Source organism: Lycium barbarum, chromosome 6 (assembly GCF_019175385.1).
Source record: "Lycium barbarum isolate Lr01 chromosome 6, ASM1917538v2, whole genome shotgun sequence".
Classification (NCBI taxonomy): domain Eukaryota; kingdom Viridiplantae; phylum Streptophyta; class Magnoliopsida; order Solanales; family Solanaceae; genus Lycium; species Lycium barbarum.
The window spans coordinates 107846330-107968225 of record NC_083342.1 but is presented as its reverse complement, the minus strand read 5'-3'; the positions used below and the strand labels follow the sequence as shown (position 1 = coordinate 107968225).

Here is a 121896-nt window from a genome sequence, read left to right as displayed (position 1 = left end):
TGAATATACTTGAGATCTCTTGTTAATATTTGGCTTTAGACCACCAATTTTATTGAGCCGCCCATACTTTCCAGTATGAAATGTTGAAACTAATCCATTGCTTCATGCCGCATCTCTTCACTATTGTTTCGGACCGTCATTGAAGATAAAGGTATGTCGTCCATGGGACATAAATTCTGAGAAAAAAAAAAAGGAAAAAATAAGAGACATATTAGAAAGAGTAATTTCCCCCCCTAAATTGCACTTCTACTTTTATAAACAGAAAAATGGAGACATGTTCTATGTGGAAGAATGGAGTGAGACAGTTGTATATGAACTATGTGTGACATATTGCAAATTTTATATTCTCAATTTTTTTTTTTGGATCAGTCTTATTATAGACTAACATTTTCTATGGTATATGTCACTGCTATTGCTTCATTACTGACTACATTTTGCTTATGTTATTAAGAGGATTCAAGTTTAGGTAAATATGCGTTGTTGATGCTGTTGTCGGCTCAAAAGGGACATTTTTAAAATAGGCATGATACTTACACTTAAAAATGAGCTTATGGTGTACTCACAATACTATTGATGGCAGAGGTGCAAAAATTGAGATTTCTAATGGTCCATGCATCACATTGGACTATGTCACAAATGTTATTATTCATGGCCACGGGATTAGTACACATGACTCTAAGCCTGGTAAAAAAGGCATGATCCTGAACATGTTGGTGAAATATTAGGCTCTGATGGTGGTGCCCATGCGTGTGTTTGGATCGTCGAATATTTGGATTGATCATTGCAATCTTGCTCATGCAGTGGATGACCTACTCGATGTCATTCATGCTTCAACTGCAGAACCATCTCCAACAATTACTTCACTCAGCATGACAAAGTAAGTCACCTTGTTGTTAGTAGATGTGACTCATCCACCACTTTCAAGTTAAACTATTGAAAACTTTTTAAAATATGCTTCTTTATACTAAGTTCGCACCCCAACTGAATTAAAATATTGGACCCGCCTTTGATTGATAGAATCATATAGCGATCCTTTAGTTCTAGCCTTAAATGAAATTTCCAGGTTATGTTATTGGGGCTCAACGATGAATATATTGGAGACAGAAGCATGAAAGTCAATATAGTTTTCAACCATTTTGGCTGTAAGCTTGTTCAAAGAACGCCAAGGTACATAATCAAGATTATCCAAGATTAATCACAACAGTAGACCAAGCATTTTAAGTAATTAGATTATCAACTATTTGACAATAATTTTCTTACTTACAGGGTTAGGCATGGCTATGGTTATTTGGCCAACAATTATTATAATCAATGGTTAATGTATGTCATTGGTGTGAGTGCAAATCCAACAATACCCAGTGAAGGAAATTACTTCATTGCTCCTGACAAAGCTTCCAACAAAGAGTTATACAAACATCAAACAACTTGTTCTTCAGTGTCAAGAAGATCGAATATTTTCACCTTTGAAGTTTTACCCAATTTGGAAACCACAAAATTTGTCAATCATAAATGAAAAACCAACTGATACTAATGTCATCCCCATCACTTTGTATAAACGATTTACGTTAGCCATGATAAAATTTACTGGTCACCGAGAGGGAAACTCAAGAAAAAGGATGGAAGAATTGGAAATGGAGGTCCTCAGAGTATTGCTCCAAGATAAGTGAGAGAACAATCATTCATTGTTGCTCAAGGATCGTTAACTCCCTCTTTAACTTTCGATGCTGGTCCCCTTCAATGTGTTGACAATGAACCTTGCTGATAAAAAAAAAATTCTTCTTTCATTTTCCTATATCACCATGTCCTGTTATCTCTGGCAAAACTTTTTAATGCCTAATCTTAGAATTACATGTTAATTTATACTTCGGGTATACCATACCGCACATTTAGCCATCCACAATTTTGGATCCCTGACCGATGGCAAGAGAGCTTGCTGCTGAACATCTGTTGCTTCCTCATCATACTCCACGTGAGCTAACCTCACATATCTTTGCTGAATGCTTCTCGTAAGCTCCTCAATGTATTATTCTTGGTCCTCACGTGGCAACAACCGGTTATGATATTCATGTCTTGCACCATCCTCATCAGGTATCTCTACTCCACCATTTACTATGAGATCTGCAAACAAAAATCTAACAATCAACACCAACAGATAAAAGACCCAGGAGGGATACACAAGAACAGAAAAAACTCAAACTTGTTAACATTTATATACTAAGTTTTCGTTAAGTTTATTCTATACAAACAAATTCAGCAAGCACAAAGTGGACTGCGAACAAACTACAAAGAGTATATTTTTTTAATAGGTACAAACTATATAGAGTATATTGAACTAGATATTTCCACAAAGCTAATGCCACTATCTACAACACTTAAGCCAGAGAAGATCTGTGCCAAATAATTTACTTCAGCTAATTTATGGTGTTTTTTTATTTTTTATAAAGCATCCTTTCAGCCAATGGTGTTAAATATAACCAAACTTTTTTTTATCTCAATCTTAGTCAATCCCAAGTAAATTAAGGTTCATGAGGGACTATTTCTGCAATAATTTCTTATAAGTAACATTTTTAAAAAGATTTAATAGTCTTAAACATATCCAATTCCTTCAGTGTCCATCTTTATTCTATTGTCAGTACCTACAAAATCCTTGTACCATCTTCAGAAATGCGAATTTTCTTTCTCTGGTTATTTCAATCACATAATAGTTCCGGCTTAGTGCCTTCTCTTGATTATCCTCCTGCCCCTCCCCAAACACACACACGGAGAATAGTTCCGACGAACTTCAGAGTTCTGTAATGTAAATTGAAGCTATGGCAAATTCAACTTTCACGGTTATTTTTTTTTAAAGAAAAATTATAACTGTCAAACTTTCACTTCAAGAAACGTTTTCTCCAAATTAAAATAAAATTCAAAATAAGTTTAAAATTCCGATTTAACCAAACATTTTTTTCAATACATTTTGCTGATGCATACTTCATTATTAGATGAAATGATAAATCAAATTAACGAACAGAACAAAACTGAAGATAGATAGTAGAAACTAAAGTCTAAGCATCTTCAGGAAATTCTTCTCCCTCGTCCTCATCACTATCTACATCAGCTTCGACATTGAAGAATTCTAAGCCTGTCCTCCTTCTAGGACGCCGTCTACCACATCATAAACTTTCACCCTATAAATACGGACTAAGAGGAGATTTCTCCAAGTTCAATTGAAATGTCACATGGAAGTCTCGCTTACAATGCCTGAAAGAGGCACTCGTGCATACATTTTATAAATTTAAGGAAAACAATCGTAACCTGATAATTATATTAAAGAATGACAAAAAACTAAAAACAAAAAAAACCTCTGTCTTAAAGGTCTATTACATAAGTAAAATATATGCAGAAATTGGAGAACATAACTTTCTGAATTAGTAGAAAATATGTATACGGAATCAATCAAACACCTTGTAGGCAAACACTATTTTAAGCTTCTCATACACATATAATAATAGAATTTAGGGAAAAGTATTCAAAACACACTCAAACTATAGCCAAAATTGCCATAACACACCTCAACTTTGCGGGTCCTTGTCACACCCCATTTTTACCCCGGAGAGTTAAAATTTAGAAGTGTGACGTATTGGAGATTCCTGTTTTTTTGTTTGTTGTTTTTAAGGAGTCGCCACCTAATTATTTATGGTGAATTAGGACACCTAAAGTTTATTGAAGTTATATTTAAAGTTAACTCTGTTTAAGGTCTGCGAAACTTAAGATTCTAGGTAAGGGTTCAATTAGTCTAAAGGGAAGGTATTAGGCATCCTTTAAGACCCATTAACAATGGTTAACCGACCGGACTTGAAATTAATTAGGCTAGATGTAAATATAGTATTATAGGAAAAAGGAAAGTAATTTTGTAAGTATGGCTAAAGTTATAGATAAATATGTAAGAATGCCATTTAAAATAAAATTTGTAAAAAAAAAAAAAAAATCGTATAAAAGAGTACTTTTAATGCTATTTTGAAATATGACTTATAAATATGGTTAAGGTTTTAAAACGAAAGTATAATAGCGTTGTTTAAAATAATACTTGTAGAAAATAGTAAATGTACAAAAGAGCTTTGTTAGAAATAAACCAAAGAAGTGGGACGTGTAATGTTTATATGTGGAGAAAATGACTAAAATTTAAAAGAGTTATTTGATAAGAGTTTTAAAGATTTATTCTAGACAAATATGTATTTCAATATGTATTTTTTCTTTAAATGTTGGAAAGAACCTGAAGTGAAAGAGTTGTTCGTTGAGTTAGTTTACCTTTTTATTTTTTAAACGAGTTAGCATTAGTGTTTTAAATTTCTAAAGTAGTAAAGGTGAATCTTGATTCTTCTAACTCAAATATATAGTCATGTTATTTGAAAATCTATTATTCTAATAAAGTAGATATTGTAGATATTATGAATAATCTAACCAAAAGAGAATGAAATCTTAAGGAATTAATTATTGGTATTCTTTAAATTAACTACCCGTTATTCCCAAAACTATCTATGCTAATTCTCTTATAATTCATCTAAGCTAAATAGAAATAAGAGTAAGATAAAGTGTTAGTCAAAACAATACAAGTTAAGCATAAAATAAAGCTGAAGCACACAATAAAATTAAATGGGTTTAATCCATTTTTTCATGGACTGCTGCTACAGTCTGTTTTGTTAGTGGGCTTTGGCCCAGAATTCCTTTTGATTCCTTGGCTGCAAATGGGCTGACTCGAGAGGAGAATTTTATTGGGTTTTTAGCCCAATACTGAGTGCGGAGGAGGATGAGTCCGAGACTCGTAACGCGAGGTTCATGCATAAAAACGAAAGAAAAACAATTAGCATACGATCAATAAACACAGTTAAACATGTAAAATATAGCTCCTGGTCCCAACTTAAATAATCATTAAGCATGCTATAGTATCACATAATCTATTTTCATGATTTCGCGTATAGGCGGGACTGACCAGGTGCAGACATGCAACACATTTAGATAAATTACACAGACTTTAAAACACACAGAATTGAATCCATTTAAACACCTACTTCTTGTCAAAACATCATAGATATCTGTTTGGAAGTTTCAGACTAGCTTGTTAACCAGAGAAAAGAAAAAAAAAGCTGAGAAAACAAATTGAATTATTCCATGACCAAGGATGATAGATTAAACAGGCTGTTCATACAGGTCAAAGGGGAAGTCATATAGCATGCATATCATGTTATAAAACAGGTAAGCAAATGAATATACATATAGCATACACTTAGCATGTTCTTATCAATAGGGAACCTCAAATATTCTTTCAGAATTCAACAGAGTCCTTAGCATATATCGGAAAATACTGAAGCTAAAATCGAAAATGTCATTCTGCCTTATTAACATGTTCTAAATTTATGATATTGATACTACAGCACATTAATGGTGAAAGATTTCATAGTTTGAGGCAGCCACACCAAGTTTAACTAACGAGATGGTATACCCCTCTTATGTACTAAATATACCAGCTGATATACATCTAAATGGGATGAGACTGAATCTCTCGAGCCTGCCCTCCTTTAACACTCTACAGAAATCAGTCATGCTAAATAGAAACAAGCAAAAGGGAGATCATGCTGAAGTGTTGAAATTAAAGAAAATCATGCACACAGAACCAAAACAGAACCAGCCCGCGACACCAACTAAGATTAAATGACACCAATTGCAGCCCATGACTTAAGAAAACAGAACATGTTCAAGGAGAAATAAGGAACTGGAATAGAGAAATGGCATTTTATGTTGGAAATACAAATGATTTAATACTTTGTAAATAGAAAATGCCTTCAAGCAGTAATCAATTCAAAGCAGATAAGCTCCACTTAACCAAACAAGCAAAAAAAAAAAAAAATGCAGCAAGCTATATCATACCGACAACCCTCTAAAAAACTCTTATCACAAAAACAGTCTATCGACACGATAGTTGAAGCTGAGTCAAGTTCTTCACTATTTCGAATAAGCAAACAGTTATATGACGATGCCTTGGATATTTATCATTTTTTTTTCAAACAGTCACGGGCAATGTAAAATATATTGGCAGATGCTGTTTGCCACAGACTATGCAAACTTCTCTTAACTTATGAACAGGTCCTGGTCAGTTTACAGAACATGTTGTATACCACTGAATCCCAACTGAGCATAACCTTAGGTTTAGATAGACTTATACTAATCTATATGCAGCCGAACATCAAATCTGAATAACGCGATCATACAGACACAATCAAAGTTATGAAGCAAACATCATTTCAACTCTAACAGAACGAACACACACCAGGTGCTGGCTAGACTTAGACACAATTTCACTACACAAATCATAAGCCAAACTGCAATTAACCAAACTGAAGCAACAACATGCACATACTAATTCCAGATTTTTCAAAAAAAAAACAAATAGCCTCATTTCAATTAATATAACGTCATCTTAATGAAACAACTTGAATATCCAAGACGTAGTATTTAGACTATACCCCCACCCTTTACCCTTTTCATTTTTTTTGTATGAACTTAACAGATGATGAAATTTTCTTAACACTATCTACAAGCACCTTGATAGGATGAAACAAGAACTTCAACACGCATAAACAATACTTATTTAACAATAACACCTCTTCGATTACACTCACATAATAGACTGCCTAAACTCACGAAATTACTACTAAATCGATTCACAAAAATCCCAAACAAACTAAACTACTAGAATGAAAAATGAACTAAGACGAGGCAGAATTTACCCTTTTGTGGTACAGTGAAGTGGGGCGTCGATGGCGTCAAATCTACGCTCGAACACGAAGAAGTCGATTAAAGTAACAAAGTTTCCAACTAAAAATTAGAGTAATCGTTGGCTAATCTCTGTTGATTAAAACTTGTGTTTTGTGGGATTTTCGTGGTTCCACCTCTCCCTTTTCAAAGAGTAATTCTTCATTATTTATAGAGTTGAGAGAGAGGAGCGTATGAAAGAGGAGACAGGCGTGGGGGACAAAGTGAAGTGGTGTGATGGTGTCGGAGCAATGAGGGAGACAAGGAGAGGTGTGTGGAACGTGAGGGGCAGTGAGGGAGACAAGGAGAGGTGTGTGGAACGTGAGGGGCAGTGAGAAGTGGAGAGGCAGGGAGCGTGAGGAATGGCAGGGCGATGTCGGGCGAAGTGGAGAGAACGTGGGTGTGGGGTGGAAGAGAGATGGAAAAGATGACAAAGAAGAGGGAAAGAGGAGGAAGAGAGAGACGAGAGAAGGCGGAGGAGACGAGAGCGGGAAAGGGGAAAGGTTAGGGGTGTGCGGCGGTGGAATCAGAAAAAAGAGAAAAGAAAAAGAGGGAGAGAAATTAGGTTAAAGGGGAAGGGGAAACGGGTTGGACCGGGTCAAAGGAGTAATGGGCTGGATCGGGTAAGGTGTGGGCTGGTCTATTAATTTAAATATGGGCTGATATAAATGTGGGTTGGGTATTAAATGTAGGTTGTTTATTTGGGTAGGGAAATAATATTGTATTTGTATTTTAAGCCATTAATTTGCTGAAAATTGTTAGCTATTCCTCCGCTATTTAATTATTTTCGGGCTTCTGATTTAATGCCCGGTATAATATATATTATGTAAAGACAGTAAATAATTAATATGTAAAAAATAGATATTTTACAAAGTGTTGTCTTATAATTAATTTAACGAATCCGAACCTGAAACGAAAACGATGACTAGCTGTTCAAAATTTGTGGTAAAGAAATGCTCATAATGTTGAAAATAAAAGTAATGATATTAATAGTAGTAGTAATAAAATATTGTGACAATAAAGTATTTAGCTCGTTAGTAAATTTAGAAACCCGAGTAAATTAAATAAAGGAGGGACAAAATTGGGTGTCAACAGTCCTATGACCCCCCCGGACTTATTTTTGTGTATTATTTACGCTTTCAATTGGACAAAGTCACTCAAACGACATCGAGTGTATGCACGCGCTCATAAAGTTAAAACCAGACGGGTAATTTTCAATATTCTGCTCTCCAAAATTTGAAATCCAGAATTCTCACTCACCTTCCACTCGATTTCTACCATTTTAATCACTCAAATACCATTTTATTCTGCAAATCAGTGTGAATCATAGTTAAACTAAGTTTAGGTTGTAACATCGCGGTGGATTTTGACCCGAAATCATCGATTTATCTTGAAGGTAGTGTCAAGCTTTTAGTGAACTGAAAAAATACCAGGTTAGTCGTGTTCTTTGTCAGTATTGTACGCGTAAAGTTTATTTTTTTCTATATTATATAGGATTTGTGACATTGTCATATGAATTTCTAGGGTTTGTTAAAAAATTATGGGTTTTTCCTAGTTTAAATTGGGGTTAAGAGATGTGTAAGCTTATGTCGTGTAGTATTACTGTTGTAAGTGCGTCCAATTTTTCTTCACCCCAAAATGTGATTTTGGGGTCTGTTTGGCCTTGTATTGTCAGAAGTCTGAATTTCATTGTTGTTATTTGATGTGTGTGTGGGGTTGTGATTGTTGTTGACCATATATTGTTATTGTATATGTATGGTACTGATTGTTTGTACTATTATTGAATTGTAATTTCAGGTATGAGTGGGTTTGTATTAGTAACATTGAGATGGTATCATGGTGGGGTTTTGGATGTCAGTAATGGGCAACCAAAGTATGATGGTGGACAAATAACAGAGTTTTTGGATATTGATGTGGATAGGATGTCCTTTTTTGAACTGAGGGATTATATTAAAGAACTAGGGTATACTACAAGTTGTTCATTTTGTGTTAGGAGACCTAATAGTGACAGTGTTGTAGAAATCCAAACTGATAGGGACATTATGGAAATTTCACAAAGTTTTGAAAATGGGGATACTATTGAAATCTATGTCTGTCACATGGTTGATAATTTAGATAATGTAGATGGTCCCATTGCTTTTCTGGAATACACTAGCCCCAATGAGGAATCTTTGGGTGCTTTTAATGAAGAAAGGGATGGGGGTATCCAAGAAGGGGATGGGTATGCTTTTAATAAAGAACCAGCAGCTACTGAAACTGCAGCACCTGCTGAACCAGTAGCTGCTGAAACTGCTGCTTCTAAAAACCCATTAAGTAGTGAATTTCCTATTCTAAATCTGACCAGTCCACTGTTGATAGTTCTGAGTCTGACCAAGCTGAACTATTTAATGAACATGATGTTGAACATGAAAGTGATGATGTTCATGAAGAGTGCATAAATTTGAGGGCTGAAAGAAGGTCATATCAGATGAGGAAAAGAAGAGAAAGGATACCAAATGACCCTGGAGAAATTCATGTTGGTGAAGTTGGTCCAGATCTGGGCTTTGATGAAACTGCTACTCCTGACACAAGCTTGAAAGGTAAGTGTCACACCCTAATGCCCTAGGGTGTGATGGGCACCCGACCCCATATCCGAAGCCGAGCGAACCCATAGATTCTTATTACGCATATAATTTCTTCGGACTCTGAAAATCAAATAAAAGTAAAATACATGTTAAGATTTTGAAATCTTTCCTTTATCGTTCTCGAAACTTAACAAAATCTGTAATTATACAAAATTTATTACATAACACAGATCGACATATCGGCTGATGGAGCCGCTTACAGATTGACAGCCAATACCCATGACGCTGTCTGCAAAGTCTCTAACATCAGTCTAGAAAGCATATCATACAAACTCTGACTCGGCAACACTCCAGGAACAAATGGAGCTTGCCATCTCCACTGGGACATCTTCTATTATAGCTTCAACTCATCTGGGTGTACCTGCGCGGCATGAAACGCAGCCCCCGAAGAAAGAGGGTCAGTACGGAATATGTACTGAGTATGTAAAGCATGAAATACAGAAAACAGATCCATAATCGAAACAAGCAGTACAAGGGTGAGCACATTATCCAGAATTCCAAATACTTATTTTCCAAACGCGAATCATGTATCCGAAGAAGTACAGATCCAAAATACCAGAATATCAAGATGCTTGTTTTTCCAGACACAAAACATAGATGCCAATGTCATACGTAATATAATAATGTCGCGGAACGTACGGCCCGATCCATATAATACATCACATGTGCAAATAACGTGTCCCGGCCCTCGAGTGAGGGACTCGGTGGATAGAATCATGTATGTCAACATCGTATATCACATACGCATAACGTGTCCCGGCCCTCGAACGAGGGACTCGGTAGATAAAATCAGGCATGTCACGTCAAATATCATGTATGCATGTAACATGTCCCGGCCCGCAAGTGAGGGACTCGGTGGATAACATGTCCCGGCCCTTCAGTAAGGGACTCGGTAGAGGGGATCTGGCGCCATCATCATATAACGTGTCCCGGCCCTCTACTGGTGGGTCTCGGTGAACAACGCAATGGAATACGCACAAGAACATATCCTGACCCGGGACTCAGTGAACAGACATACAGAGACTTGCACGAACAGAGTAGTGCGAAACCACATACACATATATCAAGACTCGATATATACATACACATACCGACCTTTGAAGGATCATAAACATATTTCAAATTAATCGGAGTTAGTATGTGAAAGTTACGGACATTTTTACCATAGAGCTTTTACGAACGTTTCAAGCAAATCCAATATCCTTTACAAACGTTGGGGACATTAAAAACTTACAGAACTCTTTCAGAACAAACTTTTTATTCTCATCTCATTATTCGATCATATAATAAGCTTGATCATATCAGACATACTTATATCAGAAGTGAATCAGAATCATAGGCAACCTCGGGAACATATCGAACAGAGTCTCGGAATCACGGATACATATCAAACCATATGAAGTAACTTATTCATTTAGTGATCATACAATAGACTCAACCATACGAAACATACTCATGACAAAAGAGAATAGGCATCGTAACCAAACTCGGAATCAAAGAGTAGAATTACCCCGAGGTGCGTGTCATGTCATACCTTACTTAGCTCTAGGACAGGCCAAAAGAAAGAAAGGGTAAGCCTTGCATACCTGTGCCACGCCTTATTAGCTACGCTTATTTATCCAAACTTGTTAGTCTACATTCAAGAAAGTTGACATAATCATTAGATTCATCGGCATATACTAGTCTTATTCTTTCAAATGAATTCATTTATATTCTGCCGAAATTTCGGCAGCATTTCCCCTGTAAATACACCATCCCCGAGAATCTAACTCGGTCAATTTCACAACAAAAAATCCGAGAATGGAACTCGGCCACATTATCAACATTAATACCAACAATTATATTCAATCCAACCGCATACGATCAAGCCAATATGGTTGCTCACATATTCAAGTATTAATCCAAAACCATTCGAACGATACTCATGAATGCTTCAAGCAACTCACACAATATTTTAAACGGCCTAGCCAACTTACAACATAGTCCGAAATCTTCCAACTTCAACAAGGACAACAACAACACATTTTCCTTATTCTAGATTCATAAACTATATCAAAATTCACACGTTACAATACCGTCCATACAATTATAAGAATTCATGCTAGTGTCGCATTAACCTCTTCAACAATCCTACAACGATTACAACTTCATTTCAAGCCATCAAACTTTCGTTTTCATCGTAGAATCCACATCAACAACAACTAGAATATCAAATGAAATCAATTCACCATAACTTACCAAAACAACCCCTTATTCGGCCACAACAACAACATACATATTTTCATGAATTTTCATCTATTTCTATACATTACAACAACAATCTAAATACTAAGTAAAATTAATCCATTCTTTCTACACCACACCACTTCCATTCGGCCAACACATATACACACATATTTCATGAATTTAATCCTTTTCTACACACTTCAACATACATAAATCATCCATAACATATAAAAGGAAATTAATTCTTACCTTTTTCCTTCAACTTCTTCACTTGACCATGGTTATGAACTTGCAAGAATAGATGTTTTTCTTGCTCCAATAGGTACTCCACTTTGCTAGGACCTTCCAATTAGTAGGAAAATAATTTTTGAACAAATGTTTCTCAAGGTTCTTGTTGGGGTGCACATGGCCGAATGGCCTTCAACTTGGGGCTTCTCCAAGTTTCTTGATTTCTCTTAAGGAAAGAAGATGAGAAATATGTCTTATTTATCCTTCTTTTTCCATCATTTATCCTTATTTATTTTTAAGTCCCTCAAATAAAAGTTATGGACACATGGGTCTTCTCCCCTTTTCTAGAATTTTCTTAAAACAACAAATACATCCACTTGTCTTGTTGTATAAACTTTGGTCCCTTAAGTAAGAGCATGGACACATGGCTATGGGTGGGGCCCACCTTTTATGTCACATGGCCAAAGTGACATTTCAAGAATTTTCTTGAACACTTTGTGAAATTCCCATTTTACCCCTAGCATTTCCACAATATTACCATAAACTCTTTTGTGAATTTCCATTTTTACCCTTAACCTTTCTCAATATTTCCATCCCAATAATGCTCATAATAACTTGTATTTTAGAATAACTTTGGAAAATGGTCTTGCCCTTAACTTCTCGCAATTACCTCGAATTATCCGAACGTACAAAATGCAGGATATAGCAGTAAGGTTGCTGGGGATGAGCCAGTGTATGTCAGTTCTGATGCATATAGTGTTGAATCAGATACAGATGATGAGTCAGGGTCTAGGAGGGCTAGGAGAAGGATAATTTTTGACAAAACTGTTGAAAAGGTGATGTGGGAGTTGGGGATAGTTTTGAGGATGTAAATGAGTTTAGGGATGCTGTTACAAAATATGCACTTCAAAGGGGTGTGCAGTTAGAGAAATTTGTCAATGAGCCCAAAAAGGTTAGGGTGAGGTGTAGGGATGGTTGCCCATGGCTGCTATATGCAAGTCTTGACAAGAAGACTAATGATTTCATGATCAAAACCTACAATCCTAAACATAGGTGTGTCAAGACTACTAGAAATTACATGTGCAATGCTAAGTTCTTGTCTAAGCATTACAAGAATGGAATTACAGAACAGCCAAACATTAGGATTTTCAAGTTTCAGTAGTATATTAGGGAAGAACTTAACATACATGTTGGAAAAACCACTACCAGGAGAGCTAGAGCTAAAGTACTCCAAGAAATCATGGGTGATCATGTGTTAGAGTTTGGAAGAATATTTGACTATAGGGATGAAATGTTAAGGACTAATCCTGGGAGTACTTGTGTTGTTAAGGTTGATGATTCTGGTGAAAGTGGTAGGTTGGTGTTTGAAAGTTTTTATATTTGCTTTGATGCTTTGAAAAAATGCTTTTTAGGTGGTTGTAGGAAATGTATTGGTTTGGATGGTTGTTTCTTAAAGTGAATAACCAAAGGACAGCTATTGGTTGCTGTTGCTAAAGATGCTAATAATCAAATATTGCCTATTGCTTGGGCTATAGTGGAATATGATAATAAGAACACTTGGACATGGTTTTTGAAATTTTTGATAGCTGATTTGGGAATGGGAGATGGCAGCAACTACATAGTGATATCAGACATGCAAAAGGTATGATAATCATTTTTTTTTCTTCATTTAGTTTCTGTCCATTCATATATAACTGTTTCTCAAAATTGTAGGGGCTTCAATCAGCTATGCAAGAATTGTTACCACTGGTGGAGCACAGGATGTGTGCTAGACACATCCTAGCCAACTGGGCAAAAGGATGGAGAGGTCTTCAAAGAAGGAACCAATTCTGGAAGTGTGCAAAAAGCACCTTTGAAGGAGAGATGAAGATAAATCTGGACAAAATGAAACAGTTAGGTACTGCCAAAGATGGTAAGGATATTGTTGCAGATTTACTGTACTATCCACCTGAAATTTGGTGTAAACTGTACTTTAGAACTGACATTGAGTGTGATAGTGTGGACAATAATATGTCTGAGAGCTTCAATGCCTGGATTTTATGTTACATCCCGTATTTTTGAACGTCGGATTAACTGTAAGTTGAGGTGGGGCCCACACGTCAAGATTTTTTTTGGGACATGTGACAAATTATATGAATCACATATGTGAAGTTAAACACAACTCAAGAAGGACCCTTGGGCCAAATCAAAGTGGAAGTCCTCCAAACGAATATTTTTAAGAAAACGTTTTCGGGTTACCTGACTTTGGAGGGCAAAAACTGTATTATAAGTTTGGAATTTGGAAACATACCATGAAATAGAAGTTGTAGATAATTGAATTAGCTTTCCACCCATAGGTCGTGGGTTCCAAGGTGACATCGGTACAAGGAGATATGGACGTTTTAAGGTCGAAAGGTCAGTTGGCTAGGCCCAACTCGGGACCAACCGAGTTGGCCCAAAAAAACGAAAAGAAAAATTTAGGCCCAAGGTGAGAGGGTGGCCGGCCATACCTGGTCCAAGCCCACCAAATTGATTAATTTCCATGTGCCAAATTAATATAAGGGGCCATATATGCATTATTTATTCATTAGAAACTTCAAGAACCATTAACAAAACACAAAGAAGAGCAAAAATAAGGTCATTTCGGGTTTGGCCATAGGAAAATCACCCCTCAAAATCTTGCCTCTAAAATTATTTTCTTGTTGAATTCCTACTAAATTAAGTGTCCTTTACAACTTGGTGTAGTTGTTTTGGAAGAAGGAGCACTTATTTCTTCAAGTTGACAACTTGTTCAAGTGAAGAAATTTGTAGAAAAAGGTAAGAATCAATTCCTTTTTCTTATGTTATGAAGGTTTGTTTATGTTGTAGTATGTAGAAATGAGTGGAACTTATGGAAATATGGAAGTTTGCAAAGTGGGTATGTATGTGTGTAGAAGGATGGAGCAATTTTATTTGTTATGTTAATTGTGTTGTTGAAGGCTTGTAATGGAAATGGAAGGAAATGGTTCAAGTTGGTATGGAAAATTGTTGAAAATGGTTATAGCAAATTATGTGATTTTAATGTAGTTTTTATGAAATTATGGAAGTGAAGTTCTAAATGTGAATTATTATGTTAGTTGGTGGATTTGGAGGGATGTAAGTCCATAATAGCATGAAAGATTGGTTGTTAAGTTGTTATGGGAAGTTTTGTGATTTTATGGTAGATTCATGTAATTGTGAGAATGAAGTTGTTAAGATGTAAATTATGATTATGGTTGATGAAATTGGAAGATGGAAATATGTTATGAATATGTAGATTGAAGATTAGAAGTTTTGGATGGATTATGGTTTTGGTGGAAAGTTTGTATATTTTGTATATCTTGTGAATATTTTGAAGAATTGATATGAAATGCTTCCGAATTATATTGTAATGATCTTGATTAGTAATGAATGTAAAAACATTGAGATTGGTTTGGAAATGTGAAGTTGGAATGAAAGTTATTGCACTATGTTGGAAAGAGGACTAGCTATGCTATATTGTGTTGTGTAGTGATTGTTGTTGTTGTTGGTGTTGTTGTTGGGTTGTTGTTGAATTATTTTGGCCGAGTTAAATTCTCGGGGATGCTATATGTATAGGGGAGATGCTGCCCAAATTTCCGTAGACAAGTATGAATTAAGATTGAATTCTTAAAGGCTTGAAGTTGATATTTGGTAATTGTGACCAATTGTAGATTTTGAAGGAAACGGGAATTGAATTTGGAAAGGCGTAAAGAGCATACAAGGTATGTAAAGCTATCCCGATTCTTCTTTTGGCATGTCCTAGAAGTACTAGGATCGGATTCACGCATCGGAGAATATTCTGCTCATCGGAATCCGCGTCTGAAATTGTCACATTTCCGTTCAATAGAATTGAACCCTTTTTGTATGCTTTCTTGAAAATTATGCAAACCTTCCCCAAACTATTTGAAAGGTTATAGAATGTCCGTAGAACCTTCGTAGGTGACACCATAAGCTTAAAATGCATAATTTGAGCCCACCGCCTTGCTTGTCCCGAGGTGGGCCCACTATTCCCGGTTTTACCCTTATTGTACTTAAGGCTTGTTTTCGAGCAGTTTTTGAAAGAAATGTTCTGACTACTCTTTTAACTACTAAACAAAAACTGTTTTAAATATTTCATCAAGTCTTATAAATTGTTTTGGCACTCGGAACGATTTCAGAAATATTATGCTTCTGTAATTCATTATGACATCCGAAACTCACTTATTATGATCCCGTCTGACTTCATTGGATTGGTTTGTCATTGGTATGCCTCATCGAGTCTCTGAAAATACTTATGATAATTTAATTGCATTTAGTCTCTCGCTACTCCACTCGTGGATGCCCCAATGTTTCCCACACTGAGCCCGGGCCAGGATATGTTCTCAAGCGACTTCCACTGCATTGTTCGCCGTGCCTCGATGTGAGGGGGCAGGTATATATGTACATGGGTTGTGGAGTATGATGTGCCATGTACACACATTCTGATATGATATGATCTGATATGGCCATCTGATATGATATGTTATGTTACGGGTTTATCCCCTATTCTGCTCCTTATGTGTTGTGGCACCAGCGTCGGGGGGGTGACCATGTTCTGTTTGCCGAGTCCCTTAGCAGGGGTCGGATATGATATGGTATATGTTTCTGTACACACTCCTCATGTTTTGAAAATATGCATTTGATACTTCGGATGTTACACTCACTCCTCTGTAAGTTCTGTTTCGGTTATGATCTTGTTCCGTAATGGGACCAGGTACGACATATGTTTTCAGCGAATACTATTTATGCTATATGATCAGCATTTTGCTAATCTGGATATTCAGTTCATTTTCTGTATCTTCTGCTTCGATTATGACTTTGTTTACCACGTTTCGTGCTTTACATACTCAGTACATATTTCGTACTGACCCCCTTCCTTCGGGGGCTGCGTTTTCATGCCGCGCAGGTACAGACGACAGATTTGCTGACCGCCTGCCTAGGATATCTATTCTGCTATTTTGGGAGTGCTCTTTTGTCCAGAGCCTATATGTTGGTACAGTCTGCTGCTATTGTATATATGTATGCTATTCAGGGGTATGACGGGGCCCTGTCCCGTCTTATGATTCTGTTATGTTCTGTAGAGGTCTGTAGACATACTTGTGTGGGTTATGTATATGGTTTGGGATGATATGATCTGTGACAGCCTTATCGGCTTCCATGTACTATGTCGGTTCATTTATGATAATTACTAACGTCGATTGACTTTTACATTTAAAAATATTCTGCTGATATGCTGATTTGGGTTATTGGGTACGTATAGGTGTCCAGCACGGACACTAGTCGCGGCCTACGGGGTTGGGTCGTGACAACAGTGGTATCAGAGCGGTTCGTCCTCGGAGTGTCTACAGACCATGTCTAGTAGAGTCTTGTTTATCGGTGTGTTGTGCACCACATCTATAAACAGGAGGCTACAGGACATTTAGGGTGTTACCTTTCTTTGGATCTTAGATCGTGCGATAGAGCCAGCTGTAGGAAATGAACCCTTTTTTTTTTTTACTAACCCTTGATTGCAGCTGGAGAACGGTATCGACGTAAGACATCGACTGATGATATTGGAAGCTACACAGTACACAGGTAAGTAATGGTATGAAAGATGTATGCTGGGTAAGGTGTTTGAAATACGATTGAAACATAAAGTTGAAGATTGAAAAGAAAAATAAACAGGAAAGTGTAGCAGGTGCAGTTTGAGTTGGGCATGTGAGGTAAGCCTCGGTATCTTTATACTTTTATTTGAAATTGTTAGCCCCGTGTGGCTATGAGGCGATATGATATGATATGTATATACGTATATGTGTTGGCCCTGTGAGGCATGGTTTGTATTTCCTGTGTACAGGTTTTGGGATAGTAAGAAATACAGAGGAACCTCTGCCCAAATTTTTCGAGGAATATAAAGAGGAAAATGAGATATAAATTCTTAACATGTCTTGAGGGTCGATACCGATAGGGTAAACCCATTATGTTGGATTAAAGTTTAAGAGATACCCTACATAGCATTCGTAAGAAGCATTATCTTTGTTTGGAAAATTTTATCTCGAGAAAGCATATACGAGTAGCAAATTCACAATTTATTTAAATGGACCAGAAATATGTTCCAACCCCATTTTGCTTTAGCACAGCCCATGTGAAGGGCAAAAATATGTGGAAGGGCAAAAATGTCCAACGATTAAGTTTCCTCTAATTGGAAGGATACAAAGTGTATGACAGGCAGTTGGGAATTGAGTGGTTCGCTCACGACTCAAAAATATATATATATAGATATGGAGGTAATTATGTGAATTAAGTACTAAAAGATTCCGCGAAGTTCGTCGGACTCTAGTTTTCTTTTGCTGGTGGTCGGAAGATGCCTTACAGTAACATTCCATCAGTTTTCATCGACGGATTGGAGATGGAATTTGTGGAATAAAAACTTAAACTCGTGGGCTGTCTAGAATTTTATATATATATATACATGAAGGTAAATATTGAGGATTTACAGGGGGCGACATGGTAACTATATAGTCGGAAAAGTAAAAGAATTCTCGCTAGGCCGGGGTGGTACCCGCAACAAGAACGTTTTGAAAAGTTGTCAAGACTCCGACTTGTCTTAAATTACGTGATAAAGGACGTGCGGGGCAATTGGTGTAATTATACCGGCCTTAACGTGCCTAAATGCATTAAAGTTGTAAGGTTAAGCGTGCTAGGGCCAGAGCAATTCTGGGATGGGTGACCCCCTGGGAAGTAAACTAAATTTTTCACAAGTATAGGAATAAGGGACGAATGGGAAATTTGAGGTAACTTAAAGGAAATTAGGATATGCGGAGTGATTAGAAACCCTCAAGAAGTCGGGTAGACTAAGACAGGATAAGCTGGTGAGGAAGAAGATAGAGCAATGCAGCTTGGGAATGAGAGTAAGTTTGAATAAGCGTTTGGGAATTGTTTTGTAAGCAAAATGGTAGTAAATGTGTATGTGTGCATATGACACCCCATTCATGATTGTACCGACCGACAAGTGGACCTCAGCAGCCAGTGTCGCGAGGTATGAAAGATATTAACTGAACAGAATTTGAGAGACAAAGCGAAAGACATGGTACAGATATTACAAGTAAACTGACACTAGTTCCGTCGCCACCTAATGCCGGGACGTTCTAGCACAACGATGTTCGGAAATAGAAAGAAAACGAGTACGTAAAAGGAGGATAGTAATAGTAACGTTTGGGAAATTTTGAAGGAAAGAAAGAGACCTCTCCGACATATTATAATACCCCATAAGGCTAGTTGAACATTCGAGGATGAATGTTTTAAAGGGGGGGAGGATGTTACATCCCGTATTTTTGAACGTCGGATTAACTGTAAGTTGAGGTGGGGCCCACACGTCAAGATTTTTTTTGGGACATGTGACAAATTATATGAATCACATATGTGAAGTTAAACACAACTCAAGAAGGACCCTTGGGCCAAATCAAAGTGGAAGTCCTCCAAACGAATATTTTTAAGAAAACGTTTTCGGGTTACCTGACTTTGGAGGGCAAAAACCGTATTATAAGTTTGGAATTTGGAAACATACCATGAAATAGAAGTTGTAGATAATTGAATTAGCTTTCCACCCATAGGTCATGGGTTCCAAGGTGACGTCGGTACAAGGAGATATGGACGTTTTAAGGTCGAAAGGTCAGTTGGCTAGGCCCAACTCGGGACCAACCGAGTTGGCCCAAAAAAAACGAAAAGAAAAATTTAGGCCCAAGGTGAGAGGGTGGCCGGCCATACCTGGTCCAAGCCCACCAAATTGATTAATTTCCATGTGCCAAATTAATATAAGGGGCCATATATGCATTATTTATTCATTAGAAACTTCAAGAACCATGAACAAAACACAAAGAAGAGCAAAAATAAGGCCATTTCGGGTTTGGCCATAGGAAAATCACCCCTCAAAATCTTGCCTCTAAAATTATTTTCTTGTTGAATTCCTACTAAATTAAGTGTCCTTTACAACTTGGTGTAGTTGTTTTGGAAGAAGGAGCACTTATTTCTTCAAGTTGACAACTTGTTCAAGTGAAGAAATTTGTAGAAAAAGGTAAGAATCAATTCCTTTTTCTTATGTTATGAAGGTTTGTTTATGTTGTAGTATGTAGAAATGAGTGGAACTTATGGAAATATGGAAGTTTGCAAAGTGGGTATGTATGTGTGTAGAAGGATGGAGCAATTTTATTTGTTATGTTAATTGTGTTGTTGAAGGCTTGTAATGGAAATGGAAGGAAATGGTTCAAGTTGGTATGGAAAATTGTTGAAAATGGTTATAGCAAATTATGTGATTTTAATGTAGTTTTTATGAAATTATGGAAGTGAAGTTCTAAATGTGAATTATTATGTTAGTTGGTGGATTTGGAGGGATGTAAGTCCATAATAGCATGAAAGATTGGTTGTTAAGTTGTTATGGGAAGTTTTGTGATTTTATGGTAGATTCATGTAATTGTGAGAATGAAGTTGTTAAGATGTAAATTATGATTATGGTTGATGAAATTGGAAGATGGAAATATGTTATGAATATGTAGATTGAAGATTAGAAGTTTTGGATGGATTATGGTTTTGGTGGAAAGTTTGTATATTTTGTATATCTTGTGAATATTTTGAAGAATTGATATGAAATGCTTCCGAATTATATTGTAATGATCTTGATTAGTAATGAATGTAAAAACATTGAGATTGGTTTGGAAATGTGAAGTTGGAATGAAAGTTATTGCACTATGTTGGAAAGAGGACTAGCTATGCTATATTGTGTTGTGTAGTGATTGTTGTTGTTGTTGGTGTTGTTGTTGGGTTGTTGTTGAATTATTTTGGCCGAGTTAAATTCTCGGGGATGCTATATGTATAGGGGAGATGCTGCCCAAATTTCCGTAGACAAGTATGAATTAAGATTGAATTCTTAAAGGCTTGAAGTTGATATTTGGTAATTGTGACCAATTGTAGATTTTGAAGGAAACGGGAATTGAATTTGGAAAGGCGTAAAGAGCATACAAGGTATGTAAAGCTATCCCGATTCTTCTTTTGGCATGTCCTAGAAGTACTAGGATCGGATTCACGCATCGGAGAATATTCTGCTCATCGGAATCCGCGTCTGAAATTGTCACATTTCCGTTCAATAGAATTGAACCCTTTTTGTATGCTTTCTTGAAAATTATGCAAACCTTCCCCAAACTATTTGAAAGGTTATAGAATGTCCGTAGAACCTTCGTAGGTGACACCATAAGCTTAAAATGCATAATTTGAGCCCACCGCCTTGCTTGTCCCGAGGTGGGCCCACTATTCCCGGTTTTACCCTTATTGTACTTAAGGCTTGTTTTCGAGCAGTTTTTGAAAGAAATGTTCTGACTACTCTTTTAACTACTAAACAAAAACTGTTTTAAATATTTCATCAAGTCTTATAAATTGTTTTGGCACTCGGAACGATTTCAGAAATATTATGCTTCTGTAATTCATTATGACATCCGAAACTCACTTATTATGATCCCGTCTGACTTCATTGGATTGGTTTGTCATTGGTATGCCTCATCGAGTCTCTGAAAATACTTATGATAATTTAATTGCATTTAGTCTCTCGCTACTCCACTCGTGGATGCCCCAATGTTTCCCACACTGAGCCCGGGCCAGGATATGTTCTCAAGCGACTTCCACTGCATTGTTCGCCGTGCCTCGATGTGAGGGGGCAGGTATATATGTACATGGGTTGTGGAGTATGATGTGCCATGTACACACATTCTGATATGATATGATCTGATATGGCCATCTGATATGATATGTTATGTTACGGGTTTATCCCCTATTCTGCTCCTTATGTGTTGTGGCACCAGCGTCGGGGGGGTGACCACGTTCTGTTTGCCGAGTCCCTTAGCAGGGGTCGGATATGATATGGTATATGTTTCTGTACACACTCCTCATGTTTTGAAAATATGCATTTGATACTTCGGATGTTACACTCACTCCTCTATAAGTTCTGTTTCGGTTATGATCTTGTTCCGTAATGGGACCAGGTACGACATATGTTTTCAGCGAATACTATTTATGCTATATGATCAGCATTTTGCTAATCTGGATATTCAGTTCATTTTCTGTATCTTCTGCTTCGATTATGACTTTGTTTACCACGTTTCGTGCTTTACATACTCAGTACATATTTCGTACTGACCCCCTTCCTTCGGGGGCTGCGTTTTCATGCCGCGCAGGTACAGACGACAGATTTGCTGACCGCCTGCCTAGGATATCTATTCTGCTATTTTGGGAGTGCTCTTTTGTCCAGAGCCTATATGTTGGTACAGTCTGCTGCTATTGTATATATGTATGCTATTCAGGGGTATGACGGGGCCCTGTCCCGTCTTATGATTCTGTTATGTTCTGTAGAGGTCTGTAGACATACTAGTGTGGGTTCTGTATATGGTTTGGGATGATATGATCTGTGACAGCCTTATCGGCTTCCATGTACTATGTCGGTTCATTTATGATAATTACTAACGTCGATTTACTTTTACATTTAAAAATATTTTGCTGATATGCTGATTTGGGTTATTAGGTACGTATGGGTGTCCAACACGGACACTAATCGCGGCCTACGGGGTTGGGTCGTGACATTTTAGGACCAAGGCATAAAACCATTATCACTATGCTTGAAGAGACTAGAGTGAAGGTAATGACTAGAATAGGTCAGTTGAGTCAATTTCCAAAAACATGGTTAACCAATATATCTCCAATGGCACTGAGGGTACTAGAAATCAACATAAAGAAGTCAATGGAATGTAATATTGATTTCAATGGTAAGAGAGTGTTTGAAATTAGTGATGGGCCATATCAGCATACTGTTGATTTGAGAAATAGAACTTGCAGTTGTAGGGCCTGGATGCTCAAGGGAATACCATGTCAACATGCCCTTGCTGCCATATTATATAAGAAGTATGAACCCATTGATTTTGTTGATAGCTGCTACAGTAAGGAGGCCTACTTGAGGACTTATTGTCATTTTCTTCAACCAGTCACCAATATGAAAATGTGGCCTGAGTCCAATAACCCCTATGTTGCACCACCAGTTGTAAAGCCTATACCAGGCAGACCAAAGAAGGTGGGGAGAAGAGAAGCAATTGAGTCAAGAAGATATGGTAAGTTATCAAGAAAAGGAGTTGACATGACTTGCAGCATTTGTCATGGTAAAAACCATAATAAAAGAGGTTGTCCTTTGAAGGTATGAGTTTTAAAAGTAACCTCTGTTTTTTATACTCTTTGTAGTAATGATTTTGATTCGACACTACTGTTTTTGGTAGGATTTTGGTAGAACAAGTGCAAGGCCCAGAAGTACTTCTCAAGCACCAACAAGAGGTATGGGAACAAGGAGGACAACCATTACTGCTAAATGGTTTGAAAATGCAACAAGTTATGCTGCACCTATTGCAGCCAATGCACCTGTCCAACCTGTTGCTTCTCAGTCTAATGTGAGTAGGGGAAGACCAAGAAAAACCTCTCAAGATTCTAGTGCTGCACCTGTTGCAGCCAATGCACATGATCAACATGCTGCTTCTCAGTCTAATGTGAGGAGGGGAAGACCAAGAAAAACCTCTCAAACTACCCCTTACAAAAGGCCTAGGACTGTTGGAATGGGTGTATTTGTGGCAGAAAATGGATTTACAACATACAATGTAAGAGCTGAAATATTTGTTGGAATGGGTATATTTGTTGCAACTGAGTTTACTGACTATAAACAATTATTTTGCTTTGTCTACAGCATGGCTTGCCAAGTAGTGGGATAATTGATGCTGCTCCAACAAAGCATATAAGGTCAGCTGATGTTACTGGGGACCTTGGTCACAAAGCAAGGACTGGAATGAGGTGGAAGGGCAAGGCATCAATGACATCAAGCCAGCTTGAAGAGATAAGGGTAAAGAAAAGGAAAAAAGTGATAGCAACCCAGGACTCGCAGACAAAGGATCCATGGAAGTAGTGTTACTATGTTGGTAGTTGGCAGAACAAGTTAATGTAGTTGGTAGTTTTTCCAGTTCATAAACAAACTAAAGTAGCTGTGGTTTAGATGTTTGTTTTCTGACATTATGCTACTGCACTACTTTTGTACAAACTTATATTGGTGCAATTGTTTATGTATAGCAAGGTCTGTCTCTTTCAGCAGTTGATTCAGTAGTTAATGTCCAGAATGTCTGTTTCTATTTGACATTGTTGGTGCACATTTTTAATGTCCAGAATATGGAACCTATGTTCCAACAACTGTTTCTTTTTTAAAGTGTAGTTTATGGACCAAGTGAAATCTGGTCATGCATTTGAACTACATTAATGTTGCTTACCAAATATGGTCAAGCATTTTGAACGAAATTAATGTTGCTCACTAAATGTGGTCAAGCTTTTGACCGGATTTAAAGGTGGTCAACAACAACTAAGGTGGTTGGGGGTTAAGTAGTGGGGAATTTATTGCAAAACACATTATAAATATAGGCTTTCACTCACACTCTAATACCATGAAATAGCATTCTACACAGCCTCTAACATGAGCCTTAATTCGAAAATGGTAGGTTATTTTGAGAAAAAATTGACCAACTCATACGTCGACAAGGATGATTTTGTAAGTGTTCATCTAATTTATTTGTTATTTTTCAATTGTTATTTTAGTTTTAGTAATCACATGTTTTTCCGCAGATCCTTCCAAGTAGCATTCTTGAATTTCTCCCAGACAATGATCGTGAAACTGTTGTAATTTCTGAAAGAGGTGCATACTTAATGAAATACAAAGTTGGTGCTCATATGCGGCTCTATCAAGGATGGAAAGAATTTATAGATGCTAACGGATACAGGATAGGGGATGTATTGTGTTTCAAGGCCTGTGACGCTGCTAGGGACCGGATACACTTCCTTGTTGAAAAAAAACAGGAGATCATAGAAATAGATTAGACTGGTCTCCGTGTTTTCAATTTAAGCAAGGTTTATGTTGGAGCACATGTAACACCTTTGCTTTCTAAATTAAAGGGATTTCATTCATCAATTTCGAACTTACATTAAACACAAAACAAAAGAAAACTAGAAAGGATTTCCTAACATACATTAACCAGAAGACAAGCGAAAAGGGAAAAGTAGTTTCTAACTAACATTAACCACAACACAAAAGACATTTTCCCAAGCACTGCCTACCTAAAATCAAGCACAAAATTAAACCCAGAACTTCAACAATACAAGAAACACTAAGGCAATTGGTCATGACAAGTTGAAGCATTTCCTCGCATTAACCAACTGATCCAACTAGCAAAACAAAACCAGATACAAAATGTGAAAATCAAATTAGAGCTAAAGTTGTTGATCCCCTTCTTTTTCGATTTTATCTCTTTTGCATTTTCAATTTCGCCCAGATTAATCACACTTGATTGTTATTCCATCTTCTTAATTTTCATATGACTTGAGACAGATTGTTCTTCCATTTCAATCTCTTTCAACATCTCGGCAATTTCGGAACTTCCACATCCTTCTTCCATCTCCTTAATTTTCTTCTCTTTTGAAGCTAATTCTCCATGCATCTCCTTCATTTTATTCACCAACTTTGGAATAATGTATTTCGATCTTTCATCAACTTTGGAAAGATCCCTCCATCGAAAAAATTTACACTTCTTCGAACCATAGTAGGGGCAAGACCAATATCTTCTTCCGGAATTGTTGTCGGACCAGGAACTCTTCAATGGGAGCAACACACCATGACTGCATCGCACCTCCGCATTCAACATTGGATCTTTATTGTCCATACAAAGCTTATTCAAATCCAATCTTGTTTCTTCCATAGCTAACCCGAATTTTTAATCAGAAATTTGGGGAAATAAATTGTAAGAATCCAATCTTGGGTAAGAATTGAAACATAAAGAGAAGAAATTTACCACAAAATTTGGGGAAGAAATTAATGCGGAAGAAGAGAAGATCTAGCCGTTTGAGGGGTTTTGATATTGGATTTGGGGAATTAAAATCGTTATTTGGACGGCCATGTGGCAAATATACACTGGTCCATATCCTTTTTATCATCTCTTACGCGCTGAAGGAGAGTAGCTTCACTTGCTAGTCTAGGTCACCGGTTGAAAGCATAAATAATACACAAAAAATAAGTCTAGGGGGGTCATAGGACCCCCGCAAAGTTGAGGTGTGTTATGACAATTTTGGTCATAGTTTGAGTGTGTTTTGAATACTTTTCCCTAGAATTTACAATAACAAAAACAATCAGCACGAGTTAATAAATCAAAATACACAGAAACATTTAAAGAAAATATCTTGTAGGTAATTGTAATTCTCAGCTTCTTTACGAACAACATCAAGAACAGAATCAATCAACTCAGCACCCTCGGTGTAATGACCCTTAGCCCAGTTCTTACCAACACCCAACTGACCAAAAACAAAGTTATCAGGCCTGAAAATTTGACCATAAGACCCAGATCTAACACTGTTCAGTGTACCAGACTCTAAATCCGTTAGAGCAGCGATCTTAGATCTTACATTTTGAATGCTTGTTCTGCCATGGCACTACTCCTTTCACGTGAAGAAATAAATGGAACAGACTGTAGAGAAGGGACTCAGATGGTTATAAGAAAAAACAATTTCAAAAACAGAAAACCCAAAGAAGATAAGCTTAACTACGAAGTTTAGGAATCAAAAAGTTATTCCAAAACAAACAAAACCCATCTCTGAAATATCTGGACGTGCAGTAAAAACTGAACCTTTTTTGCGTATCAGATAGGAAAACTATCAACTATCATCTCCACCAAAATGGTGTTACTTGGTGTTCCTTTCCTCCACAAAATCTTTGAGGTTAAAGAAAAAAAAAATCAAACGTATTACTTCGTACATTAATGAAATGAATGAGGATTTACCGTTTAAGCATTACATTTACTACCTACCATGGTCCAGAGGATGGTTTTCATGTTTCCTTGTTTTGTCTCTCTCTGCAATGAATTTCATATTTAAGAAGCTGTTTGGATTGGCTTATTTAAGTGCTTATTGGCTTTTAAGTTCTTTTATATTTTGTGTAGTGTTTGAGAAAGATAAAAAGTGTTTTTAAGCACTTACTTTTAGGCTAAAAAGGTACAAAAATAAGCCAAAAGCCAAAAGTTGGATAGAACTAACTTATGGCTTTTAGTTTTTAGCTTATAAGCTATTTTTAAAAAGTCAATACAAACACCCTCTAAGTCTTGATTTTTGATCATTTTGTTGTGTTGTGTCATTTATTTTTAAGATAGAAAAGAACGTCCTTTATATGCAATTGCTCCGATCGTCCTTTATTTGAGGGTGTGTGATCTTAAGGAGGAAATGGGGAAAGTGGGATGATTAGTTGGTTTTTTTTTTTCCCCACATTAGTTGGTGGTTTTTACTTATGCTGCAATATTGCAATTATGAGACTGCTCCAAATGTGTTTAAGAACTTAAGATATTGAAACTTGGTTTTCTTAAATTTTAATTATTGTTAAATTCAAATTCAAAAACAATGTAACTAATAACTAATTAACTAATCTTTGTCTTAAAACTATCCTCTTTTTAATAATAATAGTATACGTACCCGCGCGATGCACAGAAAGTATTTGACGGAAAAAAATCATAAGAAATTATTATAGTTATTTTCTTGACCATATTAAAAATTATATTATTTTATCAGTTGTGAAATTTAACCACTTGCTCTAGATTTCTATCGTGGGAGTTTATGCTCAGAGAAGACGATTTCACTCGAGAAGACAGTTTTCTTTTTTTATTTGTTCAAAAAAGCAAAATAAGAACGTGGGTGATTGGAAGTTTTAGGTTTTGAGAAGACGTGGGCTATTGGGGTTAGTTTTCATATTCATATGCTAATGGGAGTTTAGGTATTTTGTTAGTTACCATATTTACAAAAAAAACAAAACAAAAAAAACAACAACAACTCACGTACAAAAAAAGTCTCACGTGAATTAAATATTTATATTTATTTATTTTTAAATTCAAAACAATAACTAATAACTAATCTAACCATTTTTTGTCCTATATAGATATAGATGACCTCTTGTTCATTCTATAAAATCGTTTAATAATTTAAGAAAATTATGAAAACTATCCCGTTTTCAATAATCTATAGATATATAGATATAGATGACCTCTTGTTCATTCTATAAAATCGTTTAATAATTTAAGAAAATTATGAAAACTATCCTGTTGTCAATAATCTATAGATATAGATGACTTCTTGTTCATTCTATAAAATCGTTTAATAATTTAAGAAAATTATGAAATCCCACTAAAATTGCTCGACTATAATTAACTAGCCGTTTGAAGTCACACTCATCAATTGGAGCTCCTCCATTAAAAACACTTTAAAAAAATAAATTAAATTCCACATACTCCCTCAATCTCAAATTATTGTCTTGTTATTAAAAATAGTCGTCTCAAATTATTTATCATTTTAAAAATTAAAGACATAATTAATTATTTTTTCTCATTTTAACCTTAGTAGAATTCTAAAATATAAATAGAGCAAATATTTAATGAAAAAGTATCATCACTTAGACATAAATTAATAGATATAAATTTAGTCAAATACCCCCTCTTAGTTAATATGAGTATTTTTTAAGGAACATGTAACCAAAAAAAAAAAAAAAAAAAAAAAAAAAGGGAAAATCTTGGCGCCCAATAAACCCCTCTCCAAAATGTCACTAGGGTTTTAGCACTTCAACAATCCGACAAAACAAACCTTCCCAATAGCTCTGCTTTGCTTTCCCCCAAACAGAGCTTACCTTTCTAATGGCATGAAACCACACACTTTTACCCCTCAAACAACCCCATTTTCACCCATGGCTTTTTCCACCGGTATTCGTCTCTTACGCTTCACTTTCACTGCAACAACAACACCGTTATCCCGTTTCTCGGGGCTCCGAAAACCCTCGTCGGAGCTCCGTTTTCTTTCCTCGGTAACTCCACCGTCGAAGAAACAAGTCCGACCCGTTAGTGCCCGAAGAAAGGAAGAGGATGAAGGCAATGGAAGTGTTGTTTTAAAAGATAGTAATGACGGAAATGAAGGCGAGAGAATTTTACTTACTGAGCTTCATAAAGAAGCTACTGAGGCGTATATGTCGTATGCAATGTCAGTGTTGCTTGGTCGAGCTTTGCCTGATGTTAGGGATGGGTTGAAGCCGGTGCACCGGCGTATACTGTGAGTTTTCGTTAGTTGTGAAATGTGTGGATAATTGGATAACGGAAATTGGTATTAAAGCGAAATTTGAAGGACTTGAAGAAATAATTAACTCTAGTTTTGCTAGTTTAAATCGAACACGTGTACATTTATTTGTGGAAGAAATTGCAGATATATCTAGAAGCTATGCCAAAATATAACTGTGAGTTTCCTTTAGTCGAGAAATGTGTCGATAAATGGAAGTAACCGAAGGGATATTGGTAGTAAAACAAAAATTTGGAGGAATGGAAAAAATGACTCTAGATATGCTAGTCACTGTTGCTATTTTGGTGATTGTTAGAGCTAATCGAACATGTGTTACTTTATTTGTGGAAGAAATTGTAGATATATCTAGAAGCTATGCCAAAATATACTCCTAAAGCAAATTTTTTTATGTCAAGATAAGAGAAAGTACTTATTAAATTTAATTTTCTTGATTCTTGGAACTTGGAGGGCTGCAGCCATTTTATTAGAATAGAGGGAGCAATATGGTATTTCAAAAAAAAAAAAGAAAAAGAAAGTTAATTATCTTTTCAAAACCTCATAATCAATTTAGTTAGACTTTTTGTCAGAAAAATATTGAATTAGCATTGAAGAATATAGCTGAAGTTAGACTATTTTTATTCTAATAAACATAAATGTTTTACTCCTTCCGTAGAATATTGCAACTGAAATTAAGAAAATGCTGTTGATGGTTAAGCGTTTTGCAAGAGTATTAGGGTCTAGGGTAGTGCCAATGAAACTTCTTCATGTGATGTTCCATTTGGTTATTCTTCTTCTCCCTTTTCAAATAAAACCTATTCCTTTTTGTCTATGTTGGAATTTGAACCATGCTCCAATGGGGTTCATTCCACTTTATTGACTGGTAGGCCACACCCTTAGGTGCTATTTGGTTAGTCTTCAAATCATAAATCTGAATGTTACTAAGTCGCAAGTCACGCTTGCTTAGCACCCAAGGGTGCAGCGTAGTGGTTAGCAAAAAATACTAGGTGATTTTTCCCTTGGTGGATTGAGTTACTTGGTACTTGGGCTTGTGGGACATGGCACGTATACTGTGGAATTGGTCAAAGTGTGCGCAAGTTAGCCACCGGACACCACAACTATTAAATGTTACCAATTTCATAAAAACACCACAACTATTCAAAAGAAAAAAAATACTACTTACTTAATTCTGAAAACTTGTGAGTAATACATTTTCTGGTATACACCTTATCCCACTTTTGCTATGAATAAACTTTCACTTCAAGAAAATATTAATTGCAATAAGCAAGCCTAGTATTCCATCTGATTCATGTTTATCATGGCCAAGTATGTAGAACTAAATTCTAATTTGAAAATGTGGTATTAGATGCTTTTGCAATATCTGCCTACTTATCCTTTGAATCTGTATTGGATTTATAAGTTTTCGTTATTTTGGCTACAGATACGCTATGCATGAGTTGGGGCTTTCTTCCAAGAAACCGTATAAGAAATGTGCAAGAGTTGTTGGAGAGGTTGTATCCCATCTCTGCTTTCTCCTACACATACATGATAAACTAATGGTTATCTGCTGGAAGGACTCTCGTGCCATCCCTATTGCAAGTATCTTATTGTGTTTTCTCCTATTTCAGGTGCTTGGTAAGTTTCACCCCCATGGAGACAATGCAGTCTATGATTCCTTGGTTCGAATGGCCCAGGTAATGTTCAATGGATTACTACTCTTACAAAACGATTATTGATGTCCAATAGTTGTATAATAGATTCATCATGGCATTTTGTCGGACTGCTGGCAAGTATTAGTGTTGATGGAAAACCTTTAGTTTTTATTGAAGATAAATTATTTAGTGTTGGTACAAAATAAACCTTTTTTTGAGAAAGCAAAAAAGACCTAAATAGAGTGCAATGGATACAGATAATTCATTCTACCTTATTAATGTCCCAAGTTTAATGTTACCTAAACTCTAGAACCATAGAATCTGGAGTAAGGATGCTAGGACCGAGAAAAGATGAAGGAGAAAAAGGTAGGCTTAGTTTTTTGTCATAAAATTAACTGAAGCAGACTGTTCTGCTGATCTACATCTCTAATGAACTTATATTTTGTGATATTAAAAGCTCAACCTCTGCCTGCTGTAAATCCAAAAAGATTTTCTCAATAAAAATTCACGAGTTCCTGTGAGGTGGTGTGTTCATTTTTATGTTCTTTGGGGAAGGGGTGTGACGGGGCGGTATAAGCATGCTATCTGAAGTCAGTACGTAGGGATTCATAGGTAGAGAAGATTTTAGGAGATTCCCAAGAGTCAATCTATCTCTTGTGAGAGGATATGTGTTTGTAAATCTGGAAAAATGGGTGACAAACTGCTTTAGGCCCTCCTGTAAAATGTTAAAAGTAGTTATCTCTTATGGAAACTTTATGTAGAGCTTGCTGGACAGGGTCTCTTAGTAAGTTAATTTTGGTGGTGCTCATAAAAAATGAAGTTGCAGGACTGAAAAGTTTCAATGACCTAAATAAGCTCGAGTATCTAGATCATGATTTTATTGTAGAACTTGTCATCAAATGCTTGGGCTAGATCATTGAAGTGTATTCCCGCATTTTCACGTTTGGATTCTGAGGGCCCCCAAGAAAGTATAATTTTTTGTGTGCTTGGCTGCTAGGGGAGCAATATTGACGGTTGATAATTTGAGGAAGAGGAGAATCATACATGCTTGCTGGTGTTATATGTGTAAATGTTTGTGAGAAGATTTGGTCCACTAAATATTACATTATCAAGTTGCTATGCGCCTGTGGTGGAGGTCCTGAGCTGGTTCGGAATAAAGTGGGTTATGACGAGAACAGTCAAGGAGGCAATGTATAGCTGCGCTTTCAGAAGAAGACCCAAGGCATGGGATGTAGTTCCACTAGTAATTATGTGGGTAGTTTGGAGGGAAAGGAAAAGAAGAGCATTTGAAGGGACCGTGAATGATTTTGTACATGTGAGGAGTAGCCTGTGTACCCATGAGGCCCTTGTTTGTTTTGTATAGATCATTGAGTGACCTCTGTAGAGAACCATATTTTGGTTTAAGTTTCTCTACTTTTTTTGGTATACTACTTGTATATAGGGATTTCCCTTTCATTAATAAAATTATTTACATTATAAAAAAATTGGCCTGAATTCTTTCTGCTCTACGTTTTGCAGTGTGCTGGGCTACTGGGTATTATTTAGTTCTATTGTAAACTTTTATGATATTATGTTTTCCAGGATTTTTCCTTGCGGTCTCCACTCATTCGAGGGCATGGAAACTTTGGTTCAATTGATGCAGATCCTCCTGCGGCCATGCGGTACACTGAATGCCGACTGGAAGTAGGTTAAACTCAGCTTTTATGTGTTTTCTGAATCTTTGGCTGCGTTTTCCATTTGAAAATTGTTGCTTCTTAGTAACTGCCAAGATTCAATTCCTAAAAGGCTACTAGTATTTACAAATGAGTCTAATGCATCGACTGTGTTTGATAGTGGTGGACAATAAAAACTAGGATCTCCTATCCTTTATTCAATCTAGTCAGATATATGGGTTCTATCGCCGTTCAGAATAGTCATGGATTTTGATAAATTCAGCTATATGAACACATAGTTCAGATGCAAGTGTTATCATGACCTTGACATCTGATTTGTTCTCTTTATTTCTGTTTTTCTGTAAGGAAGTTGCAGGTTTTCTTTATGTCATAGTGAAACTAATGTTCAAAACCTGCATATATTTTACGTCCAAAGAATCTTAATAAATGCATATCACATCAGTAATTATTTGTCTTATGCTTTTTTTCTCGGGTTATGCTTTTAAATTATTGATATTACTTTCTTGTGGAAAATAATAGTGCATGAATTGTTCCAAACGGCTAAGTTTACTATTGTCTTACTATTGTCATTACAATCTCCTTAACATTCTTTTAGAAATATATTAAGCTCCTCATTGTTCCTTCTCAGGCACTCACTGAGGCCATGCTATTAGCAGACCTGGAGCAGAACACAGTCAGTTTCCCTCCTTTAAAATGTCTTATTACGGTGAACGGAAGCTATGTCTTAGCTTTCTTTACACTATGGTTGATGTGTTGCAGGTAGATTATGTCCCAAATTTCGACAACTCTCAAAAAGAACCATCGCTACTTCCTGCTCGTATTCCGAACTTGTTGTTAAATGGTGCTTCCGGGATTGCGGTGAACCTTTGACTCTCTTGTTAGCTATTTAGAGTATCTTTTTTATGGCCCATTTTCTAGTGTCCTATTAGCAGCGGGCAGCTAAATTTCAGAAGTGCTTCTCAATGTGATAAGTTTTATTTATACTCTGCTGTTTCCAGGTCGGCATGGCTACCAATATTCCCCCCCATAATCTTGGGGAGCTCGTGGATGCACTATCTGCGTTGATTCATAATCCAGAAGCCACGGTAGACATATACATCTTGAGACATGCTTATGGAATATGGATAGATCCTCTTGCCACCTCCTTAATTTTTTATGTGAAATCATTTTTTTGCTTTTCTTTGCAAGGAAAAAAGAAGAGTAGACAATTGTTCCATATTTTTGTTTCCCATTCTTATACCAATTTTATGTTAATTTCCATGTTTGATTTTGTGTTATAACTGTGATCATTAACTTCACAACCATTACCTTATGAAACAAAAAGCAGCCTTTGTTTGGCAATGTTTGGGTGCCAAATGGTAAAATGCTACTTTGTACGGCTTCCGGTAAAGATTCTGATGTTATACATCTGGATTTGTTGTTTTCCCATGTAGCTCATGAGTGAATTTTATTGCCTTGCAGAATAGGAGGATTCTGTACATATGCATTGTCTATTTTTCGAGTAATTACTTGTAGTTGTATTCGCGTACTGGGAGCTTTTAAGTGTTTCAAGTTTAATATTTAAAACGGAATCTTGTGAAATGCAAACCTTCTTTATTCAAATTGTTTCGGAGTTCTCTGTTTTATGTGCCATTCCTTTTAGGATGTTTGGTTGACTGTTGACATTGTAATCATCTCCCAGTTTTAGACCATTGTTCATATACAAGAACTTTCATATACTTAATTGTAAAAAGATTGTGATGACTTTCTTCATGTATCCTATCTAGCTGCAAGAACTGTTGGAGTACATGCCTGGTCCTGACTTCCCAACTGGCGGAATAATTATGGGCAACATTGGGTAGGTTTTCTCAGCTCCTACTTCTTTCTCTTTCCCACTTACCACTGACTCATAAAGATGGAAGAGAAGAGTCTTAGATGCAGCGCATAATCACTGTACATAAGCAGGAGAAGTGTTGGTTTTTGTACTTGCAGACAAGCTTACTACTTGAAATCCCCTATGGTGGCAGTTTCTCAGAAGATCCTCTAAGCTTTCTGACACGTGACTGCAGTTTTGGTGGATAACACAAATGTGAACGTTGATGCATGTATGTGTGTGCATAAATGGGTCTTAGATGTATCCCGTCCCTGGTCTTTAGTTTGCCATATTTGGGAATAGGTTCCTGTGGTAGTTGCTGGCATGCTCTGACAAATATAGTCAGTTTTACCATCTAGCTTTTAGTTTTTCTATGGCAATTTACGATTGGCTAAGGCGTGATTAGTGTTTAAAGCATCTATTCAGCTAGAAAATTGCTTTGATTGTTCCCTATGCCCTTTATCTGAAAATGTTAAAAATAAAATTTATTCTCAGATGTTTGGGAAGTCATTTGGTTTGGTATTTGCTTGGCTACACAGTGGAAAAAAATGAGCCTAGATGTACTTGTAGAAAAAGGTCATTTGGTTTGGTAATCCTTTTGTTAGAAACTCTTAGTTTATATCAGTTTCTTTGTCCATGGCGATTCTGCTGCTTTTTCACCGTTTTGATAGCGATCTACTTCTTGAGATATCATCCTTTTTTGAGCTAGTGATTGAATTTGATGACCTGATTGCACTCTCCTCTTGGGTTGTAAGAGTTTGAGGTGCCTTTCCACACCATTGTGGTTTTTCTTGTTTTGCGGGAATCTGTCTTCCTAGAGATTTTCTTTTCTCCTTCCAATATGAAGATTTAGACCCCTGGAAAAATAAAGTGTATGGTCTTTGATTTATGCAATGGTGAACAGTGTGACCAATTGTATTCTTTGTCTGTAAAGAATTTTGGAGGCATATAGGACTGGAAAAGGACGAGTAGTAATTAGAGGGAAGACTGATATTGAATTACTTGACTCCAAGACAAAACGCGCTGCAATAATTATCCAAGAGGTTTCTTTCTCTGCTTTTTCAGTATATTTATGTTAGAAATTGATTGAATTTTAATCTGGGTTTAATATTTACTTCTTATAAATGAAACAGATTCCTTATCAGACAAACAAAGCGTCCCTTGTTGAGAAAATTGCTGATCTTGTGGAAAATAAGGTACCTTTCTAATGAGTAACGTGTATTGTTGTTATTAAACTAGAGATTTCTTGTTACTCACATGTTTGGCCAAGCTTCCAAAATGTGTTTATTTTGAAAAGTGCTTTTTGCCAGAAGTGCTTTTCGAAAAAGTGAAAACTGGAGAATTGCAGTTTGTGTTTGGCTAATCAATCTGTAAAACATTTCTGCCAATATTAAAGCAACAGCTTGGCAGGTTACAGATGTGCATTTTGGGAAAAACTACTTTTTTCCTATGTTGCTCGGACTCGGGTGCGGGTGTCGGATACGGGTATGGATCTAGAGGTCGGACTCGGCATGATCTAAATTTTAAGATTCGTGGGTACGGATCCGGGTGCGGGTGCGGGGATTCGGCAAAAATAATTCAAAATTCTAATAATATAGCTACAATAATATGCCTAGATTATGAGCGCTTTTTGTGGAAGCACTTACATGTAGTTTGTACCAAACATGTGATTCAATCTTCCATTCTACTAGGTGCTAGACTGCGTGCTCCGAGATGGACAATATTCCATCCTTTCTCCTACAATTTACACAACAAAGTAGCAAACTAAATATTAAAAACATATTAAAGTATAACAAAGATAATCCAGTAACCTTTTTGTTGCAATAGTTGCACAACCAAGTCCTATTTCCACCACCACCAGCAGCAAGTTGAATAACTTTCACTGATTCCATAAGGGTGTATCATCAAAGTTTACTGCGGTCTTTGATGGTCTTAGAAAGCCTTTTCCTTTTTGTTTTTCAGCCATAGATGAAGAATTTTGAAATGGATTGGAAAAAAAAAAAGAACCAGTGAAGAGTTGTTCTTAGCCTGTTGCCACCGAAAGATGCTTAGAAGAGGAGGAAGAGAAGTGTTCTTTCTTTGGAGGGAAAACAAAATTTTGGGAAGTGTGTACACAGAAATGAGTACACTAGTATAGTAGCCTTATGGCTACCTCTGATGTTTGCCAACTTTGGACTAAAATGACTGTGTATAGTATTTTTTTTGGACTACAGCATTAAATGAGATTGGATGTGCATATGTGTTTATTATATTAATTTATTACTTTAAGTTATGGAGATTTGACATTTAAGTTCATATAAATAATTACATTACAAGTCTTTAATATTCTTTAACTAAGTTTGGAGGATTAATGTGATTTATTTGAAAATTATATAATCATAATTATTAATTATGTAATGTTAAGGGTCGTTTGGTAGCCGTTTAGAGTTATGCAGGTATTTGTTATACATGAATTAGTTATGAAGAAATTTATGTTTTATTTATGTAGGTATTAGTTATGGAGGGTTTAGTTATTCACGTATTAATTACTCCAACATTTACTATGCATAGATTTCTCCATAACTTATATATGTATTAGTTATGCTGGTTTCTAAACTGTAGACCGAACATTGTAACTAGCTACCAAGTGTGGTACTTATGTAAGATTTTAATATATGAATAACTTGCCTCTTAACTAGCTACCAAACATGGTATTGATTTTATATTGATTAACTATATTATGATTGTGTATATTTCTTGTTATAGTCATTGGACCAAATCAGATGTATAATTACATTTTACTCATTCGAACTTACATAAAGTTTTGGTAGTTCATATATCTTGTTATTCTCCAAACCCCAAACCCCAAATTCCAAACCCCAACTCAAGAACTAACTAGTAGATTGAGCATATTGTGTTAACAACTCTTGTTATAATTCTTAGTCCCAGTCAAATTTTTACACTCTATATTCGATAATTCAAACTTATACTAACGGAATTAGACAAATATTCCAACAAGTCTACCTGATTAATGTTATAAGCATTATATTATTTAATTATATTATAATAGTGTATATATCTTGTTATAATGTTTGGTCCTAATTAAATGTATAGTTACGTTCTACTTATTCAATTACGTAAAACTTATACTAATGGAGATAAACAAATAGTCTACCAAGTTTACTTGATCATGTTATAAGCATTATAATATTTAATTATATTGTGATCGTGTATATTTCTTGTTATAATCTTTAGTCCTAATTAATCAAATGTATAATTACATTGTACCTATTCAATTGTTGAAAACTTATATGAAGTATTTGTGCATATCTTTAGTACTTATTTATATTATATATAATACTCATTTGCTATTAGATATTTATAGACTTTTATTGAAGTTCATTAATATTATAAGTAGAACAATCCTTTTTTTATAAATTTGTGACAAATTTATTACTTTTTTTTTTATGATTGTTATTTTAATATTAAATGCATTAAACATATATATGCACATACACGTTTGTGTATATATTTAAGCTCACCCCTCTTGAACAGGTTATGGTTGACACTTGACACTAATCTAATATTTTATAAATTATAAATTAAATTTTATTTACAATATAAATAGATAATACTTTTAGGAATTTATTATAAAATATTTATTAATTATTTTTGTATCACCTACATTATTATATGCTTAAAAAGTTATTATTATTTGTTATTTTCACTTGAATAAATAGATATTGGAGTTTTAATTATTATTATGTAATAAAAATATTTTCTTTTACGTTGCTCATTTATTTCATTATGAAAATGTCATTAGCTTATATACACTTAGTATTTCTCACTTTTCTCTTCTCATGTCGAAATTAATATTTAGTTTTTAAATAATTTTTTGAAATATTAAAAAATTAAAAACATCATGATTTTGAAGAAGTAAAAGATTACAAATGTTGATAATGTTAAGAGTAAGATAAGCAATTTAAAAAGTCAATTAGGATAAAGGGGGAGAATATCTATTATTCAAAATTGAAAAGAGAGTTTAATTTTTAAAGCAAAGTTGGATAAATAATTTTCACCCTATAAAAAAAAAATTCTTATAACAGTGATTTGACAAATTTGAATGTACTAAGCATTCCAATTCTTGGCAACTCTTATGATAATTTTTTAATTTAAAAGTTCAATTGGGTATATGCAGGTCATTAGTGGGTTTTTTTTTTTTTTTAAATAAGGGACAAAATTTGGATGAAATAATATTGTAAATAATGTGCACGTGGACTCTATCCACCTCTTCATTATACCCAATGTTTCAAAATGCACACCCAAAAGCCAAAAACAACAAACTCTCGAAAGAATAAAAAGAAACTGAGTCATCTTCCCCAGCTGGTTGACCAAGTCATCTTCCCCAGCTGGTTGACCAAGTCATCTTCCCCAATTTCTTTAAACTCTTTTCTTCCCAGCAACCATGAAAATCGAAACTGAGTCATCTTCCCCAGCTGGTTGACCAAGGCAAGTCGACCACTCTGCTAAGCAAACAATGTTGAAGACATTTGAAACAGAGATAGAGAAACTAGTTAAATTTTCTACATAATATTGAAGGTATGCCATCTCATCTCTTCAAATCTCTACTTTTTGTTATCTTGAGAAATCATAATCTCAAAATTTTTCTTTAATTTGGTCATGAATTTCGGTCAAAGTATCCGATCTCTATTGACCGGATTTGACACGAATTCCGTACCCAAACCCGTGTCCGTGTCGTGTCGACACGGGTACGGCGGCAAAAGTGCCGGGTCCGAGCAACATAGCTTTTTTCAGCTTCTGAAAAACATTTTTTTTTTAATGTTGTAATTGATATAGGGCAACTGGAAGGTGCCACAATACAGAAGCAAAAGCATTTTAGTCTCCATTACATTAAAGCTATACTAGTACCATGGAAATAACAAAGTCCAAAAAACTGTCAATGCTATTAACAGGAGTAAGAAACTTCCAGCTAAACGAAAAAACTAAGCCTTTAGCCTTCAGTGAATGTGTTGGAGTTGATAACCCATCAAAACACCTGCGGTTTCTTTCGTTCCACACGACCCAAAAGATGACTGCTGGAATCATTTCCCAGACCTTCTTGATGGTTTTGTCAACTCTCCAAAAAATCCAGCTAGTGTAAGCCTCCTTAATGGTCTGAGGAAGGTTCAAAGATAATCCAAAAATTGATAAGAAATTCCAGATATCAGAGGTGACAGGGCAGTGAAGTAGGTGATTGACACTTTCTAAGCTTTGGTGGCATAGATAGCATCTGTTAACTAGTGAGATTTTCCTTTTGCAGAGGTTGTCCTGTGTTAAGGCTACTTCCTTAAGAGTTATCCAGGTGAAGCAGGAGACTTTGAGTGGCATTTTTGTTCTCCAAACATGCTTCCAGGGCCAATCAAGCACACCATTATGAGAGCACAAAACATTGTATCCTCCCTTGACTGTGAAATTCTTTTCCTTTGAAATTCCCCGTAAGATTCTGTCTGGCTCCTGATCAGTAAAGATGAAACCCTCCAGTGTGGCTAGGAGAGCAATCAAATCATTGATCTCCCAGTCATTTAGGTTCCTTCTTAGTAAGGGCCTCCAAGTGTTGTCCTCTCTGTTTTGAGCAATAGAGGAATCCTTGTCGCTGACAATAAGGAATATGCTAGGATAAGAGTCCTTCAGTAATTCATTTCCAATCCACCTATCTTCCAGAATTTCACATTCAAACCATTGCCCACTTTATAAGATATGTTCTGAAAGAGGGCTTTATGGAAGCTGTTGATATGTTTCCAGGGGCCAACCCCATGTGGAAATGTGCTATCCTTAGGACTCCAATGATTCTGAGCTCCATATTTGGCAATAATTATCTTTTTCCAGTAACCTGCTTCTGGTTGATCATACCTCCACAACCATTTCATTAGCAAACTCTGATTATGTAGTTTTAGATTCCTGATGCCTAGTCCACCATTAGCTTTTGGCTGAGTGACTATAGGCCATTTCACCAGAGAGAATTTGTGAGTCTCACTGCTTCCTTCCCATAAGAAATTCCTCCTTAATCTGTTCAATTGTTTTAGGACAGAAACTGGCATAGGATATAATGACATGATGTAGGTTGGGATGCTGTCAAGCACACTACTAATCAGAGTCAGCCTACCTCCCATAGAGAGGTACTGCATTTTCCATGTTGCAAGCCTTTTCTCCACTCTTCCTATCACACCATTCCAGATTCCACTAGATTTGAATTTGGCACCCAGAGGCAATGTGAGGTAGGTGGTGGGTAAGGAACCAGTTCTGCAACAAAGAATTTCTGCTAATTCATCCAAGTTCTGAACCTCATTGACTGGAAATATACTGCTCTTGAGCATGTTTATGTGCAAGCCCGTTAAAGCTTCATAAAGGAGCAAAATGAGGTTGAGATTGATAACTTGGGATCTTTCAGCACCACAGAATATCAATGTGTCATCTGCATATAGCAGATGTGAGATATTGATTGAGTCATTTGGATTACATCCCACCTGAAAACCTTTTATCCACTGAAGTTCCTTGGCTTTTCCAAGCATCTGAGTGAGACCTTCCATTGCCAAAATGAAAAGAAAAGGGGAAAGAGGACTTCTATTAACCAGCAGAGTATTTCACGGTTGATACACAGAATTTTACCCACCTTGCTCCAAATCCCATCTGTTTTAGGATATCAATGAGGAAGGACCAACTCAATTGGTCAAAAGCTTTTTCAATGTCTAATTTGCATAAAAGACCTGATTCACCACTATTGATTCTCCCGTCAAGAACCTCATTAGCAATCAAGGAAGCGTCTGTAATTTGCCTATTCTTGAGGAAAGCACTTTGTTGTTCTGAAATCAGCTTGCTAATGACCCCCTTCAGTCTCTCTGCTATTGCTTTGGCCACAATCTTGTGCACACTTCGTAACTTCCTATTAGGCTAATAGGTCTATAGTCCCTAAGCTCTATTGCCTGTTTCTTTTTTTGGATGAGGGCTATGAAAGAAGCATTACAGGACCTCTCCATGTGACAATTGAGGTGGAAGTGGTTGATAGCACCCATTAAATCTGATTTGATAAAGTTCCACGCCTTCTAGAAAAAAGCAATGGTAAACCCATCAGGCCCTGGTGCCTTATTAGGAGCACAAGAATTTAGTGTTGCCAAAATTTCTGCCTCTTCACAAGAATTTAGTGTGCCTTCCAGACCCCCGCTCTCTTCTGCTGTTAGAGAGGTCAGATTCTCAAAATATGCTATTGGTCTCCATGGCTCCTTTTCTGTATATAGAGACTGATAGTAATTCAAGATTTCCTCCTTTATTTGATCCTTGTCCTCTATAAGTTCTTGCCCCACCAAGAATCTGTCAATGCAGTTGTACCTTCTTTGAGAGTTCGCAATTCTCTGAAAGTACTTAGTGTTCCTATCCCCTTCTTTAAGCCAAGAACACCTGGATTTTGCCTCCAAGATATGCCTTCTGCTAGAGCAAGCTGCGGGAGCTCTAGTTTCAGATTAAAAGCTTTGAACTTCTCATCAGCTGTTTGTACTCTCTGGTCAGCCATCTGATCCAGTATCTTGAGATCATCCAGACCCTTGATTCTTCTATTAGCCAGCACGCCATACACTTCCCTATTCCATGTTGAGATGTTCTTCTTCAGGGACGTAAGCTTCTGAATAAAAATGAAGTTCATAGAACCAGAAATAGTATAGGATTGCCACCATTCCTTTACCATTTCCATAAACCCTTCATACTTGAGCCACATGTTTTCAAATTTAAAATAAGAAGGATTTGGTACCCAATCACCACTTTCCAGGACAATTGGTTTGTGGTCTGAGACTGCCCTAGGCATTGCTACCTGCTTCACATCTTTGAACGCATCACTCCATTCATCTGAGCACTTCCTCACTCAAAAACACTTAATTTTTTCCTAAAAGCTTTGCCAAACACCTCAATTCTCTAAAATAAGCACTTCCTTAAAAGAACAAACACTTTTGGCTTCCCAAACAGGCTTATCAGTTGGTGCAACCCTAGTTGGCTCACATGTTCGAAACTTGGGACAGTATGAACCTTGCCTCTCTATCCTTCTCACACTTAAATACCAAGTTCCTTCTGAAAGAAGGGAGCAAACACTCAAAGTGTTACTTTGGTTATTGGCCTTTTTTGTTTTTGGATAGGTAACTGAAAGAATTTTATTGAAGTAAAGAGGGGGCCAACTTTAAGAAAAAGCTGGATAAAGTACATCTAAAAGATAAACTTAGTGGTGTATATTGTTGTGCCCTCTCCACTTATTAGCTGGCTCAGGAAAGGAATACTTACTGATATACTTTACTCTGATGAGTAACATATATTATTAAGTGTCTGATCCCTTCTTTCAGAAGAAAAAAGATTGTTTTGGTTTATTCATGCACCCTTATTGTCTTGATATCCTTTTCCTTTTTGACATATCTTGATATTTGATTTGAACAAATGATCTTGCCTGTTTTATCTGTGCACATAATAATTCAACGCTCAGTAGAGATTTTTTTTTAAATGGATATGGAAGACTAGCACCCAAGGGTGTGGCCTATTGGTCAATCAAGTGGTTTGAGAACCATGAGATCTCAGGTTCAAATCCCAGCAGAGACAAAAACACTAGTGATTTCTTCCCATCTGTCCTAGCCTTGGCGGACAGAGTTACCTGGTATTGGTATCTATTGCTGGTGGGAGGTGGCAACTATCCCGTGGAATTAGTCGGGGTGCGCACAAACCGGCCCGGGCACCACGTTTATAAAAAAATGAATATGGAAGATTTCTCTTACAGACAAAGGCACAAGGCCTCAAACAACACTCTCTGACCCCAACACCAGTGTTTTGGACAGTGCGCGGCGACAAGGACGGCGAGGCGCTCGCCTTTTTGAAGCAGCGCCCATAAATACCAAAAAATTAAAATATTTAATTGCATATATAAATAATCAAAATCTCACTAGCAATAACATATTAGCAAATATTTTAATTAAAAAATTAAAAGTAGATAGTAGATACTAAAAGTCTAGAACTTGAATGTCTCAATAATTCATAAAAAAAAAAACAGGAGCAAAACAGTCACTGGTGCAGAAGAGAAAAAAAACAGAGGAGAAAATAGAAAATTAAAAAACAGAGGAGAAAGTCGCAAGTTGCGTACAGAAAAAGAAGAAGAAAAAATATGCAAAAGAAGAAAAAAGTCGCCGGAAATAAAGGAGAAAAAAAGAAGAAGAAGAACTGAAGAAGAAGAAGTCGAAAACAGAGGAGGAAGAGAGAAGAAGAAAGAGAGAAGCGTACCTGAAGCCTGAAGGAGAAGAGAGGAGAAGAAGCAAGTACAAACAAAAAACCCTAGCCGCTGTTATATCATTTAAGTTTCTTCAATTTCTTTTACAAAAAAAAAAAAAAAAGGCAACGCCTTCACTGCTCGCCTCGCCTCAGCTTCTTTAGCGCCTTTTCGAAGTGCAGTCGCCTTAACCCTAAATGGCGACACTGCCTCGCCACGCCTCGCGCCTTTGGCGACGAGGCGCTCGCCTTACACAACACTGCCCAACACATAGGCTGCTGAGATGCTCTCTGCCATGGCCATAGCAATACCATGTAGTGGGGCTACATGGTCACCTAGATGTCACTTATTGTGCATTTCAGGTCACAAATTTATGTATGGAATTTTTCTGTTGATGAGGTGGTCTGGGAAATGCAGACAGTATGTTTTGAACTCTAGGATTAAGGGGCTGAATAGGACTGGGAAATTGGAATTTTTACTGTGTTTCTGTTCTGCATACAACAACTTTTGACTCGGCGAAGCGATACTTGAAAATGGAAGGGACAAAACAGCCAACAGAAAGTTCAAGGTAGATGTTTTAGCAATCTCATGTAGAAACTTGATGGAAGATAAATTCGATCGAAGGCTCTTTGAAATTCCAAAGCACCTAATGGTTATCAACATGGGAGTCCACTTTTACTGTGGACAAATCTACAGAAAATAAATAAGCTATATTGTAGATGATGTTGCTTAAATGAGGAAACATGTTCAATGGGGATTCAAATAGCCAACCCCAACTTGTTCGGGATGAGGCGTAGTAGTGGTAGTAGTTGTATATAGTAGCTGGTGTTGCTTTTCATGCTTTTGTTGTTTGCTAGTTATTTCCATCCAATGTTAAGGAGCTCCTTCAGCGATGGTTTCTATATTTAGAGAATTGCTCTCATTCTCTGACATAGTTTTTTATGGCGAACAGAATATCTTAACGCTTTTGAAGGGTGCAGATTTTTTTAGGGAAGCATCTTTCTTTTTCTTCCTTTTCTTGTGGGGAATACACATGCCATCTACACTTGATGTATATCAAAATTCACAACTGATTCTGCAATGTTGTTGCCTTGGTTCTAAAACTTCGACACAAAAAGTTTTGGATCTTCTTATTGTAATCGTAATGTTCTATGAACACGAGGCCCTTCCTTTCCCTCATTTAGTGCCTAAATGTGTAGTGTAGTTTCAGCAGCTTCCTTCAAGTTCATTTGATTCTTCATTAGTAATACATGCAGCTTTGCTGGTACATGTTCTTATTTTCTGAAGTTTATCTGATGTCTTGATTTGGTCAAGAGCTGAACCACAGCACCTGATGTTTTGGTTCCCTTTCTTGCCAGACTTTGGAAGGAATAAGTGATATCCGTGATGAGAGTGATCGATCAGGAATGCGTGTAGTCATTGAGGTAGTGAAAAAAATAATATTTCATCTTTCCCCAATTTGTCCATGTCATCATATTCCATGGCTCATTGTATGATTGAATATTTCCGTCTAAATGTATTAAAGTGTAGCACTGATTGATCTTTTAGCTTTTTTAATTGTTTTCCAGCTTAAAAGAGGTTCTGATCCAGCCATCGTGTTGAACAATCTTTACCGTCTTACTCCTCTGCAGTCCAGTTTTAGTTGCAACATGGTCGGGTAAGTGATTATCACCCCCTTTAAGAAGCTATATACTTTGTTTGCAAAAGAAGGAAACTCCAGCATCTGGATCACTCTGCTACGATAAGATTGCCCCATGCAGTGCCCCCTGCAGTAACCAAATGCATGCTAGAGGCGGTTTTCCCATAGACTGCCCCAAAGTCCTAAAATATCTATATCAGAGGTGTTGAAAGTTGTTCTTAAAGAAGTATGATAATAGCTTTCCGCCTCTTGATTTCTGTTTTTACTGCCTTTCTTTTTTTTTTTTTTTTTTTTTTTTTGGAAATGATAAGGGTCAATTTTACTGATGCCTTCAGCACTAAGATGGTGCTGAGAAAGTTACATCCAAAAAGCAAGAAAGCAAAAGTGTTCCTGTCTATCTGTGCAGAAAAGCCACAAAATCTATCAAGGTTTCCACATCATTTACAAGGTCCATATTCGACCAAAAGGCAAACTAAACAGTCAACTTTCTTTTATTTGAGTTAATTTCCTCTAACATCCCAAGCTAAAATATTAAGCTTCATATGACAGCTCTAGAGTTTTATGCTTTTCTGTTTGAAATTTCTTCTCCATGCCCGACTTCTGTCATAGTTAATGGAACACGAGCTTTTGAGTTCTGTCGTCCCCCAAGGTTTTGGAGTACTGTCTGACTGCGATGTACTGCCAGATGCATTTTCAGTTTCCAGCTTTTATCACTTTTATCAACAAGAGTAATGACATTTGGACATATTCTTCTTTGAGCAGAAGTCAATTTATCTTCTTTTTTCTTGACATATTTGCATTAATGAAAACTTCTCTCCATGAAAAAAGAGAGGACTTGATTAGAAGTTGTATTTTTCCAATTTTTAACTATATGATGGTCCTTTCAAGTGGAAACAATTATAATTCAATAAATCTATTGGTGTTCTGAACCATAATGTAATCATCTAATGTTGCAACTCTAGTTCATGTGGATTGGTCATGGTATTTGACTAATCAAGTATCGATTTACTTATATTTAGTTATCCTCTCTAGGCAGTAGTAGGCTGAAGATTCCCCTTTAAAGAATTAAGCTGATCCTTATAGCATATTAATGGCAATTTGGCACATGAAATGAAGTTGGTTGCAGCTGAGTTCTCAAAATTTTGACATTATTAAATAGTATATGTCTACTGCTGAGGCCTCAATTATATAGTTTTCCAATACAATGGGCCTTAAATGCATTTTCACGTGCTGTTTTTTCAGCTTATGAGATTTAAAAGTTCCTTTATGTCTATTTTAGTTCTCTCCATATGTTGCTTGACCGTAATGAATTCTATGTTGCTCACTGCCATCCTTACTTGTTTCATACCTCTACCTAACTAGTTATCACTCAACATTTCTTCAGTATTCTCAATGGTCTACCAAAGCTGATGGGGCTAAAGGAATTGCTCCAGGTGACAATAATTTTCTATATGACAAATGCTCTGTATGTATATAATTTCAGTTTTCATTAAAGATCATGCTTAAGCATGAAAATATGTAACTTTTGATTTTTATGTTATCATTTCTATTTTTCTCCTTTGTTTAGTGATATATTTCACCTAAATCATGTCTTCTGATATCTTAATGTAATTTATTTGATGTCCCTTGATAATTTCAGTTAATGTTTACCTTTGACTTGCATCATCATATTCATGCATTAATTGTTATACCATTATGTATCCTGCAGGCATTTTTGGATTTTAGATGCTCTGTGGTTGAAAGGCGGGCTAAGTTTAAACTCTCACAAGCACAAGAAAGAAACCATATTGTTGAGGTATGTTTAGAGTAAATTGTTAATTTTTTTTTTCCTTTGATCAGAAGTCTTACAATGTTAGAGATAATACTAGAAGAGTGAAGTTCTTAAATTAGATATTGCCTCACATTAGACAAATATCATATGAGTATTGTGTTTGACGCCTTTGACTTTGAGTGTGTCTTGTGTTCTCCATTTTATCTTTATGGTAATTTGCTTTCTTATTTCTCTACATGGTATCTGAGCCTCTACTATCTTAAGGAGACCTCAATAGGTTGACTACTAGCAGGCAGGCTTACGCCACTTACCAGGCAAAAGTTTTTTTCCATCCCATAATTTCCTTCTCTGTGACCGTTTCTTTGTCCAGTAATTGTTTAATGGCAAGCGCCTATATCTGATCACTGTTCCGGCAGTGCCATACCTCGTTTTCTGCCACAGTTTTGGCGATATGGCCTTTTGTCATTAACTGGTCTAGCGGCAAAGTTTCCTGTGAAATTTTAGCAATTGAATCTTTTTGTTGAGATTCTCTGTTGTAAGCCATTTAGGCGATTTTCTGACAGGTTTTCAAGCAACCACTCCTATGACTATTTACTTTTCTTTTTCATGTTTTTAAATAAATTAACTCAAGTTGGTTTACACGCTGACTTTGGGAGGGCGTATTTGTAAGTCTTTAGAATGCTAGGATCACAATATTAGAAGGCTTAAGGATTTTAGGTTAGATCTTGTCATTAATTGGATGAAAAGAAGCACTCCAAGCTAAATGCCCACTCAACCTATTCTGCCGGATTAGGTTAACTCCTGTAATTAGTATTGACCAATTTTTTGGATTTGTTAGCTCCCTAGTGATAGATCGACACATTGTAAAGGGGCTATCAAATACTTTCGTTATTCTGTTTTGTAATTACATATTTTCTTGATGCTTTTTGTTAATGAAACACTACTACTTCATCAAAGAGGAATATTGTCATTAATTGGACAAATTTCATACGAGCAGTTTCTATTAACTTTCGCAAAAAAAACAGTATGAGTTTGGCACGTGTAAATAGGTGTATCTTGTTTCCACCATGTCATAAAGTCATCTATACATCTGATGATTTATTTGTACCTCCATATGGCATATTAGTAATTTGGATTACACACCACCCTCCCCAGGCCCCACTTGGGGGATTACACTGGGTATGTTGTTGTTGTTGGATCTCTTTTTTAGAAGTTTCGGTTATAGCTCAACTCTCAAGTAAAATATGCTGAATTTATGAATAAAGCTGCTGATATTCTCTCTCTCTCCTTCCCCCATTCCGCTGTTGCAATTTAAGGGTATTATAATTGGACTTGATAACTTGGATGAGGTCATAAATACAATCAGAAAAGCATCAAGCCATGCACTCGCAACTGCCAATTTGAGAAAAGGTAACACTATTACTGACGTGTACCTTCATGTTGCTTGATTTTTCACTATTGCCTGCTCATAGTTGAATTGGAAATTGTATTAGCCTTCGTTCTTAATTTTCAAACAGCATGTATTATCTACTGATAAAATAAATACAGGAAATTGTTGCCAAAATTTCTTATCAACTTGCTCTTGCAGAATTTGAATTGACTGAAAAACAAGCTGAAGCTATATTAGATATAAGCCTGAGAAGGCTTACAGCACTCGAGGTATGCCATGAGAGCTCATTTTAAAATTTGGTGGGTGCCTTCGTTGTTATTGAACTCTATCCGACCTTTTATGTTTCTCTATGGGTAATGCAGAGAAATAAATTTGTTGACGAGGGAAAATCTTTGAGAGCACAAATTTCGAAGTTAGAGGAGCTTTTGTCTAGTAAGAAGCAAATACTCCAGGTAGCCTCATGAGAACTGTTTTCGCTGATTTTTCTTCTTCTGATCAAACATAGATATGAGATAATGTTCTTCTACCATTTTGGTATATATTATCAGATTTCTAACTTTTCTTTTCTTTGAATAATCAAGATGCCTTATGTTTGTTTATTTGTTGGTTGTTATTGTACCGTTTTTTGTCAAGAAAAGGTTGTTATTGTACGAGGGGAAAATACGTACATTGCCCCTTAAACTTGTCCAGAAAAGTCAATCACACTCTTTAACTTTATGAGCGATCTCTGACCCCCTCCTTAATATAGTTCAAAGTGAAATTAATAACCCCCTAGGGCTGACATGGCAGAGAAACTGATATTAGACCACCTTAAGCGTGTTTGAAACAAAAAAAAAAAAAGATAAAATAAAAGTGTGGACCACCATTCATTTTTGCTTCAATATTTTTGGCATCTTCAACAAGCGGCTGTACTTTTCAGCCTTATCTTCCCTGTGTGTCTCTCCTTCTTCCCAGTTATCTCAGCTATTCTATCAGCCATGTGCTTTTCTTTCTTTCTTATTCTTTTTCCAATCAAGTCCTGTTAAGGAGATTAAACATTGGGGACGGAGACTTAAAAAGTTGCAGTAGAATTCTTTTATCAAGATTAGAAAAGGGTCCTCTATAAAGTATGCTAATGAAACCCGCTAAAATACATAAGTAACTCCTTTAATACCAAACAAGATTTCTCAAAAACCTATAATTATAATCAATTCATTCACATTTAATTACAAATTAATATTTTATGGGTGGAATTAGGGAAGAGTAGAGATGGAAGGAAATGTGGGAGGATTAGTTTCAAGGTCAGATGTTGGTGGCTGGTGTAGTTGATGAAGGAAATGCTGAATAAGATAGCATAAGGTAGCTATGGATGGGAAAAATAAAAAAAGAATCTTAAGAGGTTGAAAATGGCCATGTAAAAGGTGGAATAAGGAAGGAGGAGGAAGAATTAGGGAAAAAAAGACCTGATGTTAGAAAAAGTAAAAACGTACAATTTTGTTAATATCTGACCCATCATCCACTTGGCTATGATGCGGAGGGCATGTATATCACTCCCAACCAACAACAACATACTCAGTGTAATCCCACAAGTGTGTAACTGATATTATATGTCTCAGGGTGGTATTAGTTCCATTTCAGACAAGATTAGGGGGGTAAAAGGTCGCCCGTAAAGTTTGTGTAACTGACTTTTCCGTACAAGTTTAGGGGGTAATTTATGTATTTTCTCTTCCTTTTTTTTAATAATCTAATAGAAATACCCATCTTATATAATACACTGTAGAAGCGACCTGTTACTGCTGTCGAGTGAATTAATTCACCTTCGATATTGCTTCTTTTCTCCATTCTCCTTTGTCAACAATTTGGGGGGCGGATGGGGAATTGTTCACCTCCTTTGACAATACCATTCTGATATAAGGTCGTGATGCTATATTACCTTGTCAGTTGACATATGTGTCCTTGCTTTCCTTTTTTTGCAATATGAATAACCAGTTGATTGAAGAAGAAGCACTTGAAATAAAGAACAAGTTTTTCACTCCAAGGCGTTCAATGTTAGAGGATACAGATAGCGGTGAGCTTGAAGATATAGACGTAATCCCGAATGAAGAAATGCTACTGGTAATCAACCTTTGCATTGTCTAGGTTTCAAGGTTTTGTGTTTGTTCTTTTCTTTCCTCTTTGTTTTTATTTTGTTGCTCCTTGATTCCAGGCAATTAGTGAGAAGGGCTATGTTAAGCGGATGAAACCTGACACATTTAATCTACAAAATCGCGGGACGATTGGTAAATCAGTTGGTAAATTAAGAGTAAATGATGCAATGTCTGATTTTCTTGTTTGTCGGGCCCACGACAAAGTTCTCTATTTTAGGTAAATGTGCTTTCACTTTGTTTTTTCCTACATTTGCTCAGATTTTTTCAATATGCTGCTGTATGCTGGGATATTGAAAAAATATATAATGTTTTCCCGACAAATTTTGCTATCCCAACTTATATTTATGAAAGAGGGAACTTGGTTTGAGCGGATTGTATATTTATTGACATCATTGTAAGCCTGCAATATATTTTATTCAGTTATGTGTAACGGGGTGACTTTGTCAATTATTCGCAAGCGGACGTTCGTATTTCAGTGTTTGTTTTGATTGTAATTGGCAGCGATAAAGGTACGGTGTACTCTGCTCCAGCCTACAAGATCCCTGAATGTAGCCGAACTGCTGCAGGCACTCCTCTAGTCCAGGTACTATATTTACCATCTACAGAAAGCTTGACTTGTTGCATTTATTCCTAATTACTCTTTCTTTCCCTTGATCCAGATATTGTCCTTGTCTGATGGCGAGAGAATAACTTCAATTATACCTGTGAGCGAATTTGCGGGAGATCAGTATCTTGTGATGCTTACTGAGAAAGGATATATCAAAAAAGTATCATTGAACTACTTTGCCACAATCAGGTGTACAGGAATAATTGCGATTCAATTGGTTAGTCAGCTCTTTCTTTCCCTTGAATTTGGATTCTTGGTTCCAAAGCAAGCTCAGACACGATTCTTCGGTTTGACAGGTCACAGGTGATGAATTAAAATGGGTCAAATGTTGCTCAAATAATGATTTTGTTGCAATGGCTTCGCAAAATGGAATGGTGATTTTGACGCCTTGTGCAAATGTAAACTCTCTTATACCTTGTTTTCAGTTTTCATTCATGTTTCTTGTGTTGCTGTGCCAAACTACAAAATGATTTGGAGCTTGGTTGCAGAAACAAGTTTGTTCTTGGCATAAGATTCTATTAGAGGATCTGAATCAAGTAATTTTTGTAGTTATGCTAATCAGCAAGCTGGGTATTACTTATTCTGAGAAACTGCAGAGAGATAGAGAGAGAGAGAGAGAGAAGTGAGGGTCGCCTACCTGTCTTACATATCTGCAGTTTCTGTAATTAATCAGTTGAGATACATACATAATTTGAAGTGAGAGGTTATTCAACTCTATCTGCTAAAGCATCGACCACTGAGCAGCTTGCTTTGTCTGTGCCCTCTTACGGGTTTCAAAGAATGTAGAAAGTTTGCTTCTCAAATCTCAGGGAAGATGGAACATAAATGTCTGATAAATGAGGCATTGTATAGTTTGGAAGTTGTTTTGCAGTTGTCTTCAGAGATCTGGTTCCCCTTTTCCTTTTTCTGTTTTCTTGCTTTTGGAAAGACAAAAATATGTATTGCTATTTTGGTAAGTACCTACATGTGTACACTAACTCCAATTTTCCTGACGGAGTAGGTAGAATGTTGGTAATACTTTTTCGTACATCTACATATGTTACCGGAGTTATTCTTGATTCTTCTGATAATTTACTAGTTATTCTTGATTCTTCTGATAATTTACTTTCCTTCATTTACTGTTAATTTATGTTCAGATAAGAGCAGTTGGAAGAAATACTAGAGGTTCTGTTGCCATGAGACTAAAAGAGGGGGATAAAGTGGCTTGCATGGACATTATACCAGATGCTTTGCAGAAGGAACTGGACATGACCTCGGAACTTCATCAAAGAAAGTAATCTTTCATCTCACTCTGTGTATCTTAGTTGTCTTGGTCATTGTTTAAGGCTTGCTTGAGGCCTGGTTAAGCCTGAAGTTAGATGTAAACCAGGGTCGGGTGCTTCGCCTTGCTTAGGTGGCACTTTAGTGTAGGTACAAATGCATTTGCCTCATCATTCACGGACTTGTCTTTAAGGAGAAATTTTATTTGGTGTGAGACGACCAACAATACCCAAGTGCGGATTACACTTGTCTTTGTTAGACATGTGGAATAGCATGTCCCACTAAGAAAATTCTTTTCACACCTCTCTCTCCATCAACAACAACAACATTCCCAGTGTAATCCCACAAGTGGGGTGTACTATCGGAAGGATGAGGTGTACTATCTTACCCCTACCTTGTGATATAGAGAGGTTGTTTCCGATAGACTCTCAGCTCAAGAAAAACCTTTTCAAACAGGTTTGACAAATACACGAGTAAATGCTATGGCTAAAAAAAGTGTAGAAGAGAAAAGTACTAACAACAAAAATAGTAAAGATAACCGAAGTAACAGAAACAATAGTAGCAATACAATTGAAGAATAAGACAGTTACCAATTTAAAAAAAAAAATACAATTGTAGAATAATATAATAGTAGAAAAATAATAATGATACTAATAAGTATAAGAGGGTGCAGATAAGGTGCTCTAAGCTAGAACCATGCTCTCTCACGAGAATGAGAGAAATCTCTCAACTACCTACTAATCGTCTACCCTAATCCTCGACCTCGATGCTTTCCTATCTAGGGCCATGTTCACGGTGAGCTAAAGATGTGCCATGTCATGTCTAATCACCTCTCCCCAATTCTTCCTCCGTTTACCTCGCCTTGGACCTACTATTGCCAACCTCTCACATCTTCTCACTGGGGCATTTGTGCTCCTGCTCATCACATGCCCGAACCATTTCAGCCTCGCTTCCCGCATTTTGTCCACCACTAAGGCCACTCTCACCTTCCCTATATATCTTCGTTGGGTGCTTCCACCAAAGATTTAGCGATGTGGAATCCGGTGATTGAAAGAGTTGAGAAACGGCTAACGGGGTGGCAAAAGAGATACTTATCAAAAGGAGGGAAGGAAGTATTGATTAAGAGCACTTTGTCTAGCATCCCCACTTATTTCATGTCGCTTTTGCAGGCTCCTTGTAAAGTGACAGAAACGCTAGAAAGACTTTAGTGGAATTTTCTATGGGATTCAGCGGATGGTTCTAAAAAGTCTCATTTAGTGAATTGGAGAGCTGTCACATCTCCAAAGGTATGGGGAGGGCTCGGTGTGAAAGATCTTGGGGTCTTCAACAAAGCCTTACTAGGGAAGTGGTTATGGAGGTTTGGGGTGGAGGAGAATGCACTTTGGAGGGGGTTGGTAGCAGAGAAGTATGGTGTTATGGAAGGTGGGTGGAGGACTAGAGACATCATAACACCGTTTGGATGTGGCTTATGGAGGAGTATTATGAATGGGTGGGAAGACTTTAGTAGACACATTTCTTTCAAAGTTGGAGATGGTAGTAGAGTTAGTTTTTGGACACAAGTGGTGTGGGGAGAATGAGTTGAGGGTAGTTTTCCCTAACTTATATAGAGTGTCGTCAAAGAGAGATGACTGTCCAACAAATTGTGAGGCCTCACGAGGGAAAAGTTCATTGGGATCTTAGATTCAGGAGGAATTTTCAGGATTGGGATTTTTATAGTTTGGTTGAGTTACTGTATGGACAGAATATTCTTACCGATAGATCGGATAGTTGTAGTTGGCAAGAAAGTAGAGTTGGCTTATTCACCGTTAAATCGTTTTATGAAAGGTTGTTAAGGAGAGATGAATGTATTTTCCCTCATCGTGGTGTTTGGGTTCCCAGGGTTCCGAGGAAGGTGTGTTTCTTTGCGTGGTTGGCAGCTAGGGGTGTGATATTGACAGCAGAAAACCTGAGAAAGAAGAAGATCAACCATGTAAGTTGGTGTTTCATGTGCAAGAGTACGGGTGAAGATGTGGATCATCTCTTGTTGCATTGTCTAACCGACTGTGGAGGGTGGTTCTTGATTGGTTTGGGGTGCGATGGGTGATGCCGAGAACGGTGAAGGAGGCATTGTATAGTTGGGGTTACATAAAGGGGAAGAGGAGTCCTAGGGCTTGGAAGGTTGCCCCGCTAGCACTGATGTGGGTTATTTGCAAAGAGCGAAATAGCAGAGCGTTCGAAGGGGTGGAACTAGATATTGTAAAGTTGCAAAATAGTCTCTTGTTTCTAGTTTGCTTTTGGTGTACCCATGAGACCCCTGTTTGTATAGAAAATTGGGTCTCCTTTTTTGAGAATCATGTTTTGATGTAGGTTCTCTCTTTTTGGTATATGGTATTTTCCCCCAACTGTTAATAAAATTATTACCTTATCAAAAAAAAAAAATATATTATCTCTCTCTTTCCGAATAACTCCAGTATACTTGAGATATCAGTATCCTAGCAAGAAAAGGAAACATACAAAATCAAAGGTTTTAGTTTGAAATTTTCCAGATCTGCCTCATGTACAGGAAGGCGTTGTGCTTCCACCTTTGAACTCCAGTAGCAGAATGTTATTTTTGTTTCCACTAATGAAAAATCTTTGTCCCGATGGATGTTAATTCTTTGCTTGACCACATCATCGATATTCTTTGAAATATTTTCAAATTTATCATCTTTGCTCTCTCTTTGATCTTTGTGGATCTTCTGTTTATTTTCTTGTACTTTCTTTCTCTTGGAAGAGAGAGAAGATAGTGATAAATTTATAAAGGAGTGCATAAGGACCCATAAGGACGAGAGTGTATCCTTTTAACTTCATTGTTTCATTCAAAACGCAGCGTTCGAGCTTTGGAACCAAAAGCGTTCTCCGCTAGTTTCTTATTTTCTGTATTCTTTACCTTTTCAAAGCCAAGAAAACTCAACCTAAGCACCCAAAAATCTCCAATGTCAGTTATTTTTCTCTCTCCATGTCCCCCCAAAAAGAAAACCCTTAAAAATCATCTCTTTCAGTCAAAGCGACAGTGCTCAACGTCTTGCTTCTTGTCCTTTATCCTCAGTTCTGATTTTTAATTTTCAGTTAAAAAGAAGAATTTGTTAGATATACAGTTTTTATTCTAAGGAAACAGGAGAATCTGGTCACACAAAAGAAAGGAATTCAAGGAATAGTGAACATGGTTCTAAATAAAAATTAAAGAAAATAAATTGGAAGGAGGAGAGAATTTGTATTTGAAGAGTTTGCTCAGATAAAATACGAGAAAGAGGAGGAAGGAAAGAAATGGTTAAGTGGTACTATTGCATCTTCTTGATGCCTTCTAATGAATTTCTCTTACTTTATCAAAAAAAGGAAAGAATGGTTAAGTGTGCACGAGAGTGAACTTATAGGTAAGTAAAGTGACTATTGGGAAACCCCCACGCCACACGTCTAACTAAGAAGAGATCCTCACTCGAGTATTGTTGGTTATATCTCACATCAAATAAAACTTCTCATCTTTAAGAGGGCGGCACCAGATAATAAATCTAGTTGGCAAATAGTGATGATCTTTTCTGATTACGTAGAAAAAACTTAGAAATTTAGTTTAAAAAACTAATCGCTATAGAAATTAAACTACATTTTTACATTTTAATCAGAAACTGAAGTTGGTTTTGACTTGATTGACTTGGTTGTTACTAAACATGGTTCACTTTAACTATTTTTTTCTCTTAGTTTGTTTGTAGTTCTATTTTTCTTTTGCATTGTAAGTTTTTCTTTTTCATCATTAGTGCCTTTGTTTGCTTTAGTTTACATTTTACTTGTGCTATTAGCACCGACGGGTACTTTTCTATGCTTTTTGCATGCCTGGTTGTCTCAACTTAGATTACAACACTTTGTAACCTTTTATGCTAGCTTGAGAGACCCTCATTGTTAATGATTTTGTCCCCTAGGAATGTTTCTTCTAACACCATCGGGTCCCCAAAAATGATTATTCTTATACCAATATATCTTGCATAAATGATTTTGAAACCCTGGCTTATTTTCTGTTACTCTTTGATTTGCTTGTAACACTGTCTCTTTATCTCCGATATACTGTGTACCAGAAGTAGGAGCATGAATGGCCCATGGCTGCTGTTTGTGTCGGAAAGTGGTTATGGGAAGCGAGTTCCAGTTAGCAGATTCCGCACATCACCTTTGAATAGAGTCGGTTTAATTGGTTACAAGGTACACGATAATACTATAAGCCAAAGTATAAACAAAGATAAAAATCCTTATCACTGGCCGTCCTCTCTTCATAGAAAAGGAGGTTAACTCTTATTATCTTTGTCCAGCTTAGTTTAATAATACTTCTGATGCATTTATTCAGTTTTCATCTGAAGATCGTCTGGCAGCAGTATTCGTAGTTGGATTTTCCTTTGGAGGTACCATAATCCTTTGTATTCTTCTGCATAGTTTGAATGTTTTAAATTCTAACATGGACTTCAAATATTGTGGTAATAATAAATAATTGATATGCTTTAAGCAGAAGATGGTGAAAGTGACGAGCAAGTTGTTCTTGTGAGTCAGAGTGGAACTGTGAATCGCATAAAAGTTCGGGACATCTCTATACAGTCCCGGTATGCGAGGTATGTCATTGCCATATATCATTTCGTCTTCTTTGGTCTTGTAGCGCTAAAGTTTGGTTTCCAATTTTACAATTTCTGCATTAGTACATTCTTGGAATGCTGATTATCTTTTTTTTTTTAAATGCCTTTAGGCTAAAAGATCTATTTTTTGCTGTTGCCAGGAGACTTACTGTTCCTAGTTCTTTCATAGGGATGTAGTTTGACTATATTTTGATCCCATCTCGAGCTCTTTCAAAGCTTGTGTCAGTTGGCTTGCTCGAAATCTAAAACATGAATGATTTAACCTCAGCCAACAATTGACTCAAGAAAAGTACATGAGAAAAAGGAAAAGAGGTCTGTGCATAGGAGATTAATAATGGTGGAAACTAATAAGTTACTCAATTGACTAGGAAGATTATGGCCATCTTTTCTCCCTTTTTCTTTCCAATGAGAATACGTGGCCCATAAGAAATGTGATAAAAGGAGATTATAGTGCAAATTTGGAGAGGAATCGACCGAGAGATCAAGATCATGGGGAAACGTGGGGGGTAGAGAACTGAAGTAAATTGCACGACTAGAAAATGGTAAAGGAGAAATTCTCGGCTACTTCAGGGAAAAGGGAGAGTAACTATTACTAATATCTTAAAGAACTTCAAGAGGGAAAAGGCCCATGGCATCTCACCCTTTCACCAATTTGGGCTCAAAAGATGTAATGATATTGATATGCTATATAAACTACCCATCAGTACGCCTGGCAACCGGTTTCATTTAACCGGTTTTAACCGGTAACCGAACCGGTTAAACCGGAACCGGTATAACCGGTTAACCGTGTATTGGTTTACCGGTCCGGTTCCAATATTTTGGAAACCGGAACCGGACCGGTTAAACCGGTGAAAAATTTAAAAAAAAAAAAAAAACGTTGGTATATATATTATATATAAATATATAACATATATATATTAAGTTATACATATATATAAGTATATAGAGTATATAGTACATATATATAAGTATATATATTAAGTTATACAAATATATAAGTATATATAAGTTATATTAAGTTATATATATATAAGTTATACATATATATGTATACGAAAAACACTATTCTGTATTGCTGACTTGCTGTTAGTCTGTTAGTCAGTAAATATTTAAACTTTAATTATAAACTTGTCTAACATATGTAAATATGGCTACAATATACTAATAAATACTATAATATATATATATAATACAAAAAATAAAAATAAAAATAGATTTTAACCACTCCAAACCGGACCGGTTCCGGTTTGGAGTGGAAAACCGGTAAACCGGAACCGGTTCCGGTTGGAACCGGTTGCCAGCCTTACCCATCAGTCTTAAGTTATTCAAGTCTAGGGTAGGAGTTGAAGACATATTCTGTACCTCCTGGGTACTTTTTAACATAATTACTCACCAAGAGGGAAATAAGGTCCTTACTAATTAGCATAGTTCCTGTCCAAATAATTGGAGATACTGAAAATTTCATGATGTAAACAGAAAACCAGTACCTCGAGAAACAACACAGTACAGTGAAGTACTTTTGGCTTCTGATCAATATCTCAGATGTTACTTGATCTCTAATATATTCTTACTCTTCCCATTCTCCAGAGGAGTAATTCTGATGCGTCTTGACCATGCTGGGAAGATTCAGTCAGCCTCATTGATCTCAGCAGCAGAAGCAGATCCTGAAGATGAAGATGCAGCAGCAATAGAAGCATAGTGTCCCTGCATTTTGACCCAAACTAATGCGCAGGTTATTTGCAGCCTGTGGGATGATGGATACCATTTTGTACAGCTGATGATGTAATCTTGTAAATACGCTTCTAATATCCCTGCTGGGGAGATCAGGGAGGATCTAATCTTATGTGTCCCTATTGTTCTAGTCTCTAGTTTTTTCTGCCCGCCTACTCGCTTCAAAGATATAGGGTTACAGATAGGGAGAGCCAAACATTTAGATAGTTTAGATCATCGCGAAATGGTTATCTGAAATGATTGTAAGAGTGAAATTTTGTTGATATACAGAAGACTCTTTTGCGTATAGTGTTGCATGTTCTTACTTCTTGGTTATCAACAGATGTACTTTCAGATTTTCCCTTTAAATTTAGTAAGGCCCTTTGATAAATTTTGGGATACGTCACACTATGAATTTCTATGTTTTGTTAGGGGTAGATTTTTCCTGTAATATGAACGTTAAAAGTTCTATATATTTCTTGTTGTAGCAGTTGTCATTTTAGATACTGAATATTTTTTATAGGATATTTGAGATGCAATTTGCTCAACACTTCGAAATTCACTTTTGCTTGATTCTATTTTTTTTTTTTTTTTTTTTTTGGAATCTGTTTCACCCAATATGACAATCAATTCTGAAATAGTTGGAACTCATTTAGCCAATGTCTTGTCAAACTGGTTCAATTGTTGACATGAAATTTTCAAAGTGATATCCTTTCCCAATTATGGATAAATATTCCCCATTTTTCTTCCCAAAGGTCAGCTTGCTCCAACTTGGCTTCTAGGTGGAAATTTTTTGTTTCATTTTGGAAAAAGAACGAGAAGTGACTCTAATTTTCGATCATGAAGAAACAATATGCAAACTTAACTAGCACCCTTCACTAATATCGATAACTATCAGAATCATATGCTTTCCTGTGAGGTTGTTTGAGACTCGAAGCGGTCGAAACACCATCATTCCAACTTATATGTTCATCAAATGACAGAATGTTTATCTGTCTGATGGCCTGCAAAGTGCACTTGTGTTATGAATCTGACCTCAAATTAAACATAGCAAGCAAATGATTTATAGGATTCTCTCTTCTGCTTGCAATGAATGTTCTATACAAATAGTATTTCAGATGCCCATAGACCAACAAATTTCAGGGCTCCACATAACAATTTAAGAACACCTACTTGAGGTAAGCATGAGATGCGCTTCACTTGCTGCAAGTATCATATCCGAATAACTAGGTACGCCACTATCTTATGCCTCGCGGGAGGTACACGATGCAGTTAACCTGCAAAAAACTAACCCATTGCCATCCTCAAATTAACAGATACCTCCATGTGTCATTGGGCCTTTTGCCATCCTTGACTACCTCAAATACGTTATTAGAAGATTAATTACACTTCAAATCCAAGAGTAGATGTTTTATTAAACGGGAAACCCGGTGGGAAGCAATTAAACAGATCTAGTAGGTTTCAGTGAACTATTTGTACATTCAATTATCAAATGTACAAGTAAAGAATCTTCGTGCCTTGCATGCGGAACTGTAACAATTCAAAGGAATGATGCTGTTCTTATAAAATCATAATCCTGAGTAGATTAACTCTTTATTTCTTTGTAATGGAACTAGAATCAGGTGCCACCATATATTGCCTTACCTTCTATGTCCTTATCATGATGAATTATGAAATTTCAACTCAATTCCTGTGCCACGAGTACTCAAACACGCAAAACCTAGGCAAACCTCCAACCTTCTGATATCCCCTTCTGGCTCTTCAAGTGGGGGCGGGAGGAGCACTTATCTTTATCCCTATTCATCCTATCTCTAATCTCCCGTTCAAGCTTTGACTAAAATAAATTTCCATGAGGCACCTAAAGCAACAAATTGGCCCTTAAAGAGCATCCTGACTGATGCATGAAGTTCTTTATCATGCTTCTTCTATTTCACCTGGGAAATTATCAGATTTTAAAAAGGAAAATGTGAGAAGTTGAAGCATCACTATGTTGTTGCTCTCGTTACAAATTAGAAAAGCAAATGCAGAAGTTAGAAGAAGAAAACCTGGCAGCAGATATCGCTTTGACCCATGTATGATAGATTCCATAATCTTTCACTCTGCAGCAGATCAATCTAGAATTATCACAAGTTTCTCAACTATTCCCAGATTAATAGAGCACAGTGAAGAAAGAACTTGGGAGCATCAAAACAATAAACAACAGGTATCCATGTCAAGGAACTTCTAATAACATAGCGAGAATAAAAGCAGAAATTGGAAACCTTAAGAAATTCGATTGATACTGAAGAAATAAGGCCAACATTATATGTGTCGACTAGAAGAGTTTGCATCTGCAAGTCACTTACAAGAATATATCATCAGCATCAACATCTTGCAACAAATTGACGAAGAACCTGAATCCATCTGGACTAACATCTCTGCATAGAAGTCCTGCAAAATATGACACAACTTGAGCATTATTTTCTATGAGTTAGAATTAAAATCTGCGAATATACCTATGCCCTCGGCTGCAAGAAGGTGCTCTTTGGCCATAGCTGGAGCAATTCCCAGAGTCATTGCAGCATCACTAGCAGTGATTCCTGCTCGTAAAGCGTCCGGTGTAGTAACCATAGATCTAATTCTATTAAATACCTGCAGATGGCAGAATTGTGAGCATTAAGGATATATAAATAATATTATACACCGGATCTATTCAACAGGAATGGAAAAGGACAGATTTCAAACTTCAATGGACCACTAAAAAGCCTTTTTTCCTTCAAAGTTTGCTGCACTCTTGGCTATGTTAAGGACAGGTACTCTTGCGATTCCTTTAGGACTTCGGTGTCTTTTAAGGTATGAAACGCAATATAGGAAGTAATAAGAGAGATTAGAGAAGACCCAAAAAAGCAAGAGTTGTATTGGCAAAAATGAGATGCTCAAACAGTGACGCCCATATAAATGTTTTACCTCATTATCACTGTGGCTTTTGCTCTGGATGACCATGACACCGCTATCAAACTTCCGAAGCATAACTGGTCTGTAAAAGTGAAGTGTTATTTCCTTTTCCTTTAAGGCAAGGAAGTTGTCGAAACGAACCCCAGGTTACATATACCCTATAGTTGAGAACTAGTTCAAGGGTGAATGTAGATGCAGATATGTATATATATGTGTGTGTGTGTGTGTGTGTGTAGGGAAAAAAGGGAGGCATACACGTCAAACTTCTCCCAGAGAGAACACGCACGCAGCAAATCATCAGGTGAGATCAATTCTGTAAAATAACAATAAAAAAGTTATAACAGCCTGTAATGACATTGCCAGAAGAATGAAGAAGAGATTATTAAGAAACTAAAGTGACAGGACTTTTGGTTGATTTTTTTTTTTTTTTTTTTTTTTGATAAGTTTGAGTTGAAATTTAACAGTCAATAAGAAAAGGGAAAGGAAAAAACTAGCAAGATGACCTGTTCCACGAGCCCTGTTGAAAAGGCAATAGATGTCAATGAGATTAATCATTCCCCCAGCTCTCTCCAGTGGAAGTTTCGCAAAATCTGCCAACTAAGTACCGACAAATTGTTATTTTTGCATATTTACTGAAAAGAAAACATCTGCAAGATCAGAAGGCAATAGAAATATTCTATTTTCTGACAAGAATAACAAAGGACTTAAGAAACTGATAAGTCAGCTTTCTTCTACCCATGCCTCACCACTGGCGCCGCAAAAAGTTGGACTACAATGTCAAAAAGGTTGAAAGAACGAACAAGTGGCAAGAAACCTGACTGTAAGGTTGTCCATCAATCAGTGATGTGGGCAGTTTGGAGGGAGAGAAATTTACGGGGTTCTGAGGCGAGCAAAAACTCCTTATGCCAGATACTTTTTTTTTTTTTTCTCTTTATGCCACATACTTAGGATTCATATTTTCTGTATACCTTTTTGGTGCTCAAACACTACCCCTATATGTACAGATGACTGGCTTGGTTTTGTATGTAAGAGCTTGGAAAGGAACCTTTTGTTACTTATCCGAAAGGAACAACAACAGACTATTTTTAAGGCGAGGAATAGTAGGAGTTGTAATGTCTTGCTTTTGTCAGATTACATTCGACATCAACACATTACACTTTTTATACATTCTTGACGTGCTCTTTATATTATTATGAGTCAAAATAAGTTCTCTTTGGTGGCTACTTGCTTAACATTCTCATGAACACGATCCACTTTAAAATTTGCAGCAAATCCGTTGAGTATAGGATTAAGATTGATATCTATAATATGTGAGGTTGACAGGGAAGACTGTGGCACTTATAAGCTCTCTTCTTTTTCTTTTTTCTAACTATTGCTTGGCTCTACTCAGATAAAATCACTGGTCTACAGGTCCAGCAAAAAGAAAGATATCAAAGGTTTAACAGCAAAAGGGAAATTATCAGCTATGGGGAGCGGGGACTCTTCGATTAAATTCCCATCAGGTAGCAACATGCCGTTATCCAAGTCAAAAGGCAAAGACAACATTTCATATGTGCTTGCGAATAGCTGCGGTTATAATCAAGACTAGCTCGTAAAAATGGATACACTTACTAACATAACTACCAGGAAAAAATACCTGCCGAGATAATTGTTGATGATACAAAGCACCAGCAGATTCTTTAGTAACAGGAGACACAATACCAACACTTAATAGCAATTCTTGCATTTCTTCTTTGGTGCCAATTTCCTCATCATTTGTGCCAGTGGCCTGACTAGTTGAGCCAGAGAGAAGCTTTGCTCTCATTTTCTCCGCTAGCATCACCATTTCTTTAGCTTTACCCTGTATATGAGAATTATATCAACCGATGGCAGAGACAAGCGCAGAGGTAACAAACTTAAGTATCACCAAACAGATTGATTTGCACACATAGAGTTACTAGAACTCCTAAAATTTCCACTTAGCCAAAACAAAATAAATATTGTATAATAAAATCGATACGCCGACTGTTAAGTAAGAAATGTAGTACTGTCAATTATACATGTAACCCTAATATCTGGGTGTTACAATAAGAACTTACTCCATTCAATCATCAGACTGGCAAGTTCTCTCAAACTTTCTTCCTCCTCTATTTTGACATCAATGACAATTACTTAACATTAAACTCTGACATGAATTCATGAGTATCCACTGTATCCTAACTTTTTTTTTTATTCATTTTTTTATGGATAAATTCCACTGTATATGTTCCTACTTCCAAAGCAATCTCAGTCGCCACATTGTTATAATTGAAGACCAAATTTTATGCAGACGAACTCTTGCACGCTTCATTTCAGAAACTAAATTGCATATGTTCCAACATATAAATACTAGAAGTTCTTTCCATCTATACCTTTCAACCTTAAAAAAGATTTCTTTCCGTGTCAAGACAAGCACATTTTAAAGCTTATGCACCCACTTATTACATAACCACCAAATACCCAAGTCTACAAATAAAATAACCTTACTACTACCTGTTGCTTCCTTTGCTTTGTTCATCCTACTATTTTGTTGTCGCTATTTTCTTTTAAATACTCGTTTTAATTTCACGCCTTTTGAGCCGAGGGTCTATGGGAAACAACCTCTCTACCTCACAAAGGTAGGGGTAAGGTCTACATACATCCCTACCCTCCCCAGACCCCCACTTGTGGGATTACACTAGGTAATGTTGTTGTTGTAGTTGTTTACACATAAAATAACCAAACAGATACGTAAAAGATTTAAACTTTAGCATTACCATGAGAGCATTCAAATCCTGAAAAGCATCCTGCAAGCTCTTATCAGTACTCTCCCACATTTCCTGTTCTTTCCTCAATATCCCAGCTACCCCAACAACAGGCATCCTCACCGCCAATCCTCCATCACCACCACCCGACCCATAACCCGAACCTGAAGCCTCCGACCCGGAATTTACTTCCCAAGGCCTCTTTCTCCATGTTTCCCAAAACTTCTCTACAAACGAATCAACATCCCCTTTTCCCCTAATAACCAAAGTAATCACAACCATACCCTTTTCACCAAATGAAGCCTGGAATCGAAATCTTGGACTAGCAAACATTGACTTAATGGATTTTTTAACAGACAAGATTTGGGTGATGGATGAAAGAGGGATGAAAATGGCGGTGGGGTTTCGAGATGTGGGTGATTCTTGAACCCATAAAAGACGGTGAGTTGTGAGAATAATGAGACCAGATTTAAGGTGAGGGAAAGTGGGGTTATCTTCAGAAAGAAGGTCTACTGAAGGGAGAAGGCTGCATTCTACTTCACCTGGTTGAAGTACAGGGAGTCCACTTCCGGTGAGCTGTGCCGGTGGTAGCCAATTTCCGGCCATAGTGGAAAAAATTTCGAAGTAAATTTGTGAAGACAAACTAAATTGACTTCACAGATCAAATTTCACTTTGGGTCGTTTGCTTCAAGGCATTGGTTCGGTAATAAAAAAAATGTACATCTATATATAAAATAGGACACGTGAAAGTAATATGGTTTAGTCATGTGGAGTAATTTTAAGATAAAGTTAATGAAATTATGTAATAACATTAAATTAAATCTAAAGATAAATATTTTAAAGTATGAATATATCATCTAAATTTGATTAGTTATTATATTTGATTGAGATAAATCTCTCAAAATCGAGTGTAGTTATCTCGAATGATATGGCTTTACTAAATTTACTAGAGATAAATCACCTAAAATCTTCTAGTTTTTACTTTGTTTTTTTAACATTACTAGTATTCGTACCCGCGCGATGTGCGGCTGGTATCGAATGAAGCTAATCATAGAAAGTTATTTGCTTATTTATTTGTTAGATATAATAAAAAATTATCATATACCACTGATATATTTAAAATTAATAAATTTTTGAAATATTAAATTAGAATTTTACTTATTGAACACATTAGATTATATTAATTTAACAAAAGTTAATTATCATCTTGTGATGATTAACCTTGTTCATTACACAATCCTGATTAATTATTGTTATATGACATATATAAAATCATCTGATTATAAAAAATAAAAAAAAATTATATAATTATTTGAAAAACAAAGAACTTGTTACTGCTATGTTTTAGAGTTACCCACATGAAAATTTTAATTATTTATATTTTAATTTTTTAATGTGGTAATTGAATTTCTTTATACTCCATGTTTTAAATTTTGGCTCTATTTATTGAGTCTTCCGTTACGCGGTCTTATTCATAATATAGTTTTTATGAGCAATAACTCATTCTCACTCTCTCTCTCTCTTTTTTTTTTATTTTTTTTACGCATTTTTTCAATAAATAACATCATCTAATCCAACTCCCACACCCTCACCCCCCACCCCTCATCCCCCTCCTCCAGTTTGCATGATCTCTGGACATTTACTTATTCGCTTATTCTTTTGCAACAATAATGGACCAGCAAATAGTCATGGATTTTATTTTATGTCACTTCCCCTTGTAGATTACGGTATAAGTCCTTCACATTTCTAATTTGGCATTCTCATTTTGTAATTTTAATAGAGTGATAGGAATTGAAAGCAAAATGACGGATTGAACTTGATTTTAAATCCACACAAACATATTCATACGTGCAAGACATATTTTTCATCAAATTATTATCACCATTACAATTTTTTAATTCATATATACTCGTGTACATTCAAGAACACATAGGTTTTAATTGCATGCAATTCTTCTTCTTTTACTTTTTTTTTTTTAAATCACGTCATATTTACCAAAGCAAATACAATTTATTTTAGGAAAATACTTATTTAAATTAATAATAAAGGAAAAGACATGCATACACTTGTAATATGCATACAAATATTAGCATTATAGAGAGAAGATTACAACAAATAAAATGAAACAAAAAATAAGATATACCACGACTAGAAAAAAAAAACCCTTCTTATACCATGGCTAGTAATAACTCATTCAATGTGGAAAACTTATAAGTATGAATCGAGCTAATTATCCTACTATTTTTCTAAATAATTACCAATATACTTGTTAAACTAAATATTAAAGATGTTAAAGATTAAGAATTTACCATATAAACGTGCTTGGATGTACTGCTCAATTCAAGGCATTTTCACTCTTGAAAGATCATCATTTTTTATGATACGTAATCCTTTTATTTTTAATTAATTAAGTACATTTTTATGGAAAAATATATTTTGAGAAGTAAGTCATTGTTATAGCAAAGTAATAAGAGCTTTTGAGGAAACAATTAATATATAAATTGAGTTTCCTATTAAGAATCGAAGTTGATCCAATTTTTTTTTTTTTTTATTAAATGAAGATTACATTGAAAAAGTTGTCAATATAGCAAGGTGAAAAAATTGAAGAGGGAAGATGAAATTTTAAAACTTACTTGAATTTGATGCATATTAATTTACACCGATCTATCCACCTTGCTTGTGCCATTAAACATTACCACGGCTCACAAACTCTCTTATGTTTTTTTTTTTTTTTGGTATAAGGAGTAACTATTAACATTGTGAAACCATATAAGTTATTCGCATATTTTGTATTCATAAATATGTTAGCGTTACACTTTTAAGCTAATGCAGTTTATTTATATAAACACAATTTCTAAATGAAGAAAAACAAATATTGAAAATTATGTGCATACGGTGATATCAATTTTTGCATAACACAAAAATAATTAGAGCAATCATCAAAATCTTACTCTTCATGTAGGGTAACCTAACTTCCGCGATATTTCAAATTTTGGGCAAAAGCAAAAGAGATTGTTTGTACATCTAACATGTAATTATTTTGCCTCTCCGATCGGCTACTTCCTGAAATCAAAACACAGTATATATAATTTATTGTAACTGTTAAAAATATTGTATTACAATTCAAGCACTGCAGTTATAAATTTGCATTTGGAATTGAGCTGTAGAAAGGAAGCAGATTATATGCTATTCACTAAATACACTAAACTAAAATCAGATGATAACTAAATCTCAGTAAAGGAATGGAGGGTGACCTCATGTTAAACTCATTTTTCCACAACATAATGTCTAATCACGAAAAAACAAAACATTAGTTTGGCTAAATGAGTTTCCAGCGAGTCTTCCTTCAAAAAAAAAAAAAACTATTCAAAATCGAAAATGTATTCAATCTTAAATAGTGGAGGAAAAAAGAGTAGGTTTATCAATAAATGATTTACTTTTCAATTCAAACTCAAATTACAGATAAGTACGATAATGATAAAGAATTTAAAAGATATTCATCTTTAATTAAAATTACAACTCAAATTTAAATTGCATATAAGTATGATAAAGGATCAAGAAAATATATTTATCTTCAATTTAAAAGGAACAAAGTTACTTTTAAATTAAATTCAAATTGATATAAGTACAATAATGATGAATAATTTAAAAAGATTTAAATTTGCAATTTAAATTCACAAAAGACTTATTTCTCAGCTCAAACTTAGATAGCAGATAAGTTTTAGATAGGTAGAGCAAACCTGATAAGATTAACAAAAATTTCATATTTGACTATTCAAATACGGAATATATTAACACGCACAGAGTGCTGCCAGATTTTTCGTAACTTATGTATGCGGAGTACTTAATATACTTTGACTTCAGATAATATCTTAATTTTTTTTAATTTACATTCATCTAGTAATAAACCATAATTCTAGAAGTATACGTAAATATTACTCAATTTATTCTCTCTAAAACAATTGTGCAAATTATATTGGAGATACTATTTGGATGGATTTAAATCAAATAAAAATACTCGTATGTCTTAGAAATATTTAGACAGTAGCTTCGTAAATATTTAATTTCGTAAGTAATAATTTTTACAAAAAATTTGATTAAATAACATATATGATTTATGTGATGCCTAACACACACAGACACATATTATTATATTATTAATATTAATTTTGAATTATTATTAAATGATGGTTTGAAAAAAGGTAACGGCAAAAAAAAAGATATAAACATCCAAATTTTTTGAATTTGAATAGAGAAACACTCCTATTGAAAACTGATTCTTTTTCCTATCTATTCAAACTCATCTTTTAAACAATGATCATTATCTTTCTCCACTCTTCCTTACCATTGTCCGTTATATTAATTATGTCTTTCCGTTGAAAGACCAACTTAACTATGAAGTGTGAATTTTCTCCACTCTATTTATTTTGTCTTTACCTTTTTTCCTTATTTGTAAAATATCATTAATTGTCTTATTGAAATACATTTGATACTTACAGTAAATATTTTGAATTGCTTAAGATTAAATTTTCAATCACATAGCTCAAGCAAATATTTATTTAGTTATAAATGTAAAAACCATAAAATTGGTATTTATTTCTATCACAATTGTCTCCATATCCGTGAAAATATATATTTACGTATTTTACTATACCAATAGCAAAAAAAAAAAAAACATAATTTCATTGGTTAATAAATAATTGTTTTTAAAAGAGATAGTTTGAATTTGAAAAGTCCTAAAATTACGATGCTAATGATAAAGATGAGTAGTTGTTTTTGGTAATTATGCTAGCTTTATATTAAAAAATTAAAACTTTATTTTCAGTTATAAAATCAATTCATCAATTAAGGAATTTGATAATAATTATAAAACCTTTGTCCTAATTCTCATTAGCTTTGTCATAAAATTGTCAAGTGACTTGTTATTAGCTTGCCACTTGGCATAACCATATTGCTTGTACCTCTCCTTTTTTATATATATAGATGCTTATCCAAATCAACACAGTTGAAATTTTTGAATTTGAAAATCATTGCAGTTTAGAGTTTTATCATTAGGGGTAATCAAGATATCACCACTTTTCAAAATATAACAAATTTCGAATAAGATAAGAATTACACATCTAAAGTGATCATAAATATTTCAGTAATATCAATACTTACTGTGGTTCAAAATTGATAATTAAAGATATAGAGCAAGTTTAAAATATTGAATGTGAGGATAAATATTTTAAATCAAATAATAACAATAAGAAATTAGATATCGTCATATAAATGATAGATATTATTTAATATTTTAAATAATATTTATTTTGAGGTTAATTTAAATATTTGAAACTGAATTTGAATCTAATTAGAAATATATTAGTATATGAATTTACAAAAAAAAAAAGATTAAATTTCAATTGGGCTTGAAAGATAAATTATTGAATATGGATAAGCCTTGCTTCTTTCTTTCGTTAGAAGAGAAAGAAAGAGAATACTAAGGAGGGAAAAAGAAAGATAAAGTTGCATTTTACATACTATTTATTTCTTGACTACAACTATTTTGCTTGCATCATAGTATTGAGATAATCTTTTATTTTAAATTTAATTTGAGATATGTTTTTTGAATTTGAAGATAAAGTTTTCATTTTAAGTTGAAAACTCTTTTTTGAATTTTAATCTATATCTCTATGTTATCATTATCTCTCTCTCCTTCACCTATTTAATCCCCTATAAAATCTAAAGTAAAAGCCAACATTTACAAAATCCAGTAAGTTATTCATTAGAAAGAATATGAGAATTTTATTTTTTATTGACTTATTTTTTTCATTATTTTATGAAGTTGTTTGGTTATGCTTCTGATCATTCTTTTTTTGTTTTATGATATTCTCTTAATCATATAGCTTGATTGTGATTTCTTTTTGGCCTATGGAGTTACAGTTTTCTTTCCTTATTATTCATATTTTTAGTTTATTGAATTTGTTTTACTTACATTATTGTTGTTTTTAATGATGCAATTTAACCTTTTTGTGTTAACCTTTTCTCGCTCTTCCTATATGCAGCCATGCAGCAACTTCAAGTTTATTATCAATTATTTATATGACTGATGATAAATCTGCTAACTTTCTCTCCCTCTCTCTCTTTCTTCCTCTCTAAATGATTTCCTCATCTTTTGAATGTTTTTTTTTTTTTAACTTTAATATTGCTCTATTTACTATACTCAATTTTAAAAAATTGATGTAGAGGTATAAGGACACAACAAAAGGCAGCAAAGAGTATTTTTCTCTTTTGGTATAGGAGTTCTAACAGAGAAGATGAAACAAGCAAAAAAAAAAAATGGTATCTTTTGATAGAGTTATTTTATTCAAATTAATATTTCAATAAAAAGGTCAATGCTATTGTTGCTGAATGTTAAAAGCTTTTTTGTGTTTAATAGTTATTTTATATTAGTTATAAATATGTCAGATTGGATATGATAAATTAGTTTTACTAAATCAGATGTAGTTATATTAATATTTTATAAATTAAATACTTTAATATATGTTCATGGGATATGATGGAAGTGTTAGTTTTATTATATCCAAACGTCTAATGTTATTGCATCCGTGATATTAAATATTGTATTCTTGAATTAGAAAATAAAATTTAAAATGAAAGTTTAATTTTTTTTTTCTGAAACAAATGCTAAATGGTTTTCATCAGTTCGAAAAAACCTAGGGTATGAGTTTATTAGAAGATGGCATTTTCCCAAACCTATTTAATTCACATTTTGTTTTTTGGATTTTATTAAATTTAGTTTATATATATACATAACTTTCTTACTTACTTTTAATGGAAAAAAATTGTGAATATATAAACAAAAGGATATGATACAAGCAAAAACAATGGTATCTTTTGATAGAGTTATTTCATTCAAATTAATATTTCAAAAAAGGTCAAATTGTTGTTGAATGTTAAAACCTTTTTTTATGTTTAATAGTTATAAATATGTCAGATAGGATATGATAAATTAGTTATACTAAATCAAATGTAGTAATATTAGTATTTTATAAATTAAATATTTTTATATATGTTCATGGGATATGATGGAAGTGTTAGTTTTATTATATCAAAACGCCTAACGTAATTGCATTCGTAATATGAAATATTGAATTAAAAAATAAAGTTTTAAAATTTAAAATGAAAGTTTAATTTTTTCTCCTGAAACAAATGCTAAATGTTTTTCATCAATCCGAAGAAACCTAGGGTATGGGTTTATTAGAAGATGACATTTTCCCGAACCTATTTAATTCCCCTTTTTGTTTTTTGGATTTTATTATATTTAGTTTGTATATACATAACTTTCTAACTTACATTTAAGGAAAAAACCTGTGAATAAGAAATTTGTGAATATATAAACAACAAGTGTATTATCCGTTTATTGCAGTAAGTACTTGGCATCTATATAAGACTAAGACCATATAGTTTTGAGTGACTGAAGCTTATTTACTGTCAGTGTCTAATCCAAGCTGAAATAACTGTCTCCAACATTATCTAATCCAAAATGTTATAGCAGGTGGAATAATTTAGTGTTATTATATATAGGAAAAACGGTGTGGACTAGCCATTTTTAGGCATGTAAATGAAAAATAGTAGGAGTTTGTAAGTAATTCAAAAGTAATCATTTTCACAATTAAGTGACAAGATAATAACAATCATATGACAATATCACTATAACAATTATATGAATTATTTCATTTTTTTATAAAGAAGGTACAAATAAAAAATAAAAGTAGGCTAAGATTTTTGTATAGAAGTACCGAAGGATAAGACTTAAGTATTAAAATTTATATTAGATTCTTTTTAACACGACATATTAGATTCTCTTTGTCTCTAACATGCTTGAATTAGATACATGTGAGCATCAATTGGGCAAAAATTAAATTCTTATGTAAGTTTTATATGCATATAAATATATTAGATAGCGATGTTCAGAAGTATTGAAGTGAGGATTTTAGATTAAAGATGATGGGTAAAATATTAGAGGGTATGCTGTAAAGATAAAATAGGTTGTCAACAAATTTTTAGAGAATTTTTTTACTTTCAAAGCACTTAAGGTATATAATATCTTGATTTGAAATTATGAATAAAATTTGAAGAGCGTGTATTTTTTGGAGGAATATTCAACTCTATTAAAGTTAGCAATTCTATGTGAATTCTACATATATATTCATTTAATTTTGCTTTATTCAGTAATCGAATCATAACAAACTTAAGTAATACGAATAAAAATTGTAATGGCAAAATATTAAATTCAAAGCATGTCAATACTTTTCTTTGGATGAATAAATAATAAAAGTAAGTCACCATCCCAAAATGCAGAAGAATATGGGCAATGCTTGAATTTTCTTTTACATTCAAATTTAAATAACACGTTAGGTTGATAATTCAAGATGAGTCCTACTTTATATACGGTATTTCCGTATAAATTATTAAAACTAGAAGCTTATTTTTTTTTTAAAAAAAAAGATATAAATTGTCAGATATGGTGATTGAAGGTACTGTACCCATTAAGTTAGTTTTTATTTTAAAAAAAATTCGCACTCAGTATTTACACTAAATCATACAAATTTACTTTGGTTAAGTTATAACTTAAAGAGAGAATGTGCTCAGTTTGACGTAAACATTAGTGCAAATAAATTTTTACCATTATTGAATTCATCATCCTTTTGTTCTGGGATATATTGCGCATAGGAATCAATACAATTATAATTTTATTAAAACAATACAATTTGGTGTGCTCAACTGAGCAAGATAATAATTTGCATAATTAATTTCTTTTAGTCTCGACTGCGCATCGCGTGGGTACGAATACTAGTAAAAAATAAAAGAAGCTTTTTAGGGGCGTTTGGACATAAAAATAAGGGGAAAGGGTCAAATTTGCCCTTGTACTGTACGCAAAAGATCAAATTTACCCTCTGTTACATTATCGTCCACAAATACCCCGAACGTTATATTATTGGTACAAATATATTCTTTTGCGTTAAAATTGTTCAAAATGAACACCAAAATCCGATGTGACACTGACAAATCGGTGACGTGTACACCACGTGGAATGCCAACTCATCGTTTGCGGACCATAGCTTGTTGGATTGATCTGTTGGCAAAGGACGTATATTAATAGTTTGTGGTTGTGACGGTGCTAATGGTGGCAGTGGTTCTAGAAGGGAGGAGATGCTAGTGGTGGAAGAACAAGTGGAGGAGAGGGGTAAATGGGTTGGGGCGATGAGGTGGCATTCCACGTGGTGTCCACGTTACCGAGTTGTCAGCGCCACGTCGGGTTTTGGTGTTCACTTTGGACAATTTTAACGGAGAAGGGGTATATTTGAACCAACAATATAGCGTTAGGGGAACCTTTTGACTGATAGTATGACAGAGGGTAAATTTGATCCTTTTCGCATAGTACATTGACAAATTTGACCCTTTTTACGAAATTAGAAAGAATAAAAAAGTAGTATTTGGAGAAAATTTTAAAAAAGCTATTTGAAAATTAGAGTTGTGTTTGACATAAATACTAACTTGAAAAATGTTGAATTTTTTGTGAGTGATTTGGAGAGAAAAATGTGAAAACATGTTTGGCGTTTTTTTGAATTCTGAATATTCCGAAATTCAATTTGAAGTTGAATTTCAAAAAATTATAGCAATTTTATGTCCAAACATAATTTCGAAATAAAATTTCGGGAAAAAAATGAAAATTATCCATGGCCAAAAGGGCCCTTAGATAAAAAATAAATAAATAAAAAATCCTATTTCAAATATGTTGCGTAGTATACTTACACTGTTCTAATATATTTTTCTTACATAAAAAAATAATATTAAAGGTAATACTGTGACCAAGGCTGGAACAGATGGGAGAATATCACCTAGTGTTTTTGTCTCTGTTTGAAATTGAACTTGAGACATCATGATACTCAATCCAATTCATTCATCACTAGATCACACCCTTGGGTGCGCAAGGAGTTTATAAAGTTATCACATTAGAATTTTCACTATTATTATATAATTAAAAAAGAATTTCTCATTTATTTTATTATAGAACATCATTAGTTTATCTACTCAATCATTATTTATCACTTTATTTTCGTCTTGAAAATAATATTATTTTTTTTATAGAAAATTTGTTACATAAATGAACAACAATAACAAACCTAGTATATTTTCATAAGTGAGGTCAGGAAAAGGTGTGGTCTATGCAGATCCTACCCTTACTTTTGTAGGGTAGAGAAGTTGTTTTCGATAGACCCTCGGCTCAAGAAGATCATTTTGAGAAAACGGTTTGAAAGAAACGTAAGGATAAAAAGCTATGATGAAAATATAGAAGAAAGATTTTTTTTTTTGTAATATAAATATTGAAGATAACTAAAGCAAAAGAAACAACAATAGTAATAAAATCGAAGCATACAATAATGCTAGCATAATAGTAATAAAACCGGTAAGGTAACACTATACTATCTACTAACCATCTACCGTAATCCTATACATCATGCTCTCAATCTAAGGCCATGTCCTCAGTGAGCTCAAGATGTTTCAGTTGCTCTAATCACCCCTCCGTAATCTTTCATTGGTCTACCTCTACCTCTCCTCAAACATATCACTGTCAACCTCTCGCACCTACGTACTAGGGCATCTGTGCTCCTTCTCTTTGCATGCCCGAACCATCTCAACACATCCATATGAGCATCCTCATTTCTGCTACCTTGATCTTTTGAACATGTGAATTGTTAACTAACTAGTATCCACTCCGTACAAGTTAGTCGGCCTAACAATCACTCTATAAAACTCGGCGACACGTTCTTATCACATAGGACTTCAAAACATAAATTAAAAAAAAATTAAAAGAAAAAATTTGTATGATTTTAAAGTAGTACAGACGAAGGTCAATAATGCAAGAGTAAAATAGATATTTAAAAATTCAAATAGGAAAAAAAAGAAAAAAATATCTTACTTAAATTGAGGGGGAGTTTAATTTTTAAAGTAAAGTTAAGAGAAGGTAAATGATTTATCTTTCTATTTTAAAACAGGAAAACATCAGAAAAATAGAAAGACTAGCCTGGCACCCATTATTTGACCGGTCTGGTTTACGGTTCGCTTTTGCATGGTCCGGTTCAGCGTCACGACAACCAAGTCAAGAAGTTAACCTCCTTTCGTTTGCTCTAAAACCCTAGAAAACTGGAACCTTGAACTATCCTTAAACCCTGTCTCTCTCTCTCACTTCGTTATACATACATGCAAAGGCAATAACTTTTACTCTTCCAAGAACCATGTTACCTGGTCAAAATTCACGTCCTCAGCATCCTTCCCAGTTCCACACCAATGGAACTCCTCCCCTACAGGTTAGTATCTTTGTTTTTTTGCGTCTCATGTCACTCTTTTATGTTTAATTTGATTATATATTTTTGTACTCGAGCTGAGGGTCTATCGAAAACAGCCTCTCTATCTCGAAGAAGTAGGGGTTTGGTTTGCGTATACTCTGCCCTTTCCGGACCCCACGTGTGGGGTTATACCGGTTATGTTGTTGATTATATTTTTGATGTTTGATTTTGGTTTTCTTGATTAAATTTTGCTAGATTATGGGTAACCCAGGAAGCTTTATGCCAAACCCTATGCAAATTCAGCCTCAGATGGCAAATACCCAATTTCCAAATGGGCAGCTTTTGGCATTCCAAATGAACCAGATGAATAATGCTAACTCTCAACAAAAAGGTCAATTCTTGGCACAAAATGTTGTTAACCCACCTCAATTCTTGAATCAGAATGTTGGTTTTGGTGGTTTCCCCAATCCAATGCAAAATATTAATCAGCTTCTACAATTGCAAATGGCTATGCAAATGGCAAGTTATGCTCAGGTTGTTCCTGGGAGCGTTCCCATGTATCCAAACCAGGTGTCGCAGGGTATGGGAATTCAAAATTCTAACATTGCTATGAATGGGCATTTGGGTCGTGCGAATGGCGGTGGAAATGTCCAGCAGCCAATGAATGGGAATTTTTCTAAACAAATGGGTAATGTGAGTCAGCAGTCGCCATTGATGAACTCTTTTGGCGTTGTTCAACAGCCACAAACTCAGAACTTCAATGCTCATGCTTCTGCTAATTCACAGGTGAATACAATTGGTTCCTGCAGTCTCTTTTGCTGTACTCCAAAGGCATATTTTGTCTAAGGTGGTTTAGTTTCTTGCTAAATTGTGTTCTGGTTGTCTTCTCTTAGACTATCTTAATTGTTAATATATTGAGTGCAGTATGTTTTACTGGTGAGTCCCATAGATGATATGTCTCCTTTCGCCTAAGATGATGAAGCATTGATAGACTGTGTTGAGCGTCCTTACCTAGTAGCAGGTTGGGGATAGATGTAACGTGGAACTAAGCAAACTGTCATCTTACTCTGTGCTGTTAAAGGATGTTGTCTTAAGTTACAGCCTAGCTGTATGACTACATTATTTCTTGTAGTTCCGTCTCTTGTCTGACACGTTCTACACTACATAATTTTTAATTATTGTTTACGTGAATTGGAGTAAGCTGCGTTATAGAGGAAAACTTTTCTTGTTTTTGGATGTGCTCATATGTGATGCTTGTTTTAGCCAGTAAAGTTTGCTAAGGTATGTTTCTGCTTATTGTTCAAACCAGGTTTCTCAAGGTATGGGCCCTCCAAGTTCCAACTTTGGAATGAATGCACACTTGGGTCTTGTAAATGGAAATGTAGCCGTCCAACAGTCTAACAATGGCTTGTCTAAGCAAATGCCTAATGTGACTCAGCAAATGCAGGGCCAGTTGCCTCTGATGAATCCATTCGGCTTTGTGCAGCAGCCACAAACTCAGAACTTCAATGCTGCTTCTTCTGCTAACACACAGGTGAATTCACTTGGTTTATGCATTCTGTTTTGCTGCATTTTAACTCCGTAATGTATTTGAGGTGGTTTATTTTTCATTAAGTAGTTCTTCGTCGTCTTGTCTTGGACCGTCTTATTCTATTGACCGCAGTATGTACTACCAGGTAATCCCATTTAATGTACCCTGCCTTTTGCTTAAGAATCAACAACAACAACAACAACAACAACAACAAGCCCAGTATAATCCCACCATGTGGGGTCTGGGGAGGGTAGAGTGTACGCAGACCTAACCCCCACCTTGAAAGGTAGGGCGGCTGTTTCCGAAAGACCCTCGGCTCAAGAGAGGAGAACAAGAGAGGAAAAAGTAGGCAGTGATGAGCCACCAGAGTTAGTAGCATGCTGGGCAGCTAGGAAAGATGCAAAATGGAGAACTGAGAAAAATGTCATCTTACTCTTTACTAGTAAAGGCTGCTGTCTTAAGTTGTAGCCTTGCTGTATGGAGACATTATTTCTTATAGCTAGGTCATTGGTAACTCTTGTCTAACACTTTCTCTGGAACATAATTATTGTTTGTTAATGTGAATTGGAGCTAAGCTGCATTATACAAGAAAACTATTCCTCTTTGTGCTCATATAATGATGCTTGCTCTGGTCAGCAAAGTTTGCTAAAGCCCACTCTGCGTATTGTTTAAACTAGGTGTGTCAGGGTGTGGGGCCTCAAATTTCCAACTTTGGTATGAATGCGCATTTGGGTCTTTTGAATGTCAATGGAGCTGTCCAGCACATGCCTAATGTGAATCAGCAATTACTAGGCCAGTTACCTCTGATGAATCCTTTTGACTTTGTTCAGCAGCCACAAAATCAGAACTTCAATGCTGTTGCTTCTACTAATACACAGGTGAATTCACTTGGTTCCTGTGTGTCCGTTTTGCTGTACTTCAGCTGCATCGTGTCTTCGAAGTGGGTTGAGCATTTTTACTAGATGGTCTCTCTGGTAATCTTCTGTTAGACCTCCTTAATATATCAACCACAGCATGTATTACCTAGTTAGATTAAGGAAATTGATCTGCTTGTTCAAGAGCTTACTGGAAAATCCCACAGTTGAGCACTGCCTTTCAATTTATATGATGAAGCATAAATGCATTGTGAAGAGCCTTTTGAGTTAGTAGCTTACTGCGGAAAGATGTAAAGTGAAGGACTAAGAAAAGCGTCTTGTAACTCTGAACTTGGCAAAGGATGCTTGCTCTATGGCATATTATTTCTTGTAGCTTGGTCATTAGTAAGTCTCAGTTGACGCATTCCACCGAAATACAATTGTTGTATTCTAATATAGATTGGACTTAAGTATTACGCATTCCATAGAAATATAATTGTTGTATTTTAATATAGATTGGAGTAGACAAGTTGCTTAATAGAGGAACACTTGCAATTTTTAATTGGTGCCCATAGGATGATCCTTGTGTTAGTCACATAAGTTGCTAACAAATGGTTCTGCTTATTGTTGCCATATCAGTTTTGGGGTATGATTTAGACTTAAGAATACTTGCGTGCATGCTTATCCTGAAAATATTAAATCAAACCAGAAGGCTTTAAATGTTAATTACTCAGAAGTTACAACATCCAATTAGATTTCTGTAACTTAAGTTACAAGTCATAGGCAAGTCTCAATGCATCCAGGATCACGCTGATATTAGTTTGCGTAAAATAAAATAAACAAATAAATGGATGAATGAATAAATAGATAGAAGATTGGGTCTCCTTTTTTGAGAGTCATGTTTTGATGTAGGTTCTCTCTTTTAGCATATGGCTTGTATACAGGGTCTTTTGATTTTTAATAAAATTATTTACCTTATCAAAAAAGAAGTCTTCGTTATCTACGCGTAAAAATTGAACAACATGAATGCACCCGAGGGTGTAACCTAGCGGTCAATGAAGTGTGGGAAATCCTTGGAGATCAGGGTTTGAATCCCAAGAAAAGACAAGATGCTAGGTGATTTCTTCCGATCCGCCTAAACCTTCGTGGGCAGAGTTACCCGGTAGCCATGCTGGTGGGAGGTAGCGGGTACCCGGTAGAATAGTCGAGGTGGTTTGGACATCATCATTATCACCCAAAAAAGAAAAAAAGTAACAACATGAGGTTGGTTTGGACAGAGTTATTTTGCTTTGGGAGAATCGAAGGCCATATGGCTATTCACATTTGATGTTTCTTCTGATGACGTGTTCTGGATCATCTGAGTTCTATAACTTTTTTGTAGGCAAATCCTGGACGTGTTGTTGGGCTTAACCAATCAAAAGGCAACCAGCAAAATTCTTACAATAGCAACTTCTGTGGGAATCATAAGTATGTGCTACCCTTGTGCTCCATTTATGCTTCTTAGTTCTATACATAGCCTTTATCCATCTTATTCCTTTCCTGATCTCCATTTTCTGCATATCTAGGAATTCAAAGTTTGGTAAAGGGAAGTTCTCAAATCATGATAAAAGCCATGAAAAAGGTGAGAGTTGTCTTGGTTTTTTGCTCATTTACTTCTTACCTATCTATATGATTTGTCAACTCCAACATGTTCTGCTATTTGATTGCTCCACACGCATGAAGTTGATGTTTAGATAAATGGTGAATACAATCTCCACATGCATTATCGTGTTCCCAGTATAACAATGAAAAATTGCAGTAAGAAGTTCTGATGAAATAGTTGAAAGTAATATTATATGGCCACTCACTATCTGTGGTTTATTCAACTTTAGCCGCATGCATTTACGGTAACAAGGAATACTAAACATTTTTCAATATCATTGGCAAAATAAAATTAGAGAAATTTTAGCCTTGAATTGTTTTACCTCCTCTTTCTCTCTCTCTCTCTCTCTATATATATATCTATGTTGGGTGGGGGGCATTTTCTAGAAGAGAACAAAAAGATAAGGAGTTGAAATATATTTCTTAATAAGGTTCATGATGTGTTCTGCCCATTGTAGTAGTTGGCACATGCAATAGCCAGCACTGAATTTGTAGGCTTGAATTCTGGTCAGAAAAGCAGAACTTTGTAAAGAAAACGCCACTCATCGTGTATGCTGTATCTTTCTCATTATATGTATATCTCATAAGTTTCTGTATATAAGCTGCTTGTAAGGTCAGCAGTTCTATCTGTATATTTGTGTGTCATTGCTCTTGAATTTATTTGTACTAACTACTTCTAACACCTTTTCCTCAGGTCATCAGAGAAATGGGGAGAAAAAAGTTGATCTTGCTAATTCAGTGAAACCTGAGAAGCAGAAAAAGAGGTACTTCTCGGCTTTAGTGGAATGTTAGGTTGTGTGTGCAGCAGAAAGACAAGTATTATTAACATTATTTGGCGGTTTTGAGAATTTAGTTGATTACAATTAAGTTAGCTCTCTTTTCTTGTACTTTATTTTTATTTTCACCTGTAGTTCTATTTTTCATTTATTTTCTTTGGATATTACTCTTCGATGCAAAGATCTCTCGTAGTGACTTATTCAGCACAAGAAATCCGACGGTGGCGGGAAGAACGCCGTAAGAATTACCCTTCAAAAGCAAACATTGAGAAGGTTGGTTACCTCTACTTGACATGAGTTTGTACTTGATTATATCGGAATGGGCATATCTCAAGAATAAATATGCTTTGCTGCAGCACCTGACGGAGAAAATGGTAGAGTCCGAGGATAGTTCGTGTGCTGTCAAGTTGCGCCGTCAGGTATGTTGATAATGGACGTTTCTCTCAAATAATAGTATCCCATGTCAGCAGAAGTTGCTGAAGACGCGAATCGTGTAATTTGGTTTACGATAAATACTTGTGCATGTGCCTCTCGTATAGATCAATTTTGTCCAAAGTGCAATTCTGTACTGTGTGACATGGATGTCCTAAGGTTTTATTTACTTATTTGTTTTTCGAACTCTGTAGCTGTCTCTGGCATGAGGTTGGCAACTTCATTTTTTCCTCAAAAGTTCATTTTTTTTTTTTTTTTTACTTTTTATACATTTTCTGCTGTTAATGAAGACAAGCAGTTCTAAGAAGACCACGTATCTGCAGCCCAGGGTCCACATTTTATTTCTTCACTACTTGCATTATGCTGTGCATCTGTACTCTCCCAAGGGAGTGGTAAGGTCTGCGTTCACTCTACCCTCCCCAGACCCCACTTTGTGGGATTTCACTGGGTATGTTGTTGCATTATGTTGTGCATGAAAATATTATCTTGTAGAAGTGCACATAGGCTCTGAAGTCAATGGAGCTAAACTACGCTGTCCAACCCACTTCTCCTTTTTCTTGTTGTGTCCACCGTTGCTGAATTTGCAATTATGCTACATCTTAAATAATTTCCATACTTGGAGGAAGTAAATGAACCAATGGTTCCACTTGTCCCTTCAATGTACAAACATTTTTGCACAAATCTCTGTTCATGTGTGCTAGAATAGCTGCCAAATCCTTGCACTCAATAACCCAGGAATGCTACTTATCTTTACACAACTCTGATTGCACTAAATCTATTTGACTTCCTGTATATTTGTGTTCGTCCTGCATGGCTTATGTAAATTGTCCATGGAACTATTATTTGGTATTTGTTCATATACTTGTATTTACTTCTTGGCAAGTTCAAAAAGCCTATCTCTCTTCATCAGCATTGTCTGTATTTGCTGGTAACCGTTTACTATTCATGTTGGTTTTAAGTAGTTGAACTTTCTGCAGCAACTTAAGGAAATTCTGGCCAAGCAGGCTGAGTTAGGCTGTGAAGTTGCAGAAATACCACCATCCTATCTGTCGGATACTGAGAAACAAGCGGATGGAAGGGATCGAACAAGGCCACTGAGTAGAAAAGAGAGGTTCCAAAAAAGGTTCAATAAAAGAGAAAAGTTCAATAGAAATGATCGCTTCTCCAAGAAACGAAGATTTGGAAACTCCGATTCATCAAATACTTGTGATCAAAAGGGTTTTCCTGCAGGAAAATGGAATGTGAACCGTGATTCTGTAACTCAGGTTACAAAAAATGCAAGAGAACCAACTCTACTACAGAAATTATTGAGTTCAGATATTCGAAGGGATAAACGCCGCCTATTGCAAGTCTTTAGGTTCATGACCATGAATTCTTTCTTTAAAGATTGTCCAGAGAAACCCCTGAGGTTTCCTCAAGTGTTACTTAAAGAAACAGGGGAGGAAATTGAAGCTGCTGAAGAAATATATGATGCTATCGATGCAACCATTGAAAAATCATCAGATGGCTGCAACAGTGACAATGAAGATAATATTGCTGAAATTAAAGAAGCAGTTAGTGAGTTACAAGAAAATGGTAACAATGAAAGTGAAGAACCTCAAGGAGAGACAGATCACTGATTAGTCAAAAACAGCCTGTATCTGTCACTGTTTATTGTATATGCTTGCTAGCTTCATCTTAATTATGTGTATATTCTGATGTCTAAATGTCATATTAAGGATTGGTATTTTAATTTTCAAGGGTTACTAACATTTAATATTTGAAATTTTTTTGGTATGTAGAATAACATTGATGTCTGTTATATTAGTTCATTCGGTAAAGGGCCTAAAATACCCTTGAACTATTAGAATTGGTACAAAAATGCCATCCATTCTGCCCTTATTTTTAACGGAGCATTTCATTTATTATGTGGCAGCCTCTCACTGGATAACCATATGATTAACTAAAACTAATTAATTCTCAACCCATTTAACCCGATCTACCAACTAAACCTTGACTCGCCCCAAATAAAACCCTAACAAACTAAATTGAAAAACCTCTAACCCATTTCATTACAAATCAAAATAAGGAAAACTTAACTCGCATTAAGTGTTTAAATGGTAAAAAATCCGATCTTGAGTTTTTATTAGCATATTTGTGTTGCAATTTAGTTGAATATTGCAAAAAAAATACTTTTTTAATCTCATGAACCCCCATAAAATTTGGACATTCATTGATGAACATTGACCTCAATTTGAAAATTTAATTTCGAGATTTGTTGGCAATTTGAACTTGGTATGTTGGAATTTGGTTCTTAAGCTCAAGCGTGATTGGTTATACTTGGAAAAAAAATTCCATTAAGGAAGTGGACTAAAGCCGCCACTGAAGGAGCTTTTCGAAGCGTGCTTTAAATTTCTAAATCTGTAAATTTGGGTGTTTAAATCAAAGGGGTGATACTATTTTTAAAGTTGGTAGCATGAATAACCATCGAATTAGGGCTTAGAACCTAAGAAAGAAGCAGAAACTCCACGGAAGTCATTAATGAAGCTTGAAGCTTCAATTAGAAGATGATATGGCGGTGGTAGAGATTTTCTCACACTGGCCGGGTCAAAATACGGGTTATGGATGGATTTTTTTTTATTTTTTTTTAAATTAGGGCCAATCAAATCTGGCCACGTAATAAATAAATATTTAATTATTTTATTTTAACATGACCATTAAAAATAAGGGCAAAGTAGACCCAATAGGTTAATAGCAGGGGTATTTGAAGGCTCAAAGGTGAATGAAAGATATTTTTGTACCAATTCTAATAGTTAAAGGGCTTTTTAGGCCCTTTTCCTTAGTTTATATATGCCTTGTAATTTCAGTGTACAAAATGGAAGTCTAGGGGATAAGTGAAGCGTAAAAACTTTATACACCAAATCAGTGAATGCAACACATAAGCTTCTAGTCAACTTAGTAGGCATTTAGCCATGCGATATGAAATGATGATTTCATATTTTAATTTTAATTTATTTATGTAATTTGCACAAAATTTTATTTCAAATCCAAAATATCCTAAAATGGTATGATTTGGGATTCCAAATCATGATTTCAATTTTTTTAAAATGTAAAACTTGACTTATAAGCTTATATTTTGTAAAAACAGATCCATAAGTTAATAGATATATTTATTTACTAACCATATTTACCTGCCATTTATATCAAATTTTAATAAATTTGCAAGTTGGTAGTATATTCATAACAAATTTACTCTAATCAACCATTTACCAAATATCCATACCATGTGGGGAGATTATATCAAAGAGTACTATAATTCATATTCAATTTTTCTTTTTATTGAATTAAAGTTCGATCAATTAATGTTGTATGTTTCAAAAAGGTCTCCTACTAGCGTATTAATTTTATTATGAATTATGATTTGCTTATTTGATAAGATTGTATAAGAATTATGAAAGTTTTGATGGTTTTAACAACTTGTAGGGGTTTTAAGATTATGAGAAAAAATATAACTTAAGAAATTTAAATTGTATGTCCAAATAAAACTTTAACTTCAAATTTAAATCATCATTATTTCAGATCACTAAATATCATAATTTCAAATCATGTTCAAATGACTCCTTAAAAACCTTAATAGAAGGAGTTGTCCGTAAATTTCACGTGTCACGGGAGACATTCTTGTAGGAGTACACGTGAAAATAAATTCCTCTTGATTATCCGGCACCTCCAGATTGTCTTGTCAATCACATTCATAATTTGAGGCAGTCAACGTGTCTTCGATTCCCTTTTAGTGGGGCCAATTTACGATTAATTAAATATGGCATGTCAATATGAAGGGAAAATAAAAATGTTCATTGATGAAGAATATCTACCTTTAGGCTGAATGCATAAGCAGCCCTCAAAGTTGTTAATTTTTTTCATTTAGGCATTTAAACTTATAATTTTGTTCTTATTAAACATTTGAAATAAGATAAATTGTTTCACTTAGACACAAACTGGTGACATGGCACAGTCCGTGTAATACAACAATTTTGAGCGCCACTGTACCGCCTTCAACACCGTATAAATTCTTCAAATCAGCATCTTTGCTTCCTTGCTTTGTCAATTGCTGTCTACTATCAGTACTTCCAGATCTTTTGATTATAGAAACACTCACATTCCAACAAACAAAGAATCATCCTCACAAATGTTTAGATTGGTTTTCAAAATTCCCTCTTCATAGTTCATACCATCCATTCATATCTAAGTCACTGTTGACTTTATTTCTTCCACAAGCTTACATAATCAGATAGTAACATAGCAACAAGAATATGAAGAGTGTCAGATGCAAACAAAATTAGACACGGCGAAAATATGGAATTCGACTTCCAATTTTTCCTCAATTTCATTCACACTGAAGCCAAAGTGATTGCCTCTATTGTCATCATAAACTCTCCAACCCTTTCTTTTATTTATGTTCATAGAATTAATTTATTACGCTTGTGCACCTGGAAATTGGAATAGAGGTGCGACAATGGGAGGTAAAGGGAGAAGAAAGAGGCAGTGCAAAGTGGAATTAATGATATTAGTTTTAGGGAATTGGTTGAATAGATCAAGTGTTAAATAGAAACAAGACTTAGTTTAAGTGCCTAAATAGAAAAAATGGACGGGCTGTGTATGTATTCAGCCTTTATTTTATTTAAATTTATTAGCAATCAAATACACATACCAAAAGGGGTTCCAATGGAGAGAATGGTTGCATTAGGCTGGTGAATACCATTCCAACTTTACAAAATTGAATTATTATATTCTTCCTACTATTCGAATTCAACACGTCAATTTCCCTAAGAATGATCAACGAAGAGGCCAAATTAGATGAGGATTAGGGTACGTAGTTTACAATAAAATGTGTTTTATAGTAGTCTCTACCAGAAGATTCTTCTTGTCTAGTCAATAAAGAGGACTTGAGATTAGTACTCATTTTTCTCGCGTTGATTAGAGAATATTAAATGTCTTTGAATAATAAATTATATTTGAGAATAACTTTCTTTAGGACTATCCCCAATTATTCATGGTATATGTGACGGTTCTAAATTGGAATGTTATCACCGTCATAATTGGTTAGTCAAAATTGTTAAAAATATTTTTTTAGGAAAATAAATTCGAGAAAAATGATAAGTGACATTCCATATTGATTATCTCTTTTTCACCCTTCAACACACCCCATCTCACTTCCCCCAACCCCCATCCCCACCACCCCTTACCCCTCCAACCCAGGGGTAGAGTGAGGCAGTGTTAAGAGGACCTCCTCGATGAAAACTTATACTGTATATCTATGTTTAAAATTATTTTTTGTGTATATATAGTAGATGTGGAACCGCATCTGGCTTCTTTGTGTGTTTACTTCTTCATATTTTGAATCCCCTCAGTGAAAATTTTTGGCTTCCCCATTGCTCCAGCGCCATCCCCATACTTTATTAAATATAGGTTTTAAGACAATTTCTTTACTTACGTATCAAATAATAAAAAATAAGTAGAGAAATCACTTATATTTTAGGATAACATTTTTCAATAAAAATGTTCCGTGAAGAATATTTCTCTTCGTGCCAAACACACCCTTATTTAAGTTAAATTGGTCTGGCACTCAATGTCGTAGAATATAAGTTTGTCTGTTCATAATTAGGATGAAAGTTCATCAATTCCTAGGCTAAATATGACAAGATTAACTTTCATTACATTAAGGAATCAAGTCAGTTATTCACACTGCCGAGGTGGAACATTCTATTATTTTCGTTATGCTTGCGTACGTGGTAAACTTCAATTTCCTTAGGCCATATAAGTGTGTAAGAATTCTTTGACCTTTAGATTAGAAATTCTTGCAACAACGGTCAAAATGGGGTTTTCCCATAATAGTGCGATAATGTTCTGAAAATGATGTGATTTGAAAGAATAATAATATAGAAACACTTCGAATTCTTTGGCGGTTGATTGCCGAAAAGAAGATTCAAAATGAGACCTTTCAAAAATCAAAATGATTGGTTTTCATTATAATCTTTAGATTATAATAACTAGTAAATAAGAATAAAATGATTTTAAGGTATAAGTGGTAAACATGTCACTTTGTTTAGTCCCTTCCGTTAAGTCTCCTCTTAGCGTTTAGCACACATCTTAAGAAAATACTAGCGCCTAGGGAAAAAAATAGATGTTTTTACTTAACTATGCTCAATTAAAATTTGCCTATTGCTACAAATTTGACACTTGATCTGATCACTTAGCACTTAGTAAGGACAAATCTGAAAAATAAGGTTAATTCCTACTTAATTATGTAATTGAACATTTATTTTGGACCAAATAAAAAGGTTAAGAGGACACTTATTGTCAACCACTGGGAGTATAACATAATATGCATATGTACAGTAAAGAGTGAAATTTTGTACAATATGAAGGTATATGTTGTTATCAAAAGGACAAAGGTGCAAATATACCCCTCAACTTTGCGATTTAGAGTAGATATACCCCTCGTTATAAAAGTGGTGTATATATACCCTTGCCGTTACAAAATGGTGCAAATATACCCCTGCCGTTATAAATTGGTGCAAACATACTCTTTTTACTAACGAGATTTTTTTAAAATCATTTAGGTTGTTATTTTAATTAAAAACGTGACTTTGAAAAAAAAAAGTCTACTTATTTCTTTTTTTAAGTAGAAATATTTTTCTAAAGCCATATGGTAATTTTTTTTGGTGTGTCTGGTATGGTTCGTTTAAAAAAATATCTTAGTGACTTTAGCAAAAATAAGTCTACCCACTTTTTAAACGAACCATACCCCACCCACCAGAAAAAAAAATTCTATGTGACTTTAGAAAAGTATGTCTACTAAAAAAAAATGAGTAGACTTTTTTTTAAAGTCACGTTACATTTTTTTATTAAAAAAACAACTTAAATGATTTTTTTTTAAAAATTCCGTCAGCGAAAAGGGTATATTTGCATCATTTTGTAACGACAGGGGTATATTTGCATTATTTGGTGATGACAGGGATATATATACACCATTTTTATAATAAAAGATATATCTGTTCTGAATCGCAAAATTAAGGAATATATTTACACCTTTGCCCTTGTCAAAAAGAAAGGTGGTCTTGCATTCTTTATTTTGTTTTCATTCAAAAGATGGTTTTGTATTAATCAGTGTTCTGAATTCTGATTTCGGAACCTTCCTGATTGAGCTTTATTCATATAATAAAGATTGTTCTGAATTCTGGTTTCAGAACCTTCCTGATTGAGCTTTATTCAGATAATAAAGGCTTCTTTAGTTTACTTTCAACTTTCCTTCTTTCTGCTGAGTATTTTGTTACTTTTCTTTTTTCTGCCTTTCTCCAAAAAATGTTTCTCCACTTGACCAGGTGACATCATCATTGTTACTTTAATCAGTTGTATTTTGACAAGTACTTCATATTCTGACAAAAGTTCATCAGATATTGCGCTTTGTGGCTTGCCATAAGCCCATAACCTGTAGGTTTCGTTTTTTCCTCAAAGAAAAAAAGAAAGTTCAAATAAGTAGTTAAGAACCTAATTTAAAATACAATTGTTCTTGATAAGTATGATGAGCAAAAAATAAATGATGAGCAAAAAATAAAGGACAATAGTGCCTGTCACTAAAGGAAGCCCGATGCATGAGTTACTGATAAGCAGGAGGTTTGAGAAAGCGCTGGACGACCATATTGAATATGTTGTACCTGTATTATCTTGCATTTCTGCAATATATAGACTTTTCACGATTTAAATCCATGAAGCACACACATATAACAACTTTTACCATTACATCAAGACCTTAATAAAATATGAAAGTTCAAATAAGTAGTTAAGAACTAGATTTAAAATATAATTGCTTTTTATAGGTATAATAAAAAGAATTAGGGGCAATAGTCTTGATACCAAAAGATATAGCCTGATGCACTAAGCTCCTAGTAAACGCGAGGTTCGAGAAAAGACTTGTCATATGAATTTATTATACGTAGTTTTACTTTGTATTTCTGCAGAAAGTTGTTTTCACGATTAGTGAATTCATAATATCTAGGCACATGACAATAACTATTAATGTCGCGCCAAGTGTTCAACATCAAATACTAAAATGACAAAAAGTTAGTTTATTAATGCTCTTTAATTCTAGTGGCCCAAATAGTTTGGCTACCAAAACCTACACCACAATGCTAAGGGCTAAAAAGGGGAAGAACAAAATAGGGAGAGGGCGAGGGGGGAGAACTTGAGAGTATGGAAGCATTAGTACATGAAAGTTACAAAGATCATATTATACTAAAAGTGGAAAGTTTCAAAGTGCAAAATTAGATTATTAAAATATTCATAAAATATTGAATGACCATTTTACCCTTCAGTTCAAATCTATTCATATAATATTTATATACTAAAATGTAATTTACATTTCAAAAAATAACAAAGTGATAGTATATAATAAATGTAAAAGATGAATTGTATGCAGATTGTTCATGTTTCTAAAGTTAATGCCATTTATTGTAATCCATTCAATTTGGAATTGCTTTAATCTTTCACTACCTATTGCAAAGGAAAATAGTCGTATGCATTGTTCATGTTTCTAAAGTTAATAATAATGTCATTTATTATAAGAATTGCTTTAATACTTTCACTACCTACAGTTAATAGCAATCTTTAATATGTCCATTCAATATTTGTTTCTTTCATCTTCCAACCTCCTGATGGGAACTATATTCATTACTTAAAATCTTAAATAAAGAGCTCAATGTCACATTTTCGACTTTGAATTATGTAGATGAGAAACGGTGGTACAGCTTCATGTATCTACCACATTTACCGTAGTCTATTTAATATTTTGGGTTACTTTTTCCTTTAATACTTATTGAGGATATAGAACAATTTATATCATTCTTATAAGGAAGTTGATACGATGTATTAGGAGGGTCACTCTTAGAGTCAAAAAAAGAAAAAAAAAATTAATATCCGTTGTCCAAGTTGAAGCAATCAAAACTTTTCGACTTCCTCTTTTCATATATACAGGGGCGACTCAACATAATTGGAGGTGTAAAGCGAAACTTTAATTAAAGACCTAATACCTACACAAACTTCATATATATTTTATTTGAAATTTATTTTCCAATTTTTTTATATGCAAAAATGTTCCTTAATAGTTTTCATATAATCAAGTTCTTCAAATAATGTTTCTTCAATTGTTAATTTTAGGTAAGATCTTATCAATTTCAATTTTGAAAAATATCCTTTCACTAAGGCAATCACTTCAGGAACTGTTAACATAATTCTATCAGTAATAGGTTGACAAATTTTAGATAAAAATAAAAGAGTTAGAACGATGAAATTTGATTCAAGAAGTTGATAATAAGGTATGCCCCACTTTAATATGCTTGTTGCAATGCTTGAAAAAACTAAGAAGGAACAAAAAAGAATTACAATTCACTTTGTTCAACACTTCTTGACTGTTGACTATTTGACTCTTATTTTTGATAGGGTATTACTCTAACTTATAAGAGATTTGAAGAAAGAGAATACAAATTAAAAGAATAAAATAATGTGAGTGTTAGTGGACAGAATGTAAGAAGGCAAAACAACTTTTTTTTTTAATTTCTTTTATTTGAAAAAGATTAAAGAGAATAAAATAATATAAATTTATAAAATATTGTGTTTTTATCATACATAATCAATTTTCTTTAAGAAAAAATTAACATATAACTTATTTTTGGAAGAATGCAATCAAGAAGCCTGCATCTAAAAGGTCATAGCCTTAATGGAGAATGATGGATGCATATAATCTCAATATATAGCCACCTTGGTGATGCTTAATTAGTATTTTCTTTCGTTGTTCTAAGCGGTGACATTTTGTTTAGCTAATGCAATGGAGGTGGGACTGTTGATATTATGTGATGTAATCAAGTCACTGATCCGAGCTTATGAAGCTTTCTAAGGTGCATTTTAATTACTCTTTCTAATAATTTGTTATTTCTCAGTAGTTTCTGATTGATTTGCTAAAAACGATGTTTATTTTTCATGATTCATCATATTTTTATCGCTATATAATCTTTGTGATTAAAACGATCACTTTTATCGAACAATGTTTGTTCCAGGATTAGCATGTTGTTATTAACTTATTATGTTCTCTAATTTCCTTTTTAATGTATCCATGTTCAGGGTACAAAGGCAGAGAAGCCTGTCAAGAAGGAGCCAGCATATCGAAGAAAGTCTATTGAAGTCAAAAGGCGAGATGTCGCCAAAAAGTTTTCAACGGAGAAGAAACCTAAGGGTTGAAGAGGCTTTCCATCGTGGATGGTGGCGATGCCGAAAGCCAAAGAAAAAAAAGAGCCTTGAGATTTATAAGTTGTGCATTTTTTATTTTCATAAGGCTCTTGAGTTTTCTAAGATTCTTTTGAGCAATTTTAAAGTAAGGTCCACAGTTTGGTTCAATACCTAAACTTGGTAATGTTAATTTTATTTTCATTTTTGTTCTTCCTTCTTTTATATATCTGAATTCTCAAAAGGTTTTGTTTCTTTGAACAAGGGAGAAAAGTTCACGAATAAGGCTCTCTTTGTTAGATACCTGCATATGTTTATTGAGTATATTGTACCTATAACTATTTCGTATTTAATTTTTCTTAATTTTCATCTTTTATTTATATGTTTATACCTGATGACGTCTAAATGTAACCCATTAATCATTTCTATTCAACTATCAAGTTATAGGATTATATCGTTTGTATTATTTGATGGGACACACGTGCAACACACGTGTCTAAGAACTAGTTAATTACTACTTGCAGTACAAGAATGTAAGACCAGATTACCTGAAGAATATATGGAAAGTTATCAACTGGAAATATGCTAATGATGTTTATGAGAAAGAATGCCCTTGAACAGGGATATTTGACGTTGTTTTGAGAACACGTTTGTAAAAACTTTTGACGGGAAATATTTGCCGAGTGACATGAGCATCCTATTTTTCGTTTTTTGGTCGCTGGTTTATGTAATTGATGTACGGATCCGGAATAAAACTACTCTTATCTTGTGAGCCCAATTTATGAGATATCCAGTTCATCCAAAAAAAAAAAAAGTAGAAGTAGCAATAGTCTTCTCATTCATATCAAATCCCTCAATAAACTAGAGTTATTAACCCCCATAATCTCCCTTAACCTAATGCACTTTGATCCTTGGTAAAAGAATTTACAAAAAATATTCTCTTTATTTAGTTAAATTCTTGTAATAAGTCTAAAACACCCCTACTAGTGTCCATGGTACATTTAAAGTTTATACCATTTTAGCGACACAAAAGTTAGAGACTGAGTTTATTTTTAAATTATACTTCATGATTCTTTCTCTTTTTTTACTCCATGTGAAAAAGGCGACAATACCTTAGAAAAATAAGATCTTAAATTTAACCAAGCGGACAATAATAAGATATAAAAAGTATAAGTAAATAATAAGAAGTTCTCAGGATGTCAGTACTTTAAAATTCTATCATAATAAAACGTTACTATTAGATTCTAGTTAATGTTCTAACAGTACTTAATTTGGCCATTAGATAAATTCTTACACATTTACCATATCTCCGTTGGTTAGTACTATTGAAGGTTATTGATATAACAATGTACGATATCTAGAGTTTGAAGTTAATTATTTGACATCTATTTATGAATCTATATATTTAAAATAGGAGAGGTACAAGCAACATGGTTAAACCAAGTGACAAGCTAATAACAAGCCACTTGACAATTTTAAGACAAAATTAATGAGAATCTATTACTATATATATAAAATAGGAGAGGTACAAGCAACATGGTTAAGCCAAGTGACAAGCTAATAACAAGCCACTTGGCAATTTTAAGACAAAGTTAATGAGAGTTGTAATAAAAATGAATTTTGAGTTAAAAAAAAAAGTTTTTTTTTTAAATTTATAGATAAGGTTTTGAATTTGAATTGAATATCCAAAAAATAAAATTTGAATTGAAAACTATTTAAAAACAGATATTATCAATATTTATAGGGCTCTATCTATTATGACTTTGAACTGAAGTATTGTTTTTTTCATAAAGATAAAGTTTTTGAATTGAAAAATAATGTATTAAAGTTTAAATTGAATTGTGATAATATTTTTTGAAGTTGATAAAGGTAACAATCACCTAGCCTATCATCACGTTGCAGGAATTTTAACAAGATATTATAATTTTAACATATATGAGGAAAAATATGAACTTGCATTCCTAATATTTACTTACAGTAAAAGCACAAATTAATAGTACTACAACAATAATCAATATGTGAAAAGACAAAAAATAAATAGAAATACAAAGTATAACAACAAACATACAAAATTTATATTTTAAAATCAATACAGACTTGATCTTAAAAATAATAAGTAAATAATCTAAATACAACACGCATGAAGTATAATGATAATTTTTTTGAATTGAAAGAAGAAGTTATTTTGAATTTGAATTAAAATATTAAGATAAGTCCTTATATCTGTATTTGAATTGAAAGATAATGTTTTCAAACTTGGATTAATATATATATATATATACATATAAATATATATCACGTAAAAATTCTCAATGTAGCTAGCTAGTGTATATACGTTTAGTAGAAGGAAAACTTGGAAAGTCTTTGGACTGATTAGAGGAATAACTTTGCCACCACATTTATGGCTGAAAGACTTGGTGTATTTTTCTTCTCAAATTTTACAAGTCTTTGGGGCTAAGAAAAGTCAAGGTTCCACTTCTTTAATGTTGAGAAAATATACTAATCACGTAAAAATTTTAATGTAGCTAGCTAGTGTACATACGTTTAGTAGAAGGAAAACTTGGAAAGTCTTTGGACTGATTAGATGAATAACTTTGCCACCACATTTACGGTTGCAGGACTTGGTGTATTTTTGATCTTCTCAAATTTTGTCAAGTCTTTGGGGCTAAGAAAAGTCAAGGTTCCACTTTTTTCATGTTGAGAAAATTCTTTGAAACTCTTCTAAGAATTATTGTCCGAATATCACATTTGCTTTAGTGATTTTATCTTGAGTTTGTATAGTCACATCCTAATTGTACATTTTAGCATGAACCCTACGCACAATTCCAGAATTTTTTATATAGTTCAATTTACTTTATATATTTCTAATAAATCAAGCTTTATGAAAACAATAGGCAACAAATGTCACTTCAGTGCTTGCAATTAAACTATTAGGAACAATCTTTTACGCAAGAAAAGCTATCAGGAATAATCTAATGCTTATATATATATATATATATATTTCAAGTGTAGTAGATGTTAATTCTAATGGTATATATCCGGATATCACATTTGCTTTAGTGATTTTATCTTGAGTTTGTGTAGTCACATCCTAATTGTACATTTTAGCACGAACCCTACGCACAATTCCAGAATTTTTTATATAGTTCAATTTACTTTATATATTTCTAATAAATTAATCTTTATGAAAACAATAGGCAACAAATGTCACTTCGGTGCTTGCAATTAAACTATTAGGAACAATCTTTTACGCAAAAAAAAGCTATCAGGAATAATCTAATGCTTATATATATATATATATATATATATATATATAGATATATTTCAAGTGTAATAGATGTTAATTCTAACGGTATATATTTAGTTGCTAGCTATTTATAATTATCTATCATAACAAGAGACATTAAAAAAAAATTAAGAAGAAATTATTCGAACTATGCACATTTAAAAACTCATTCGGTTAATGATATTGAATTTTAAGTTGTTAACCAATGGAATTGCAAGCTAACAAATAATTTAGTACTCATATCAATTTCTTTCAGATATATATGTGTATTTCTGTATTTTGCATGTTTTAAAAAAAAATTTATCTATAAAATATATTCAAATTTAATAGATTTGATTTTCTCAACTTACTAAAAATTCAATCAATTAGGAAAAAAAAAGTTAAGATTCAAAGTGTAACAAAATACACGCAATATGAGATTTAATGTCTTAAAAATGTTTAATGCTAGAATTAAAATTATTCATAAGTTCAAGTCCGTTTAAATTTCTAGCAAACCCGATAGTTGATAGTGACTACAATTCCATCACTTATGAAGTACTTATCCCGTTCAGCCAAAAAGAAAAAAAAAAGGTACTTATCCTATCTCTAATTCGAAAAAGAAGTTAACATAATATGTAATTATAAGATAAGGATAACCAATTTAAATATCATTTTCAAACTCAAATATATAATTATATGATAACAATATTTTAGAATCCTAACTTATCAAATAGATATTGTTTAACTAACCGATAAGTATTCGAATTTGAATTTAAATGCAATTAAGTTGGCATGAAGTTTCAGCTCTTAACCTCTTACTATATATACCCCTTTAATGACACATAAATCTATGTAATCTTTCTTATTCTCTTCTATTGCTAAATTATTTTCAAATTTAACTTTTGTTTATCTTAAGAGAATTTTCTGTGAACGTTTCATTCACAAGGGTATTGATTATTTCTTTCTCTACACGTCATAATATTATTCTATTCATATATACTATGTAGGATAGCGGAAAGATGTTTTAATTCCCACCATTTAGTACTAATAAGATCATATTTATGCCTCTTATATTCTTTTTATTCAAAATACTATGCTCGCAGTAAATTAAACAGTAAGAATACTTCCAGTTATGATTTTTTTTGTCATACAGGATTTCTATAATGGGCAAAAGGATTATAGGTTATGCACATCAAATTTCTCTGATTAATATTCAAGGTATATTTTCATGCTTAATTTAATTTTGTTATTGTTATTATTTCGCATTTGTTTACAATTAACATTACATTCATTTTTTTTTACAGGTGTAACTAAGGAATTTGAAGTTCCAATAGATCCGATGTATATAAATATCTCACAAATGCAAAATGAATATCTGAAAAATGAACAAGTACGATGGAGAACCGAAATATATGGAAGAGTTTTGCCAAATCAATCAAGCAAAGAATGAGTGTGAAAATATTATGAATGTACAAAAGTCCTTTTTCACTATATCAGTAACGCTGTGCAAATAAAATTTTATTTGTATTATGTTCTCCAGTTTGATTTTATTTTATATGGCTATTATAATTGCATGTATGTCTTTTCCTCTTGTGTGTGTATATATATATATATATATATATAGAGAGAGAGAGAGAGAGAGAGAGAGAGATTACCATTTAAAAAAAATTGTATTCACTGTATATGTATATGCAGTCTAATCTAATAAATAAAAAGAAAACAAAGGTAAATTGGATACAATTTAAGCATATGTGTTCTAGAAGGCATATGAGCAAGTATATCGCCAAACGAGCTTTGCACATATGAATGATATTTTTTTAGCGATGGTATTTCCTCTACGAACAATGTATCATACACATATAAATCTTTTTGAGGGTTCACATTTATTTTCATTTGCAAGTCATTTTTGTTGCACTATTTTTTATGATATAATAATTTTTAATCTCATAAAGGTCAAGAATCTCACGTAAATACAATATTTAAGTCACTTCATCATTCTCTATCAAAATTACATTATAGAAAGTAACTTTACTTTTATTCATTTGATAAAAAACTACTATTTTAAAAAATACTGGAGGTGTTTCATTATAAAAAAAAAGTGTTTTTAAGAGCAATAAAATTAATATATTTTTCTACTATTGGAGAAAAGCGAAAATTTGCAGATTCACCCTACAAACATAAAGTTATTTTATTTGAAAAGGTACTTTAGATTTTTTTCATTTTATATGTTTTTGTTAGTATTAAAAAAAAAATGTCAAAGGCTTGGCTAAACAAGCCATAAATCAATTTGCGAGCTAATAAAAAGACATATCACAGTGTAAAAGAATTATAACACAATAAGGATAACGAAGGAACAAAAGGAGAAAAAGATATCAAATGAGAACACTTATTTGAATTTATGATGATGATTTTAAATTATAATAAGAAAGAGTTATAATGTGGAGGATACGACATGACTATTATCTTATAATTAATTGAGTCAAAAAATAAATAAATAATGAAATAGTTTCTAGCAACAGAATAAACTTTTAAAAACATAATTTTTTTCCGTATATGATAGTTTAATAGCATAATTCAGAATGAAATAAAAAGCGACAAAAAACTTAGTTGTTTATTGCAATATAAAACAAAATAATAATTATAGTTATTGTTAGATTCTAAACAATATAATAAAAGTACTTTTTTTTTGTACTTTATACAAACTCAAATAAATTTTTTAAATAAGATATTTTTTAGTGTTAGTAACATAATAAGAAGGAAAAACCAATAAAAGTATCATAAAAGAAAATAAAATGTATAAAGAGAGTGATAGAGATACTTTCAAGATATACTTTTTTTTTTTGTACTTTATACAAACTCAAATAAAAAATTTAAATGTGATATATTTTAGTTTAGTAACATAATAAGAAGGAAAAAACAATTAAAGTATCATAAAAGAAAATAAAATGTACAAAGAGGGTGATAGAGATACTTTCAAGATATCTATATGTTGAATTTAGTTCAAAAATAAATAAAGTAAAACTCAAACATATTATTTAATGTCCTTTAATTTGATAGGTGGATCACTCCGTAACTCTAAGCATACTGGGAGTAAAGCTCCGAGGAAACTGGTCATATTCTAATGGACTTCAAAATTAACTTTCGACGAACCTTTGTCGATTTCTTAATCACAACCCGCTATACTTCCAACTTCCAACCTTGATGTATGACTAACATATGACTCAAAACTTTATGACACGACCTATTTAGCACGATAGGCACTTCTAGTCTTACTCCGAAAAATGAATGGAGGGAGTAAATGCTTACCGTTTTGGGCTAGATTATATAGAGATTCTTTATGTAACATTTCAAGCTTACTAAAGGTCCTAAGAAAAAGTTCTAATTTTGATTTGAGCATAAGAATGTTTTACGAGGCTAAAATGAGAAATAATATACCAACTATTTTGTAAGATCATGGGCCATCTCAAGCTTATTGTTGGGAAGTTAGAAGGAGAATTTTATTTCATGTGGTATATGATTTTGACATAGTATTTTAAAATAGCGTTATAATTTATATAATAATAATAATAATAATAATAATAATAATAAAATCAAATCTCTGTCTATAAGTTACAAGAAGTTCAAGCTATCAAGTAAACTCCTGCTAGGAGATTGTTAAATTATTACGTTGAGATACCACCAATAATATTCTTAGGTCTATCGCAAATTTGGATTGATTTAATTATTTGTAGCGGTAAAAATAATATTTATTTTATAAATTTAAATAGTGAAACAATTTTTTAGTCTTTAAAATTAATTTAGATTTAAGGAGTACTAAATATTTATTATATTATATTAAAAGAGGAGTGATAAGCAAAGACATAAGTAGAAAACTAATAAACAATCGCATGATTAAATACTCACAAATGCTAACACAATAAATATGGAACAAGAAAAAGATAAAGTATATAAAAAAAATTATAGCGTATAAATAAATATAGAAAGGATAAGGCATATTTAAATTTGATATGAGAAAGTCTTTGAGTTATGATCAGAAAAAGCATACTCTTTGGGTAAGGTCATCTAACTAAAATCTTAATAGATATTGAATAAATAAAAAATATAATTTAAATTCTTGTATAGGTAATATCAACAATTCAAACTTAAATATCATATTGAAAACAAAAATATAAGTAGTTCAAAATTATTATTTGGGTTATAGGTAAAACACTAAATAAAAAATTAACTAAAAGTATTATTGTAAACAAATGCCTACAAGAGGATAATAGGTGTTTACCCCGAATTTGGATAATCAATTAAATTTGTGAGTGAGTATAAGATATGTAGTTAAGTCTCAATCTACTTTATAAAAGAAAGATATAAATATAGATATGATATGAAGAGAGCAATGATAATCGGTGGTTTGCTATATACTTGTATGTTTACTAATGTATGAGTGTTACTTGATTGAAGAAATGTAAGAAATAAACACAACAAATGTGACCGAAATCAGATATTTGAGAGAGAGATTTTGTATATATATTGCTACTACAAAGTGTTCTTGATATGAGGAAGCCAACCCTTTAAGAGGAGGACAATGCCCCTTATTTATAGTAGTGCCCTATGAGCTTCATACAACATGAACAATAAAATAATGATAAAAAAGCTCTGAGTTGGATTAGGTTGGCCGTACGGTCTGACACCCGTATGATTGGCAGTTGAGCATGGCAGGACGCTATCGACGCGTGGCAACCGCGTAACGGATCTCCCGGATCAACGGCCATGACCAAAACAGACTAACGGCCAGGATCTCCCGGACTAACGGCCACGATCTCTCGGACTAACGGCCACGATCAATCGGACTAACGGCTACGATCAAACGGACCAACGACCACGATCAAACGGACCAACGGCCACGATCAATTTGGCTATGAAGAAATCGGACCAGATGATGATCTTCCCTCTTTTCCTTCGATCTCCGGTCTTACCGGTTCTAACATATGTCCGATTTTTACCGTATACAGATAGCCCCCACACTTTCCGGACCGTAGTTTTACGGAGTAACGGGAAGTGGATGAATCACGCCTTCATTTAATTCTTCCGCTATTTTATTTTCTTCACTTCACTTTATTCTCTCTTCATTTCGTCACCTCTAATCATCTTCCATCTCAAGTTTGTTGCTGATTTAACCGTTTATCCCCTTTGGTTCATCCCTTGTATTATGAACGGTGGAAGTCTCGAAGGATCACCCTTGAGCAAGCCGGACATAGTTTTGCGGATCTTTCGGCCCTGATACTTGAAGCTAAAAGGGTCGAGGAAAAAGCTAAGAAAGCCCTCGAGACTGACTCCCACGACTCAATGTCCGAACACTCCGGATCCAGCCATACCGGATAGACCAGGGGCTGCACTTAGCCTTTTGTTTTTTGCTTTTGTAGGGGTTTCCGGTGTAAAGACCTTCGTATAAATGGAACACACATTTTTCTTGATTTTCTTTATTCTTTTGCTTGAATATCTGTTATGACCTTTGCCCGAGTTGTCGGTCCGATTTAAGGACAAGCAGACTCGGAGTCATTATTCCGCGCTGTGCCTGAATATCGGCTTTTCTCTTCATCCGGTATGTTTTCTCCGGGAATTTGATGGAGTTTTTGCCCGTGGGACTTATCTTATGCTTTGTGAATTCAGACGTCTCTGAATCACGATGGACATTTTTAGGGCCGGTATTTTTTGGCTATTTTTTAGGGCCAGTATTTTTCGGACACCTGAATCTCAGCCTTAGCTAAATTTCGATGTAACAGTCCCCGTTTGAGGGGTTAACGATTTTGGCTCGGTTTACTATGACCTTGTTGCCTTTGTCGAATTTCGACCGTAGTGCCCGGAATAAGGTATATGAATGAAGTAATGCCGAAATACAACGATAATCATCGAGGTAGAGTATTTTGACAAGAAGACATCCGAGATATCGTTATCCGAACTTTCGATGATTTTTGTATTGCAAGTATTTGTATAAGATACGAGAATTTTGTTTCCTTCTGCTTCTGTCGTAGCTAATACTGTTTGGACACGATTCATTCTGATCGTTTGGTCCTTTCATCGACACCGAATGCAGAAGGTCCGGTTTTGGTTTTGCCGTAGCAAATACTGAGTGGACACGATTCATTCTGATCGTTTGGTCCTTACACCGAAACCTAATGCAGATGGTCCGGTCTTGATTTTGCCGTAGCAAATATTGAGGGGACACGATTCATTTTGATCGTTTGGTCCTTACATCGGGACCTGACATTTTTGGTCCGGTTTTGTTCGTTAGGGGCGGCCTCCGGTTTCGGCTAACCGGGGCAAACTCCGGAGTGGGTATGATAGTCCCCGTTCGTTGGGTGCGACCCCGAGAATCCGGACATTTGTCCTTTATCTTTGTCAAGTAACACGTTGTACTTGTTGTCTCATTAAAAACCTTGTCGGAAAACCCATTTTGGGACAAAACCGCACTAAGGAAAAGAGTGCAACACGTGTTTTCAGAATTAGGTTCTTTTCTTTGCCCGGTACTCGGTCTCCTGCAAAAACGAAAGGTCAAAAATAGAAAAGCATGGGGGGTTCATACCTCAGCAGTAGTATCTTTTCAGATGAGCCACATTCCAATTATTGCGCAACCGTTGCCCGTCCATGGACTCCAGCTGGTATGACCCTTTACCCGTTACCTCGGTTATCTTGTACGGTCCTTCCCAGCTCGGACCCAGTTTTCCTTTGTTAGGATTCTTGGTGTCAAGGTAACTTTCCGAAGCACCAAGTTCCCAACTTAGAAATATCGAAAATTGGCTCTCCGATTGTAGTACCTTTCCATTCTCTGCTTCTGGGCTGCAATGCCAATACGGACCAACGCGTTTTCGCGAAGTTCATCCGTGAGATCGAGTTTCACAGCCATGGCCTCCTCGTTTGACTCCTCGGTGGTATACCTGAACCGGGGACTCGGCCCGTTTATCACTCCCGCCCGGAGAAATGACTCGGGCCATCCCTTGATTTTTCCGACCTCAAGCTTGGTTTTCGAGAGTATGGCCGATACCTTTCCCTCGATGGTCCGGCCTCCGGTTCGTAATTCTTTCGTGATCTTTCCGAGCTTTTGTTCATTTTTACGGGCCCCGAGGGAAGCTCGAGTTGGTCATCCTCTATTCGAATTTTTGACTCGTATCGGTTATGGACATCCGCCCAGGTCACAGCCTCGTATTCCAGCAAGCTTTCCTTTAATTTGAACGAAGCCGTCGAGCTCCGAACATTGAGCCCCTTCGTGAAAGCTTGTGCGGCCCATTCCTCCGGAATCGGGGGGAGCTCCATTCGTTCCCTTTGGAACCGGTTGACAAATTCACGCAATAACTCCTCGTCTCTTTGGGTTATATGGAAAATATCCGCCTTTCGAGCCTGCACCTTTTTGGCTCCGGCGTGTGCTTTTATGAAGGCATCGGCGAGCATTTTGAAAGAAGTGATTGAATGCTCGGGCAGATGATCGTACCAAGTCAATGCTCCTTTTGACAGAGTTTCCCCGAACTTTTTCAGCAACACGGATTCGATTTCATCCTCTTCCATATCATTGCCTTTTATAGCACAGGCGTATGAGGTCACGTGTTCGTGAGGGTCCGTTCTGCCGTCATATTTTTGGATATCCGACTTTTTGAACCTCTTCGGGATCAATTTCGGAGCCGCACTCGGAGGAAAAGGCCTTTGGATGTACCTCTTTGAATCCAGCCCTTTCAAAATAGGCGGATCCCCCGGGATTTGATCCACCCGAGAGTTGTATGTCTTCACCCTTTTTTCGGTCGAGTCTACCCGCTTCGCCAACGTTTCGAGCATTCTCAGAACCTCGGTGGATGAACCAGCTCCGGAGCCATTGCTTTCAACCATCCGTGCCTCATCTCTTCTGGGTTCAACAACACCCTTCGCCTTTTCCGGGGTCGTTTTATCTCTTCCGTTTTGCAACTGGGCTATTGCGATTCCTTGTTCGGCAATCGCCGCTCTCTGTTCCTGCAACATTTCAAAAATTAAACGCAAGTCAATATTATCATTCGGGGTATCCGGTTCTTTCCGGACTTGTGTCCCGGACAAAGTAATTGAATTGTTAGTATTTAAAGGGTCAGTGGCCGGCTGGGCGACATTCTCCCGGTCCACGGTGTTTTGTCGGTTGAGGCCCTCTCTCGAATTAACGGGGTTAGGATCAGCGGGGTTTGGCAATCCTCGTGGCCCGCTGCCTTCATTTTCGACCACGATCTCGTTGTTGTTGACGTGACCAGATTGCCCACTGTTAGCTATTTGGTCCGTTTTTTCAGAGACGAACAGTAGATGTTTTTTATTTTGATGGGTAAGATAGAGATCAAGATCAAAGACCACTATTATCCTAGCCCCACGGTGGGCGCCAAACTGTTTACCCCGAATTTGGATAATCAATTAAATTTGTGAGTGGGTATAAGATATGTGGTTAAGTCTCAATCTACTTGATAAAAGAAAGATATAAATATAGATATGATATGAAGAGAGCAATGATAATCGGTGGTTTGCTATATACTTGTATGTTTACTAATGTATGAGTGTTACTTGATTGAAGAAATGTAAGAAATAAACACAACAAATGTGACCGAAATTAGATATTTGAGAGAGAGATTTTGTATATATATTGCTACTACAAAGTGTTCTTGATATGAGGAAGCCAACCCTTTAAGAGGAGGACAATACCCCCTATTTATAGTAGTGCCCTATGGGCTTCATACAACATGAACAATAAAGTAATGATAAAAAAGCTCTGAGTTGGATTAGGTTGGCCGTACGGTCTGACACCCGTACGATTGATAGTTGAGCATCGCAGGACGCTATCGATGCGTGGCAACCGCGTAACGGATCTCCCGAATCAACGGCCATGACCAAAAAGGACTAACGGCCAGGATCTCCCGGACTAACGGCCACGATCTCCCGGACTAACGACCACGATCAATCGGACTAACGGCCACGATCAAACGGACCAACGGCCACGATCAATTCGGACCAACGACCACAATCAAACGGACCAACGGCCACGATCAATTCGGCTATGGAGAAATCGGACCAGATGATGATCTTCCCTCTTTTCCTTCGATCTCCGGTCTTACCGGTTCTAACATATGTCCGATTTTTACCGTATACAATAGGGATTTGACAGGATATTTATGATTTCGATTAATATATATATATATATATATATATTGATTACGTTTAACAACTAACTGCGCATATCGCGGGTACGTATACTAGTTTAATAAATGCACAACAAAGTATGTAAACATAGTAACTTTTTGAGGAAAAAAAGTTCGTGAAAAGAAAAAGTGTTTGAATAGTTGTTGGTTTTCTTTTGACGATCGACGAGTACTTTGTTTATGAAAAAAAAAACTTTTCTTTAAATAATAACAGTGCCAAACAATTTCTTTGGAAAAAACTTAAACTAGGCATTTAATTTTTTTTTACAATATTTCATAAATGTTTCACAAGTAAAAGCTCCGCCAGGCATAATCTCGTTGATCAATCATGTATATAGTATCAAGACAGCTTTCATTTTACTTACCATAGCTAAATCATTTTTATACCTAAACCACATAACGGCGTATTAAGGGATTTGTAAGTATTTTGTGAGTGAAAAAATAACTTTCTTTTTAAATTTCTCTTAAAATCACTTGTTTACAAAAATTAAACAGAAACGTTAGTGGAAAATATTTTTGCAATATTTCACAAATAAAGCCTCAGACTTATCCTCTACTTTTTTCTCTTTTACTTTTTCCAACCATATAATCTCATTTATCAATCATGTCAATATAAGATCAAGACGACTTTCATTATATTTATCATAGCTAGATCAATTATGATCATGTATCGGACATAACGGCATAGTTAATGGATCTGTGAGTATTTGTGAGTGAAAAAAAAACAATCTTTTTCTTAATTTCACCCAAAAACACTTCTTTAAAAACTTCTAGAAAAGCACCTTCGGGTGTGGCTGAGTTGGTTTGAGGGGAGGCCTCCCTAAGGGAAGTCGCGGGTTCAAACCCTCCCCCCCTAATGCCTTCTCAGTCGAGGTTGTCGGGGGTTTACCTAGTGCGCACTCGTAGGGTAGCGGCTGCGGATTTTCCTGGAATTTTCAAAAAAAAAAAAAACTTCTAGAAAAAACTTAAACAGAGACATTCATGGAAAATGTTTTTGCAATATACCCTCTATATTTCTCTTTTATCTATTTTTCAAACCAAAGTGAAACAAAAAATTTATGAATTTCAAACTTCTAGGTACTAAGCCCCACGCCACCCTACCCCCACGCACGCCACTCCAAAAGAACAGTATAATCATAAGAACAGTGACAAAACATCTGTAGAAAATGTACTTATATATATTTTGCAGTAGCAGCCTTTCCTTCTAGAACACCGGCACACAACTACTTCAATATAGAAACAACGTGCAAGAATTTTATATCCATTTCCCTCTACTATTCTATGTTTGTCTTTGTTTTATTGCTATTTGTAAGCCTACCATTAACGACTCTCTTTCATTTGTTTACTCCTTTTCCCATTTTCTTGTAAGTTTCGCCACCCCACACCCCCCGCACCCTCTCTTACTCCATTCTTTTTCAAACAAGAACAGCTTCTAAGAATGCCTTTGACCTTTGAATTTCTTCTTCACTTATATCCCAATTTTACATATTATTATTCTCATTCCACCTCACAAAAGAATCTCAGCTCATTTATTCTCTATACTTCTCTATTATACCTACTATACAAGTAAGTTGTGATTTACATCTATAGCTAAAGACCCTTTTTCGTATTTTTATTGAGATATATTTATTCTTTTTGCTGTAAAGATTGTGTTTTTTGTGATTCTTGATAGTTGACTTTTAGGTGTAGTGTATTGTGAGAGTTTAAAGATCAAATTTTTGGATTGATTTTTGTTTGGGTTGGTGATCTTACTGTCTGGGGTTTAGATGAATCTGATAAATTTTAGTTCTTTGCTGCTTGATGGGTATGTGATCTTGATATTATACACCTGTTGTTGTTGTTGCTGATCTGTTCAAACTTCAAACCAAATAACCTTAGATTATCTTCAGTACTGGATTCAAATAATATGGATAATAATTCCACAGTTCCTGATTCTATTATGATGAATTCATCTTCTATACGAAGTGTTTCATCAAATAGGTCAAGGACCTCTGGTATGGGTTCTGTCCGGGAGGCGAATTTAGGTGATTTAGGATCAAGAGCAGTGAGATATGGTTCGCGTGGTGCTGATTCTGAGGGGTATGGAACCTCTCAAAAAGAGATTAGTGATGAGGATTCTAGAATTATTTATTTAAGTGATCCTGAAAGGACAAACGAGACGTTTGAATTTTCGGGGAATTCAATTAGGACAGCGAAATACTCTGTCCTGACCTTCTTGCCTCGAAACATATTCGAGCAGTTCCATAGAGTTGCATACATTTACTTTCTGGTGATTGCCATCCTTAATCAGCTTCCTATGTTGGCTGTCTTTGGTCGGGGAGCTTCAATTCTTCCATTGGCTTTTGTGCTGTTAGTCACAGCAGTTAAGGATGCCTATGAGGATTATAGGCGCCACCGGTCTGACAGGATTGAGAATAACCGGTTGGCATTGGTGTTGATGGATGGTCAGTTTCAAGAGAAAAAATGGAAGCACATAAGGGTGGGTGAAATCATCAAAATTTCATCAAGTGGTACCATTCCTTGTGATATGGTGTTGCTCTCGACAAGTGACCCCACTGGGGTTGCCTATATCCAAACTGTTAATTTAGATGGGGAATCAAATCTGAAGACACGGTATGCAAAGCAGGAGACACAAATGAAGATGCCAGAAAAGGACAGTATTAGTGGGATGATCAAATGTGAGAAACCGAATAGGAACATTTACGGTTTTCATGCTAATATGGAAATAGATGGAAAGCGTGTTTCTCTTGGACCTTCAAATATAATCCTCCGTGGCTGTGAGCTTAAGAACACTAATTGGGCTATTGGAGTTGCAGTTTATGCTGGAAGAGAAACTAAAGCTATGCTCAACAACTCGGGGGCTCCATCAAAGAGGAGTCGTCTTGAGACTCGCATGAACAGGGAGATCATTGTCCTCTCTTTCTTCCTTATTGCATTATGTACTCTTGTCTCCATTTGTGCCGCTGTTTGGTTAAGGCACCACAAGGATGAGTTAAATACCATCCCCTTCTACAGGAAATTGGACTTCTCAGAAGACAAAGTTGAAGACTACAATTATTATGGCTGGGGACTGGAAATAGTGTTTACTTTTCTGATGTGTGTTATCGTCTACCAGATTATGATCCCTATTTCATTGTACATATCTATGGAGCTTGTTCGTGTTGGTCAGGCTTACTTTATGATCCAAGATACTAGAATGTATGATGAAAGTTCAAACTCGAGATTCCAGTGTAGGGCTCTTAACATAAATGAGGATCTGGGTCAAATAAAATACGTTTTCTCTGACAAAACTGGTACCTTAACTGAGAATAAGATGGAATTTCAATGTGCAAGCATTTCGGGTGTAGATTATGGTAGTGGAAAATCAGATTCTCTAGAAGAAGTAGCTGGATACTCTGTTCAAGGTACTACAACTTTTCATCATCTTTCACGACCTCCACCTCCACCCCCCCGCCCTCTCCCTCCTAGATAAAGAAAAATAACCTTTTGTTTGTTGGTGAGTGCTTTATAAATGGAACTTAAAATTTTTCTTTCTTATTTGACTAGTGGACGGTCAGGTGTTAAAGCCGAAAATGAAGGTGAAGGTTGATCCAGTGCTTTTGAATATATCAAAAAAGGGGAAGCATTCAGATGAAGGGAAACATGTTCATGATTTTTTCCTTGCATTAGCTGCTTGCAACACAATTGTACCTCTCGCTGTGGATACATCTGATCCAGCTGTGAAGTTGGTAGATTACCAAGGTGAGTCTCCGGATGAGCAGGCATTGGTTTATGCTGCTGCTGCTTATGGGTTTATGCTCATTGAGAGAACATCAGGCCATATAGTAATAGATGTTCAAGGAGAAAGACAAAGGTAATGTTTAACATCGTTTTTCCCTTTTCGTCAACTTTTAGTCTTGTTTAATTTCTCTCGTACTACTGGAGGTCCAACCTTATTATGGTAATTAAGTATGTGTTACTTTAAATGCTCAGCAACTAGAATTACTGATTACAAGGAAATTCAATGGAAAATTGTGGCTATTTGAAGCTTTACGTTCATGGAAAACTAGTTAAATCATGCTTATCAAATATAAATTTGTGAGCGCGTACACACACCTTCAATCGAAATTCTATCTTCTACTTTAGCTGCGAATTAATCGGTTTCTTTTCATTTGAATGATGGAAATTTAAACCTTTAAATATTGGAACGAACTTTTCTAGCATAAACAGATGGATTCAGTTGTATCTACTTACAACTCTAATATCACACTGTCCCAGATGCAATGTCGTTTTAGTTGCCTATGACACAGTCTAATGACTCTAATCCCCCTTTCATGGTAATTGCAGGTTCAATGTACTGGGCTTACATGAATTTGACAGCGATCGGAAGAGGATGTCAGTAATATTAGGCTGCCCCGACAATACAGTAAAAGTCTTTGTAAAAGGTGCCGATACAATCATGTTTGGTATCATAGATAAATCATTAAGCTTGAATGTAGTACGAGCAACAGAACTGCATCTACACTCTTATTCCTCAATGGGTCTCAGAACTCTTGTAGTCGGAATGAGAGAAATGAATGCTTCTGAATTTGAGGAATGGCAGTCTTCTTATGAGGCAGCAAACACTGCTGTGATCGGTAGGGCAGCTCTACTTCGGAAAGTAGCTGGCAATGTAGAAAAGAACCTTACTATATTAGGTGCCTCTGGTATTGAAGATAAATTGCAGGAAGGTGTTCCAGAAGCAATTGAGTCCTTAAGAGTGGCAGGCATTAAAGTTTGGGTTTTGACTGGGGACAAGCAAGAAACTGCAATTTCAATTGGCTATTCATCGAAACTTTTAACAAGCAATATGACTCAGATTGTGATAAATAACAAATCTAAGGATTCATGTAGAAGGTCTTTGGAAGCTGCACTGACTAGGTGTAAGAGTCTAATGCCACATAATGCTGAGGAAAATACTGGAGCTGGAGCAAGTCAAATTGCTTTAATCATTGATGGAAATAGCCTTGTTTATATCCTTGACGGTGAACTTGAAGAACTGGTAATTTTAGATCATAAACTCTCTATCTCTCTGCGTTTGTATACTTTTTCACATCCCCTGTACTTAAAAATGTTTTTCATTTCAATTCAGCTATTCCAGTTGGCCAGTTATTGTTCTGTTGTACTCTGTTGTCGGGTGGCCCCATTACAAAAGGCCGGAATTGTTGCTCTCATAAAGAACCGCACAGATGACATGACACTCGCAATTGGGGATGGTAAGTGTTATTACTCTTTCTGTTGGGGCATTAAGAGTTGTACCGTCTGAAATAAAACTACGTGACAAAAGAAAAATATTACAGAAGCAATACTGATTAATATTCATGGTTATGATTTCAGGTGCAAATGATGTGTCAATGATCCAAATGGCTGATGTGGGCATTGGCATCAGTGGCCAAGAGGGACGTCAAGCTGTGATGGCCTCTGATTTTGCAATGGGACAGTTCAGATTCTTGGTCCCTCTCCTGTTAGTTCACGGCCATTGGAATTATCAACGAATGGGCTACATGATATTATACAACTTCTACAGAAATGCTATCCTTGTTTTTGTCTTATTCTGGTAAGTGTACTTGTAGCAAGAGCACAATTCTCTCTCATGCTTCTCACTATCTCTAGGACTTGGTAATTTAGACACAATTCAATGGAAATTATGCTTAGGCATTAGACTAAACCTTTCTAAGTTTAAAAAAGAAACATAGCTTAAGATTCTCACTTAATGGCTGGTGTCAAGTTGGAATATAGTTATGAAGAGTCAAGTAGGAAATGAGTAATATATGTTGGGACATTAGCCAGCACCAGCTGACCCTTTTTAAATTATTCTGCTCAGGTATGCTCTCTTTACAGCTTTCACTTTGACCACCGCTCTCACTGACTGGAGCAGCATGTTATACTCCATAATCTATACTTCGGTGCCTACAATAGTTGTTGGGATTCTCGATAAGGATCTAAGTAGAGTGACTCTTATGAAGTATCCAGAACTCTACGGTGCTGGACAAAGGCATGAGAGCTATAATAAGAAATTATTTTGGGTAACCATGATTGACACCTTATGGCAAAGTGTAGTGGCCTTCTTTATACCTGTTCTCGCATACTGGGAAAGTGAAGTTGATATCTCAAGCATTGGAGACCTATGGACACTTGCTGTTGTTATTTTGGTCAATGTACATCTAGCAATGGATGTGATTCGTTGGTCTTGGATTACTCATGCTGCCATCTGGGGATCTATAGTAGCCACTTTTATTTGTGTCATGGTCATTGACTCGCTGACGTTTCTACCTGGATACTGGTAAGATCACTCTGCTGGTTTGCTTCTAGATAATGTATATGTTGTGTATGGACACTCCACTATCATTTGCTTATACTGTATTTTTTGAATTGCATAGTGAATCCTCTCTGCTTTCCTTTTCCTGGGCCTGTTCTTTTCTTCCATTTTGTTCTTGCTTTAGGGAGTCCTAGGTCTAGCCACTTCAAAGAATACAGTTTTAGGCACTTTACCCTTCACACAACTTGTTAATCAGCGGAGCAAATTGCTGAAACCTAAAAGATTTGAAGAAATCCAAACATAAAACTTTAGTTTCTGAAGATGGTTGCTTTCTTTTTCTATAAAAGCTAGGGGACCTGTTAGTTTGAGATGCAATACTACAGAAAATTCCTAGAAATAATTGATTCCTAGAACTAAATCTGCAAGAGATTATATTGGAATTTGATTTCCCATGCAGTTGCTGCACTTGCTAAAATCGAATCACAATGACCATTTGTTTTTCTGCTCTTATCTTGTAAATCAACCTAGAAATTTTTTTGGTTTTAGTTTTTCTTCACATATTACCAGCTCAAATGGGAAACAAAGCTAATTAGTGTTTTAGGATTCTCTTGATTTTTGCCGACCGACTTATCAAGTCAGAGAAGTAGAGACTGATTTGCATGTAAAACAATTTTTGCAGGGCCATTTTTGTTGCAGCCGAGGAAGCTAAATTCTGGTTGTGCTTGCTTTCCATAACAATAGCTGCACTTGCTCCTCGTTTTATGGTCATAGCTTTCATTCAGCATGCTAGACCTCGTGATATTCAGATCGCAAGGGAAGGAGAGAAGTTCAAAAATTTAAGAGACTCTCAGACTGCAGAAATAGAAATGAATCCAATTGCTGACCCTCCTCGAAGATGATTGAGCTTTTTGTTTTTGCCCTTCTGGGTGTTTCCCGTTTCTTTTTCTTGTAAAAAGGTTTTATATTTCTTTTGGTTACTTTGGAGATTACCTCCTTGTTGCCAGATTTTGTTTGTTTGCTGTCCAGAGGATAGAGTAGTTAGTGTTCAGGTCCATTCTTTGCTATTCATGCACAGTAATTAATTGTACATTAGCATACTGTACAATACTGGTTATATACCCTTATGTAACTCCAATTTTCCATCAATAGAAAGAGAATCATACTCAAGTTTTGTGTTAAATGTTACTTCCCTATCTTTGTCAAGATTATTGCATCATGTTACACTTTTCTTCAACTTATGCTACTCTTTGCATGGACTTGATAAAAAAGGAATGCTATTCTTTGCATGGACTTGATTAAAAAATGAATGCTACTCTTTGCATGTTGTTGCCAGGCCATTGAATTGTAAGTTTGTCCATTGTATTAAAGGGTCACTGATGCCTTTCCAAAGTTTACATTGAGAAGGAAGTCTTCGTTTTCTAGGTTCTTGCATGTGAGTCTTTATGGTTAGAGATTATTCAGTGTTTGCCCGAAACAACCCCTAAACCCTCCCAAGTTACTAAAGTTCATGAATTTCTTTTAACTCAACTTTATCTAATGAATTGTTGATCAACTTGCATGTAGTATGATTTGCTTGAAAAGACAAGAAACTCCTGTATGGTAGGCTTCATAGTCAGCCACATTCCTTGGTCAGAGTTATGGGGGCTTGCCGGCTTGGTCAACACGTTTAGGCTAAAGATGGTTCAAAATAATAATCATGCATTATGTGTTTTGAAAGAGTGTGTGTGGTAGATAATAGGTGATTTCCGGATCCAAATAAGTTTAGAAAGTGTAATCTTATTATATGTATACCTTTCAAATTTTTTTTTTTTACATCTATATATAGTTCGACTTAAAAATAATGAATTCAGTAGAATTTACAAAATCCGGCATAGATACACCTCCATAATATGATATAGGTCGATGGTCATGATGTCTGCCAAGATATAAGTTAAAGAGGCCTGTCCTTTTTACTGGAGAGAAGTCAACGTCAAGGCCTAGGAACTGAATGAGTTCAAAAAGTCAAAAGTCTGAAATTTGTAACTTGTGAAATGTCATGAGAGAGAATCCACCTCCACATGATTTTGCATGAATTCAGCTACCCTTTTGAACCGTAACAGGCTATCTTGTCAATGGAAATTATGGTTGAACGAGTCTTTATTTCACAATCTGCAAGAAGGTTCTAAAAATGATGGAATCTTCTTTCTATTTTTTCTACAATATCTTCTGGATTATATAGCTAGTCCAAATAGAAAAACACACAAGTTCTTGATTGGTTCAATTTGTAATTCATTCTTTTTATCTTGTAAATCAAAACAATTGTTGGACATCATTCAAATTCTGTAATTTTCAAGTTTCAAGAATACATTTATGAGATTATTCGATTTAATTTGTAATGTGATGATTTCTCTATTAAATTAACTTTTTAAACCAATACTTTCATAATTTCTTTCACTATTACTAATATGACACATAAGTCAAGTTAATACTTTAAAATCTTTGTTCAGTTCAATATTGTCATATAAAATGAAACATACAGAACAGTAATTCAAGTATTCAAGTTTTGCACAACTTAGACAAGCGTAGAAGTTGATATTGCTGCTTGTAATGTGATCTCATTTTAGATCAAACCCTAAATTTAATTTCGTAACAATAATGAGGGCCAATTTGCCCGATTGCCTTTGTCGGGGGGTGATCTTTAATTTTTGCTCTTCGCCTAGCCCGAGGTTATGGGCTTGGACCTCGGCTTAGTCATAAAAATAAAATAAAAAATCGCAAGGTAAGGCTTTGCAAAAAATCTGCCTTATAAGACAAACTTTTAGTTATGCCTTAAAGAAAAGTCTTTCTTATGTGACAGACTTTGACTTAAGGCATAACTAAAAGTCTATCGGAGACCGCAGACTTTTAGTAATGCCTTAGGCAAAGTCTGTCTCATAAGACAAACTTTTTGCAAAGCCTTGCCTTGTGGTTTTTTTTTTTTTTTTTTTTACTGAGCAGGGGTTCGAACCCAGAATTTCGGAATATTTTTGGTCATTTTTTTAAGTGAAGGACAAAATTAAAGACCAACAATTTGAGGGACAAAAATTAAAGACCACCCCAAAAGAAGTACACAATCGGTGCCCAAAAAAAAAAAAAAAAAAAAAACAACAACAACAATGAGCCTGTCTGCTACTCAAGTTGGGCCCATTTGTGAAATTTTTGAGCCAGGCTTACTGATACAGAGTGGGTCATTTGCAGTTTTGTCCCTATTTTGTGCTGGTCTTTAATTTATTCCTTTCAAATGGACTCGTCTTTAATTTTTGCCTTCAAAACGAACTTATGCCTATAGGGGCATAAGTTACAGAATATAATATCTACAAGTTATGCCCCCGCCCTTAAAAAACTTATACCCCTAAAGGCATAAGTTCGATTTTGAAGGACAAAAATTAAAGACCACCCATTTGAAGGACAAAAATTAAATATCAATCCATTTGAAGGGAAAACCGTGCAATTACTTTATCCAGAGGGCAAATTTCCTTGATTCAACTACCAGATAGTACTCTACTCCCTAGATTACACTGAAAATATTATTATTGTTGTTAACTACCAGATAGTACTCGAATGAGGGTTAAGTTCACAAATGACCTCCATAAGGAGTGGTCTTGATTTTATGGCCCTGTTTAACAAACCAGATAGTACTCTACTCCCTAGATTACACTGAAAATATTATTATTGTTGTTAACTACCAGATAGTACTCGAATGAGGGTTAAGTTCACAAATGACCTCCATAAGGAGTGGTCTTGATTTTTTGGCCCTGTTTAACAAAAATTTTAAAAATAATCTCCGCTTCAGAAAATTCGCTAGGCAAAGCTTTTGTTTCTCATCGGGAATAAATTGTGAACATAAATTAGTTTTGTGAAATTCAAGATATTCAAAGATAGTGAACCTGCTCAATTGACCATAAATTCTGCTTTATAGGTAAAAGCTAGAACTTATGCCTAATGAGTAACAAAAGTTCTTCCTATCGAATTTTTTCATGTTAAATTCATTTGTTAAAGATTTGGTTAAGCGAGGACAAAGATTCAAGACCGGACACTTTTGGGGACACCACGCGTTATTTCCTGTCCAACGATAATAATTTGCTAAGGGGTGGTTCTCACAAATTGGACTTTGGGGTACCGCCTTTTAAATTCTGGCCTCGTTAAGAAAATTGTGCAGTAATAACCTTTTACCCAAAATCCTGGTGGGTAACCATGATTTCATATTTGATATTGGATAAGACTTGCCTTAACAACAAGTTAAGGTGATGTTACGATATTGGCCACAGATCCTGACCAATCGCCCGGATCTTTTCCACATTTGTGGCTAAAATCCTGGCAATTTATTATTCTTCACAAGCTGATTTTAGTTGGTTGCGTCTAACTCAATAAAGAAAAGGAAAGCTGACACTTCAAGAGTAGTACAGACAATACTTTCTTTTTCTTTTTCTAAGAAGTCCTAGTCACTGGATTAGGATTCTAAAAGATCCAGTTACCCTTCAAAGATATCTCCACCAAAAAGAAGACAAGAGACATATTTTGGCTCAAATGTATCCTCAAAAAAGTACTGACCTCATGGCCACCAATGATGAGAAATGCTTCATTATAGAGACTACTAAACATATGAAACTAAATATCCTAGTATAATGTTACATTTTGTACAAGAAAAGGTCCATTGATCATTTAATATTTTAACAACTTCTTACACATGATCAGGGGACTCCTGATTGCCATAGGTGTCTCTATTCCAAGGGTCTTGGACCTGAGCTGCAAACTGCAAGTTCCATATTAAGTCTTCCACAGAAGGACGTTCCGATGATTCTTCTGAAAGACATCTTATGCATAGCTCCATTAATGTCCTAAGCGAACCATCTGAACATTCATTCCGAACAGCTGGATCAATGATGTTCCTCCGAGCTATTTCGTCAGCTGTTAAGCTAACTATTAGCTGCAATAAGGACAACAAGAAAAGGTGTTTAGAAAAATAGTGCTTCAACTTGATGACATGAATCTTTTCATAAAGAATAAGTGACTCTTACAATGTCTTTAGAAACATTTATGTCGTTTTTTGTATCGATTGGCCTTCCCGATATGATTTCAAGTAAGATTACTCCGAAGTCATACACATCATCTTTTACTCCGAAGTCATACACATCATCTTTCTCCTCGTATTTTAACCTGCATTCAGGAAGATATTAATAGGAGAAGGAATTCATTAACACGACGAAACTCCATTTACTTTTTCTGAGGTTAGTAGAGTAAGAAAACAAAAAAGGCATTGCTCTTTCGACAGGGGAAGGGGAAATTTTTTGAAACAGTTCATTGCCAGTCGAAGAAGTCAAATGAAGAAATAAATCAGAGAGTGAGGCATGATAGACTTTAAGTGTTTAACTAGTAGGCAACTTGCTGCTCCTGAAAATAGTAGAGTACTATCTCGGAATCTCTTAGGACACTCGAAGTTATGCCTATCTATATGGCAAGAATTGGTCAAGACCATAGTGGGGTTCATACACTTGGGACTCCCTAAAACCCTTTTAGACCAATTTGCATTTAAATGTATAACAAAGATTAGTTTTCACTAAGTGCTTCTGAAATCGAACCATAAAAGAGAAGATCAATGAAGACCTAATGTAGCTGAGAATAATGAGATCATTTACCTTTGCCCGTCTTTTCCCTTTGATCCACTAGAAGACGGTCCAGTATCCTAAGATCAGTTGCAATAACAAAACAATGAATGCTCAAGAATGAAATGAGTGATTAAGAGAGAATACAGTGGAGAAAAGAGGTTTGCATACCATTTTCTTATTCTCGATTAACAAAGGCAGATTGTATTTGCTAATCTTTACATGGAGATTCTGATCCAGCAAGACATCTGTTATCTTCAATCGATTGGAGAATATCCCTGGTACTATTCCAGTATGAAGGAACTGAATTCCCTTTGCTATCCCTATTGCAGCTCCCATCCTTTGCGTCCATGTAAATTTTTTAGCTGAATTTGCTTCTACAAAACCGAGTGTTTGCAAAGAAGTCCAGAATAAGAATTCAGAACAACTGTAAAGACAATACATGCTTGTACATTTAAGAATCTGCAAAGGAGAAACATCATGTTGCCTAATCTAGGAGAAACTGATTAAAAGCATTTCGTGTCCCCTTAAAATTCATCAGCACTTTTGAGAAGCAGTAGACTGTATGCATCAATACAATTTGAAACGGGTTCTTGCAAAATTTCAAAGATGCCTGTAGGTTATAACGTCTGTTTTAGGCTTTCAATGTATAAGAAGTCATTTACTTGGACTTAGTATGATTTATGTAATATGGTAGAAAATAGAAATAGTGAAATAGCTAAAACTAAATGCTTAATTACCAATTGTTGCAGTTGTAATGCCAAATGATAACTCAGCGAATCAGATGAATTTTTCTAGACTATATACCTGATATGACACCCCGCAGCGTCCCATTTGGCATAAATTCAAAGACTAGACATATTCGGCTAACACTTGAGTCATCTTGATAGCATTCAAAGCAGTGTCCAATAGTGCTAACTAAATGGCAGTATCTGATCTTTGAAATACGCCCTAGTTGATGAGTGTAGGACTGGACGCTATGCCTCTTCCTCATTTTTAAGCTTCTTATAGCAACTGCAGTGCCATCCGTGAGCCGCCCTTTGTAAATCTATTATTCAGAGTACAGAAAAGCACAGTCAGCATTCAACATAGATGCAAGGGAATTGAGGAATTTAACTACAAAACAGTGCATGTGGACTAACATTGTTCAAATGGTCTTACAGTATTTAGTAAGAAAATGCTTACCTGCCCAATGGAGCTGGCACCAATTAGATTTGATATATCAAAGTTATTAGTGGCCTCTCGAAGCTCATCCAAGACAAACGTTCGATAAGGAGGGGCCCCAAGCAGTCCCAACTTCCTTTTTTCAGAAATATACCCTGTCAAGAATCAAAGATTAAAAATTCATCTTGAAATTTAGGCAAGAACAGAGTTCCTTCCAATCACACAATATTGACAATTTCCTAAAGAAAATTGATATGTTCAATCTATATAAAAGGAAACTCCTTTTACGGAATAATGCTTAAATTTAAAGGTTCATATAAACTTTTCGAGTACAATGACAGAACATCAGATTTACAATTTTCAGAATGCATGCCTTTGAAAGAGAGAAAGAAGTGAGGAATCCTCTTTTCGACTTTGCGTCTCCCACTCCAATCCCCCCCACCCCCCACCCTTTTTTTTTTTTTTTTGGTTACTTCAAAAGTAGCCGTCAGCTTCATTCAGTCGAATTTTTTATATTCCTTTTTATTTCTCATCAATCAAATGGCATCTTCTTCTAGAAATCCTAACTATTGTTAGCATGATATTGGGAAATCTCATTGCTATTACTCAAACAAGTATGAAACGACTAAAAACTTTCACAAGTTGAAACATTAATGTAATATGTGTGTATGTGAGACAGAGAAAGAGAGCTTACTTGCATCATTAAGCAACTTAAGGGTGTGAGCAGGAGAGACCTTTTCAAATATCAATCTTGTTTGAGGGGTTTTGTTAGCTTTCTGCTTGGCATACTCTCCTTTAAAAACCACGAAAGCCAAACCGGTAATCGCTACTACTCCAACAAAGCCTCCTACCATACTTGATGCAAGAACAGCTTTACCATTTCCCCCTTTAACCTTTTCCTTATTATGAGGCTCAATACTAACAGCCAAAGCTTCATTATGGCAAAATGAATAAGGATGCTGCCATTGCTCTTTATTCGACAGACAATTCCCCGAAAACAATACAATCTTGGAACCAAAACTAGGGTGCAAGCAAGCAGGCAACTCCCCTGTCAAGTGATTTGATGATAAATCCACAAAAGAAATGTCTTGATTGCATGTCAAATTCTTTAGGAGCTTCCCAGTGAGTTTGTTTCCAGAAATATCCAAATAGCTAAGTGATGGCAGAGATAAAATGGTTGGTGAAAAGGGTCCAACAAGCTCATTGGAAGAAATGTCCAGTTTCTTTAACTGATAACAGGAACTCAGTTCTTTTGGAACCCCTAAACTAAACTTGTTTTTCCTAAGTACTAAAGACACCAACTTTGTTGGAAGATTAGGGAAATTAGGTCCAAGATTGTTACTTTCCAAATCAAGAACTTGTAGATTTGACAGATTTTGAAGGTTTGGAACAACCCCAGAAAAATTATTACCAGAAACAGAAAGGATTCTTAGGGTCTGTAAATTGGACAAAGAATTAGGCAATGAACCAGAAAAAGAATTGTTCTTGAAACTCAAAACAGACAAAGAAGAAAGTGAACCTACCCCTTCAGGAACTTGACCTGTGAACTTATTATCATCCAAAATAAGTGTCTGAAGTCCCTTCAAATGTGAAATCTCTCCTGGAATCTCACCATAAAAGAAGTTTGAACTGATATTGACAATTTCCAAAGAAGATAAAAAGCCAATATTTTTAGGCAAAGTTCCTCTCAAACCCAAAGAGACCAAAGAAAGAACCTTTAAATTAGGCAAAAGAGCAAGATTAGAGAAAAGGGTGTCTGTAGAAAAGCCCTGAGGCAAATTAGGAAACCAGTTGTAACCAGAAATATGAAGCTGTGTTATGTTATCTTCGTAACACATGAGTGTTAAGGCAGTGTTTTGCTCACTGTTGCAAAAATCTGTGTTGTCACTCCAACTACTCAAAGCTTGTGGAAAGTTCAAAAGCTGCTTGATTTTCACTATAGCTTCATACTGTGAAGATTCTAAGAACTCATCTGAGAAATCAAATAGAAGAAACACCATGAATAACAGAAGAACTGTATTTGCAATTCCCATGGCAAATGGAATTTTTTGCTGATTTTTTTTTTTCAGGAACTAATGTTGTAAAGTTCAAGAAATGCTTGAGGTTGAAGAAGCTGCATGTATTTTAAAAGATTATACACTTACTACAAAGTAGGGTAGTAGTACATTTCTTGATAATTAATTTAGGATCCTGCTTTGTAAGCACGTTTTTCTGTAGTAAAATATGGTTTCTTTGTCTCATTCCTAAGGTTCTGTTTATGCTTTCTATACAGATGTACCCCTAGCGTATTAGGAATTAATCACATTCATGAACGATATTTAGTACTATGAAGTTCTTTTTTTTTTGTGGTTACCTTTGTACCAAGTTAAACGTTTAAATTGATGGTTTTGTGAAATATGTATAGAAATTTGTCAGGTGCATAGACCATTCACAAGCACTTAGGTAAATAATGCATGTACCATACCACAATATTTAGTTTGGTTAAGCAATAGATTGAGATAAACTTAGGTATATGTATATATCATATCACACTATTTAGTATGGTTAAGCAATAGATTGAGGTAAAATGTACATTGATTAGTTAAGGACTAACCAATAAAACCGTATGTAGAGATACTTGACATGTTATTATTGGTTTGATGTATATAATTTATTTGAGTAAATTTTTGTTGTAGTATACTACTCATTTAAATTAATTGACACAATGTCACGTTTAAAGTTTTATTGTATTGCCTTGGATGACAACGTTGATAATTAGGGAGCCAAAAATATTTATTTGATTGCAGTACGAGAGTATTTTGTCAAATATTTCAATTATAGAATGTTTTATTGTGTAGTATAGTACTATTATTTATGCAATCTACTAGTGAAAGTCTAAAATTTGGGAAAATCAATTATCTGATTTATACCAAAATGAAATGTTTGAGCTTATATTCCGAATCCCTCTCATTCACTTTGGGACTTAAAGAGTACTTTAATTTAGCTGATTTCTCAAGTGAAAAGTCGGTTACTAATTGGGATATTTACAATAATTTGTACATTTTAGTTAAATACTAGAGTACAAATAATCTTCTAAAACTAATTAAAATAATATAGTTGACCTCGTGACGCACAGGCACCGTAGAGCACAATTTCCCAGACAAACGGAAACGAAATTGTGACAAAACATAATTTGTACGAAAATTATGTTCACAACTTTTTTTAACCAAAGTAATTTTGTCCATTATCCTGAATATTACAGCTTTACGTCACAATATACAGGAGTCTCTTATATAATCCCTCCGCCCTCCGTTTCATAATAAGTGATTTTTTTTAGACTTTTCATTTTGTTTCAAAATAAGTGGTATTTTAGAATTTTAAGAAGAAATTGATCTTATTCTTTCAAAATTACCCTTATTTACATAATCAAGAATCATTAGAATTTTTTTTTTCTAGGGATTTAATTAAGGTAAGTCGGTAAAAACATTTCTAGTTGTCTAGGAGCGAACACTTTCTTAAGGGGTGTGTATAAGCTAAAAAAATCACTTATTATGAAATCGAGGGAGTAAAATGAAGCAGAATTATTTAAAAATTATTTAAGAGTTTCTATTTTCCTTTATACTCCCTTCGTCTCAAAATATTTGTCGCATTTTTCATTTGCACACCCCTTAAGAAAACATTTATAAGGGTAGCATTTTGACTATTTTATCCTCTTAATATCATATAATCTCTCCTCAATAAATATCTACTCTATTAATGGCGAGAACCTCTTAAATGTTGCTAAATAATATAAGGGTAAAATGAAAAAAAATTGCTTAATTTTGTTGGTAAATAAAATGATAAATATTTTGAGATAAGTATTTTTAGAAAGAACGACAAATATTTTAAGACGAAGAAAATAATAAAGATTGTTGTTATTTATTTAGACAAAAACTTTAAGCCTCTGAAAGGAAACCAATAAAGAAAGACAGAAATCTTAAATTTCAGTACCATTAAATAGTGCAGCAGAAGCCAACCTGAGTACGTTGAAAATGCCAGCTGAAGGGAGTACTTTATTATATGCACAAAACCCAAAGACAGGTTAGTTTGAAGGGAATATCAGACAGTAATTAATCCACAAATACTCAGAAGTAGCACTTATAACTAAAAAACCCAAGTGGATATTTCAGCCTATGCACACAACTCAAGATTATTTAATGTATAAAGCATATGAGAGTACTCGCTTCGGTCCATTTTAATACTTGTCATGTTTATTTTGTCCTCCCCCTAGAAAACATTAATTAAAAAGTTAACTTGAGTAAATTATTTTTATTTATTTTTTGATATTTTTTCTGGATTAAAAAGAATATTCACTTACTTTTTTTTTTGTTAAAAAAGAATGTTCAATTATCAAATTAAGAAATAATTAATCTTGTTCTTCCAAAAATTTTCTAAATAAGTGTTAAGTGATCAGATCTCAATACCAATTTAATTATGAGTAGCTTAGTCAAATTATCTATTTTTGTCTAGGAGCTAGTATTTTTTTAAGATGTGTGTAACTGATTAAGTGGACACTCTTTTTTATCTGGAAGGAGTACTATTCTCTTTTTCACCACATTAATCTCTCTCCACATTTACTGAGTAAGATAAAAGTGAAAACTAATAATTAATTACTATATCTTAATTTTTTAAAATGACTATTTTGGATCATTTATTTTTAATAAGAACGACAAGTAACTGACCGGAGGAAGTATGAGGTAAAAAAAGATTCATAGAACATCTTAAAATGTAGTCAGAATACATGGTTTACTCCTGACCCTAAGACCAATCTCTATGACACATCCGTTTAATACTGGCAACTCAATTATATTTTTATATAGTTGTTGGTGATGAATGGGTGTCATAAAAAATTTATCTCTAAGTTTCGGGGTAAATTAGGTATTCTGCCTAAAATATATACTACAATATGTTTTCTGGACTTTTTCAATCGAATTTAGTATTTCTTATGTTTTTAAAAGAATTTTGTGATGCATAAGCATAATTAAGTTATTTTCTATTGTACAAAAAGCTAGGTATATACTGAGTGAAAATCATTTAACCTCCTCAGCTTTACTTTAAAAATTAAACTCACCCTTTAACTTTAAATAATAGACGTTCTTCCCCCTTTGTCCTAATTGACTTTTTAAAATGCCTATTTTATCCTTACATTATCGATCTTTGTCTTTTTATTTTACTTTTTAAAAATCATGATATTTTTTATTTTTTAATCT

At 34.9% G+C, this 121896-nt stretch overlaps 5 protein-coding genes, 3 long non-coding RNA genes and 1 pseudogene across 8 annotated transcripts; 7 read left to right on the top strand and 2 right to left on the bottom strand.

The window, feature by feature from the left end:
• The first annotated feature begins 523 nt into the window (after positions 1–523).
• LOC132599949 (probable pectate lyase 16) lies at positions 524–2107 on the top strand (annotated as a pseudogene).
• A 12406-nt stretch (positions 2108–14513) lies between these two features.
• LOC132599948 (uncharacterized) lies at positions 14514–17005 on the top strand. The gene is made up of 3 exons (XR_009567081.1): positions 14514–14666; positions 15560–15610; positions 16813–17005. It is a non-coding gene; the product is annotated as an uncharacterized LOC132599948 (long non-coding RNA).
• Positions 17006–19752: 2747 nt separating this feature from the next.
• Positions 19753–22286, top strand: LOC132599947 (uncharacterized). Its single transcript, XR_009567080.1, has 3 exons — positions 19753–19956; positions 20850–20900; positions 22103–22286. It is a non-coding gene; the product is annotated as an uncharacterized LOC132599947 (long non-coding RNA).
• A 2102-nt stretch (positions 22287–24388) lies between these two features.
• LOC132599946 (uncharacterized) lies at positions 24389–24909 on the top strand. The gene is made up of 2 exons (XR_009567079.1): positions 24389–24492; positions 24567–24909. It is a non-coding gene; the product is annotated as an uncharacterized LOC132599946 (long non-coding RNA).
• A 3634-nt stretch (positions 24910–28543) lies between these two features.
• Positions 28544–59030, top strand: LOC132645329 (DNA gyrase subunit A, chloroplastic/mitochondrial). Its single transcript, XM_060362257.1, has 27 exons — positions 28544–29066; positions 30508–30577; positions 30695–30760; positions 32300–32401; positions 33020–33064; positions 33151–33249; positions 33390–33476; positions 34158–34228; positions 35178–35286; positions 35377–35439; positions 44867–44932; positions 45077–45165; positions 46532–46580; positions 46856–46942; positions 48235–48328; positions 48507–48577; positions 48671–48760; positions 50277–50402; positions 50494–50651; positions 50936–51017; positions 51094–51258; positions 51338–51439; positions 52178–52314; positions 56387–56507; positions 56650–56704; positions 56809–56908; positions 58517–59030. Exons 1-27 carry the CDS (start codon positions 28663–28665, stop codon positions 58626–58628), a joined length of 2820 nt encoding a protein of 939 aa, XP_060218240.1. The 5' UTR covers positions 28544–28662; the 3' UTR covers positions 58629–59030.
• A 992-nt stretch (positions 59031–60022) lies between these two features.
• Positions 60023–65049, bottom strand: LOC132645330 (vacuolar protein sorting-associated protein 36). Its single transcript, XM_060362258.1, has 9 exons — positions 64348–65049; positions 63210–63413; positions 62077–62170; positions 61829–61886; positions 61586–61655; positions 61135–61270; positions 60985–61069; positions 60685–60738; positions 60023–60573 (listed from the first exon to the last, which is right to left on the bottom strand). The coding sequence occupies exons 1-9, from the start codon at positions 64939–64941 to the stop codon at positions 60570–60572; spliced, it is 1299 nt and encodes a 432-aa protein (XP_060218241.1). The 5' UTR covers positions 64942–65049; the 3' UTR covers positions 60023–60569.
• A 10304-nt stretch (positions 65050–75353) lies between these two features.
• LOC132645327 (uncharacterized) lies at positions 75354–82703 on the top strand. The gene is made up of 10 exons (XM_060362256.1): positions 75354–75689; positions 75924–76454; positions 76978–77202; positions 77877–78077; positions 79435–79520; positions 79619–79674; positions 80389–80458; positions 80653–80743; positions 80827–80889; positions 81880–82703. The coding sequence occupies exons 1-10, from the start codon at positions 75618–75620 to the stop codon at positions 82519–82521; spliced, it is 2037 nt and encodes a 678-aa protein (XP_060218239.1). The 5' UTR covers positions 75354–75617; the 3' UTR covers positions 82522–82703.
• A 22110-nt stretch (positions 82704–104813) lies between these two features.
• Positions 104814–111063, top strand: LOC132645326 (phospholipid-transporting ATPase 1). The gene is made up of 7 exons (XM_060362255.1): positions 104814–107010; positions 107153–107459; positions 107933–108626; positions 108717–108840; positions 108962–109181; positions 109449–109907; positions 110563–111063. The coding sequence occupies exons 1-7, from the start codon at positions 105513–105515 to the stop codon at positions 110780–110782; spliced, it is 3522 nt and encodes a 1173-aa protein (XP_060218238.1). The 5' UTR covers positions 104814–105512; the 3' UTR covers positions 110783–111063.
• Positions 111064–114291: 3228 nt separating this feature from the next.
• On the bottom strand, positions 114292–118885 carry LOC132645325 (probable inactive leucine-rich repeat receptor-like protein kinase At3g03770). Its single transcript, XM_060362254.1, has 7 exons — positions 117363–118885; positions 116690–116823; positions 116312–116552; positions 115676–115881; positions 115538–115584; positions 114920–115058; positions 114292–114828 (listed from the first exon to the last, which is right to left on the bottom strand). Exons 1-7 carry the CDS (start codon positions 118699–118701, stop codon positions 114583–114585), a joined length of 2352 nt encoding a protein of 783 aa, XP_060218237.1. The 5' UTR covers positions 118702–118885; the 3' UTR covers positions 114292–114582.
• Positions 118886–121896: the final 3011 nt, after the last annotated feature.

Bases quoted from the DNA above. Each gene is read 5' to 3' on its own strand.
- LOC132645326 (XM_060362255.1), top strand. From the start codon at position 105,513: ATGGATAATAATTCCACAGTTCCTGATTCTATTATGATGAATTCATCT. The intron at 108,627-108,716 runs GTAATTTTAGAT...ATTTCAATTCAG, and splicing joins ACGGTGAACTTGAAGAACTG to CTATTCCAGTTGGCCAGTTA. The intron at 108,841-108,961 runs GTAAGTGTTATT...TTATGATTTCAG, and splicing joins GACACTCGCAATTGGGGATG to GTGCAAATGATGTGTCAATG.
- LOC132645330 (XM_060362258.1), bottom strand. From the start codon at position 64,941: ATGGCCGGAAATTGGCTACCACCGGCACAGCTCACCGGAAGTGGACTC. The intron at 62,171-63,209 runs GTATTTTTTCCT...GTCGGTACTTAG, and splicing joins ATCAACAATTATCTCGGCAG to TTGGCAGATTTTGCGAAACT. The intron at 61,271-61,585 runs GTAAAACATTTA...TGCCATCTGCAG, and splicing joins AAAGCCACAGTGATAATGAG to GTATTTAATAGAATTAGATC.
- LOC132645327 (XM_060362256.1), top strand. From the start codon at position 75,618: ATGTTACCTGGTCAAAATTCACGTCCTCAGCATCCTTCCCAGTTCCAC. The intron at 75,690-75,923 runs GTTAGTATCTTT...AAATTTTGCTAG, and splicing joins ATGGAACTCCTCCCCTACAG to ATTATGGGTAACCCAGGAAG. The intron at 80,744-80,826 runs GTTGGTTACCTC...GCTTTGCTGCAG, and splicing joins CAAAAGCAAACATTGAGAAG to CACCTGACGGAGAAAATGGT.
- LOC132645329 (XM_060362257.1), top strand. From the start codon at position 28,663: ATGAAACCACACACTTTTACCCCTCAAACAACCCCATTTTCACCCATG. The intron at 48,329-48,506 runs GTAACACTATTA...TTGCTCTTGCAG, and splicing joins AACTGCCAATTTGAGAAAAG to AATTTGAATTGACTGAAAAA. The intron at 52,315-56,386 runs GTAATCTTTCAT...ACTGTGTACCAG, and splicing joins TCGGAACTTCATCAAAGAAA to AAGTAGGAGCATGAATGGCC.
- LOC132645325 (XM_060362254.1), bottom strand. From the start codon at position 118,701: ATGGGAATTGCAAATACAGTTCTTCTGTTATTCATGGTGTTTCTTCTA. The intron at 115,882-116,311 runs GTATATAGTCTA...TCGGTTTTGTAG, and splicing joins GCTGCGGGGTGTCATATCAG to AAGCAAATTCAGCTAAAAAA. The intron at 115,059-115,537 runs GTAAATGATCTC...TCCTGAATGCAG, and splicing joins AAGGGAAAAGACGGGCAAAG to GTTAAAATACGAGGAGAAAG.